The 121,896-nt window shown below is 41.0% G+C and overlaps 10 protein-coding genes across 18 annotated transcripts; 7 read left to right on the top strand and 3 right to left on the bottom strand.

Moving 5' to 3' along the window:
* Nucleotides 1-293: 293 nt before the first annotated feature.
* Nucleotides 294-7,185, top strand: ogfod1 (2-oxoglutarate and iron-dependent oxygenase domain containing 1). Its single transcript, XM_040011037.1, has 13 exons — nucleotides 294-556; nucleotides 1,560-1,705; nucleotides 1,795-1,841; nucleotides 4,563-4,663; nucleotides 4,740-4,856; nucleotides 4,945-5,036; nucleotides 5,123-5,251; nucleotides 5,748-5,861; nucleotides 6,188-6,267; nucleotides 6,337-6,578; nucleotides 6,658-6,786; nucleotides 6,864-6,922; nucleotides 7,007-7,185. Exons 1-13 carry the CDS (start codon nucleotides 370-372, stop codon nucleotides 7,166-7,168), a joined length of 1,605 nt encoding a protein of 534 aa, XP_039866971.1. The 5' UTR covers nucleotides 294-369; the 3' UTR covers nucleotides 7,169-7,185.
* Nucleotides 7,186-12,243: 5,058 nt separating this feature from the next.
* On the top strand, nucleotides 12,244-23,792 carry tradd (tnfrsf1a-associated via death domain). 2 transcript variants are annotated; one of them, XM_040011042.1, is made up of 5 exons: nucleotides 12,244-12,373; nucleotides 18,377-18,537; nucleotides 18,639-18,919; nucleotides 19,936-20,083; nucleotides 23,038-23,792. In XM_040011042.1, the coding sequence occupies exons 1-5, from the start codon at nucleotides 12,270-12,272 to the stop codon at nucleotides 23,334-23,336; spliced, it is 993 nt and encodes a 330-aa protein (XP_039866976.1). In that variant the 5' UTR covers nucleotides 12,244-12,269; the 3' UTR covers nucleotides 23,337-23,792. The 2 variants fall into 2 exon arrangements, with proteins under 2 accessions (XP_039866976.1, XP_039866975.1); XM_040011041.1 differs by having other exon boundaries at nucleotides 12,247-12,373; nucleotides 18,374-18,537.
* Nucleotides 23,793-26,957: 3,165 nt separating this feature from the next.
* On the top strand, nucleotides 26,958-33,281 carry gnao1b (guanine nucleotide binding protein (G protein), alpha activating activity polypeptide O, b). The gene is made up of 8 exons (XM_040011039.1): nucleotides 26,958-27,366; nucleotides 27,512-27,554; nucleotides 29,780-29,921; nucleotides 30,220-30,380; nucleotides 30,471-30,599; nucleotides 30,676-30,805; nucleotides 31,574-31,727; nucleotides 31,808-33,281. The coding sequence occupies exons 1-8, from the start codon at nucleotides 27,249-27,251 to the stop codon at nucleotides 31,993-31,995; spliced, it is 1,065 nt and encodes a 354-aa protein (XP_039866973.1). The 5' UTR covers nucleotides 26,958-27,248; the 3' UTR covers nucleotides 31,996-33,281.
* On the bottom strand, nucleotides 32,266-44,565 carry cog4 (component of oligomeric golgi complex 4). Its single transcript, XM_040011036.1, has 19 exons — nucleotides 44,297-44,565; nucleotides 43,013-43,095; nucleotides 42,802-42,916; nucleotides 42,262-42,436; nucleotides 41,876-42,069; nucleotides 40,455-40,560; nucleotides 40,215-40,372; nucleotides 40,072-40,130; nucleotides 39,859-39,983; nucleotides 39,630-39,748; nucleotides 37,501-37,667; nucleotides 37,223-37,388; nucleotides 36,770-36,832; nucleotides 36,556-36,669; nucleotides 35,882-35,974; nucleotides 35,719-35,802; nucleotides 35,516-35,617; nucleotides 35,102-35,230; nucleotides 32,266-34,537 (listed from the first exon to the last, which is right to left on the bottom strand). The coding sequence occupies exons 1-19, from the start codon at nucleotides 44,429-44,431 to the stop codon at nucleotides 34,403-34,405; spliced, it is 2,322 nt and encodes a 773-aa protein (XP_039866970.1). The 5' UTR covers nucleotides 44,432-44,565; the 3' UTR covers nucleotides 32,266-34,402.
* Nucleotides 44,566-45,284: 719 nt separating this feature from the next.
* LOC120721037 (inner centromere protein A) lies at nucleotides 45,285-51,984 on the bottom strand. The gene is made up of 4 exons (XM_040011038.1): nucleotides 51,573-51,984; nucleotides 50,943-51,359; nucleotides 49,617-50,021; nucleotides 45,285-45,706 (listed from the first exon to the last, which is right to left on the bottom strand). The coding sequence occupies exons 1-4, from the start codon at nucleotides 51,814-51,816 to the stop codon at nucleotides 45,372-45,374; spliced, it is 1,401 nt and encodes a 466-aa protein (XP_039866972.1). The 5' UTR covers nucleotides 51,817-51,984; the 3' UTR covers nucleotides 45,285-45,371.
* Nucleotides 51,985-54,850: 2,866 nt separating this feature from the next.
* On the bottom strand, nucleotides 54,851-66,349 carry gfod2 (glucose-fructose oxidoreductase domain containing 2). 8 transcript variants are annotated; one of them, XM_040011369.1, is made up of 5 exons: nucleotides 66,236-66,349; nucleotides 62,811-62,928; nucleotides 62,289-62,414; nucleotides 60,973-61,333; nucleotides 55,590-59,120 (listed from the first exon to the last, which is right to left on the bottom strand). In XM_040011369.1, exons 1-5 carry the CDS (start codon nucleotides 66,268-66,270, stop codon nucleotides 58,225-58,227), a joined length of 1,536 nt encoding a protein of 511 aa, XP_039867303.1. In that variant the 5' UTR covers nucleotides 66,271-66,349; the 3' UTR covers nucleotides 55,590-58,224. The 8 variants fall into 8 exon arrangements, with proteins under 8 accessions (XP_039867307.1, XP_039867305.1, XP_039867306.1 ...); XM_040011370.1 differs by lacking the exon at nucleotides 62,289-62,414; XM_040011373.1 differs by lacking the exons at nucleotides 62,289-62,414; nucleotides 66,236-66,349 and having other exon boundaries at nucleotides 54,851-59,120; nucleotides 62,807-62,924.
* Nucleotides 66,350-66,476: 127 nt separating this feature from the next.
* On the top strand, nucleotides 66,477-68,579 carry thap11 (THAP domain containing 11). The gene has a single exon (XM_040011377.1). It carries the CDS (start codon nucleotides 66,508-66,510, stop codon nucleotides 67,336-67,338), a length of 831 nt encoding a protein of 276 aa, XP_039867311.1. The 5' UTR covers nucleotides 66,477-66,507; the 3' UTR covers nucleotides 67,339-68,579.
* Nucleotides 68,580-74,961: 6,382 nt separating this feature from the next.
* Nucleotides 74,962-81,967, top strand: nrn1lb (neuritin 1-like b). Its single transcript, XM_040011513.1, has 3 exons — nucleotides 74,962-75,044; nucleotides 78,709-78,897; nucleotides 80,085-81,967. Exons 1-3 carry the CDS (start codon nucleotides 74,962-74,964, stop codon nucleotides 80,386-80,388), a joined length of 576 nt encoding a protein of 191 aa, XP_039867447.1. The 3' UTR covers nucleotides 80,389-81,967.
* A 3,077-nt stretch (nucleotides 81,968-85,044) lies between these two features.
* slc38a8b (solute carrier family 38 member 8b) lies at nucleotides 85,045-90,484 on the top strand. The gene is made up of 10 exons (XM_040011944.1): nucleotides 85,045-85,233; nucleotides 86,182-86,380; nucleotides 88,148-88,304; nucleotides 88,378-88,479; nucleotides 88,564-88,621; nucleotides 89,018-89,132; nucleotides 89,210-89,357; nucleotides 89,443-89,645; nucleotides 89,838-89,894; nucleotides 90,366-90,484. The coding sequence occupies exons 1-10, from the start codon at nucleotides 85,045-85,047 to the stop codon at nucleotides 90,452-90,454; spliced, it is 1,317 nt and encodes a 438-aa protein (XP_039867878.1). The 3' UTR covers nucleotides 90,455-90,484.
* A 5,614-nt stretch (nucleotides 90,485-96,098) lies between these two features.
* cmtr2 (cap methyltransferase 2) lies at nucleotides 96,099-103,652 on the top strand. Its single transcript, XM_040011753.1, is given in 4 exon segments — nucleotides 96,099-96,174; nucleotides 98,228-98,389; nucleotides 98,391-99,506; nucleotides 101,786-103,652. Coding segments are annotated over 3 exon segments (2,316 nt in total). The 5' UTR covers nucleotides 96,099-96,174; nucleotides 98,228-98,239; the 3' UTR covers nucleotides 102,836-103,652.
* The last annotated feature ends 18,244 nt before the right edge of the window (nucleotides 103,653-121,896 follow it).

The raw sequence follows: 121,896 nt of genomic DNA, 5'->3' as shown, positions 1-121,896 counted from the left end.
AAAAAAAGACCAATATGTATATTTTTTATTTTATTTATTTTGGTCTTTAACAGAGACAAGTCATCTGTACGTGATCCCCTCCACTGACTGAAGAGCTATATCTTTAATATGCTTTCTTACCTGGCTGCTGTAAGAGATTTATTACCTAATCCTCCGAAAGCTAAAGAGGTAAAAAATATAATAAAGTAAATCCCTGAAATCAGATCCTAAAAGTTCTATTTTGGTGTGAATATTATAGTCATGTTTCAGTTCTGCCTGACAGTCTGCACTCAGGGCCAAACTACAAGCGTTAATAACGTCATTTATCCGCGACGCGTAGTGCGAGGCCATGTCCACGCGTGTTTTGAAAGTTCGTGTCAGGTTTCTGTAATGGCCACCACCAAACGACCACAGGACGAGTGCAGCAGCACAGACGAGAAGAAGAAGAAGAAGAAGAAGAAAAAGAGCGAGAAGGAGAGCCGCGAGGAGCCGGCGGAGCTCTGCGCAGCCGTAGAAGACGAGCAGGTGAAGAGAGCCGTCACGGAGGCATGGAGCCGCAAGACTACCTACAGCCACGGTCAGTGAGAGGACCAAAGTTCAGCTTCAGATATTTATCTGCAGCTGTTAATCAGTCTTCAGAAACCTGCAGCTTTGACGCGGCTGTTATTGGTGTGTTGGGAGATCTGCTTCAATCAGGAGCAGCAAATTTGGAGTAAACCCTCTCTGACGTTTAGAGAGCTACGTGATAGTGGACACTGCAATACATAACAGAAACAGTTCCTACTGTAACATTTTTTTACTATAACCGGAGTGGGGACTTGCATGCCCTCTCCCCATAGTTGTCAAATCAGTATCTTGTAATACAACAGTACGCCCCACTCTCTCTTCCTGCTTTCCTGTCTAACATTTGCTATAATAACTAATATAGGCACAAAACATCCCCCCAAATTAAACTTTAATCATTGTTCTGAAACTTTGCCCTCACAGATTGTAAAGACCCCCCAGATAGCAAGACGACATTGAATTGATGTTGATTTTCCATGTTATGGTCAGGGTTGAAATGCCACTGTTGTAACAACATTGAAATACTGTGGTAAACCGACGGTCTTACTATGGGGGCGTTGTAATAACGTTGATTTACCGTTGTTTTTTTGTCATTGATATTTGATCTATTTGTAGTCGACCAGGTGACAAAAACAACGTAGAGAAAATGTCGATTTATAGTTGACCATCATTCCGCGCCGGTCACCAGCAAAAAGCCATTGATTTGTAGTTGAGCGTTAATTTGCATTGCAACTGAGCGGGTATAAAGTACCGGAGAAAGAAGATTTATTGTTCTTTTGTTATCAATGATTTCTGGTCTAGTTCACCAGCTTTAAAAAACCGTGTAGACGAGCAATTTATGTATAGTTGACCGGGAAATTAAAGCAGCGATCACTTGGACAGTGGCCGTGGTCAGTGTAGCATTTTAAGTTTCTGTCTCTTTTCTAAAGCAAATATTGCCACATGTTTGTTTTGCCCTTTTCTTAACTTTGCTGTTTACACAGTTTCCTTTGTGTGTGTGTGTAATTATTGTGCAGGCAATCTGGAGTTGGACTGCCAACCGTTCCCTCACTGCATCTTCAGAAACTTCATCAGCAGCCAAGCCTTCGCAGAAAACCTCAAGAAAGAGCTGCTGGAGCTAAACTTCCATGAAAAATCAAACGACCTGTATAAATTTAAACAGGTTTTTTTTTTTTCATTCATCCTCACACTGATTTATTCCAGTGTCTTATCATTTGTTTTTTATTATTTGTTTTTGTTTTCCCCACACAGTCAGACGACCTGAAGAAAAGAACAGAGCCACATATCGCAGGGCTGAGGTAACAAAATAGTTTGAATTCATTTGTGTTATATGTGTGTGTGAGCTGTCAAATGGGCAGAAAGCTTTCATTTATGAAAATCAGAAGCCTTGATTTTTTTCACATTTTATTATACTCGTCTTCTTGTTGTCATATTATGAGCTACGACTGAACTTCCAGCTCTGAGTTGGAGGGGGCAGAGTTTAAGATGTTAAGATTTTCACTGGGAGTGACCCAGATGGGTCCTGACTATAACAGGATTGGAAACCAAGTTACAGAGGCAAGGCTGAGATGGTTTTGGACATGTGCAAAGAGGAGGGGTGGTGGACGTACTGGACGAAGGATGTTGAATAAAGAACTGCCAGGCAAAAGGAAAGGAGGTAGAACACAGAGGAAGTTCACGACTGTAGCAAAGGAAGACATGCAGAAGGTTGGTGTGACAGAAGAGTGTGTTAAAGTGAGATGGAGGCAGATGAAGATAAAAAAAAAAATCCAAAAAGGAGGATGGCAAAAGCAAAGAATGACAATGAAGAGGACAAAAACAGAGAAGAAGGCAAAGAAGATGAAGACGAAAAAAGAAGAGGATGAAGGCAAGGAAGTGGATGAAAGGAAAAGGGCGTGCTTAAAGGTGAAACACAAGCGATATCAAATCACAACGTGGCGCATAAAATGTTTTGGTGCCTAAAAAAAAAAAGTGGCTAAAGGAAAATGGGTGAACTGGACTTGGGTACCCAAGGCTTATTGACTCCAGTGCTTTCTGACCCCTCAACTAGAGCAGGGCGATATGACCAAAAATATTTATCACGATATAGATTTGAAAATTTGCGATAACGATATAACTGACGATATAATTGACACTAGACAAAATACTTTACAACTCCACAATTTTATTAGTGCAAAAAAAACCCCATCAATGTATTTTAACTTAAACAATCAGCTGTTTTTTTACATTAAAGTTGTATAAAAACGTAACAGTGCAAATGCAAATTCCTTGCTGACAGTTTAACCAAAAGGCATTTCCAGTGGAAATTGGCCGACATATCCTCAGCATAACCATGTATAATATCCACAAAACTTAAAAAGAGCTTATACACGCAATACGGTAATATTATGTTGAAGCACAGTACGTATCACTCTGCGAGGCTCCTGCCTACGATAGCCGTAATGCTCCAACAATCCATCAAGCGGTGCGGCTTCGTATCTTAGCAAAGTCGCACTAAAACATTTGACAGATTTTCGAGCGCCGTGTACCACATAAAATCATTTCGAGGTCAGTAAACACAACCAGAATTCATACATAAGGCACACGGGATTATAAGGGGCACTGCCGATTTTCAGAAAAATCAAAGGTTTGATTTTAAGTGTGCCGTATTTACCAAAAAACACGGTAATAACGACGGTCCGCTAGCATGCTCAACCAAAAATAGTTCTTTGTTGTGTATCTGACGGACGAAAGCTAAACCAGTTCCACACCACTGAAGTTGCAGCATTTTTACAAACCAATTCTGGTTCATCCGTTTCATTCAACGATCTGCTTTCACCCTTGTCTCCGTCACCGCCGTGCCTTTTTCGCCATGTGCGTATGAAAACAAAGGCACTGCGCATGCGCGTTTTACCCATATTATATCGCGATATTTCATTTTCTTGTCGTTGCCCAACATTATCCCGGTATTACCGTGAACGGTATGATATGGCCCAGCCCTACCCTCAACCTTAATACTGCTCGCTATAAAAATGTATCCGTACGCACAGAGCATCCTGATCGATGGAGGCCTCACCTCGTGTCAGAGGTCTTGTGGAATAAAGGCCTCTGACAGGTCAGAGTTGTGTTTGGTGGCACAAAGCAGATGTGGACAATATTCATCAGGTAGATTTAAGTCACAGATCCTTTTTACAGCTGGTGTTTTGACGCTTCAAAGCAAGAAAATTAATGAGGACTTCATTAAGTGAGCCACCTTCAGGGTCCTGTTGGCTCGCAGATTTACCGAGACACTAAAAGAGGTGCTTCTGTATTTGTATCCAGCTCCATATTGATATTGTTGGACTGTTGATGGAAGGATGAGAAACATTCTGAAGTTTATTTATCAGGTCCAGCAGGTGGAGCCAGAGATTACAGATGCCCTCCTAATTGGTATATTACATTTAGTGATGATGACTGAAACGTCTTGCGAATATTTGGACTGTTTGTTAAAGCAGGAAGGTGGTTTATTCTTTAGTTTCTACTACAGAGCTGAGGCTGGCAGTGAACACAAAGCTGTAAGTCATCGGAGCAGAGTAGATGTTGGAAATGACTGCCAAGAGGTTCGGTGTGTGAGACAAGTCCAAGAAAAGTCAGGATCTCAGCGTATAAATCAGCTGTGTGTCAAATCAGAGGCTCCATATATTACCAAAATAGCACAATCCAGTGTAAACCTTTCTTCTTTGAGAAATAACGTGCTGCTTTCTTCTTATAATTATGACAAGCCGTCTACAGTGAATCACTTACATGTGCTGGATACGTATTTGTGAGTATATGCGCTTTACCTGCTGAAGAAGTGCAGCACTGGGGAATAAATACAGTAATTACACAGTAACGGCCTCCCTCTGTGGTCATCTATTATTTATGTCTTAACAAAATGTCACAGAGGGCTTTCAGGTAGCTAAACAATCTGTCCGTGTGGTGAGAGTTACAAATTTTAAACGGCGTTTAAAGGTCACGGCCAGGTTTTCACAGTGTGCCCGTTTCTGTACCACTGTCTGTAGGGCAGCACTGTTTGGGCGTTTCCGGTCCTGGCTCGGGGAGGTTCTGGGGGTTGAGCTGGAGCCCACTGTGGATATTTCTTGTGCCAAATATGAATATACAGGTGAGATTAGCTCAGTAGGAAAACTGTTACATTGTGAGTTTCTGTTTTAGTTATTGTCTGTCTGTCTTCTTTCTAGATGTTCTTTTGTGCCACGATGATGAGTTGGAGGGGAGGCGCGTTGCGTTCATTTTGTATCTTGTGCCCCCGTGGCAGAGCAGCGACGGGGGAACCCTCGATCTTTACACAACAGACAGTGAGTGTCCCACTGTGTTTGCGTGTGTGTGCGCGCGCGCGTGTATTCTCTTACACAACAGAAGTGTGTATTTCATTTTTGTCGTCAGGTAATTTGCAGCCACAGAGCATAGTGAAGTCACTCGTACCCTCCTGGAACACACTCGTGCTCTTTGAAGTTTCTCCAGTTTCCTTTCACCAAGTAAGAATAAATATTCTTGTTTTTACTATTTCTTTGAAAAGGCTGCGTTTGGAAATTACACTGTTTGGGGTTTCTTTTTTCTTCAGGTGTCTGAAGTTTTGTCGCAGGACAAATGTCGGCTGTCTCTGAGCGGCTGGTTTCACGGACCTTCTCTGGAACGTCCTCCTCGCCACACAGTGGCTCCCGTCCAGAGGAATCCACACTTACCGAGAGATGTGGGTGCTATCTTGTGGGAATATCTCAAAAAATTTCGGAAGAAGAATTTTATACGTTTTGTTTGATAAATATAACATATAATTTGCATGATTCTCAATCAATTTACAACTGGAGGCATCTGTTAGCTTAGCTCAGCATAAAGACTAAGAGAAACCCATCTGGTGCCAACAATCATGCCACGTTCAAAGTCCCTTGAATCACCACTTTTTGACTACTCGGATTCTTAGTTTGAAATTCAGCAGGTTGTCTTTGCCATGTTTACATGCCTCCATTGACTTGCATTAACGAGCAGTTGAGCTGGCGTACCTAGTGGCTTGTGAGTGTACATTATAGTGTTATGAGAGCTCTGTATGCAAATCTAACTATCTCCAGGCTCCAGTGTAAGCTTTTTTTAATCAGTTGTGAGCATCAGTTGATTTCTTATAATGTCAGATTGTTCCTCTCTTGGACGGCCTCCTTGCCAGCTCATGTGTTTGCTGTTTGTGTTCGTGGCAGGAAACGGTGCTGCTGGAGTGGATCAATCCCATCTATTTGGACATTTCTTATCAAGAGCAGATTCAGGAGGACTTTGAAGACAGCTCTGAAATTCAGCTCAAAGGATTTCTCAAGGTAACTTCTAATAACTATTTTCCACCGACGCAGTACTGCAGCTTTTTTATTCAGAACGGTTTCCGGACATTGCACCATAGAAATGCAAGTCCCAAAGCTGGAAATTCTTATTCACAGATGATTTGCAGATGAAGCACGCATGATTTTTTTTTTTTTCCACACAGAAAGTACCTCAGCTTTAGCTACACAACACTGAGTAATGAGGTAATTTCCAAGTATCCAGTGTGCACTGCTTTTCAAAAAGGCACCAGAGCAGAGCTGGCACCGGTGTCGTGTCTTTCCCGTGTTCATTTGTTTCCGCTGAGTGATTATGCGTTTGTCTTCAGGAGGAGAAGTTCAAAGAGGTGAGTGAAGCACTTCGGCTCTCTCAGATTGAGTGGAAGAAGAGAGGTCCACCCAATAAGAGGTGAGTATGTTTGACTCTTTAAAGTAGCACTCTGTATTTAAGATTGGCTAATAATCTGTGTGCTTTCAGGTGCTATGAAGCAGCTGCTCTGGACTCGCTGCCTCAGTGTGTGAGTGCATGCTGGGAGCTGCTTCATTCAGAAGCGTTCTTCCTGCTCCTCTCCAACTTCACTGGCCTTCGATTGCACTATCTCTGCCCGGCTGACGACGAAGAGAATGGCGATGAAGAGAAGGATAAAAAGCAGCAAGATGATGGAGAAGCCACGAGGTCGTCAAATGAACCATCCTCAGCAGATGCGAGCAGAGAGAAAGGTGTGCATCGCTGTGAGTGCTTTCATTCAACCGCCACCGCTGCTGCTGTTCGTGTGTTTTGACCTCTGTGTATTTTCAGAGCCGAGCACCCCTTTGTGCTGTGGGGAAGTACGTCGATGGTCTCATGGCGGCTACACCCTGTTGCACGATGGAGAGGCAGCGCGGGCAGAATATGCGCTGGACCTCGTTTTGCCTTTCGGCTGTGCCGGTGAGTTCACACCCGGGAGAAGAACGAACTGTCGGACACCAGTGTGACTGTACTGAACTTTTAATTCTCTCTCATAGGCTGGCAGTCAGAGTTTGGCGGCTTCACATGTTATGTCGCTAATGAAGAGGATGAGGAGGTGAGTGCTGATTAATGTGACATGTAATCGCACATGTGTGGATGTTGCTTCGACAGTCATCATCATCGCTTTCTTTCTTCACAGCTTCTGACTGTCTACCCAGAGGACAATTCCCTCGCACTCGTCTACAGAGACAAAGAGACTCTCAAGTTTGTCAAACACGTCAACCACAAAAGCACCTCCGAGCCTGATGGCAGCTCCACCTGCAGAGAGTTTTATGACTTTTCTTTTGTCTACTATGAATAAATATGTATATAAATACATAAGAGTGTGTGTGTGTGTGGGGGGGGCATTTACACTGGCTGATGAACTCCACTCACTCCTCTCACTTGTAAATATATAGGGATGGAGTCTTGGTTGGATCTAACCACCAATGATGGGCAACGTGCTGTGTAATGCCAACCAAAGCTACTTTGACTTGTGTGATGTTACTGACACTTCAGTTTTTTAGTTATTCCAAGAAGGGGGAAAAAAATTTTTTAAATGTGTATTTTTAGGCTTTTTAGTCACTATTGCAATAGGACAGTGGAGAGAGGACAGAAAAGCTGGGAAAAAGACACGCACAAAACAACCTTGGTGTACATTTTAACCCAGGCCTCTGTAATAGTCTTATGGTATAGGGGTCACCTTAAACAGTTACTTATATTATTTGTTAAAGTTGTAGAAATCTGTAAAAGTATGAAAATGGCTCTCCTTGCTTTATTCAGAGCCAGTCCCCAGCATAGCGTATGCACCTGGGCTGCATTCAGGCCTAACAAAACTTGACAAAAACGTTTTTTTTAAAATAGAAAAGCCGTAGTTATGATGGCGCTACTGCGTCTGAAAAGTAATGCCAACTTGTGTCTCAAACCTGCATTCTTTCTAATGGTCAGCAGGGGGCGACTCCTCTGCTTCCAAGAAGACTTCAGGTTGTATTCACATTTATGAGAAAAAGACCCTCGCCCCCCCTCACTCTGTGACCTCAGTAAACGCTTTTATGGGCTCAGTTGCTATTTTCAGGTCATACAGAATGAAACATGAAGTTCATCTTGTGAATTATGGTCATTATTAGAGTTATAAAGGAGCATAATCCAGCAAGCATACCATGCTAGCTGGCAGGGTATTAACAAGCATACCAACTTCTTAATCACAAGTTGTGATTGTGCAGTAACCCTCATTTTGACAGTTAAATCCACCATGTGCTTGTTTCAAAAATGGTTCAAAAATAAGACGGCGACTGCGAAAATGCTCATCTTGAGGCTTCAGGACGGGAATTCCAACACATGGCATCAGAGTGCCTTTATCAATCTTTTATACTGTTTATGTATCCATGTTGTTATACTTGTCAAGCATGCGGAGCTGATTCATCTTATTCTTCTTTTTAAGTAGTGGACATCCAACATTTAGGCGTGTTACCTTCACCTGACTGGCTAATGCTTCGAGAAGCTGGTCAGGGACTTCATCTGCTCTGCACTACCCGACTCACTGGACCCTCTACAGTTCGCATACCGCCACAACAGGTCCACTGATGATGCCATAGCCCTGACACTACACACTGCCCTGTCACACCTGGAGAAGAGAGACACGTATGTGAGGATGCTGTTTGTAGATTACAGCTCAGCATTCAATACCATCGTTCCCTCGAAGCTGGACAGGAAACTGCAGGATCTAGGACTGAGCAGCTCCCTCTGCAGCTGGATCCTTAGCTTCCTGTCTGACAGACGCCAGGTGGTCAGACTGGGCAGCATCACCTCATCCCCCATCACACTGAACACTGGTGCTCCACAGGGGTGTGTACTGAGCCCTCTCCTGTACTCACTCTACACCTACGACTGCACAGCCACTAACAGCTCCAACATCATTGTGAAGTTTGCGGACGACACTACAGTGGTGGGTCTTATCACCAACGGTGATGAGACGGCTTACAGGGAGGAGGTCAGCGCCCTGACCCACTGGTGTCAAGACAACCATCTCACCCTCAACGTCGCAAAGACAAAGGAGTTGATAGTGGACTTCCGGAGGTGCAGAGAAGTACACACCCCCATCACCATCAACGGCGCTGCTGTGGAGAGAGTGAGCAGCTTCCGGTTCCTTGGAGTACATCTGGCTGAGGATCTTACGTGGTCAGTACACACAAACAAAACAGTGAAGAAGGCGCAGCAGCGCCTCTTCTTTCTCAGGAGACTGAAAAGATTCGGCATGAGCCCCCGCATCCTCAGGACCTTCTATCACTGTGCCATTGAGAGCATCCTCACTGGATGCATCACCACCTGGTATGGCAACAGCACCGCCTACAACTGCAAAGCTCTCCAGCGAGTAGTGCGGTGCTCTGAACGGATAATTGGAGGTGAGCTTCCCTCCCTCCAAGACATCTACAGGAAGCGGTGCCTGAGGAAAGCGGGGAGGATCATCAAGGACTCCAGTCACCCCAGCCATAAACTGTTCAGACTACTTCCATCAGGAAGGAGGTTCTGCAGCATCCGGTCCCGTACCAGCAGACTGAGAGACAGCTTCTTCCACCAGGCCATCAGACTGCTGAACACGTCATAGACACCTCAGCTTCACTACTGGAACTTTAACATTATGCACTCCACACTGTATATAAATGCCACTTGTTTTGCACATATTCAACTCTGTATATTTTATATATTTTATATATTTTATTATTATTATTATTATTATTATTATTATTATTATTGTTTTTTTTTTTTTTTTTTTACTATTTAATTTGTAAAAATGTGTACACACACACACACACACACACACACACACGTAGGAAAATATTTAGTATACACATCCAGAAATGCATACACTATTATATATTGTACATATATTTATTAGTTTCAGGTCGGCCATTCTTGTATTTTGCTCGTTTGTGTTGTTGTGTTTGGCACATCTCTGTTGCCTGTGGGGCTCGCACACAAGAATTTCACTCGCATGTGCTGTGCCAGTGTGCCTGCACATGTGATGTGACAATAAAAGTGATTTGATTTGATTTTGAGAGTAAATGTACAAGAATCCAAATTGTAAATTTCCTGACAGAGAATCTTTGGGGGCTGTTCACTTTTGTGTGTTACCTTTTTAATATGGTAGGGTTTAAATAGACTTCTGACACACACAAAAAATTTAGATAAAACATTTATGAAAGCTCGTTGCCCAGCGTTGTGCATTGCTTGAGAAAAACATTTTAAAAACATGACTAAAAATAAACTTTTCACAAGGTTCTTAGATTAACTGTGTCGATTATGTGGTCTTATCTGATCTTATTATCTGTGGCCTGCCTGTGCCTGGAAGAGGAGTACCACTCTGGTTCCTTAGAACTTGCTAAAAGGGTTATTTTAGATTATTGTTTTTTTTTTACCCTAATGATGCCAAAAAAGTCACCATTTATTTACAACACAGGAAATCATTCCTGTACAACTCCTCCATCTAATACACAGTACACACTGCAATAGTTACACCCCTTTGCACATGCTCTACAGTAAAATAACAAATGACAAAGTTTCACAGGATAGAGTTAAATGTCAATCATATATATTTCACCTCTGTAATATTCTTGATATTTATAATTGAGCAATTTTGTATATACTCGTGCTATTTGTAAACTTTGTAATATATTGTATTATTTAATTAGTTTAGTCTGTTACTGTTATTGTCTTGGAGCAACTGTAACCCACATAATTTCCTTAGGGATTATTAAAGTATTCTGATTCTGATTATCATTTCTTTAACTAGCCTTCAGGAATAGTTCTCCAGGCTTCTTGATGGACTTTCAAAGCCATTTTGTTTGATCCCACACTGCTTCAATTCACTGCTTCAAGGTTGAGGTCTGGGCTCTGTGGAAGCCAGTCCATTACTGATAGTGTTCCACTGTGTTTTCTATACAAGTATGCTTTTACTGCATCAGCAGTGTGTTCGGGATCATGCAGCAAAATAAAGATGCTGCCAATCAGATGTAATGTGTGCCACAAGGCTCAGTTTGCGGGCCTTGATTGTTTTTGTTATACCTGCTCTCTCTTCAGCACATTTTGAATGCTTTTAAGGACATTCCTTATCACTGTTATGCAGATGACATTCTGTTATATACTTCTTAAGCCCCAATGTGTTTCTAAGTTACAGAGATCGCATAGGTGCGTAGACTCTTTTAGAAGCTTGATGACTGACAATTTTATCCAACTTATTGAAGAAAAACATGAATCCTTGTTTGTGCCCCTGGCAGATTTGTGTCTAAAATATTGGAAACTATGCCACATTTATTAAATCTTTTATTAGGAACCTTGGGGTAACTTTTGATGCAGCTTTCACTTTAGATGTTCACATTAAATCTCTGGTTCGCTCTTCAATAGTGTCATGCTCTAAGTTGGAAATTAATATCTTGCATTTATATCATTGCATCTGAATGATAGGAATTCCTTGTTCTGTTGGTTTAACAAAGCTTCTTTGTTCGCCACTGCAAAAGTGTTTGAAGTACCGACACGTCACACTGTTACCAATTTAGTTATGTGTTGAGTGTTTCATGGACAAACATTAGTCTAGATCAGTAAACTTCCATACATCCATACATCTTCAGCAAGTTCTAGACATCATGTGATCAGGGTGAGTACTAAAGGAGACAGAGTTTTTGCAGCAGTGGTGCTCAGACTCTCCCACTGAGCCTGAGATCCTCCAGACTCTGTGGTGTTCATTAAAAAGCAGTTAAAAACTCACTTTTTTAAACTTGCTGTAACTTGGTTACATTTTTGTCTTCATGTTTTGATTATTTTGTTGTTATGTTTATCTTAAAATAATATTTTTCTTACTATACAAAATATAATGAGCTGTTGGCTCAAGACTTTTGCACAGGACTATATACATTCAGATTTAGTTGTGTTAGGCTAAAAGTCCCCAAAAACAAATATATTTAAACAAAATAACATTTAAAAGCTGAAGCCAGCAGATATATTTGTTCATAAATGACATAAAAGTTCCATTTGATTAATGTTTTTGATTAGATTTCTTAGATCAGTTTCACCTGTGTCTAAATTTCCGGAAAACCTTTGCACCCCTGCATCGCTTTGTGTGACTATGCAAATATGCCTAGTGCATTGTTTTGGTTTTCCCCAGCAGCTGTTTAAATCTGTTAACACACAAAAACCCAGCGAACACAGTGAGAAATTAGACTCGTCAAAGAGCCAGTAAAGTGTTTCAGTGTTTTGGTTCAGGTTTATATTTATGATTAAATGCTAGATGTAATTGTTCGTAACGAGATTCGTTGAACCACATATGAACGTTTACGTTAAAATGAAAAAAAAAAAAAGAAAACCTCACACACACAAAAAAAACACTTCCTTCCCGTCACGATTTTCCTCGTTGATTTTCACCAATCAGAATGCAGCTTGATTGCTGCTCACCCAATGGGAAGCCAGGAAGCTCATACTGTCCGTGTGATTCCACAGAAGGAAGCGTTACCAAACACTTTAACAAAGTTTTAAGGTAAGTTTGAGCCGAGTTTGTCAAAGTGTTACTTGACGGTGAATCAAAGGACCTCCTAGGCAGAAACTAGGCGTGTGGGCTTCCCGAGGCTTTGGGCCGCTTCAGCGGCGTGGCCGCTCGTAGCTTTACGGTAGCTCTATCTATTCTGCGTGACATTTCTCACAGTAACCTCCATCCCTTTCAGTATAAGGCACTGACATTTTAAAACGGAATAGCTATCTTTGCGGTGTTCTGACTCAAACCAATGCAGCTGTCAAACTGTTATGAAGGTAATCAGCTAGCTCACCTGTACGTACGGGTCGCATAGCAACCACGTCCCCTAGTTTTAAGTTGGACAACAGTTATAGCTTTGACATTAAAGTTACATAGTCTATAATTTGAGTAAACTCTGGGTGTGTTTTCTGTTGTTTCTGTAAGGCTTAATTTATGGTTAGTTTATAAGCTGTAATCGAAGGTTTTGTTGTTACTTTAAGCTAGGAAACATAGAAATGTAATAAAATATCCTCAGATAGCAACATTTGTTAATGTTTTTGCTTATAATTCAGTGGATCTCGAACTTTTTCTGGCTTGCCTGACTTTAGAAGTCAAAGCTAAAGCTGTAATCGTGATGTACGTATTTATTATACACTTAACTGCGACTTTATTGGATATACCCGTTCTTAACACAAATTTCTAATCAGCCAATCACATGGCCTTGTTGATGCTAGAGGCGAATGGGCAGACTGCTTTGAGCTCATAGGAAATTAACGGCAACTGAAATAACCACTAGTTACAACAAAGGTATGCAGGAGAGCATCTATGAAAACATAGCACAGCCAACGTGGAGGCAAATAGGCTGCAGCTGCACAAGACCATACCAGCAGCAGAGGGCACAGCGAGTGCCACCCTAGCTACAGTTCACAGGGGCTCAACAAACCTGAACAATAGAAGATCGGGGGAAAAACATTGCCTGGTCTGATGAGTCTTGTTTTCTGCTCCAACATTCAGATGGTAGGGTCAGAATTTGACATAAAAGCATGGATCCATGGCTCAGGCTGCTGGTGTAGGAACCATTATTTTAAGTCAGCTTCATTCCACATGTTTACCCAGGTCATCCATACTCTACTTATAGTGGAAGTGCTAGTCATATTCGATGTACAGGGGGATAAATAACTTATTCACAACTAGCCTCCTGTTGTTAATGTAAGTTTGAGTTAGTTCAGATGTGCTAAATGTCATTTTCAGAGATGAACCCTTCACACATTGCGTTGGATGTGTCTCCCTAATTAGAATGTTCTAACTTGAAACACAAGAGCCATGCTGAAGAGGGTTTTCTGATACCATGGCAGCCCAAAATTAAAAGGAATCTAAGGCTAAATTGAAAAATAAATTGATAACTGTTTTAAAGACACTGGAAATAATGTGATCTGATCTTCTAAGTCAAAATAAGATAAAAACAAAATCTGAATAAACTGAAAACATTTTCGTGTCCTTTATGAACAGCTAGATAACAAACAGTGAAGGTGGAAAATAACAAATGAACTCTTGAAATTAGTAACTGAAACAGCCGCCTTCAGCAGCCGCGACCTCCGTCAGACGCTTCCTGTAGCAGTTTTTAGAGGCATTCATGATGAAGAGGAGGAATTTCAGATTGTGTTTGGTGTGTTATTAGTCATAGTGTACTTTTTTCCATATAATATTTTGCTGGGAATCAATTCAAACCTCAGATATTCCAGAGGAGTTAAATGTTTTTTCTTGCCCCTTAATTCATTACTTACAGTTTACAAACTGTTTATAAACTTGCCTGAGCAAAAATAGTCTGCAAACAAAGTTTATGGTTAACTGAAATGGTTTTGGAAGACCTGCCAAGTTAAGGTGATCAAAAACACAAGTCACTTCTTATGCCTCTGCATGCAAAACGTGCTCCTCTTATTTATACTGACTGTAAAGAGGAGCCTTCCCAACATGTAAGGCCTCAGGTTTTTCAAACTTCTGCTGAGGAAAATTTGTCCTCTCTAACCAGCAGTTCACTGAAGAAACAAGTCAAACTGAACTTGAAACTTAAAAAAACTGTAACCTTGGAAAAACCCACTTGATTTAATCACAGAATGCTGAAGCTTCGGATGATGAATGACCACGAAGGCTCTGATTTTGCCACCCACTTCTCACGAGGTGAAACCTCTGAATTTTGACAGAGTCAGTTCATTTTTATATCTCTGGATGGTCAGATCACACTGTTACTGTTAAAACTACTTTAAGGAAAGGATCTTTCGGATATGAGGAATCAATATTTCTAGCTGTAGTTGTTTTCCATCAATATTCAGTTGTGTAAATAGCACCTAGTACATCCTCTGGAAACTGGGCTTTTCTCTTTGACGAGCAAACCTCTGATCTTTGATACAGTGACTACAGATAAAGGTCGCATGCTTCACCACATCATTCATTTGTGTGAAAAAGTAATTACGCTCTCAGCCACAGAAGCTTGTGTTGTCCACCTTAGCAAGAATAATGAAATTTTTCCACTGGTGTTTCACATTGGGTTGCAAATTTTTGACCCCTCTTCCTTCATGTCCATCAATTGAAAGATGTTTGAGGGTTTTCCTGCATGTAACAAGTGTTACCTTCACAGGAACGATAACCCTCCCTTTCCTGGCTCTGAGGTCTTCCTTTGTGGATTTGTCGGTGTGCTGAGGATTATTATCATAGGAGGTGATTTGGGGTTTAATATGTTGCCAAAGAACACCACAGAATGGACATGCCAAGGATTTAACTACTGGTTGTTGACCACTTGAGTCACAGATGCTCCCCCCCCAGGCTGACATAACCATGTAGGGATGGTCTTTTTCTGACAATAGAGACCTTTTTCTTGCATGACTCCCACACAGGTGTGGCAGACACATGCAACAGAGTTACCTGCAGACCCTGTGATCACATTTTTCAAGGTTCTTTTAGACCCAAAAAAAAAGAGAAGAATTTGTGGTCATTTTAAATCTCTTGCCAGACTTGACATCAGATAAATGATATATGGCATGGCGTCACCATGTAGTTGGCTTTTTTTATTTTCCAACAGAGAGCTTTACTAAAAACGCTAGAAGTGTAACTTAATGCTGTGTGGTCATAAGGATATGATCATTTATAGGGATGATTAAACAAATTATTAGTCCTCAGTGTCAGTTATTCTTATATTTATGTATGGATTGAAGCGAGTAGATGTTAAAAAGCTACATTTATAATTGAAAATGATCATTTGCAAACTTAGTCAGGGGGAATTATGAAATGTTTTCTGCTTATGCTTTTCAAATGTGAGGACTTTCCATTTTTACCCTTTTATGTCATCTGAATTTATTGTTCGTATTTTTTTGGACTGGACAAAATGAGCCGTTTTTGAATTCGTTTGATTCATGCTTCTGAATCAATTTTTTTTTTTGTTACCCAAACAAGCTCTCCAGGGAATACTAGAGGTTGGCTTTTGGCAGCAAAGGATGAATTATATATTTTAAGCTCCCGATGATCACTTAATCCTCATCCAGCTGCTAAACTAATCTCACAGTATACTTCCAGTGTACCAGTTGATAGGATAGCAAATAATTACATACTGCCTAAGTCGTTTCCTGTACACCTAGCCGCCAAGCATACTGTGATTCAGTAAAATGCGAGGACGTGCACCTAATCCAGCTCAGAGGTTCCTCTTTCCCTGCAGAGCGCTCCAAGTCAGGATGCATAGAGACAGCACCAGCAGGTTTCAGCGGTTCATCCAGGGCACAGGAGTCAGGGGCTGGAGTGGGGGAGGGATGAGATTAAACATGTTTTTATGTAATGAGGGTTTCAGAAGGGAGCTGGGGTAAAAAAGGTGGAGTGAGGCCAGAAACATGGTGGATGTATTTTGGCTGCCGTGGGTCGGGCGGTTAAGTCAGCAGAGGTGATACGGTTTATTATCCCATCACTCTGAGTGAACACGATTAGAAACTGAATCTCCTGCTTCAGATAAAATGAGACGTAGAATTAATGACCACTGATCAAAAATTTAGAGCCTGAATTTGAGATGACGTACGTCTCTCACCACATGTTTTTATTACCTGCTGACGATGGAGGAACAGTGATTTACACTGGGTTCAAACCTCCTGCTGTACTGGGGCCTTTCTGTGGAGTTTCATATTCCCTACATCTTCATGGGTTTCCTCTGCATGCTCCGGTTTCACCACACAGTCCAAAGACATGCGTGTTTGAGGAATAGTTGTTTTTACCCCTTAGTCGTAACAGGCTGATGGGGTATTTTCATTATCCTGCTGAGCGAGTGGTTGGGGGACGTGGACGCCCAAGTTTGTTGGGCGATAATGTGATAACTCGAGAACGAAGCAATGGTCTGATACAGCTGGTGTATCTATTAAAAAGCTCAGGTGAGTTTGAATCTCATTGACCGTGATCTCAAAATTAGAGGTCAGTTTTGAAATTGAAAGCTTGAAATTGAAATAGGTGCATCTGCTAGGAGGCTGAGCTGCTGCTGTCAGTATTTTTTTAAATTATCTGTGAGTAAGTGTGGATGTCCGTCTCCAAATGTTAGCCCTGTGATGGATCGATCCAGGGTTCACCTTGCCTCTTACCTTGAACCAGTTAAAAAAAAATCTATATCCAAAAATGTAGTTAAATGTTTAAATAACACAACAAAACCCAGAAACATTACATTTAAGACAAGAGAAATATGAGAAAAGGAGAAAATCCTCAAATTTAACAAACAAGCAAACCTACAAACAGGTGATAGAGTAGGGCTCACTGTCTTATTTGTTATGCTAGTGCAAGAAATTGAATATCATTCATGTAATTGAATTTAAAAAAGTAAACTTCCATGTATTCTGTATTCATTACACAAAGCAAATTATTTCAAGACTTGTTTTTGATTAAATTCAGTTGATTATGGTTTGTAGCTCATGTAGTGGAATATTGTAGAATATTTAATTTGGATTTCACAGTATATATGCACTCTGTTAACCACGTGGTCAAGCACAATCATTAGGAAAAATGCTGAGTTGACAGTTGTCCAGTCGATCATCAACACCCTCCTCACGGAGGATAAGCCATAGAGAGGCATTGCTGTATTGAAGCATATAAATAGAAAGTTGACTGGAAGAATGAAGAGTATTGTAAAATTTGCACCACAATGACGGAAGACTTGAGAGGATTGTAGAGGGGAAAAAAGTGGATTGAAGAACTTGAGAGAATTTCACAAGGAGTGGACAGAGCCTGGTGTCAGTGCATCAAGAGCCACCACATACAGACGTCTTCAGCCGAAAGTAAAACTTGCATTTGATTTGGAAATCAAGGTCCTGGATATGTGAGAAAGAGTGGAGAATCCAACGTGTTTGAAGTCCAGTGTGAAGTTTCCACAGTCTGTGACAATTTAGGGTGCCATTTCATCTGCTGCTGCTGGTGGTGGTCAACACAGTCGTCTACCAGGAGACTTTAGAGCACTTTATCAATCCATCTGCTAACAACCTTTATAGTGATGTCAATTTCCTTTCCCAGCACCACTTAGGACCTGTCCACAGCGATAAAACTACCACCAAATGGTTTGCTGGCAATGTTTTCACCCTGCTGCATTTACCAGCCAATTCACTTGACCCTAACTCCCACCGCAAGAAATCTACAAAGTAGACGAGAAATACCCAAAACCAAAACACAGACAAGCTGAAGGCCACAATCAAAGCAACCTAGGCTTCAGTAACACCTCAGCAGTGCTACAAGCTGATCGGTTTCATGCCACATCACTGCACTTATGCAGTAATTAGTGGCAAAGGAGCTCAAACCAAGTATCAAGTGTATAAACATGCGGATGTTTCCTTTGTAAATCCTTTTTTATTCCCATTGATCTCAGCAAATATTCTACTAATCTCAGATACTTGATTTCATGAGCCGTACATTAAAATCAATGAAGTTAAAGCAAAAACAAAGCTTGAAATATTTCACTTTATATTTGATGAATATAAAATATATGAAAGTGTACCTTTCTGCATTAATTGTCTCAAGTAGTGTTCAGAGAATGGCGGACAAGACTGTGGATGGAGGTCAATGGACGGGATGCGCAGTCATGTTTCTGCAGTCGCTGTGTCCCGGTGTGAACCTGCTCTCTCTCTACAAAGACCCACAGGGAAAGTTCATCATTTTCAAAGTCATCAAGCTGACACTTACAGGTGAGCCCTCGGTTAGGCATTTCTCATACTGCATGCTCATTAAAATAGAAAAAACCTCTTGTAGGATTTACCTTGATTAATCATAGTCTTCCACTGTTAAGACTCTGCTGGAGGCCTGGGTACATTTGAGATCCTAAAGGTCCATGACGCGGATCCCTTCCTGGGGGTGGAGGTGAAGTTTGTGAATGTGGCAGCATGTCATCAGTTCCTGGAGAGCTACAGCTCTGGAGCGGTGAGACAGTATCTCTGCCAGCACGCCTGCCGGCTGCTCGCTCTGTCCCAGGAGTTAACTGTGGAAACCCAGCTCAAGGCAGGCACTCATACTCTGGATCAGTGTCTGGACAAGCTGGATCTTTGCCTACAGCACATCCACCTGTCACAGGTAAGGTTGATGTTCCTGTTAAACTGTTCTCCAGTGATTTTAAAGAGGCAAAAAGATTTTAAAAGTAGATCTCATTTCACCTCACCGTGCCTGACACTGGCTGATTTCTAATGGGATTTTTTCTTGCAAGGTAATTTAGCTGCGATGTGAAACCTTTTCACAAAGATTCACACAAGCAGGTTTGTCATAATCATACCTGTTCCTGAAAGCTAACAGCCACACTCTCTCAGTGACAGCCTTATCACTCGTTAGAATTCCACACAGCCAACTGTTGGGAGCAGTTGAGTTTGAGGAGAGGGAGACAAGACAAAAGACACACTGTGGAAGAGAGCCAGAGATTTAATAATAACTAATGATTAAATGCAGAGAGGTGTCAAAACATACAGTGAGTGACAAGAGACCAGAATGAGGAACACTGCATCACAGGAAGCCCCCAGCAGTCTAAACCTATTGCAACATAACTAAGAGGGCATTCAGGGATCACCTGATCCAACCCTAGCTATTTGCTTTACCAAAAAGGAAAGTTCTAACCCTAATCTTAAAAGTAGAGAGGGTTTCTGTCTCCTGAATCCAAACTGGGAGGCTGAAGGCTCTGCCTCCCATTCTACTTTTAAATACTCTGGGAATCGCAAGTAAGCCCGCTGTCTGAGAGCAAAGTGCTCTAATGGGGTGATATGCTACTATGAGGTCATTAACATGGGGGCTGATTATTCAAGACCTTGTATGTGAGGAGCAGGATTTTAAATTTGATTCTACCAGAGAGCCAAAGAAGAGAAGCCAATATGGGAAATATCCTCTCTCTTTCTAGTTCCTGTGAGTACTTGCTCTGCAGCATTTTGGATCCACTGAAAATGTAACCACAAAATTTAGCATTTTGAAACAAATAATCTCCTGTTTCTGCCAAATTTAAGCCATTGCCCTTTATTGTAGTCACTATGGCCTTCGGAGAGTGTGCCCACTTTGACGTTCTCATTTATTTTTATTCTGAGTGATTTCTGCCATTTTGTGCCTTTCAGCCGGAGCGCCTGCGCGATGAGGAGATCGATGAGCTCGAGCAGCAGCTGCAGAGTCAGGCCCGCGGTCCTGCCTCACAGTCCGTCACCATCATGCAGGAAGAGTCTCCCGTTCCCAGCAACTGCTTCAAGTTTCAGAACAGAGTGTTTGGTGAGTCGAGACGGTCCTTGTTACTAGTCGTGTGTGTGGTGTGCTGTCCACAGTACATTATTTAGATATTCTCTGTAATTTAACTATCGAGGATGGTCGTCCATTTACAAATGGTGGGTTTACTGCCATCTCCTCGTTCTCCTCATGTGTCTGCAAAAACAATTTTTTTTAAATTCAAGAAGCTGACAGAACTTTGTTGATTGACTTTTTTTTTCTCGACAGCACATGAATTCAATACTGTTTCAGCTAACTCCCTAATCCAGCCAGTCAGTGGGAAGAGATTAATGCCTGCAGATAACGTATTTGGTTTTCATACTTGGACTGATTTCATATTGGGTCAACTAAAATTTGAATTAATAAAAATGCAGGAGATTTGGTGGCTGCCAAACAACTGAAATTAAACACCCAGTGACACATTAAGGCTCTCCTGGGGTTTGTAAATTGATGTTGGTGGTCTTGATGGGAAAAAGGGAAAGTGTGAAAGTACAACAGCAGGGATTTTTGTTAATGAACTCACTGGTCTTTATTAATTGCACCTGATTTTTCAGTACTTTTGATCATTCAAGTGCACAACTTTAAAGCTGCTCTGATCAGTTTTTTCCATACGAACAATCAGATTACACAGCTCTGTGATCACAGGCTATTCGCTGACTTTGCCTGTTTGTTGTTTGGTGCTTAGCAAGTAGTGTTTGCTGCTTGAGACCAGCTGCTTGCTTAAGCAGTGAGCCAGAAATCCAAACCAGTGAACTTAAAGGTGCTAAGTGCGATATGCACTTCAGGAGGTAGTGAAGACATAAAGCTTAAGCTAAGTTAAGATGAACTTTAGACTTGTTAGGACATTGGTCAGCTGGGTAGCACTGTTGCCTCACAGTGAGAAGTCCTGGGTTCAAATCAACTGGTCCAGCTCTCCAGATAGCCTGGAGAGGTAGCCTATCCCCCTATGACAGCTGGGAAAAGTTCCAGCCTCACGTCTCCCTGAATTATAGAAGCGGTTAGGAAAATGAATGAATTTTAGTCTCCAGATGTTTGCTAGTGTTGCTGTGTAACTGTTGAATGTCTAAAGAGCAACTTGCCCACATGGAATAGTTGTAGTTGTGTCAGGTAAAATGCGTGTTTACAGGTGGTATCACTGTCTCCATCTGGCTGAAAATTACTCATTAAAGCTGTTTTATAATCTTAAAGCACATGAAACGAATGAATATGCAGAATCTGCAGGTACAGCTGGCAGTACAGCAGGACAGTGCAGTATTTAAAGTATGAAAGTCCTGTCGGTGTACATTAAAATTAAACAGTGTGGGGGTGCATCCACTTGAGCTTTTTTCCAGCCGTATGCAATCGGAGCTCTATGTATGTAGAAAAGGGATTTATTAAATGTCCACAGGGAGGTCATACAAGTTCAGGGGTCTTAAACGTTTGCTGGGTGTACCACCAGCAGTGTCATGATACATGACTGGCAGATGCTCTGCCTCTCTTCTAGCCTCACAACTGGATGAGCCCTTCTTGTTGACTCTTTGCTCCTGCTTTTAAAAGTGGACCAACATGGCTAAATTTCACTTACCTAATTAGAAACATGGTTTACATGTTTCGAAAAAATCTGAAGCTTGAAAATAAATGTGGTTAATTTTACAGATGTTTACAGGAGTTTCCAGAGGTGCTGAGTGTCCCTTATGTGTGGCCCTTTATATAAAACAGCAGCCAAACTGACATCAACACTAAATGAGAAGCAAGGAATTAATAATGCATCATGTATACAAGTCCTATTGGTGTTTAAGTTTGGGTTGAAAGCTGCAGCCTTTAGCTTTTCTCATAGTCATACACTCATAGTGGGGGATGACTGGACATCAGCGGAGAAGGTAACACTGCTGGTCTGAGGATTCAGGTGTGCACTTACTCCTGGAAAACTCCAGTATTAATATGAAATACTGTAGTTTTGATTATATGACTATTTAGTTTGCTGTACTAGAGTCAGGTACTGTTATTTGCTTAGAGCTCCCTCCCAAGGTGCTCTCACCTGGACATTTTTAGAAAAGCATTTGGAGTTATCAGCTGAAAAGAAACACTACATCAGAAGAGTCAAATGTGTGATTGAAGCAGCCTGCTAAAGACTCTCAATAAATTCTTTTAAAACTCAAATTTTTCGATAAATTGAAATGTGATTCTTCACGTAGTGATGCTGGGATTACTACACGGGGGTGGAAAAGTTTGGGAAGTGAAAATGTATTTGTAGATTTTGAAAAGTTGTGAGGGGTTAGTGACTTTCTAAATCCACAGGCTTCCCACCACCATTCAAAAAAATGCACATTAGGTTTATTGGTGATTTTAAGTTGCCCATTGATGTGAATGAGATTGGGAATAGTTGAGAGACAAGTGGCCTGTCCAGGGGGCACCCCGCCTCCACCCTGTGACAGCTGGGATTGGCTCCATTGCCTCTGCAGCCGTGAATTGGATAAGCAGTTAAAAAGATGGATTGATGGACTCTGTTTATGTGGAAACATGGAGAGACGCATAGATTATTTTTGTCATCTGGTGTATAAATACATTTCTTATTAAATGAGCAGTGTTTTTTTAAAGAAAGTGCTCATTTCTGTTGTCTGGCTGAGGGTTTTTTTTTGTTTTTAGTGGAGTGGGATGATGGGTGTCTTTCATTTAGCTTTATGGTTCCGGCTATTATTAAAATCTTGACTATCGCTCAGGTTTTTATACCTCAGAGATGGAAACATTTGAGGAGTGTTTTGTTTTTTTTGTTTTTTTTAATATATACATTATTATGTAATGGTTTTAGAGTTCGACTCACTGTCACCTGTGAACTAATAGGAGTTTCGACACCCCTGCCCTAAGTTCTTCTGTGAGAGCTTGCTGTTTACATCTGTTTGTAAAACACTGTTTATGTAATCGTACTTGATTGCGGTTTACATTAATGCTTTCCCTTCATCTTTATCCCGTGGCCCCGTCAGAGGACCGAATGCTGACAGCGGCAGATGTGCAGAGCTTTTCTAACGGAGTTGGCCGTCAGTGGAAGCACGTAGGGAGGGCCTTGGGGAAGAACTGCCGCGCTCTGAAGGGCCCGGCCATTGACAACCTGGCCTACGAGTACGAGAGAGAAGGGCTGTATGAGCAAGCCTATCAGCTTCTCAGCCGCTTCATCCAGGCGGAGGGGAGGGCGGCCAAGCTGAGCCGACTGGTCAAAGCACTGGAGGACTGCAAACTCACGAGCCTGGCTGAAAATATTCTGGACCTGCAGCCGCGAGAGTAACTCTGAGTCTGAGCTGTGAAAACAGATAAGGGGGGGCGGAGTCCTCTCTGTGCAAGGAGCAGCGACTTTGTCCTCCCTGCTTATGTTATACACACAGTGTGTTTGTTCTTCACGTCTGTCATCGACAGCATCCCATCCTTCAAATCATCCCCCGTGTGTGTGTGCGTGTAGGAGTGTGTGTGGGAGTGTGTGCGTATATTGAATGATTCACGTCTTTGCTTTTCAATTATTAGTATTATTGATAATTGTTTTCATTTAGTTGAATGATCTGCCATCACTTTTTAAAAAAATGCTGTCATGAGTTTAATGCACTGTTTAAACCGTTGTCATCATGTTTCTCCTTTTAAAGTCAATTTACAGATGGAACCTGTTGGGTCTTCTTTCTAATGAGTGCGAGACTGGTTTTTTTCTCCTACAAAATGGGTGCATTCAAATTAAATGATTGAGGAACAACAACAAAAAAAGACAAAAAACAAGCTTCATGTTTCTGTTTGATGCATTAGTGTAATTAAACCTAAAAACACCATTTTGTCAAAAGTCCCTCAGGTATAATTTAGCGTTAATCCGCCCTCCCTCTCCACCAGCGCTGGCTGTCACTCACACACGTGCACATGATTGAACTGCTGATGCTGAACGTCTGTGTGTGTGTGTCACTGCTTGAGTCATGATGTGGGCGCTTCAGGGCGGATCTGAGGTAGGTGTGTGTGTTTTATCTCAGCTTGGCTGTCAAAGATGGATGGAGCTTCTACAGGTTGAGCTCCTGTGCTGGTTTCATTCAGGGTCCACTGTAAAAGAGCCCCTCCCCCACTTTTTTTTTTTTTTTTTTTAACTTGACCATCCATCCAGATGTGATGTGTGGATTAGACGTGTTTATCACACACACACACACACACACACTCTAATGTGATACAGACCCTTCAAATAGACATACATAGTGTCCTAAGTTAAACACACACGTCCCTGCTGCTCCAACTGCTGGTGATAGCTAGGCTGTCCTCAGTAATATTTTTGGGAATTTTGTGGGTTTATGGAGTACAGAGACGTTTACTCCCACACTGACACGATGTGGCATATGTTGATTTAAGCTGACACTGATATTGTTAATATTATCAAGTGATTTAAATGATATGACTTTTAGGCCTGATGGAGGTTAAAAGATGAATTCAAGAAAACATTTAGATCATAATGATGGAGAATAAAATGAATCCACATAATGTTTTGTGGGTTGGGGTCAGCAGGTGAACAGGTGCGACAACAGGTCAGCCAGTTTGGATACACATGTTCTTTTTTTTTTGTGGAGCTAAGCCGATGGGATATGTGCAGGATGTGGTTTGGTTGTGTGTTGTCGAAATCAGCAAAGACTTACCTGAAAGAGACTTCATCTGAATGGCTGTGTATGTTTGTCCCAAACCTAAACAGGCACATGCAAAAAGAAAGTTTTTACAGGACTCTGTGTCGTTCTGTGAAAAAAAGAAGTAGCTACATCCCTTCTGCTTTCGTGGGAAGTAGTTTGCTGGTCTGGAGCAATCAGTTGTCCAGGTGTGGATGTCTTCAACCTCAATTTGGAGCTTTTAATTATTTCTTTGAACTGTTCTTTTTCCAGGGAGGAATGATTGTGTAGAATACATCTTTAATAACTTACAAAACAAGAATTTGGTGCTGAGAATGAGTCACAATCATACAGATTCAAATATGTACAAACACTGACTTAAAACTTTAAATAGGTGGTGCTAAAGGTTCTACAATGTCTTAAAAACTGACAACACCACCGTTCATTCCCCTTAGTGATTATGATTAACTACAACTGGTTGTTTTTCTTTGCTGGCAAAAGGATTTGTTTAACAGCACTCATTGGACTGACCAGTACTCCAAGGAAAGACCTAGGAACTCAATGAAGATCTAAGAAGGAGACTTGTAGATTCACACAAGTTAGGAAGGTCTCTTGGAGCCAGTTTTAAAGAACTGCAGATTGCAAGATCATCAGTTCAAACTATTGTACATAAGTACAAGTTATTCTGATATGTCCTCACTTTACCAAAATCTGGCAGAAGACTCAACCTGTCACCCTCAGATGAGAGGAAATTGTTTAGGATGTTCAGGAACAAGCTGGGAGCCACAAGGACTCATGCCTGCCATGAACTGAAAACTTCTGTAACAACAGGGTCTCTGTCCACAGTGAAGCCAGTTTTACATTGTCACGGACTGAAAGGGTGCTGACCAAGAAAAAAAAGTCCATGCTCTGATCACAAGAGGTATGTTTGGAGGAGGTGAGGCTTTCACTGTAGAACACTGTTCCATCTGTCAGCATGGTGATGGCAGCATCGTGTTTTGGGGCTGTTTTGCTGCCACTGGTACTGGTACATTTCACAAAATAAATGGAATAATGAAAAAAGCGATTACCTCCAAATTGTTCAACTTCACCTCAAGGACAGCAGCTAGACAGTTGAAACTTGGACACAATTGATAAAGCAGGCTAGCATTAAATTTCTGGAATAGTTTTTCCAAAGCCTTGACCTCAACCCTACTTAAAATTTGTGGATTATGCTGAAAACTCAGGTCCATACCAGGACACCATATTAATTCAAATGAACTCTACCAATTCTGCTAAGGATAATGGCTGAGTATACAGACAGAATTATGCCAAAAGTTTGTTGTTGGCTACTAAAAGCATCTAGTTGCAACTTGCTAAGGGACATTAAAGCAATTATTGGGGTGTATATTCGCCAAATTAGTGTTTTAAAGTCATTAAAGATGTATCCTGTACAATTACTCCACCCTAGAAAAAGAACAGTTACAAAAACAGTAATTAAAAGCCCCATATTACAGTGACATTTGTACCTATGATGAGTGGATGTAAACTTTTGACCACTTCCCTGTTTCTGAGGGTTTTTTTTGTGCCTTTCACCACATTCATTTGGGAATTTTTGTTCTTCACATTTTTCCTCATGCAGCTTTTAATGAGCTTAAGATCTTAAATGTAATATTTTAAAAAATTAAAGTGTTATATTTGCATTCGTAAACAGTTGTTTATGCTAGTGGTTGTATGAGTGACTGCGATTGTGCTGCTTTACACCGTTACAGTTACCCAACGGCAGACGTTATATAGCATACCTGTGCATAGGATACACGGAATTTGTATTTAACTCCTAAAACAACGTTATTTAAAAATCACTGTAGTACTTTTACACAGTAAACTCGCTCGCCGGGATCACAAGGTCAGGCCTATTTATGCTGTTGACATAATCGCACGTCATGCTTGTCCCAGGGAATAGACGGTGACCGCGTTGGGGCGTTTTAACGTTCCCACCGCTGCACGATTTCCACTGATGCCACGAGACACGGGGTCGACGTTTGCCATTTAAACAGCTCTTTCGTTTGAATAATCTTTCATCGGACGTGATTAGAGCTCGGCTGCTCTGACGTCAGCCAGATTGTCCGCGTTAGGTGAGTCTCGCGCAGCTTTCCCTCCTCCTCCTCCCCTCCCTCATCCTCTAGCGCCCCTCCTGCCTGCTTTCGTGAAAAAAAAAAAAGATACGATGAAATCGCTCGCGCTCGCTGCCATCATCACCATCAGCGCCGCCCTGTAGAGCGAGAGAAAAAGAGAGAGAGCGCGCGCTCGAGACCCCCCCTCCCCACCTAACAACAACCCCAACCCCGCAGGCTCGAGCACAACGACCCCACCTCCCACCCCCCCTTCTCAACCCCCTCTGATAGAGGGGACGGAGCCAGAGACTCACAGTCACGGAGAAAAGACCTTTTCGGGATCCCGGCTCCGTTTCGCCCTCAATCCGGGCCTAATGCTGTAGCAGACCGCGCGGGAGGAGAGCGCGAGCGAGACAACGCAGTGACAGAGAGTCGGCGAGGGACAGGGCGGACCGGGGAGACGACGGGATTGCTCATTCGCCTGGAAACATGGGATGTACGCTGAGCGCCGAGGAGCGCGCCGCTCTGGACCGGAGCAAGGCCATCGAGAAAAACCTGAAAGAGGACGGGATGGTCGCCGCAAAGGACGTCAAACTCCTCCTGCTCGGTAAGATCAGAGCCGCCCCGGCCGCGGGGCTTCGTCTCCTCGGCTCGGTCTACCTCTTTTGGTGGGACTGCATGGGGCGGAGGTGCTCTCCGTGGTACTGATTTCTTTGCCGGCTCTCACTCTTGCCCTCCTCCCCTCTTTACAGGCGGCGGAGAGTCCGGCAAAAGCACCATCGTCAAGCAGATGAAGTAAGTGTCCGTTAATTTTAATTTTTTCGGGGCCTTATTTCGACCCTCTTACACACATCGAGAGTGAAAGGCCCGAGATTGCGCCTGCCTCCCCTATATGGGCTAAGGCAGGTTGAGCCGCCATGTTTCGAGAGGCCGTATAGCCCAGGAGGAGTGCCGGTGACTCGAGCACCTCCTGTAGACCGACAGTGAGGCTGCGGAGGCCACACCGGTGCGTCCCAGGGTGCTGTTCACCGCCGGGGTGCTGAAATGTAGTTAACGAGGCTTTGGCTTGACTACAGGGAGTGTGCGACTGGGGAGGTGTGGGTGTTGTTTCTCCGTATGCGAGTGTGTGTGCGCGCGCGCGCGCGCGCGCGTGAATTACAGTGAGGACTACAGGTCCATTAGTGAATACCTCTGCTTTTAATCTTAATGGCTTTAAGTGCCCGATATCGCCAGGAGTACTTTGCCCATAAAGCCGATTTACGCAGAAATATGGCTTCTAAAACAGCATCTAAACCTCCCCCTGTCTGAGCTAAATCACTCTTTGATGTTTTAAATCACAGTTGTCATCTCCTCTAACCCTCTTAGTTAAGTTTGTCGATGTTTTAGCATGAAAAAGCCACGCTGTTCTGCTTATTCTGTCCTGTGAAACATCTCTGTCTCCTTCCTGCAACTGCACCGACTGCGCCCTCCCTCTATGCCTCTTCCCTTCACCTCATTACCCTCCTTGCGGTCTCTGATTGCCCATAACTCACCACTCTTCCCTGAACTCCACACACTGGGCCAGATAGTGTTTACAAACACTTTCAGAGCTTCCTTCAGCCCAAGCAAGCAGCAGATGGATGGGTTTTTACTACACACACACACACACACACACACACACACACACACACACACACACACACACACACCACGAGTAATAAAGTTTAGGTATTGGAGAGTTCAGGTTGCATGCCCTTATTTTGATTTGCCAACTCATCATCTTGCAGGTTGGTATTTAGGCAGTGTTGCAATTTCACTCTAGCCAGTTTGTAAAAGAGAGGCAACAGGAAATGTTTGAAAAGCCTTAGTAGAGCCAGAAAAGTGCAGCACAGACACACACACCAGAGTAGATTTTCCACATGGACTGAGTGAATTAAACAAGGAGCAGCTTCATCGATAGATTGATGTAGCACTTGCCACAGCAGTCAGTTGCAGCTGCAGAAATGTCAGGCATGTCTATTTATATACATTTCCACTGTCACACTCTGTGATTGGTCTTTATTAGTAGCATATACCTTAAACTAGTTTTTTAATTTTATAACAACTATCCACTTCCCTGTATCTCGTTTAGTCAGAATAGTTATTATTATGCAGGTTTTTTTTGTCACTATAAGCATTTTGTGCACACACACGTCCTTGTAGGATTGATCAATAGTCACAGTTATCTTAGAGCTTCACCAATTAGTTAATTGTCAGGAACTTATTCTGATGATTGAATGGTGCTTTTCTTTTATCCGTAATTGTATTTTGAGTATTTTCACTTTGGAAATACTCACTGCATGAGCGATTAATCGACGGGTATAATTCCTATCAGCTTTAGATGGCACCCCTGCTCCTGTTTCCCTCTGGGTTAATGTTTTATTTCACACGACTGTTAATTTTTATGATGGTGGTGGAGATTCAGGGCGTGAGGCTGATCTCCCTGCCGTGAAACATCTTTCGTAATGTGCACTAATGAGATGAATATATTAAAACCGTCATCCCATATTTACCACCCCACCCCCCAAATCAAATATCAATTGCTGATGACAAGCGAGGGAACGGGGTGCCCGCTTTAAGGAGTGGATCGCGGGTCAGTTTTCAGGAGGATGCACCTGACATTTTATTGATCAAGCCAGGGGGTGAGGATGTCCTGATGGATGATTTAATGCTACCCGGATTATGGAGGAGTTTAACTGTGTGATTGATTGGTGCTCTGACTGATTCCACCCCATTTCCCATCATAAATTATAAATATCGCATTACTGCCCAATTACAGATCACAGACGGAGTGTGTGATCAATTTCTGCCTCATTATACACACTATACACACACTTAAAGATGGATTTAAAGCAGAGATGGTAGGAACACGGGAGAGAGCATGATAAGACAGTAACCACCTCACACACGTGCGCACACACAGAGGCAGAACTTTTATTGTGAAAAGGCAGTTATTTAGCTAGTCTGACTTTTACCTCTTTAATATCTCTGTACTTGTGCAGGATTATCCATGAAGATGGCTTTTCTGGGGATGATGTGAAGCAGTACAAGCCTGTGGTCTACAGCAACACCATCCAGAGCTTGGCAGCCATCCTTCGAGCCATGGACTCACTGGGCATTGAGTTTGGAGACAAGGATCGAAAAGTTAGTCTTACCTTCACCCTTCAGCTCTTCAGAAGCTGCAATTTTAACAAAATAACCTTGAATTTTGGTCTCATGTAGTTCACAGCATCTTTGGGTTTTGATTTAAGGACTGGATGCAGCAGTTTTATCTAGTGTACTTTTCAACTTCTTTGTAGCATCCATTTAGAGGAACAGATGTGCATTTTGATTTATCATATTTAAAAAGCCCCATATATACAGCTCTGACAGATGATGAATAATAAATATACTGATATAATTTAGTTGCTCTTCCCTGATCTAATGAAATGTGCTCGTGCAGGCCGATGCTAAGCTGGTTTGTGATGTGGTCAGTCGTATGGAGGACACAGAGCCGTACTCTGCAGAGCTCCTCAGCGCTATGAAGCGTTTATGGGCTGACGCCGGGACTCAGGAGTGCTTCAACCGTGCTCGAGAATACCAGCTTAATGATTCGGCTAAATAGTGAGTCGAGCAAAAAGACTACAAAAGGAAAAAAAACAAACAAAAAATCCACCATTTTTATCCACTGCTTTTCCTGTCTTCCTTCATCAGCTATCTGGACAGTTTAGACCGAATTGGTGCGGCAGACTACCAGCCCACAGAGCAGGACATCCTGAGAACCCGTGTGAAGACCACTGGTATCGTTGAAACCCACTTCACCTTCAAAAACCTCCACTTCAGGTAGGAAGCCGCTCCTACTCGAAGTTCAAAGGTTTTCTGCTCCCGCTCTGTATTGACACCCCCCGCCCTTTTCCAGGCTTTTTGACGTGGGAGGTCAGAGGTCAGAGAGGAAGAAATGGATCCACTGCTTCGAAGACGTGACGGCCATCATCTTCTGCGTCGCTCTGAGTGGGTACGACCAGGTGCTCCATGAAGATGAAACAACTGTAAGTGTGCCTGAATCCCTCCACTGACGCTAATCCAATAAAACTTAGAAGTCGTCCAATTAACTTGAAGATTTCTTGGCAAGTTTTTTTCGCCACGTGTTATATATTTGTATAAAAATATGTATTTATGCAATCTCTATTTGTCTCAGAGGTAGGATGTACAGTCCACACATCACCTCATTCCATTCTCAGACTTTAAATTTTAAGGAAAAAACACTTCTTATTCATTTATTTATCGTTTTCTTACTTTCTTCTTCAATATAAAATTGACACATACAGGTTTTTCCCCCCTGGCTTAATACTTTTGTTACCATACTTGACAGAACTCTATGCCTTTCCCTGTGACTTCCAACCGTTTCAAGTGCAAAAAAAGAAAAAAATCAGACTAAGATGAGCAAAAGTGGTTAAAAAATGTGACAAGGCTGGTGATCTCTCTTTGTGTTTGGCTAAAACTGCTCTAAAAGGCCTCTTTGACGGAAAACCCCCACACATGCATATTTGCCAAGTGCCTTGGCTGAGTTAACAGGAATAATAATAATAATCCTGTAAAATGTGTGTTTGTTCTGTTTCATAACAAAAGCGATTAAACAATCATTAAAGCTGGGACTGCGATTTATTGTTTATCAGGGTTTTTCTGGGCTCAGACCAGGCCTGTGTCCAAGTAACAAAAGCAGTAAGAAACTATCTTTACTGAAGCGCTGCCGGCTTTCCTTTGGGCCTGTGTGTTTTATTAGACTCCCCTCATTGTTTTACTTGTTCTTTCCGCAGAACCGCATGCACGAATCACTCATGCTCTTCGATTCCATCTGCAACAACAAGTTCTTCATCGACACCTCCATCATCCTCTTCCTCAACAAGAAGGATCTGTTCGCTGAGAAGATAAAGAAGTCCCCGCTGACGATCTGTTTTCCAGAATACACAGGTGAGTCCCGCGCCCTCAGTCGGAGCGGCTTCCCGAGCAAAGCGACGCGCTTTAATCGCCCTCTGCTGTTTTCTCTCCAGGTGCTAACACTTACGAAGACGCTACTGCATATATTCAGGTTCAGTTTGAGAGTAAGAACCGCTCTCCAAACAAGGAGATCTACTGTCACCTGACCTGTGCCACTGACACGGGAAACATCCAGGTAGTGTTCGATGCCGTCACCGACATCATTATTGCAAACAACCTCAGAGGGTGTGGCTTATACTGAGGCCTGGCCAAGCACAGAGGTTGTCATGGAGTGTATGAGGTGTTAATAATGATAATTTTGATGATACTTAAACACATAAATATGTAATTCTACACGTCCAAACGGACCCAAAGAGCTGCCGTCAGACACCACACTGGATTATTGCCATGATTTGTTCCTCTTCCTCTTATTTTGATTTCGGTATAAAAACCCCGTTTTTGTCTCTTTTTTTTTTTTCAAAATGTGTTTTTGAGCTGAATGTTTGCTGTTTCGTCTATGACCGTGTCAACAACCGGGAGGGTCAGAAGCGGCGGCACCAGGGGTTTATTCAGCCGGAGCTTGAAATGTAATGCGAGGAGCGTGCTCTTTTTTTTTTTTTGGGTTAAGCACAACGTGGAATATTGTCCCCAGAATTTGTGGGCATTTTTGTTTTTAAGTGCAAGTCTCAAGGCTCGCGTCTTTGGACTGAATACAGCCTCTGGTGCGCCGTTTGAAGAGCTGCTGTTGTGTGTGGAGATGACGACGGGGATGTCAGGGAGGTGCTGTACTTGTGGCTGAGGGTTATGGATGGAAAAGAAGGAGGCTTATTTAAAGTTTCCTTCAGACGCGCACATGACGGAGTAGCCCCCCCAGGCCTGTTCCACTCTCGGTTTTCTCTTTTACTTTAATCACGATTAGAAGAGAGGATCCCTCTGTTCAGAGTGGCTGCCCATCAGCACTGGCCTCCTGTAGCCTGAGGAAATACCTAACAGCCAATGATATCTCTTGAAAAAATATCGGTGCCAACCATCTGAGAACGACAGTTAGGGGAATAGGATCAGAAATCATAGCTCATTATATCGACTCTATTATTTAACCAACAGATATAACATTTTATTATCAGTGAATGATTTATTTATTTAAGCCTCACGCCCTACATGCCTCCTCCTACCTCCTGAAATCCCATGCCACCTTATTTATTTCCTGTCACAAAATAACTGGGGTGCACCGATTCCCGCCTTCGGTTCAGAGGGTAGAAATCAGCCCTCCGATGACATCTTGTTCTCCGTGTGGTGCGTGACCCTTCGATGTGAATCTGTGTAGAAATAGAAGACTGCACGAGGAGAACAATTTCATTTGAGGCAGCCTCTGTCTGGGGAGTCAAGTTTTTCTTCCCCCACTCCCTCCTCCTCCTCACCTCCCCTCTCCTAATCAGTGAGGAGGGAACCATTATCCCACCACTCCCCTCTCCTCTCCTTCTCTCCTCTTTCTTCTGTCATGTTTCTCTTTTCACAGAGAAGGAAAAAACAAAAAACAAACAAAAAAAAAAAACAGCTCTCTATTTTCACCCATGCACCCAGAAATTCATCTTCCCACCCCTGTATACTCTCTAGCCATCACATATCAACCCTCATATCTCCATTTTCACCTTAAAAAAAAGCACCGTACTGTACATATATATTATGATTATACCAGATTTTTTTTCTTTTTTTTTACTGTGAATGTTTTTGTGCTGCACCCCTCATCCTATTCAGTAGTTTATTGGTTGCTCTCATGTGGAATGTTTGTGCTGAGCCAATCGAATGTTGTGTTTACATTAAAGCCACACTTTTCCTAACTATCCCAGCGTTTGTCTGAGTCTGATTACACAGGACTGAAAGGAAAACAAAAAACGAGACCGTCACGGTTGCAATGCTGCTCAGGAAAAAACAAAAACAAAACTTTAAACAAACGCTGACCTGCTTTAATCTGTGCAGAGAACTAAGGTTAGACCGGGAAATTAGGCTGAACATTATGAGAGTGGACCACTTTTAATGCTTCATCGCCTGGTGAGCACAGCTTTGTATTTAGTGTCAGAAATATGTATAAAAGATTGGGAGCAGGTCCTGCGCAGCAGCGGAGCGGCACTCGGTGAGATGTGGCGGATGGCGGGGGATCAGAGGCGTCGCACAGCAGCTCTCGATTTATTAGGTTAAAAGTGTTCCATCGCTGCAGACAAGGAGCTATTCATATATTGAATGACTAGGCTGGATCAGCTGTCTGACCTGCTTCTGTCAATTTAATGGGTACGATGTTCATTACTGCTCTGTTTCACTGAGAGCCGCAGAGCGCCGCTCCTCAGTCCCAGTGTGTCCTCGTTTCTCAGAGCCAGTTACATGTTAAACTCCCACTGAGATATAATTACACAGTCACGCTTTTAATTAAACATTTAACAGAACGTTCTCATATTTTACAGTTAATTCCTATCAAATTCGTCAAAATCCCTGCCCCATAAAAGCCCAGCTATAATGATATAGACTGTCATCAGTCAGGGGTGAAGAGCAGAAGGTCTGAACCCCCCCAAAGAATTCAGATAAAAAGAAATCCTCGGCTTGTCCGTACTGCAAACAGAGTTCTGCAGTGAAAACTCTCACAGCAATCAAAGGCACCCGCACACCAGTTCCGAGGGTTACAGCCGCAGCCTCTTAATGTCCTCGCTTCGGAAGTCGATGCGGAGCGCCAGGACCTGACGCACCTCTGCCGGCGTCAGTCGCCACGTCAGGGGACCTGAATTAGTGCCCCAGTAATCCAAGATCTCAGTTACCTGCAGAAGAAATCGGTAAAGTAATAGTAACTTTAGTTATTTTTGGTATTTTTGGTGTTTTCTCCAGCTCACAACAGTATGACAGAAAGCACGAGTGGTCCACACTCTGTGGAAACCACATGAGCCCATTGTTCTTGTCATTTCTAAACATGCTATGAGACAAAAAGAATAAAAGAAATCCCAGTTGACAACGTGATACTGACTGGCGACTTCTTTGGGGAAAGGAATACCAAAAATTGACTTATACAGGGGAAAAAACTCCTGCATTTAAGCCAGCAGGCCACATTTCATTGCTGTATCAGGTAGGCTAAAGCCAGGTTAATGAAAGCAACTCGTAGCTAAAGGTGTCCTGCTCAGGGTGTACCCCGCCTCTCACCCTATGACAGCTGGGATAGGCTCTAGCCCCCCTGCGACCCTAAATTGGATAAGCGGAAGAGAATGGATGGATAGCAGCTAAAGCTGTCACATAGATATTTCCCAATAGCAAAAACATTGCTAGTTACAATCCATCACTGGTGCTAAGCCCCCATAAATGGTGTGTGTTTCTAAAACAGTCTAAATTACCCGCTCAAGGTTGAGAATGGTGGCCATCTGTGTGAGGCGTGCGAACTTGTCTCTGATGGTCCAGGTTGTCACGGTTGTGAGGTACGCCACGAGAGACCGAAGCTCTTTATCAAACTGGAGCCCCCCGAGCTACAACAGAAAAGTCAAAAATAACGTCTGTGGGTGCGTTTTACGTACACGGCAACTTTCTTTTTTAGGACTATATGTTCTACATTGTGTCATAATTTATTTAGAGGTTATGTAAAAACATGCTGCACAAAAATAGGAAGAAGCTGCCGTGCCAGAAGGAAGCACCCTCTGCTACAGGCCTTTCTGAACTCATTAATAAATTATTGGAGGCCTTTCTTCATGAGTGTCAGTGACGTGACGCACAAGCAGCTCGCTGCCACCCAGTGGCCAAGCTAAGCGCCTCACCCTGCTGAACGAGCATTTGAGGACCGTCTTCTCCATTTCAATAGCTATCAGACTGGTCATCAGGCTGGTCAGCGTGTCGTAAATGACCGGGGAGAGGGCCATCTGGCGGGGAGTTCAGATCAGAAGACGAGAAGAGAAGTTTACTAAACAGTGAGGAAGAGTATCTTTAGCCGGTAAACACAAAGTCAAATCTTAAAAGACACCTTAAACTCTGTCATCAGCTGCTCCAAGTTGACGATGAGCTGCTGCACCCAGGGGTCATTAGCTTCATAGTCATTAAACTCCTCCTGTGAGGGATGCAGACAGTTGCAGCAAGACGTTCTGTAACCTCTGATTTATTCGTGTGCAGAAAGGTGAAAGCGTTACCTCCTCTATGTTATGTGAGATGGACAGGAAGCTGCTGATCCAGGGTTTGACCTGAGGCTTTATGGCTGTTGTGTTTAGCTCCGTCAGACCCTCCTGTGAAAGAAAACCAAAGACAAATACCTGACCTTAAAAAATAAATAAATAAATTCTTAGTTCTTTCCATTTCTCTTTATTCTGGAAGCACACGGGTTGTGGGTTTGTCATGTTTTCACGGGATACTGGGATACCCCGGGAGCACGAGGTCTGTTATTTTAGTAACTGACTGGGTGCTCTATGCTGTTCCAAGTCTTTGGCTTCTCCAGCGCCAACACAAAGCAAAAACTTGTTTCTGGGATGCATTTTCTGGAATCATAAGGACCGTGTGGAGCAGGTGTGATCTGCTTCATTGGAGCCGGATGTCAGGCAGCCACGCCCAGAGTATCCCCGGGGTTACACAACAACGACACGCACCTCCTCGAAAACAGGGCTTTATTAAAAGATCTCATTAAAGCTGCGCTTCTAGATCTCCTGTGACTTGTTAAATAAATAAGAGCTCTCCCTCCACGGCGCTCTCTGGTCTAACAACAGTTCTCCATCCTGAGGCTCCCACTCCAATTAAGAAAATATACAAGTCTGTGCAGACAAGCATGTGGTGTGTGTGTGTGTGTGTGTGTGTGTCTGCGTGCACGTCCAACCTGTAATAGATCTTTGAACTTTGTGGACGTGCTGACAAGGTCGGACAAACAGCTCTCAATCTTGGCTTGCTCTCCAGAGCCGACCCCCTGACTGAACAACTTGGAGCAGTCGTTCTGACCGGAAAGAAAATTGACATTTTTTTTTAATTTCTGGGGAGAAAAATAAAAATAACGTGATGAACAGGAGAAAGGAAGAGCTGTGGCACAAACTCACCTCCAGGTTCCTCTTTAAAGTTGTGATGTTCTCACTGCACACCTCGACGTTATTCAGGGTCACCTGAGTGGGGGACGAGTGAAAATGAAGGATTCTTACAGCCAGCGTGACTCAGTCCTGCTTTAAAAACTATAATCTGCTGGAGATGAGGTATTTTGACATCTCCTGCCTCAGCTGGTAGTTATAAGCCTTTAAGTGTTTCTTAATTTCAATTTATAATGATATTAAAAAGGTTTTTGAAGTCGCTCTTGTTTTAACAAAGAGCCATTTTAAAAATTAAAGCGCTACTCACTTAGCTCATTCATTCGATTCCTCCTTTAAATTACTGCTGAGCTCTTTTTTAAAGGGCTTATACAGCAGATGTGAGTGATTCATTTATCTTACAGTCTGACAAAGATTTCTAAGGAACTGCTCTACGAGTGAGGCAAGTATTTCTGTGTCGAGCGGTCTCACCAGGAACGCAGCCTTGGCGTCTTCGGTGCTCTCGATGCCCAGCGTGTTGAACTTGCCCTGCTGTAAGCTGCTCTGCATCAGACTGACCGCGCTGCTGACACCACGCTGGATGTCCTGCAGTGTTGTAGCCGGGAAGCCCTGCCGCAGCTTGTTATACAACACCTCCCTGACGGGTGAGAAGAGGCAGATGAGGCAGGAAAGGGGCACGTGTCAATGTAATAAATGTGTAAAACCAAACAAAACCAGGATTTTAAAGAGGTAGAAAATGAGCGAGCGACCTGAAGTCAGACTCCAGCACGGAGTTGGCGTGGTTGATCATTGCACAGAGGCAGTCGATGCTGGAACTCGATAAAGCTCTGCTGATGCACTTTTTCACAATGTAGAAACAGTCGTCCACCATGCTGCTGGTCAGCTGTCCCTTTTCGTATGTGTCCATAGCAACAGCCTGGGGGAGGAGAGGAGTTAATAACATGGTAACGAATAAATAAAAAAAACGTGAAGTTACCTTATTACTGTAGTATAAAGTAACACATAAACAATAAAATGATAGAAAGTTACTCTTTTTTTCACTGTATACTATGCAAACTGTTTTTGTTTCGAATGTGTGCACAGATTTATGCACAATGTGTGCATAAGTAATAAAAACAGGAGGTTTTCAGGGAATTAACAAAAACTTTATAATTACAGGACAGTCTGGGCGATGAACTACCAGAATTTTCTTATAAATGTTGGCATGTAAGAGTGGTGCTGACAGATTTCTTTCATTTACTCAAACCCATTAAAAAAAAAAAAAAAGTAGAAAAATTAGATCTAAAGATGAAATGGCATTTTTTCTAATATTATATTTATTATATTTTTGTATTTATATTGAGATATCTTAGGTATTTAATGTGTAGCTAACACATTTTTATAGTGACAAAAAGGGTATTTTTACTTGTCCGGCCCATCTAAGATCAAAGTGTATGTTGCCTCTGATGTAAAATGAGCTTGACATGAGCAACTTGACTTTATTATACAGTAGCACAAGCATTCACAAGGTACTGCTGTCATTACCGTTGCTCTTCTACAAGTTTGGGCTAGAGAGAAACTTTAAACTGTTCCAGAAACATGAGAAATATTTTATTTATAAGTCAGGCATCCTGTTTGATACTCGGGTGTTAAAGAGTTACGTTTTTGGATGCATGTTTGGAGTATATTCAGATCTTGTCTACAAATATTACATTTGGTTTTTAAAAATGTCACTATAGCCATTTCATTGCCAGACCTGCGAGTCATCAAACACATGTAAAATTACTGTCACATTCAGGACACGACTGAATGAGAATCAGTCTGTCTGTCTATTTATAATTAGCATATGCTGAAATGTCCTCATTTTTCTATGTAAGGCACAGAGCTTCTGCACGGCCAGGGTGGACAACCGGGGGATGAATGTGGAGTAAAACTACGTTAAATTAATGCACATAACTGTTTCAGGAAAAGTAAACAAACAGGAAATTGCTGATCTATCCGGCTGACCTGTCTTTTTGTATTACACGAGCACCGCCGAGCCTTTTTTTCATCACTAATCATAAATGAGAAACAGTTGATGTGTGTGAAGTTTTGAGCATTCTAAAGTGCAGGGAAAAGGTTAAGAAACCCTGATGAAGGAAATATGTATGCTCTGAACTGTTCCACTAGGGAAAGCTGTAAACCTTTTTCAAGAGAGAAGCAAAGCATTTGCTCAGAAGTGACGATAGCTTAAAAACCTCCCAACAAAAACACAAACCCCAAGAAGCAGATGGTGTTAAATTTTAAAATAAAATGTTTAAATTTAAAATGTCCACTGCTTTAAAAAATACAACCTTTTGAAATTGGATAAATCTTTTTGACACAGCCTGTATTTATTGCCAATTAACCTTTGGCAATACCTTCACAGCCCACCAGGGGGCTGCAGGCCACACTTTGGGAATCATCTGCTCTCTGGTAATCTAAGCAATTTTTAATGTTTGCAGTGAAATCACAGGTAAATTCAAGTAAGAAAATGCTGATGAAACCTTTGCACGTAAAACCAGCCAGCTGCCTTTTTTAAAAAAAATTTATTTTTTTTTTATCCCTCATATTCTCTTTCCCTTTCTAAAACAGATGTGTACATTACCCATGATGCAACATGACCGACACAGTTTGGTCTGTCATCTGAGTGCATTATACTATCAGCAGCTAATGTAGCCTGAAGCAGAGATGAGGGTGACCTGCAGGATTTAAGCTTCTTTTTTTTTTAACCTCAGACTCGACATGTACAGCTCCCTGCACATCCACAGAAATGTTACACAACCTTTTCACGTTTGTGTCAGTGCAGCGGACACATAAACAGTCTTCGATGAGTGAACTGAGTCTTTGAAGTACAGAAATAACACTGCACTCAGCTGACCTTGTTGACAGACTCTCTCATGTAGTACTCTTCCATGGGAATGTAATAACCAATCAGCTCCTGCATCGTTGTGCTCAGCAGGCAGTGTTTCAGCAGCTTCTCCACGTTCTGCTGATGCTCTGTGTGTTTAAACACGGAGGGGAAAACACACATTTTCAACTGCACACTTCTTTACATTCACATTTGAATTAAAAAAAGAAAAGAAAAAGAAAATCACACATGAAGCTACCCTGCGTGATGCTCTGAGCGTCCCCAACTTCAAAGTCGGCCATCACGCGGCGACGTAGAAAGCGCAGGTAGAGCTCCGCCCTCGCGTTCATCAGAGTGACTTCTGCCAGGACGGGATCCAGCTCCCTGTTTGTGGAAGGAGGAGGTATAAACAAAAATATAAACCCTCAAACATGTAGGAAATGCAGCATCCCGCTTAGACAAACACACGCACCTTGGCTCGATCCTCTCCCCTGGAACACTCTTCATCATGCTGCTTTGGACGACCTGAAACTAAAGAGCAGATTCAAGGTCACAGCCAGGTCAGGGACGCAGTGAAAGCAACCATGTGACGCAGCGCCGGCGTCTCACACACACCTTGGTGTGGTATCCTCTCTGCTGGATGAACCTGTCAACTATTTTCTGGGCCTGGCGATCACATTCCTGCTGCAGGTGAGTGATGAGCGTGTACAAATGGCCTGGACCGTAGTACGTCTCTACTATTGGCTGATGGGTCTCCACAACGCGAGCGATACCTGTGAACGCAAACCAGCACACGGGTGGAGAGAGCATGCAAAGGGGATTTCAGGCAGACACGCACAGTCTGTGTTTTCTCACCTTCCAGCAGCAGCGTTAGCGTGTCTGCAAATATCAGCAGAGCTCTCTTCTCACCCAGATCTGCTCCAGTTGCTAGCAGCAGGTTCTCCTCAGCTTTGGAGGCAAGCTGTGTGAGAGCGTGTGAATCAAAACGACATATTGTAGCAGACTAAAATACATGACTCAAATCAGGATAAACTGAAATTACAAGTGTGATGAAATGCATAAATAGGAGACAAAAAGAAAATATGCACCTCGACTAAGGCCACTATTACAGCCACAGCTGCCCTCATGTCACTCAAACTAAGCTGCTATGTTAAAAATATGAATCTTTATGTACAAAAACCTAATAAACAGATAAGCATCCTCACATTTAGAATCAATGTGTGACTACTTGTGCCTTTTTAAACCACACTGTTTCCTTCCTTTGTGGTTGAAAATCACTGTCATAGAGCGACCAACGGCTGGCACGGCAAGCCAGCATGCAGGAGGAGAAGTTAGTTTCCATATCTGTGAGTCCGCTGAGGTCTACTTGGGTCTGCGTGACGTACCTGCCTTTTTTTTTTTCTTTTTATAATGGCATCCATGTGGACTACACTACAACAACACCAATTACACATGTGTTACATTACAATGACTGCACATCTGTAGTCTCTGCAGCTGTCTGTGTTCACAACAAAGTAAAATCCCCACCGGTGAACCCATTCTGGTTTGCTGGCAGGTGACCTTCATCAGTAAACCAGACAACTTTTAACTGATCACTGGTGAAGAACCCAACCCCAAACCTATCCTTTGAAGAAAAGCAAAACATTTAAGGAAAAATAGAAAAGAAATTTATGATGCATAAATAACACATAATAGCATAAGACTACAGTTAGGGTCACCACCTATGATGAGTTATGCTTAATTTTGTGCTACCGCTGTCTGTGTATTTGCTTATGGAGAGCCTTGCAGACAGGCGTTTTCAACCACTGGTTGTAAAGCGGGCTGGAACACTGAAGGGAGCAGCAGTGAAAATCACCGGGAACGAGAACAGCGAGAAACAAACACCAAAGATTAAAAAATACAGCATGAAAAGCACAAACAGCGGCTGCAGCGACACTTTTCTCTGTTTTTAACTCTCGGTTTCACTTCAGCTCTTTGAACGTTATAACTTTACTTGTCTCCTTGGCTGGCTGACAGATGAAGAGTGGTCCATTGACGGGCTGTTCCACATACTTTGGACACTCTCTCATGGACTGCCAATGTGCTATCACCGCTGAATTGTAATGTCCCCATTAAGCCAAATCTGGATCCACATCCCCCCCTAATTTACATCCACACACACGGAACCAGCCAGCATGCACGGATCTCTCTTTATGTTTAAGTGGTTTGTGATTAATGAGATTCAGCTTTCTTTAAGTTAAAGCAGCAAATATAAAGGACTTGTTTTCATTACTGACCTGACTGCAGAGATACTGGCCAAATCGAGCGAGTCCTTGCTGGTGGAGGCCAAGAAGAGGGAAGATCTTGAAAAACCTTTCCACCTGTGCCAGGTCGACTGCTGCTACGGCTTCATCAAGCTTCTCTGCAACAATGACCTTTAGTTTCTGCTCTGCTTCCTGCAGTAGGACCAGACTGGCGTCCACAGCGCTGCCTGTGCAGACGTGATGAAATGGTAGTGTTAGTGTATCTTTGTGGCACTTACCCAAACCTTAATGTAACGACTTTAACTGCTATATGGAGCTTTGTTTTTCAAATCAACTGTAACTGCATTTTCCATTTGCTTAATTAACCCTAAGCCTGCAGTTTAAGATTGCACGCTGATGTAGAACAAGAGGCTCCATACTTTCTTCTCCCTGCCTGCTCAGCTCGATAACGGACTGGTCCAGAGACAGGTATCGATGGATGTGAGCAGCAGCCTGTTCGTAATCTTCATTACGCAGAGCTGTCTGCACCCCGTCTGTGCAGAATTTCAGGTCAAGGATATCATCGGCACGCTGGATAACGTTATATAGCCGCGTCTGAGGGAAATCAAATGAGATACATGTTCAGAAATCAAAGCTGTTTTGACCCAGAAGGAGTCACGCCTAGAAAATGAACCTGGTATCAAAATGATGGCATAAAAGGAGACCTTTCACATGCTAACATCTTTTACTGACGTTCAAAGATGGTTGGAAATTTCATGAAGCCATCTCCTGTCCTTATAAAGTTACAAGGTCTCCAAAATCCTGTAACAAGTACGGTAAAAAATACTATGTTTTGCGTACTTCAATTGTACAAATTTGTTGGTTTTAAATTTGCAAGTTATAGTGCCAAAAAGCAAAACAAAAAACTGCTGATTTTGAGCGGGTCTGATGGAGGTGCTTTAAAATGTATGCATGCTCACCTTTGCCAGGTCTAGTTGTCGTACTTTACGGCTGACGTTTTCAGCCAGGCTGCAGGTAAAAGTGATCATGCCCGACAGCTGGCTGGCATCTCCTCCAATCAGCTGGAGGTTGGGTCTGCAGAGCAAAGAGAGAAAGCATTTTTTTGCTTAGTACAACAGATTACAGATTAGCATTTAAATACTTTAGACCAGCAGCTGATTTTGTGTGTACCCCATCCTGTGTAGTGCCAGCATTTTAGTGTGAATGGCCCCCTCCTGCCCTACCAGTCTGTCCAGCTCTGTTTCCACCTCTTTCTGCAATAAAAACAAAACAAACACCAGTTTTTTCTTTATAGAGTTCCCACAACTCACATTACTTTATCCACACTTCATTAGGTACAACTGCTCATTTATCCAAATATTTAATCAGGCAATCACATTCAGTTCATCTAGTCATGTAGATGTAACTAAGACAGCCTACTTAAGTTCAAATGACTATCAGAATGGGGACAAAAGGTGAATTAAGTTATTTTCAGCATGGGATGGTTGTTGGTGTCAGACAGGTATGAGTATTACAGAAACTACAGATCCACTGAGATTTTTCCACATAACCATCTCTAAAGTTTACAGAGATTGGTTTGAAGAACAGGAAATATCCAGTGAGCAGCAGATCTCTGGGAGAAAATACCTTGCCGATTCCAGAGGTCAAAGGAGAATGGGCTTCAAGCTGATGGGAAGGCAACAGTAACTGAAATAATCACTTGAAGAAGAACCTACAGCAGTCCTGTCAGTATCACCAAAACTGGAGCACAGAACACTGGAACAACGCTGCCTCGTCTGATGAGTCTCAGTTTCTGCCGCAACATTCAGACAGTACACTGTAAATTCAGGTCTACTTAAGGGTAAATTGGTCCATCTCTGTCATCATATACCATGACTGATGAGACAAACACTGTAGAGTGTTTTCATGTTATCATTTCCCATGTTGCATATTCACATTGCTGATTGGCTGTATTTGACTTAAGGACATGTGTTTCTCGAAAGTCTGGTTTTTATCTGTTGGGTGCAAAAAACGCAGGATGCTGGTGTAGCAAGTATCGATCCAATATCAATATTAGTGTTGGAATCGATACTAGATATTTGGATCGATCTGCCCATCTCTAAAAGGCGGTAAAGGAGTTATGTATGTAAGTAGGAGTTTATTGAATATAAACACATTAAAACTTAATGAAAAAACGAAGCGACAACAAATACTGGGAAACAACTGATAGCAGGAAGAAGGCGATCCATGGTGATTTAACAGGAAAAACAATAAATATGAAGTGACACGGTGCATGACTGCATTCCTACTGATGACCGTAAACTATTATTAAAGCTTGCTGTTTTTGTGAATATCTATTAAAGCAGACATCCTTCTCAGCAGCGGTTTGAGGAGGAGCGCCTGTTAAGTTTACGTGGATGACGACAGCACCTGTATGCCGCAAACAAACCACCGTCAGCGGCCATTGGTACGAACCTCCTCCTCGCAGAGCTGCTGGTAAATTTTCTCCAGGTCCTCCAGCTCCGTCAGGGCGGAGATGGTGTCCATACTCACAGAGGACAGAGAGCTGGAGTCGCATCTTCTCGCTGTTATGGGTCCACCGTCGGCCATCTTCCGCCACCGGAACAGGACACAGAAGCCAACGTCATCATTTTTTTTACTATTCCCCGTGATGAGTCTGCCAGGCAGCGTTTCGGCGCATTATTATCGGGTCTTTAGAGAAGACGAGCTCGTCTTAAAACCATAACCGTGTCGACAACGTTATATTTAATCAAGTATAATATAAATATATAAATTTTATTACATATTAAAGTCTGTTAGTGGTGAGGATAGGTCAGCATTTTTACACAAGTGCCTGACAACTGTTACTCGGGGAGAAACTTTTCACGTACCACCACGCATGCTCACAAACCCACAGCACCGAAACTGGTCCCCTAGAGGGCGCTACTGCGACACTTCTCAGTGAACGGAGAGACCGTATGGGGCTAAAACTACGGAAGGAAATTGGTGTATAAAGGTTTACAGACGCATATGAGATGATGTACAAGCATAAACCAAGATTTATTTAACCAAGTACACATTTTAAAAACATCTAATTATTTGCTAAAAATGTGAATGAACAAAAGCAGTTTTGTGGCTCTCAAGTTTGCTTAATGAAAAGAGAAAATTTCTGTATTAACTTGATAATAGTTTACGGTAGAGGGTTAAATGTAATGCATAGACCAGCACACGTCACCACCATTATTGTATATTGTCCTGGAAAGCCTTTGGCAGATCATCCCCACCTACTATGGTATTTAAAACATATTTTTATGTCTGAGCTATATGATATTCTTGGTATCTTTAAAGGGAAAAGTTAACTGAAAGTTGCTTTTTGTGGCCTTGCAAGGTGAGATGGGGTCCTGGATTAAATACCAGGATGAAGCCGTAACAAAAGAAACCCAAACAAACCACTGCACACCTATTGTTTTCAAATTTTCATATTTTACTAAAACAAAGTCAGAGCATTTTGTGTTTTAAGGAATGCTGGCTGCATTCATCAAAGTTAAAATCAAGAGACTTGCTGCTCTCTGGAAAACAGCAGGAGCTCTTCTCTTTCCTGCTGGAGTTCTTCCCATTTCTTCTGTAGTTCTTCCTTTTCCTTCTGCAGCTCCTCTCGCTGTCTACTTAAGTCGTTGGCTTCCTCCTGCTGTGCTTTCCTCAGAGACTCGATTTGCTCCCTCTCTGCTGCCGCCTCTCTGGCACTAGCTGCACGCAGCTTCTCCAGCAGCTCCCTCTGATGCTCCAGAGTCCGAGCCTCCTCCTTCTGCGTTCTCCTCAGAGCCTCTATCAGCTCTCTCTCCCTCTTGAGCGTACGCTTTTCTCCTTCAGACATCTTCAATGCACCTGCAAGAGCAGAAGGACTCAGGTTTAGGCTCATTACAGCCTCCAGCACAGTGGAAACCTGGAAAAAAGGACTGAGGTGTCTTTTTAAGGGCTGCTACTGATTATTCTTAATCAGAGGGAGTTATAACAGGTATTTGGAACAGATAAACATTTAAAGTAAAGAAAAAAAGAACAAAAAATAAGTCCTCAAAATATAGATTTATATATCATATTGTGCCATAATTTGGAGTAATGACTATGGCACTTCAGTCTTGTAAAAAGGAAATTGCTCTAAACCAAAGAGTAGGGAGTGCAGACAGAGTAGTGGCTGCATCAGCACGAGCCCTTTCGGTTGGCCTGTTCTTTTCTTCCTTTCTCTTCGATTCAGAGTGTGAGCAATGTGTGTGTGTGTGTGTGTGTGTGTGTGTGTGTGTGTGTGTGTGTGTGTGTGTGTGTGTGTGTATGTATATATATATATATATATATATATATATATATATATATATATGTATGTGTGTATGTGTATGTATACACACACACACACACACGGGGCGCAACGATACACAAAATTCACGGTTCGGTTCGATACTTTGGTGTCACGGTTCGATATTTTTTCGATACAAAAACAATGTTCATGCCTTTTTAATTTGTCATTTATTAAAATTATAAATATATATTTTAACTCAAAAGTACAGTTTTTAAATTTAATGTTGCTGAAACAAAAGTAATTAAAAAAATAAATATATCTCAGGGCTCTCAAAATTTCAAAATCCCTGGTAGCCCTTCGGGTAGGGACTCTTCAGTTTTTGGTAGCCCAAAATAAATTTAAGTAGCCCGAATAAAAAAAGAGAGCAATTTTTTGATTGAGGTTTTGTTTCCTGTTTTGTTTCCTTTACAATATTATACATTAAAGTATAATATTGTAAAGGAAACAAAACATTAATCAAAAAATTGTTGAAACACAAATTACAACATTGTATAAAAATTACAATCATCAACTCAAATACTTGGTTCTAATTGAACAGAAATTTCTATGAACTTGTAAGAACTGTGTAGGACATGAATCAGTCTGTGTCAGATCCTGAATTTGAAATTTCCACTGAAGTCACGGGTAAGAGGCAAGTGGAACCAAGATCTAGGCCATTTGCTTTTTGAAGCTTGCAAAGACTGCTACATTGTGTCAGTGGTAGTTCACTCTTTGCAACATAGTACGCTGTTCTAAACGGATTTTTCAGGTTTATTTTTAGTATGTTATTTGCAATTGGTGTTTGTTCTGGGAAAGATATTGCAGACTGAGCAATAATGCATTTCTTGCATTTCTCATGGGTTCTAATGGGGGCCTTTCTTAAAATGACTGGTCCCAGTAACAAAGGCGCTTGTCGACTCAGAAATCGAGAGAAAACCAACAACACACCCGGCAGAACATTATGTTAGTTACACGGGTGCACATAAGTGGTCCGCATGTGCGCATTCGCTGTCAAAATAAAAGACGCGCACCAGATAAGAAGTTGCAACGCGCGTTTGCGTCCATATAAAAGGCAGTGTTTTTGTCCACTAGAGTGGAATTTTCACGGCACATTCCGCACCACATCTCTGTGCGTTCATCATTTGTTTGAAGCCAGCTCACCTCCTGCAACCACTTTTCCTAGAATACGCGCTTCTTTTGTGGTTCGGACTCCTTCTGACATTTGTTTGGAGGTGGAGGAACACCAAAGTAATTGCTTAAAGGAGCTTGCTTCTTCGACATCTTTAAGAGTTTTAAACAAATGTCTGTCCTCCTCCAGAAAATCTTATGTATGCAAACACGCGTTGCAACTTCATATCTTGTGCGCGTTTTTTTTATTTTTTATTTTGACAGCGAATGCGCACCTGTGGACCACTTATGTGCAGCCCCGGTTATATAGCTCGTCATATTGCAGCCACAGAAATTGTTTTGTCCATGAAACCATAAAGCTGCACTTTCTTTTTGCCTTATAGTCTGATTTGTCATAACTTCTCCGTTTTGTGGTAAGCTTTTCTTTGGCTGTCACTTCTTCACCCTGACCTGTCTTATTTGGCTCAGCAGAACTAAAATATATATCCTGCTGCTTTTACACACACACACACACACACATAACGGTCAGCGATTCTCTGCGCGATCAACCCCTCATATGTTTAAGCTTGCTGCGGGAGATTTCACTTGTCATGTTTGCATAGTAAGCTAACGATTGATAAGACGATGTCAGAGGAATTGGTGCGCAAATTATCATCACTCACCAATCAGTGCTGTCGCTCTCTATACACAGTTCGCGCGATTGCAAAGTGAAAGCAAAAAACAAGCGCAAATTCAAACGCGACTTCAATATGTCACATATTGACAGTGGCTCACCGATGCCAATGACACAATTACCCAGCTGCATTTCCGAAAGAATGCGAAAGCATTGACATATATTTTTCCTTCCTACAATAGCCCGACGGGCAGGGCAGAGATAGATTTTGGTAGCCCGACTGGAAAAATCGCTAGCCCCGGGACGTTGGGCTAGCGATTTTGCAAGCCCTGTATCTGATTGAGGAATCACTCATCTTTGGAAAAGAGAGTTTATTACAGAGAAATGGCTCTTTCCAAAATAAAAGATATACTATACGCTTCTTCTGGGCTATATTCTCAGCAGCATATTGTAGCGGGTCAGGGCTGTTCGGGGTTCTGTTTGTACAGTTATGTTTTGTTTATGTTGCCATAGTGACGGGTGACGCCTTCTCGCTGCGACGGTGTGTCCTTCCGGGGTCAGAGGGCGCTCTGTGTGTTGTTGTTGCTGTGCGGTTGCCGCGCTGAGCAGTTAGCTAGCGGCAGTGTTCTTCTGTAGATGTCAATAAACAGCTGTGCTCCCTGGCTAGCTCACGGGAAGCAAGACCAAACGACACCTCCGTCTCCTCCTTGTCTGAGCTCGCCACAATATTAAACATATCAGGTCCCCATAAGGAGAATCATGTGCTAACGGCTGTCTAAATGACAGGTAAAGTTTATAGCATGTGTGCTTGTTGTTTTTGTCTGCTTCCACTTGTCTTTGCACTAGGATGATGTCGGCGTAAACGTGCAGTCATATTCGTTGTGTTCCCACTAGTGCTGTCAGCGTTAATAGCGTTGAAATGACGTTAACGCCACAACACGGCAAATCTCCGTTAACGAGCTACCCCTGATCACCCCGTGCGTGGGGCTGGACAGCGTCAACACGTTAACGAGCTAACTGCGCTAACACACTAGTTCCCACCCATGTAATTGAGCATTGCGTTGCATATCCAACATACTGTTTTACTTTAGTCCATGACGCGCTTACCTTCAGGGTCATACGTCACATGAAAACCAAAATAATTCCAAACGCCAGATCTGAATGAGGGTGGGGGAGGTTCAATTTGCCATGTTGCAAGGAGAGCTTAACTTCTGTCTCGCTAGCTTGCCCTGCACTCTTCCTTCTGACGATGCTGTCTGTGTTGAGCGCTCAGTGGATCTGCGCTCGACAGTGCAGCCTAGGCGGAGTAGTCGAACGCAGATTCACTGAGCGCTCAACACAGACAGCATCGTCAGAAGGAAAGTTGATAAAATAAATTTTGTATTGTTCGATACATATGCATACCGAACCGAAAGCACTGTATCGAACGGTTCAATATCGATACGAGTATCGTTGCACCCCTAATAAATTTAAAAAAAATAAATAAAAATTTTATATATATATATATATATATATATATATATATATATATATTTTTTTTTTAATTTATTGTGTGTATTCATCCTCTTAATTGAGAAAATTACTTTGAACACATTTACATGGAGAAACAGGACCATGCAACCAAAAGCAGGGCTGACCCAGAGTGAAGCATTTAGAGGGAGAGATTTGTATCATAACAATTCTTGTAGACTGAGTGAAACAGCTGTGAGCTATAAAAATCATACCTGGAGCCTGTCTCTGCTCTGACGTCTTGTTGTTGGCATGTGAGACCGGAGATGAGTTTAACGCCGGTAAACGCAGCCCATTGGACACCTGCTCTGACAGCAAGTTTGGGTGTCTCTTTGACATGTGTCGGTGCAGATTACTGGAGCTATTTTTCCCGCACTTCAGCTTCTTCGTGCAGATACGGCAACGAGCAGCGTTCAGACTGTCCAAGCGCTCAAAGTGTCTCCAGATGGTACTGCGTAGTGGACGTCCTGCAGGAAGGTCGTCACTCCCCTCTGTGTGTGTTTGAGGTTCTGCTGGATTTCCGTGGCAAGCGTCTAAGATACCGTTGATAGCCACACTGTTATCGGTTTCATTCACCAGTGTTACCGTCTCAGAGTCTCTGTCCTTCGACAAGACTTCCACTGAAAAGAAAGAAAACATAGTTGTAATCACACAACTCACACCTCATGTCCTTAAATGGAACACCTGACTCCAGGTAGCCTTTAGAGAAGAAGTCACATTATAGCAGTTCACTTATTTTTCCAGATGTAGATGCACAGCTGTTTGTGTGTTATAAATTTGAGCCACTTAAGTTTGTGTGTATTGGTCACTCAGATAAAAAGGAGACCATATTATATGCATAATCAATGCCTAAATCCTTTCAAATGATTCTTTATTCTCCTTTTCATAGATACACATACATGAAAAGGTGTGACACTGGCAGCATCTGACCAATCACAAAGAGATATAAGACCACTGGGAGCATAGCGAGTGATCTTAGAAAGGAAAAATCAAACTATAATATGGCATAATCAAGTCTGAAGGCAACAGAGCTACTGCAGACAAAGCAGTAGAGTGGAAGTGAAGGGAGCAGCATAGTACTATGAATTGATGTGTGAGAGGTTTAAGAATTTTGGTCCGTAAGGGTGGAAAAGTGCTTATAGCCTATTCACTTCGATCAGACCAGACCAGTAAAATTACATAAAAAGTTCCTTTAATTATAAACTATAAAGTTTTTGTTAATTTGCAGAAAATATCATTTTTAAAACTGTGAAAACACTGTGAAAAAAAGATAAACAGACAAAACCCCAGACATTTCTATAGTGGACAGTGAAAAAACAGGAACTTTTGGCAGGCAGGAGATCTTCTATCAATATCACACTGTAAAACTAAACCCCTGGTATAGAGTTTTCATCCCTCTATTTTTGTCTTGATTACTAAAAACACTGGAAAACAATCCAGAACTTTAGCTACCTCCCTTGATACTGAAGAGGAAGATAAGCAAGGTGTTATCTCTTGTTTGTGTAGATGTGAAACTTTAATATGGCTGTCAAACAGCTTACCTTGAGCATCACTCTGCTCTGTCCCCCATAAGGCCTCATCGGACTCAGGGTTAGTGTTTGAGTCCTGTGAGGAGTTTAAGGGTGTTGGTGGGTACTGCTGGGTGGATAACAGCTCAGAGTACACCTTAGGATGTTTTGAGGACAAGTGTCGCCGCAGGTTGCTGACGCCACCACTTTCGACCAGCTTCTTCATGCAGATGCGACAACGAACGGCGTTCAGATTGTCCAAGCAATCAAAGTGTTTCCAGATCACGCTGCGATGTCGCGATCGTTTCACAGGGCGCTCATCACTTGTCTCCATTTGTGTTATTATTTCTGATGGACCCTCCTGTGGAAGGTCATTCAAAGAAGAGCTGATTCCAGTTGTGTGTACTGCGGTGATGGTGCCACCCTCATCGTCCTCCAGTGCCACTTCCACTGAAGAAGAAAGAAGCAAAGTTACATTTAAGTGGTGAACATTCTGCTACATGATAATACTTAGTGACTGCTCAATACACATAGAATATGGTTTTCATCCTTAACTTAACTAACCCTAACCCTTTGGCGGCCTTTTTCTAAAACACTATACAGTATATCTACTTCTGTCCCCACAAAGCTGGGGTTCACTTTAGATGGTTTGACGAGCTGTACCGGAGCAGAACTGCTCTCCTTCCGCCTGATGGTGCTGGTCTTCCCCGGGGCCAGGTTTAGATCCGGGTCCGTTACTTCTCGTGGAGAGCTCGGTGGGATGCTTCACACGCAGGTGTCTCAGCATAGCAGTGGTGGAACCACAACCTTTTTTGAGCAAGTGACGAGCGCAGAGAAGACAACGGACAGACCGCGAGTCGTTGTTTTCGAAAAAACTCCAAACTACACTACTACGCGCCCGAACCATCGCGGTGGATACAGGTTGGCACTGCTGTGAATAAAGAGTCAAATGCCACGGCTCGGTACGGAACGAATAATTACTCTGCGGCTATCCGTACCATTAATAAAGTTTATTTGTTTTTGACGTGCTAGCCTAGCTGATACTACTCGCAGGCAGCATACGAAAATGTAATAGCCCTACGTCATATCCGGGGTATCAACCGTCGTCTTCCGCGCGGGACAACACTGGAAGCGACCGGAGTCCATAGAAAGTGAATGACTTTCAGCTACTAAAGGCGACAGAATAACCGCTGGCGACGCGAAGTGTTGCTTCCCAGCGAACGACTGAAAAAACTACCAATGAAAGCATGTCGCTACCACTGCTGACCCGGTAGTAAATACGGAAGATGGTTACCTAGGCAGCCTCTACCGTCCACAAGCAACAGATTCATAGCGATTCGCGACGATTACAAGTAGACGTATCTTAAATGTTTACTAAATCTGACTCAAAAATTAGAGTTTATTTTTTTAATTTTATTTAATATATCTTCTTAATATCTTCTTATTATCATTATGAGGATATCTAGGAGATGCAGTGGACTTTTAAAAATCTGATTATTTAATCCGGTCGTGGAGAATAAGAGAATGCTGAAAGAATGAAAATCAAATAACCGAGTTAATAAAAACAATCAAACAAACAAACACCGAAACTAATTATTAAAAACTAAACTGCGTAGACAATAAAACGTAATGGAATCTAAATTTTACTGATAACATAAAGTTCAAAGTAAATAATACTACAGGGAGTGCAGAATTATTAGGCAAATGAGTATTTTGTCCACATCATCCTCTTCATGCATGTTGTCTTACTCCAAGTTGTATAGGCTCGAAAGCCTACTACCAATTAAGCATATTAGGTTATGTGCGTCTCTGTAATGAGAAGGGGTGTGGTCTAATGACATCAACACCCTATATCAAGTGTGCATAATTATTAGGCAACGTCCTTTCCTTTGGCAAAATGGGTCAAAAGAAGGACTTGACAGGCTCAGAAAAGTCAAAAATAGTGAGATATCTTGCAGAGGGATGCAGCAGTCTCAAAATTGCAAAGCTTCTGAAGCGTGATCATCGAACAATCAAGCGTTTCATTCAAAATAGTCAACAGGGTCGCAAGAAGCGTGTGGAAAAACCAAGGCGCAAAATAACTGCCCATGAACTGAGAAAAGTCAAGCGTGCAGCTGCCAAGATGCCACTTGCCACCAGTTTGGCCATATTTCAGAGCTGCAACATCACTGGAGTGCCCAAAAGTACAAGGTGTGCAATACTCAGAGACATGGCCAAGGTAAGAAAGGCTGAAAGACGACCACCACTGAACAAGACACACAAGCTGAAACGTCAAGACTGGGCCAAGAAATATCTCAAGACTGGTTTTTCTAAGGTTTTATGGACTGATGAAATGAGAGTGAGTCTTGATGGGCCAGATGGATGGGCCCGTGGCTGGATTGGTAAAGGGCAGAGAGCTCCAGTCCGACTCAGACGCCAGCAAGGTGGAGGTGGAGTACTGGTTTGGGCTGGTATCATCAAAGATGAGCTTGTGGGGCCTTTTCGGGTTGAGGATGAGTCAAGCTCAACTCCCAGTCCTACTGCCAGTTTCTGGAAGACACCTTCTTCAAGCAGTGGTACAGGAAGAAGTCTGCATCCTTCAAGAAAAACATGACTTTCATGCAGGACAATGCTTCATCACACGCGTCCAAGTACTCCACAGCGTGGCTGGCAAGAAAGGGTATAAAAGAAGAAAAACTAATGACATGGCCTCCTTGTTCACCTGATCTGAACCCCATTGAGAACCTGTGGTCCATCATCAAATGTGAGATTTACAAGGAGGGAAAACAGTACACCTCTCTGAACAGTGTCTGGGAGGCTGTGGTTGCTGCTGCACGCAATGTTGATGGTGAACAGATCAAAACACTGACAGAATCCATGGATGGCAGGCTTTTGAGTGTCCTTGCAAAGAAAGGTGGCTATATTGGTCGCTGATTTGTTTTTGTTTTGTTTTTGAATGTCAGAAATGTATATTTGTGAATGTGGAGGTGTTATATTGGTTTCACTGGTAAAAATAAATAATTGAAATGGGTATATATTTGTTTTTTGTTAAGTTGCCTAATAATTATGCACAGTAATAGTCACCTGCACACACAGATATCCCCCTAAAATAGCTAAAACTGAAAACAAACTAAAAACTACTTCCAAAAACATTCAGCTTTGATATTAATGAGTTTTTTGGGTTCATTGAGAACATGGTTGTTGCTCAATAATAAAATTATTCCTCAAAAATACAACTTGCCTAATAATTCTGCACTCCCTGTATAAATATAAACTAGCTATCATGATAACTCTATGATGTAGCTGTTTACACATTCACCTAACAAATAAAAGATCCCCGGTTTGATCCTGGGGGCAGACACATATTCCTTTGGAGGGCATACAATGTAAAAATGAGCAAAATCAAAGCATGTGGAACTGCCCAATGCGGTGGCCCCTTGTGAGTAAGGAATTAGCTTTATATCTCTATGACTACACAATAGGTGTGCTCGAGTATATTTGTGAAAATGAGAGCTCTTTAAAGGTGTTTGACATTTGACTCGAGTTTTAAAGATGTAGCCATGGAACTCTTGTAATTTCATGAGTGAATAAAGTTGGGTAGAACACAGATTTGAGTAAAATATGGCAAAAGACTCACGCCCTGCACTTGCTAGAATTAGTATAGATCAATGGAATGGTTTTCTCTTACTGCAACACAGTTTGATAATAATAAAAGATAAACTGGCATCTCTTAAATTGATTGTCTTTGGCATATTCTCACACTCCACATGTTCTCAAACAAGCTGGAGTGGCTGATGCTGTGCCATCAGATTACAGCACAATAATTCTAATGTAACCCTCACTTTATATGTTTTAGAGGAGCATCAAGGTTGATGGAGGTTTTTTTCTTTTTCTATGCTTAGCTTGCCTTGCTTCTTCACAGTTAACACAATGAACAAACTCAAGATTAGACAACAGGCGTTAAACAAAGGCAGCCGTTTTTATTAAAGGAAATATCCGTCAAGCAGATGAGCATTACAGTTTCCCTACTTTAAAGCAACACAGTGCTTAAAAAAAAAAAACAGGTTTAAAAAGAAGTTCACAGGCTGAAAACCAAAAATGGCAAACTTTCTCCACTTGAGCTTACAAATAAATACAAAAAAAGTGTTCTTCAGCGAGCTGGCTGGACGCTACACGCATCACGCTGTTTATTAAATATGTGGCATCATGTCATTCTCAGTGCAAAAACAACAAAACAACTGTAGATAAGAAGATGATGATGAATGCTGGAATGTATTTTAGTAGTGTCAGATTATGGAACATCCTGCAGGCAAACGTGACATGCTTTGTGTTTTATAAAGACACTTAATGTAAACTCAACTTCCTGTTTTTGTAAAGCACTGTTGGGACAGCATGAAGTAAGAGTGTAACGGGCATCCGTTTATATCTGCAGATCCTGCGTGGTGCTGAAGAAGGGGACAGACACGCCAGACCAAAGCAGTACACACCCCCTGTCACTTCCTGCCACACCAGCGTTAGCAACAGTGAAGCCACGATTTGTTAGGATAGTCAGCAGAAGTAAGAAGCAGTGAGTGACTACAACACCTGTGAAGCTTGTCTGGCTCGGAGCACATTTACACTTTCACACAGATCAAATCCAGTGATTTCACTCAATAAAAACATCAGTACAGTTTCTGAACGACTGGTGACCCCACATGTGTTAAAAAAAAAAAAAAAAAAAAAAATCTACAATTTACTTCAGTGCTTAAGAAATGTAAACACACCTTAAACACAAACTTTAAAACCACTCAGGCTTTGAATCCAATACATCTCAGAGTTTACCACTAAACACTGAATGCTACGAAGAGCCGGCTGCTACTATAATTTTCTGCTTTGCAGCCTGAAGGCTAGTAGAAGCTCTCTGGTTAAATGGATTATGATCAGTGTGAAGTGGAAATCAGGTGCCAAGAACATCTCCAAAACACTCCCTGAGACACAATCCAAATAATCCACTGACGTTTGATCTCAGCAGTCATTGTTTGCCCAAAACATCACAGAAGAAAACCAAAACAAACAAACAGAGCATGTGAGAATGACTCCCCCTAAGCATCCTAGCTTTTATTTTCAATGTTGTTGTCATCTTATAATCTATTTGATAAATCCATGGACAGTATAAAAGATGGACATAGCTACTGTGATGCTCACAACAGCTTGCCAATCACAAGCTGCTAGCTAACCAGCATACCCTCAAAAATCTTTTTATCGGACACAAAGAATGACCAAAATTTAGAAAACAGACGTAATCATTTATTTAGTGTGACCCAAAATGAGTGACTCAACAGGAGAGTGTTTACACAGGTCAAATTCAATGGTCATTCCCCCCACAGTATTGCAAGTTTTGCCTTTAAAAATAATTCTGTTTATGGCACTTCCAGGCTGGCTTCAATTTTTAGACTTGAAAGCTTCGTTCATCTGTTATACTGTCTATGAAAATACACATCAAAATAAACTGGAAATACCAATTTAATATGGTGATCGTATTCCATAAGGTCTACATCCTTATGGAATACTATCAGTCCAAAATGGAAAAACAGGTGCTAAGCGTATGCACTAAAAACTCCCTGAGGCATAATTCAGTTATGCAACAGGACATGGCTGAGTCATCCATCCTAGAGTAGAGCTTTTATTTTGAATTTTTATAATGTACTTTGGTAAAACTGTGACTGCTGCTCTGTCTGTGCAGCAGGCAACTGTACACTTTCTACATCCTCTTTTCCAGCTTACAGGAGTAATAGTTCAGTATACATTTACAGTGGGGAATTCAGGGGCATTGCTACAGACTGTTACTTTATTCTCTACATAGCTTATTTTACTCAATCCCTGGTATCATGTAAGTCATGGCCATTTTGTAACAAACACATTAGTAAACCTCTTTTTTTCAAATGTCTAAAATATACTTATTACATGGTGAAAAATAAAATAGAAAGTAAACTGAACACAGCTCCATTATACTTGCTCTAATTTGAGTTCTATCAGAATCACAACGGGTCATTTGTTAGTCAAATCACCCGGCTGCTGTGATGGTCACAGTCATGGCTGAGGTAAACACTCCCTCTTTTACAAAAAGGTGCTGTTAGTGTACATTAACACCAATATATTTCCAAACATATTAAAGTCTAAATTTTATCTACAGTAGAGAATCACATGGTGTTCCAGTTTCCCTATAGTAATATACAGCATCATTAATCACCTGAAAATGGTGCTTGAACAAATCTTTCTGTAGCTACAGTACAAAACTTTTAGCACAGACGTCAGCTGGTGAACTGCAACCAATATGCTGAAACTTACAGACCTGGATTTGCAAAGTGGGGGAAAGGATCCTTGACCCAGAGCTGAAGGCTCAACAAAATAACTATCTATGAATCCTAAAACTCTGCTGTACCATCAAAAAAGGGTGGATATACAAGCTGAGACTATTAATTCAGATAAAATAGGCATACTGTACCCATTAATCCCTCTCACGTTATCAGCGGGCCAAAACAACCTCAGATATGACTGAGACACTCTTTTCAATCTGCCCTGAAACCACTGACTTCTTGCAGGGTTCAATGAACTGTTCCTGCTGGCGCATGGTTTATTAGCCAGCCAGTGGTCATGGAAATATTAGACTCAGCTCAAACTCTCTGGTGATACCCAAACTTTAAAAGAAAAAAAAAACAACAACAACAAAACATTAAAAACAATAACCAGAAAAAAAGGGATGTTCAGGGGTAATGCACTTATTCAGACTTCATAATTGTTTTCTTTCTATATTAATAAATCTAAAGAAACTGCTCATAAGTTGAAAACAACAACAACAAAAAAACCCAAAAAAAACAACAACAAAAAAACAACAACAACCCAACAACCTAAAACCATTTTTTAAAATTAAAATCTACTATTGGCTAACAACTAATATAGGTCTAGATCCTTTTTTAGCCGAAAATCTGAAATCATGACTCCGCAACTTCAAGCTAAGAATGATAATCAAGGCAGCGTAAGGTGACTGTCGGTGGGACACACGGAGGTTTTAACACGTTTAAATTAGCTTTATAGCTATGATAATGTTTTCTGTTGAGAATCAGAATAATAGAGCTGTGGTTTACAAATTTAGTGTACAAACAAATCACATCTGTGAGGGTTCAAGCATTCACAACACAGTCAAATAAAAAAAATTATGTTCAAATTGTGACAAGTGTGTTAAAAAAAACAAGCCAAGTAGTCATGTGTCACATAAAAGGTCGAAGCAGCGGACTTGAAACATTCAGAGCTCCGTTTTGTCAGACATGCAGTAGTCGCACTGGGTGAATTAACAGATCTAGTTTTTGTTTCTCTTGAGAGCCTCACACAGGTTCTGGTTTGGATCAGGTTCATGACTCATGATCTCAACACACTCCCATTCTCCGCTGCTGCTGGACCGCTTCACCGCCTCCACCACCGTCTGCACGTACAGACCGTCCTCAAACGTTGGTGCAGTGGCAACTGGTCCCCGTGCCCAACACCGGCGCTCCTCCTTAGCCTGAAAAGACTGCCTCAGCGCCTTCACCATGGAGCTCAGGCCCTGCAGGAGAGGCAGGGGCATTTCTTTTACCTCTGGTCCCATCCAGCCGTTGTCGCCTACCAACAGCTCCTCGCTTTTACTCCCGTTGCGTTGCCCATACAGTTCTGTCCCTCTGGCAATTAATCTCCCAGTGGATCCAACTACCATAACCTCATGTACAAACGACCCCGGCATATTGAAGTTTAGGGTCACAGTGCAGCACACGCTACTGGACCCTGTCCCACCCATCAACATTTGGAAGAAACAGAAGTCGTCGCTGGTGACGCGGCGTATCCCTCGGATCAAACCGTTTTGCTGCACGAAGGTCCGCAGTAAACCATGCACGCGGTGTGCCCGAGTGCCAGATAGGTAACTCAAAAGGTCGATGATGGCGGAGCCAACAGTGTGAAGACCGCCTCCTCCCATCAGCTCCTCGCAGGTCCAGCCGTACGACTGGTCCAGCAGGCTCGGACCATAGACTCGGACATCACACACCTGCAGTTCGCCCACATATCCCTCCACCAGCAGCTGGCGCATTGCAACAAAAGCTGGCAGGAAGCGCAGGGTGTTACCCATAATGCTGAGCAGCTGTGGGTAGTATCTGGCTGCAGTGACCATCTTGAATGAATCCACAGCAGTTGCAGCTTTCTCACACACGACATTCTTACCGATACCTGAAGACAGACGGAGATTGAGCAGTTATTAACTTACTGCACTGATCTTTGGCGTAGAGCCAATGAGAACAGATTTCACACAATTTTTTTTTTTTTTTACATAAGCTCAGATCTGCAGCAGTTTCAGTTCGGTGCATCTATCAGAGTGTGCATTTGATTGCTTTACTGTTCATTTACTCATTAGGTATGAATAAACCAAAATAATGTGATGGCATCTAGTGAGTGCAGCGTTTGTTATACATTTTAAATCAGACCTCACTAGCCGTTGGAATTGGTCCCATGGATTAGTCCCTCAGCAGGGAAACACTCAGGAAGTTGCAACTAAAACAGGAAACTGTGGTCAACGCTTAGGAATTCCATCAGATACAGTAAGCCCTGTATCAAGTCCCCTTTGATTGGGAAACCTTGTTGATTATATTTGCTTCAGTCTACTGCTAACAGAATTTTTCTTTTTTTTAAAAAAAAAATTTGTAGCTACAATTGCTGTTGATCAAGGCTTTGATTACCATTAATCACACGTCAATAACAAATCCTGAAGAATACGTTACAGAGGAAATGCGTTTGAGATCTGACCTGCCACACCCAGCTGCTTCAGGGCACGAGCTGTTTTCACACACAGCTCTGAACTTTTCCACACCTCACCTGATGAAGCTGTATGTGACACAGCAAATGTTTAACATAGTCAGAATGGACACTGAACCATCTCCAGCCTACTGGGACAAACTGTGCGTGATGGTTGACTGTTCTCGTGTGGGAACAGCACACATAATTGTTTGGTGAAGTTCCAGCAAATGAGTGGGCACTTATGTATGCTGCTTCTTGCATGCTCTACCCAGGCAGTTCCCTTGCTTTAAACAAATGCAGTATTTCCAGCAGTGAGAACGCATCTAAAGTAGACTATCACCTGGTGTGTGCTACATGTGAGGTAGGGTAATTACCACACTTGAGTTTCCTGACAATCCATGGAGGTCATGTGTGAAAACAGCTACGGGTGCTAAATCGAAACCAGACCCAGAACTGAAACTTGAAGGGTTTCTATCTGACACATTTGGCTTGTGATGAAGCACAAAGATAAGTGGAGATACCCCCAGAGGAGCTGCATTAGGATTATAGTCATTACAGGTGGAAGCAACTAATAATACATTCCCCAAAATAACAGCAACATCATGATACTGAGTCCTACAGTTCTGGACAGACTGTAAAACAAACATAGAAGATACATCAAATATCTGTATAACTAATAAAAAAAATGTCCCTAATGAGGCTATCAGCAGTAATTATATATTTATTCGCCACACTGTGTGTGTAATCAATATTTTTCAGTTTAATTAGTGTGATTAATAATGCCACCGATGTGCTTTTCCCTGCTATCTGTGCTGTCTGCCATTTTCACCGTGTGAGTTTCTTCTTCACTGTAGCTTTGACTTTACCCTCAGTTGATTAATAAGCATCACCACAAGCAGGCATGAGGCACTGGTCAGTGTTTCAGAGCACTGCATGTTTTCATTAAAATTTTGTAATTTGGTACCAGAACACTGATAACATGAAAGCATTATTGCAAGAGGAAGAAATGTGCAATACTAACATGTGAATCTTAATATTTCAACCTTCATTTAGGGTGTTAACTCTTGAGATGATTTCTTTCATGACATACTAAATAGGGTTAGTGGTAGGAGAAACTGGAGGCCCTGTAGAAAGCCTGCACAAGAACAGGGAGACGATACAAACACTGTACGAAAGAGTGTTGCCTGGATTTGAACCCCTCTTGCTGTGACAGTGCTAATAGCTCAGTCACTATGCTGCCAAACACACCGTGTTATATTATGTTATATTTGTGTTTATGGAGTCTTACCCAGTGCCTTGACTGCTATCTGCCTTGTCATGGATGGTGGAATATAGATGCAGACAAGATCAACATCTTGATGCAGCAGGACGTCGTCAGATCGGCTGGTGTGAAACGGGATGCCGAGCTCCTTCGCCAAGCAGCATGCTTCCTCTTCGCTTCGCCCCCAGAGTGCATGAACCTCAAAGCCTTCAGCTTTTAGCAGTGGGACCAGCACTCGGGCCGTACTCCCCGTGCCAAACACACCGACTCCCGGCAGCATGGTAGAGCTGCTCAGTGGGACCCTATGTGTGAACCATCGCCAGTCACTCCAGCATCTCAACAGCAAATCATCCACTAGCTTTTCGAGGCCTGTGCTGTTGATTTTAGCCTATAAAACAATTAACAATTGAACAGTTAAAGAGCGATCAACCTTTATCCAATAACATAACAAAATCCTGGGAAATAAAAAAGCTCTTTGTGAATGCAGCACTAAGAAATGAGAAATAGTGAACAAGTGCTTTACCCATTTATCCCAGCTTTGTTGACTGTATCTGCAGGTCTCATGAAAGTTCAGCCCAGTTTTTCTTATCAGACCTCTGTGACAGGCTCTCACGCCGTGTCCTGCCACATACTTAACATGCCTTTCCTTGTTCACACCCACTGAATGTCAATGTCATCTTTTGTCTTTCAACCAGGCTAAACATAAAAACCAGCAGCCAGAACAATCTAATTATTTATCGCTCACTTAATGTTGTTCTGAAAGTTATAAATCACCTGAACCAGTATGAGTTTACTGCCTTGTTTTCCTGATCTGGAATGATAATAGACTGGTGACTGATTTAAATAGCAGGCCATATCTACATTAAATACATATGCATAAAAATCAACTAAGCTGAAAAACATACACAAAAACACAAAAAACATATCCTTTTAATTCTGAGGTTTTCCAAAAACTTTAATTATAATTCAAAGTAAAAAGTGAAATTGATTTATAAACATTAAATGAACTAAATGTACCACTACAAAGACTACAGTCTTTGGGGAATGAATGTGGACTCTTAGGGAGAAGTAAGGGGGGAAAAGGAAAGGAATATGCTGAGAGGAGAAACAGGAGAACAGCAGCTCTGGCTCAGGTATGAACTTCTCTCATGCCATAAATTGCTGTACCTATTTTCCGTTTTCCTAGCAAAATATAAAGAAATGCGGGGTGGGTCCATATTTAGCACAGTGCTATATAGGTGAACAATGAGCAGGTCTATCTTGCTGACTCTCCCTGTGGCCATGATGACTGTACAACAGAAGGGTGACGGAGGAAAGTCTGCGTGCCCCTGCACCTGCATTACCTGTGCCACCTTTGGGAACCTTCTCTGGTTTAAACCGCATCCGCGCCAGGCTAAAGCAGCCGAATGCAGCTGAAGTCTCTCACACACCGACAACACTGGCAACTGAGCCGTGCCGTGCCGAGTCAGCTAGACAGATGAGATATCAAAGGCATGACACACGGACTCGTCGCTTTCTGAATCAGAAGTAGTAGCTCGGGATCAGACATATGTCATAAAACACTGCAAACTTCCTCAAAGTGACCACGTCTTCGTTTCAAACACGCGTACTGCTACAAGTGCACACACACCCACACACACCTACACACACACACACACACACACTGAGCTAGCTAAACAGTCAGGTTATTGATAACGTTAGCTAGCACGTTCAGCTAGCTGGCCAGACAACCGCAGAGCGTGCACAAAAAACTCCCAGTAAACGCAGATACTTCTCGGGCTCACTGTTTAGCGTTAAAGTATCTACAAACGGGTATTATTTAAAACAAATCCCAAGTGAAAAGCAAGGAAACGTTAACTACCTACTGTATTTGGCAGCACAACATCAGCGACGTCGGAAGGTGTCGAGCCGGGCGCTGCCCAGTTGCTAATGGTAACTTCAGCAGCAACAGCAATACTGTGACGGGAACCGGACATACTAAAGCTGTGAAGATAGGTCACCGGCGGAAAATCAACACGGGGGACTCATAGGAAACACGTTACGTTTAAACACAAAGATACTAAAAGTTTCACAAAACCTTGCTTTTAAAGATATTTTTTATTAATGTATTAATACGTCTTACGAATAAAATATGTGCCCTTGCTGTTAAGGCATTACTTTAAGTTTCAATAGTTTTCCCATGATTCAGTGCGCTACCTGCACAAATCCCTCAGTACGTCGACTAGTTTCACTCGTTTAATCTAAAAATTTTCAATTCAGTTTTATGTAAATAGCAACAACAGTTGCCTCAAAGCTTCTTCCAAGTGGGCAATCGTCTTGAAATAAGCCTACCCCAAAGCAGTTATCTGACTTGTTATTTTTAACCATTACCAAAACTCAAGGCGCAGCTACCACTCCAATCTAAATATATCCACAAAATAATTTGCTTGCTTTGAGACGAAATTAAGGTTTAAAACGGTTAAAAACTCTCTGAATGTTATAGCCTAATTCTACCACGTTTGCTATTGCAGTGTTTTCCCTTGTATTTCAGTTACTTTAGTGACATCCCTCTCATATAATGTCTCCGGTTAAATGTATTTCGATAATTTATTCTGGTTAATTTTATTTGACAGTATTAGTTACAATTGCACAGATTTCACAGAAACAAACTCAAATATATATTCAATATTTGTTTGTGGAGAATCAATAGTGATTTTTGTTTGTTTTTGAATGGAGGGCCAGTAACATATGTTTCAAATAACCAGATAAGTGCCCTGATGCAAGTATAATAGCAGGACCTTACTTACTGCAACGCAGATACATTTAAAATGGTATCTTTTTTCCCTGATAAGAACCTATTGTTAACTCTTAGTTCATCTGTTGGCACCATGAGCAACACACTAGACTTTAAACTTGTAGAGGTGTGTGTGAGCACTCATGTTTAATGCTGCTGTTGGCAGGGGTGACTTTGGTTTACATTCTTTTGCCTCAGCCTTTTCAAATACAATTTATTTTTAAAAATACTTTTAAACTTTGGTGCTTACTTTGTGAAATGATCTTGGATGAATACGGTATGAGGTTTATTTGGCTACTACAGATTTACAGTGTGTAAATAATAAACTAAATCTGCAGAAATAGCTGTGTGATGATGATCAGAAAAGTGATACCTGCAGCGTCCAAATCCACAACCATCCAGCCAACCACTAAACCAGCCAAACACTAAACCAGCACAGGAGTGCAGGAAGAGTGATCTACAAGGCCATCAGGTGGATGATAATGGTTACTACCACCTGGACAGTGTGGCAGCTGACATGGAAAGATGAACAAACAATCCAAGGAAACAGACTGAAAATCAGTCTAACTTTAAATTAGTGAAAAATACCTGTTGATACCTTTTTTGAAATTCTCATAAAATACACACATGATATATCACCATGAGTAAAGTAAAGTAAAACACATCTGGATCACAAATCATTCCACATTCAATATTGTTCACTGATTTCACCATATTTGCATTACAGTGCAGAGGTTTGGGGCAATACTCATAAATGTTTGCTATCATCAATCTAGGTCCATAAGGATAATCCATAAAACTGGCTACAGAGATCATACAAATCCGCTATTCTTAAAATCAAAAATACCAAAATTCAGACCTGGTTCATTTTCTCACAGTACAAATTATGTATAAAGTAATAAACGACCTACTTCCTGACAGTATTCTCAAATTGTTTTCTAAAAGGAAACAGGGATACAATTTGAAGGGGGAATTAAATTTAAAACATCCTTGTATCCGTATAACATGACAACATTTTTGCATCTCTGTGTGTGGAGTGAGGCTGTGGAATAGAGTAAGTCACAGGTGTCGAACTCCAGGCCTCAAGGGCCGGTGTCCTGCAGGTTCTAGATGTGTCCTTGATCCAACACAGCTGATTTAAATGGCTAAATTATCTCCTTAACATGTCTTGAAGTTCTCCAGAGGCCTGGTAATGAACTGATCACTTGATTCAAGTGTGTTGACCCAGGGTGATATCTAAAACCTGCAGGACACCGGCCCTCGAAGCCTGGAGTTCGACACCCCTGGACTAAGTGAAGAACTGAAGCAATGTCCCAGCATGACTCAGTTCAAAATTGTGGTTTTTGCAAAGTAAAGGAAGGAGGTAGGGCTCTGATCGGGTGTTCTCACCCACTATTTTCACAACAGTGATGTGTATATATGTGTAGGTGCACAAGTATGTTTATATAAGTATATATTTAAAGTATAAATGTAAAAATATAAAAATAGATAAATAAAAAAAACACATGTAACATGTAATGTAATTGTAATGAAGAATTTCTGATGGACAGGGAAACAGGAAGAAAAAGTGTAGACTATTAATTACTAAATAGTGGAAAGGGGGTGGGATTAAATAAGATTATGCTTCTTCCTTTTTGAACATGTTATGAGTTATTTATAATTATTGTTGCTTTGTTTTCCTTTTGTTTTGCTGTGTTTGTTTGTCTCTTTTTTTCTGTTGTTGTACTATTTTAACATGTTCAAAATAAAGATACAATACAATACAATACACCTTTTGTGGATGCTTATTAGATGTAAGCTGATTAGATATTTATACTGGTGGGGATGCACTGTTGCTATTATTGACGGTGATTTCACCCCAAAATATGACATTTACTGATGACAATGGCTGATGGTGTGATTAAGGGGGATAAAAGTTATAGGGTGAGACAGAGGCCTATGATCTGCTATAGCAACACCTAAAAGGGCAAGCCAAAAGAAAAAGCAGAACATTAAATCATTAGACTTGAATCTCATAAAATTGCTCCATCTAAAAAGTATTTTATTCTCCATGGTTATTTCTGATTGCACATATGTATTGATCAAATTTTACAGTATTGTTATTCTGTATTTGAAGTTTTCCCCCAATTAGACTTAGGTTGCTTTAATCAGTTAATCATCAGCTGTAACTGAAAACACATTAGTTTGTGATTCTAAAAATTATTTTCCTTTGAGAAGAAAATAGAAGTCTGTCTGCATCTATATAAAAATATAATTGTTTTACATTAAAATACAGCGTTTGTTTTAAAAAGATCAATTATTAATTAAGTTTTTTTTTTTTTTTTTTTTTAAAACACGTTGATAGTATTTTCTTTACACACGCGCCTACTTGAACGGTGTCATTACACACACTGACCAGCAGAGGCGTTATATCACTAACGGTTATGGACAGGAAGCGCAAGGAATTGTGGGACTTTTAGTTCTCAGTGGTGGACGATTACCCTGATAACAGAGCTAAGAACAAGAAAAAACATTTACCGTTGAAAATAAAACAGCAGCCGTGAATTCAGCATATGCAAGAGCTTCGTGTGCTCCGCGGCCGGCTAATCTCGGATGGATTTAGTCGTCGTACGAAGGAGAGCGCCTCACTTTTGCTAAAAAATAAACAGGAAGTTGTTAGCGTTGTGGGACGTGTAGTTCCGCTTGCAGGCCGCCGAGCTTGATAACATAGCATAGAATAAAGAAACAAAAATAAAATAATCTTAAATTCACCCGAAGGCCGCAGATTTAGCCTCGGCGCTGAAGTAAATATGCCTGGGTTCACCTGCTGTGTCCCCGGCTGCTACAACAACTCGCACCGGGACCGGGAATTGCGCTTCTACACGTTTCCTAAGGACACCGCTCTCAGAGAGCAGTGGCTGAGGAACATCTCCCGGGCCGGGGTCAGCGGCTGCTTCAGCACCTTCCAGCCGACTACGGGGCATCGAGTCTGCAGCGTGCATTTCGCCGGCGGGAGGAAAACCTACAGCATCCGGGTGCCGTCCCTCTTCCCTCTGCGAGGGGTGAATGAGCGCAGGAGTCGGCGGGGCAGAGGCAGGAAAGTATCCGCGGCAGTTCCCGCGCCCGCCGCAGCTGCGACCTCCGGAATTGTTGTCACCAGCTCCGTGCTGGGCAGCACCGCAGAAGGAGCCGAGGCCAACGCAGGCGGGGAAGCGAGCGACGACAGCATCACCGTAGTGCAGATTGGCCAAAACGGGGAGTACTTGGGCACCGCGCGACTGCCCGTCCAAACGGAGGGGACATCTTACACGGGGCAGGTCGGCGGTACAGCCGAGGTAACGGCTGGCGACTCACAGGTGGACACCTCATCCGCGGCGGCACCCGTGCAGTATGTCAGCGTGACCAGCAGCCCGCTGGACCACTCGTACTCTCTGACCACTGGCACCACGTCGGCCGAGCTACTGAGGAAGCTGAACGAGCAGCGGGACATCATCGCGCTCATGGAGGTAAAGATGAAGGAGATGAAGGCGACCATCCGCCAGCTCCGGGTGGCGGAGGCCAAGCTGCAAGAGGAAGTGCGGGAACGGGACCGGTTGCTGTACGGCCACACGGTGGCTGCTAACGTTCGGAAGAAAATCTGATGGGATGGGTGAACATCCCCGGAGACGAGCCGATATACAGACTCAGACTGACGGAGAGCAGGAGACAGCAGATCCAGCCCCGATTTCTACGAAACTGAGAGCGATGACAATTTATTTTCAAGTAGAGCTGATTTTTATTTTTATTTGCGTTTAATTTTTTTGTAGGCTGGCTAGTTGATGTAGCTGATAGTAATAAACTTACTGCTAATCTAATTGAAACATGCACAGTCTGCCTCTGGTCTGCAGCCAAACCAAGATCACATGAATCCATTCAGACAAGACTCGTAGTTTGCACAGACTCACATTTCAGACTTATTTATGACGGGACAGACTGAGGGGACACCGGCGAAGGACATGCTCAAAACTGCCTAGCTGCATAAAATGTTTTTTTGTCCTTAGGCTGTTTTTGTTTTGTTTTTCCAACCGAGTTTAGGAGCTCTTGTTGCAAAAAAAAAAAAAAAAGATAACACCCCACAATAACATGCAAAAATGCGCCAAGATGAAGTATCTATAGGATTTTTTTTAAACCAAAACACTAATCTTGGCCTGCTTAGGGTTGTAGTGAACTAAATAAAACTCTACCGCGACTGTTTCAGAGTTGCCTTTAAAAGGTACCTTAAGATTATTTCCATTATTTTTGTTGCTAGAGGTATTTTTGCAACTGAGAAGAAGAAAAAAGACTTGAAGAAATTCCTCAAAGCTTTAAAGGGCACTTAAAATTAATTGTTATTAAAGGATGCTTCTTGGGGACGTTTTTTCCATAGTTTTGGGGGGAGCAGCACCTGCTTCTTTTTCATTTTTTGGGTGTGATTTAAACATTTTACGTGCCTCTTCACTATTCTTCACACAGATGTTTAGTGGCCACATATTTGTCCTGTTTATCAGTGTTTTAAGCACAGGCTATTACAAACATTTCATATTTTTGAAGCTGATCTGGCAGCTCGTTGTTTAAGACTGGCAAGTTATTTCTCAAGCCAACAAGCATTTTGTCTCATAGCAGCATTTTAGAGACTTCTGGTGGGGGAAAAAGGACCTGACAGTGTTTCTGTTGTTTTCTTTTTAAACCTTCATTGATATTGGGGGGTGGAGGGGTTTGGCTCATGTGATCTCATCCACAGACTGCGGTGAGGGGTTTATTTTAAAATGACATGAAGATTTGCAGTGGCTCTTGTAAGTCATATTACAAATTTTTTCAGTTGTGTTGAGTTGTGGACAAAATAATAAAATTTGTATGAAATAAACTTATAAAAGACTCGTGTTGGAAACCTTACAGTTTACGATCGTCGCGTAAAGTGCAGTGATCTTAAAATTATTCACACCCAAAATTTAATTGGATTTGAATTTTCCGGCGAGTGGGTGACAGGTCTGGTCTGCCAGTTTACATCATCGTCATCATCACTGTTTAGCACTAGTGGTGCCTTCACAGATGCACAAGATAGATAATCTGTGCAGATTAATAGCTCTGCATCATAGAGATGCTGACTTTGGGTCTACAAATCTCTCTTTAGCTCACAGGATGCATAGTATTACTTCTATCAGGAAGTTAAAATTTTGAGGGGTCAGAAAACAGCTTTATATTTTACGTCATTTTCCAGGCTGGATCTCAAGAACATATTAGAGTTTTTGGATCTTCTTTATGTGTTTTCCTTTCTTTTCATGTCAGAGTTTTAACTTGCTTTTGTGGCTCTGTTTATAAACCCGTGCTCTGACTGTTGTTTGAATCCAGCACCACCTGAAAACCTGAATGTGATGGCCATCTTTGGCCTGGTGAAATCATCTTTCTAATTACACTGTATGTTAAATTCTATTTCTAAATGTCTGAGAAGTTGTTTTTACCAACTTAGCTAAAGTGAGTGAGAAGTGTTTTTGGCCCCACAGTATTTTGTTGCTCTTCCCCAAAGTTTTACACAGTTTTTTGCTGGCATTACATTCAAAATAACAGAGATAGGACTTTATTTAAAAAATAAATCACGAAGCTGAAATGCACGAAACTGAAATTTCTAATATAATATTGCACAAAGAAAACAAATGAAATGTTTTCTCGCTTAAATGTAATGAGTGCCTTCTGTTTACGGCTTACACTGAAACTGGGTTGTATAATGTCAGAACAAAAGATGAATTTTTTATACATCTCTCTCTTTGCTAGTATAAATAACAAGCCTAAACGGATTAAAGAACCAACTCACCAAAGAGAAATCACTCCTCAAAAAATGATCTCTAGTCGTATTTTGCTTCAGATTTACTAAATTGTTAAATTAAGACCCAATTTGTCAATAAATGAGGATAATTACTAGAAAATAGTGGATTCAATTACACGTTCTGACTTCTTGCTTTAATGCAAATGTGATTTCATTTTTAAAACAGCAAAGTGTCATATTTTAGGTGACTGAAGGTCAAAGAAACTGATTCATCATCTTGTCCAGTCCAGAGTTTCAGGACAGGAATAAGCATCCTTACAGTCGGAGTCTGAAGCATGATTTTTTACCCTCTAGATGGCGCTAGGATAAAAGTTTGAAGAAGAGAAGCTTCAGCTCCTCTCTTTATGACCTAATTTGCTTGATCTATCTATGTGTGTCTGCTGGCCAATCTGATGCTCATTTGCTTAATTGTTACAGATTTTAAGGAAGTGAAATGCTAATTATCTTAACACGAACATAGGCATGTAATGCAGTTCCACCGCTCACACTGGAATGGGTAATTTTTGAACACCTAATGTATTAATGTGAAACAGAGAAAGGGGGAGCGATGGATGAATGGATGGAGAGAGAGCATTGGAAAGAGCGAGGATCCAGATCCTAATCTCATCTGGATTTATCTTTTCTACTCCCTACAGTGTTGCGTAAGGCCTTAATCCAATGCTGTCAATCAAACTTACACAACTCTATCTTCCTTCTTGATGGCTGTTGCCGTTTACCACTGCAATCAGGCCAAATGACATCTTTTCAAGGCAGGTTTCATTGTTTAGGTATAACAATGAAAGCAACATGTGATTCTGAAATCCACTGAAATAAGACTTTCTGTATATAAACATGGAAAATCTTTGAAGTGTGTCAGAAAGGGTGCCTTTATTATAAGTAATCCAGGTCAAAGTTTATAGTTTTGCTGGTCATGATCTAAAAAAATTAAGGAAGCAATGTTAGATTTATAGAAAAGAAAGTTGCATGACATCATTTTGCAATTTCCTATAGCTATATAATAATCCACCTTTATCTTTCAGTGTGTGAGTCTAGATCAGGCGGGGTCATCCTTGGACAGCTGACAGTCTGCAGGATTGCCATTTAAAAACCGTCATATCCTACTAATGCTGCTACTGCATATTTTGTTTTTAGTGTGAATACTTAGTGCGCTACATGTATATCAATATTCACATCTAGTGTATATTGTTTTACTTGTAAATTGAAATGCTTGAAACGTTTTCTACACTATTAATTAGGCTTTCAGTTTCCTTTAGGAACATACTTTTTGATAATAATAATTACTGAATAATATTTAATTATTTTAATAATTCTTTTGACATTTTATATTGAGCTTCTATTCATCAGATTGTGTTTAAATACTTTGTGACACTTTAAAGCTTTGACTTCCTGTATTAAAAGAATAAGAAAAAACTACATTGTCCTTTTAAAACAAATCGAATAAGGAATATTATATCTGGAATCTTCTGCAAACATCATCTCAACTGCTCATGACAAAGCAAATCGCAGCTCTCTGCAGAGCTGTCCAGGAAAACGCTGGTGGGATCATCACACAACAAGCTGGGTGTCCTGCGTGAGGCAAACAGGACAGTTTCGCAACAGCAAAGTAACCGTGCATGGATCACGGCTCTGAGCTAAGTGAAAGAAGAGGAGGAGGAAAACGGTCAGCGCAGCACTTCACAAAAGTTGTCAGCAGGAGTCCTCTTTGAGGAGAATCTCACAACAAAAGTTGTTTTCAGTGTGGATTGGTTTTAATTTAAACATAAGGTCCAAACATTTAAATATAGCCTCAGGATAAACTGCAGCCGTTCAGGGATGTGGCATATTAGGACCCTGAGCACAGGGAAACTCCCGACATTGGCTGCATCCCAATTCAGGGTCTGCAACCTTAAAGTACGCATTTCAAGGCCGATTACGTCACAGCGGCGCGCCGAAGGCTGTCTCAATTCAAAGGCTGCTCGAAATGCGGCCCTGAAATGCGTCCTTCTTTTCCCTGAATTTTAAGGCTGTGGCAGTGTAGACTTCGTGGCCCAACATATCCCAGAATGCATAGCGCGGCGGTGGGTGTGGATAATTTTGCCGAAAAAACCGGCGGATGAGGGGCGGCCGAAGAGTAAACTTTAAGTACTGAATATAATGTCACCTATTTATGTGCAAATGTTTAATAACGAAGAACATTAAAACATTACTGTTGGCCACATGTCGGGAAAGTTATGTGACATTAGTGACGTTTGTACTAACTTGGTTTTAAAGCCTTTATTTTAAAATATACGCCGTTCAATAGCTGAGCTTAATCTTACAGAGAATGATCAAAGCTCATGTAGAAACAAACAAACAAATGAACAAAAGATTTTCTCCTTCATTTCTGTCAAACAAAGCTGTATGACACGTTTCCAGCTGTTAGTATCAAGACACGAGGACTAAACCCCAATTCAACCAGACCCAGAACTGATCCAGAATTAAAACAGGACTACAACAGTTCAAAATCAGGACTACTTAGGGATTTAACCAAGACAGAACCAGAATCAGAACTAGATGATAGTAGCACTAAAAATCATCATAGACCTGCACTACACTTATTTTTTAATTCTACCAAAGTACACTATTTAGATTGAGAAAAGTTTATATAATTATTTAGCCTTGTTGTATAAACAAGCCTGCATAACTTAGTAAATATAGAATTTGAAAAATAACAAACCTAAAAAGAAACACTAGGTACGAGATACATGAGTACCTATGATACGGTGATACTTTTGGTAAACGACCATTTGACTAACATGTCTGTCTCACCTGCTCTTGTTCATCTCTGTTCTGTCCTCATTCTCCTCTCTGTTCCTCTCTCTCCCTCTTTGTGCTGACAATCATCAAATATACAGTTGAAACCAGATATTTACATACTCTTCAGATCAAAACACAAACACTTTTTTAATTGTAACATCAAATCAGATTAAATGTTTATTTTTTTTTAGATTGATAAATATAAAAAAACATATCTGTTAACTTTAAGAGTAAAGAGAGAAACTATCTGTATTTCTTAATTGCAAATGGCACCAAATTGTATTCAAACTTGAGCCACACTTATGGAGCTCCACAGTTCTTTTCCTGGTGTTTTGGTTGACATCTCTTGATTTTCCCATTTCAAAGAAACAGGCTCTGTGTTTTGCCTTATATGCATCCACAGCTGTGCCACCAATTTACTCACATGGACTCTACTAACCTATCAGAAGCTTCTTCAACTCAGAATGGAATCCTCTGGAGTTTTCTTATTAATTAACAATAAACTTAGTGTATATGTGCTCCTAAATTTGATGAAAGTGATAATAAATAGACAGCTCTCTCTCTTTATTCTGACATTTAACTAATTCAAAAGATATTTCAATATTTAACCAAAACAAAACAAGTTTACTCTAAATTGATGTTGTACAGTAAAAAAAAAAAGTTCTTGTGTTTTCCATAAAGTGTACGTAAATATCTGTGAATATACTGCTGTGTGTTGAAGTTCCTCTTGTTTTGCATAGAAATATACTGAACAACATACAAAGCATAATATATAAAATAACATTTACCTGAGTTTTTTCTTTGAAAGAACCCTGTAATGTCCATTCTTATATTTCAGTACATAACTGAAACCGATTTAGTCGGGGAGGGTAAGAACTGAAAATATGAAATAAACACATGTAAGCTAAGACTCTCTAAAAAAATAGCATTTGTTCGGCTTTTCATTTCGCCATTTGTTGATTCACTTGAAGAACAAGTAACGTAATATTGGTCAAGTGATCAGTTTGGTATCAATCTTTCGTGATACACCGTCATATTTACATTATTTGTACGGTACGAATGATTTGCTTTGGTACCTGGTCAAACTTTAGCTCTCCTTAGTATGGCTGGCTCCGTTTCTCCAACAGCGCACTCACAGGCAGCAGCTGCCCCGCCCCCTCGCTCAGTCGCTTAGTGCCTGAGCTCGGATCATACCAATATCAGGGGGGATTCACGCACAGTCGTAAATTCTCACAGTGTGCACTATGTGCTTCGAATATTGTGTTTAGTTTTTGCTTTATACAGTTGTCAGCCAGGCATCTAACTATGAAAAAATTACACTCCAAAAGACCCCGGGCTTCTGACAAAACAACCCTGGTTTAAGCCCAGTAAGCCACCCCCACGCTCCGCCCCTGATATAAAGTCCTTGATTTGGACAATCACAAAGGATGTAAAACATGGACATCACTTCCAAATCTCAAAAATGAAGCCAAAGTTCTTCAAAGCATGCAGTCTTTGGCCAACAGAGGGCGACTCCTGTGCTTACAAAAAAAAAAAAAAAGACTGAATACAATTTTAGCGGTAAAACAGTCCTTCAGATCCTTTAATCTGTGAGCCTCTTTCCTAACTTCACGGTTTCAGTTGCTAGTTTTGCGTCTTACATAAAATGGCAATGTTTACTTTTAAATCTGCAGTCCCTGTCAGAGCCACCGGGCCCTCTGACCACCACCAGTAGGCAACAGGGTGAAGTGTCTTGCCCAAGGACACTACAACCAAGACTGTCCAAGCCGGGGCTCGAACCGGCAACCTTCCGATTACAAGGCAAACGCCCAACTCTTGAGCCACAATTGCCTCCTTTATATAACTGAAATATATAAACAATGGAATTTCCTTTTTTAGAATAGCAAAAAAATCTAGATAAGTTCACCCAGTTTACAGTGCAGTGAAAAAGTATTTGCCCTCTTCATGATTTCTTTATTTATTTCATTTTTGTCACACTTGCATGTTTCAGATATAACCTGATTATATACAGCACGCTCAAGTTTTAGAACATGAACTGATGGCCGGACATTCTTCTTCTTTCGCCCAGGTCCTGAAGCAGCAAAGCAGGCCCAGACTAACTCTTGACCACCACCATGTTTGACTTGGTACGATTTTCTTTTTAAGAAATGCTGTGTTAGTTTTATGCCACATGTAACAGTAACTCAAACCTTCCAAAAAGGCAAACCTTTGTCTCGTCAGTGCAAAGAATGTTTTCCCAAAAATCTTGGGGATCACAAAGATGTTTTTGGGCAAATGTGGGTTCTTTTGAGACTTTTTGGAAGAGTTATTGAAGCGCTTCTTTGGTGACAGTGGCCCCTCCTGGGAAGGTTTACCACAGTTTGAAGTTTTCTCCATTTGTAGATAATAGCTCTGGAGTCCCAAAGCCTCAGAAATGTCTTTGAAACCTTTCCCAACTGATAGATGTGAATGACATCTTTTTCATGGCACCGTAAATGTTACACATCTGCAATATGACATTGCAAAGTGATGAATTTGATGAGCTAATACAGATGTTTCCAGGAAGACTTTTTGCCAAAGTAGCTCCAGTGATGTATCGATTCAGGGCAGCAGCTTGGGACACAGACAGATTACTCTGCAGTCGATGGTTGTTCTAAGCCGCAGATTAACAATGGGTTCCTATTCCTCCTGTGTCGGTATGCAGATGTCAACCAGGACTTATACTAATGCACAGAGTGTGAGCCATCTGGGAGGGTGAGGGGGGGGATGTAAGATGGAATCACAAGGAAGTCAAGGAGTAAAGATCACAATCACCCATTTTCAACAGTTTAACAGTTCTGTCTTTGTCTCTTATTGTCATAACCTAAAAAGCGGATGAATTCTCTCGTGGGCTGAGGCTATTCCCAGAAGGCGCTGTGGAACCACATTGGACTCCCAGGTGAGCCTGATTGTGTTATCCTCACTGGGATGTCATCCATCTGTGCACAAAAAAATCCTCCTGCCTCCTGACACCTTTAATAATGGTTTGTTTGACTGTTCACTTACAAAGTCTCTGTTCAATGGTTAAAACAGATTTTTGCAACAGGTAGGTGTCTCACAAGTGTGAACAGCAAAATCATTATAAGATCATATATCTGGGTTTCAAACAAATGTTCCAAATACTGAAAACCGGAAATGAGAACACTCTAATCCACTGTGCTATGATGTGATGCTCTCATTGGTCTGTTGCTCCAAGCCTTCCCAGTGCACACACACACATACACATACACACAAGCACAACATCCTCTTACTCTCTGTGATGCATTGGTCCCTTTCACTGTTAATCCAGCTGGGTTGTGCTTCCGTGCATTGCTGTACTTTTGCCATCTGATAAATTCCCCACGGACGGTCGGAAAAATCACATTTTAGGCCAGGAATTTTGCACTTTTTGGATTTACGTCAAGTGGGAGCTTCACATCAGAGCCTCTTGCTCGGGGGTGGTACTCGGCTCCACGGGACTTCTGAGCCAAACAATGAAGTCCCATCCAGGTAGCTCGACGGTGCTGCTGCCCATCGCCCTCTGCCTCAGTAAGGAACTTGCCGTACTCTCCAGTTGTAGTGTGACCGTGTTGTACGTGTTTATGTGCAATCCAGTCTTGTGGGAAAACTTTGTAAGTGTTGAGTGTGCTCTTCACTGCCCCAATTTTGTCCTGCGTCTGTATACGGATATACAATTTCTTTGCACTTTCAGGTTTGTCAGAAAAGGTCCAGAGAAGTTCAGATGGCTTATAAGGGATGTTCCCTTCAGCTTGTTCTGATATTAATGAGAAAGGTTTTACAAATGCGCTTACCTTAATGAAATGCTCCCCAGGCTGTTTGTGTGTTTGTGTGTGTGCATGCAGAAAGGTGTACAACATTGTGTATTTGAGTGTGAACACCAATGGAATGAAACTAAGTAGATTTAGCTGAGGACAAATTGGAGCCTTCTTTTCATACCACGTTATATTTCTGCTACAACACATATTAAATTTGATCTAACCTTTACTTTACTGTAATATCTTTCAGATTAAAATCTTTTTTCCAAGCACACATTGATTTAAAAAAAAAAAAGGAAACAATAAAATAGAATAAAATAGATACCCAGTGCAATGCAGGATATCAATTACACTCTTCGGTTACAGAATCTTTCTCCCAGGGAAACAAAACCATTTATCTTAGAGATAAAGATTAGATTCAATTTTTTTTATTTGCCATTGTACACATACACTAAGTCTGGGTACACAGGAAACCATGTGCAGAGTTTCGAGTCAGGGTTAAATAAATAGTCTTCAGAGCAGACTTTAAAAAGTCAGAAGTTTTTTACTTTGCTATATTTATTATATTAGTATTAATGTTATTCAGTATTTGAATTATGTAGATTTGAGCATATATAACATAGAGAACACACAAAATATGTTTTTTTTTAAATCACAAATCAAACTACTCAGAAGTTCATAAAGGTACAGCTGAAATGATTAACTGATTAACCACTTTTTCATTTTGCGCTCAATTTTTCTGCTACTTTTATATTTGTTCAGAGTATCTGTGGCTGGATTTCTCGCAAATTTTTAAAAAAGGGTAAATAAGTTGATGCAGAAGAAAATAATCAGTTTCAGAAGAAGCTCAGGCACCCTGTAAGATGCTTGTGGTAATATTTATTATTGTATAAGTTATATTAAATATATTTATTATATATTATTTTATATTTTATGTTATTATCTTTATATAAGGTTTTTATTAATAGTAAATAATGCAAATTCTGCTTCCACCTTGGCTGTCCTAACAATATAAAGGTTTTTGGGGTTGACTTTTTAACATAGCTACATAATGCCCTTGAATAATTGCCAGAAGGATGTTTCTGCAGAAAATTAAGGCATTGCAGTGAACACGACCTTTATCCTTTTGCATATAAAAGTCACAACATCATCATTTTATCTCCATTTGTCATTTGTGTGAAATTCTGTCTTAATCGGAGCTACTGAGTTATCACAAAGCAACATATTTATTGAGGTCACAATGTCTTTGACCTTTGAGTGCAGAAATGTAATCAGTTCATCCTCGAGTTCAACTGAACATTTGTGGAAAACACGAAGAAAATCCCTGGAGACATTGTGCTCATGAGAACACTTTCCAACAACCTGGAACCATAATGCAATTAGCTGTGACTTGCAGTGGTGGTGAAGCGTGCAACCGCGTTTTATGAATGAAGCTCATTTGTGGAAAAATCTACCAAGTTACATGGAAATTTCGCAACAGGAATTCATTACATTTCTGCAGAGACAGCTATTAAAAAACATCTGCAAAGAAAGAACACAGAGAAGCAAAAGCAAAACATCAGGGGTTTAATGATGCAGCTAATAACGTGCACTGGCATTAGGCAGAAACAAGGTCGTCTTAGACTGATTGAATCACAAAAGTTCCAAGTGGCGTGTGGAGAAAAGGCAAAAATGTCCGAGATGTCACCAATTTCTGAGCTAATTTTTTAGACAAGCGGTTTGTTTTTGCAATGCATATTTAACTTTTGTTTTATATCCTCTGGTCAAATGTATACAGACAGCCAGATCTCCTTTAGGATTGCTGTTTAAGCTCTGTTCTTTAATTCAAATATCAATGCTTCAATATTCAGTGATATATAAAATAAGATCAGTGTTCTTTACACCCCATGTAAGCAGCTTGTCCAGAGCCAACAGTAGTTCTGAACCACAAAGGCAGAAATTAGACAAACTGCACTCAGTCACATCCAGTACATTAGAAAGAGAGCATCCAAATTTCTGTGTAAAGCCTGGAGCCAGAAAAATGAAGGCTGGTTTAGCATCAGATTGATGTTTATGGTTTTAGGGCTGACCCTGGAACAGCTCATCAGGTCTGCTGGCAAACGAATGTGTTCGAGGCCAACGACAAACTGAAAGCGATCTTGCAGTACAGATTTACTCCCAAATCAGTGCTCCAGTCAGACCTTGTGTCTCAGCTTTTCAGGAAGGTTTCAGTGAAAACTCAAACTACATAAGGACATGTTTTATATGACATGTTATATGTGGACTGACCGATGCAACCATACAGCTTATACGTGGCTTTATAGTGCTGCATGGAATTTGGCTCTGAGGGTGTATAATCCCTCCAGATGAATGGAATACAACATATTTCTGTATCTGTTTGATCCATCTAAGAACCTGATGGATCACAACTATGAACATACAAACATTGTATTCAAATCCTCAACAATCTAGTGGTTTTATTTTTCTCCCATCATAACCTTTTAGTTTAGTAACACAATATTTACAGTCTCCTCATGTATGCATTCATTTCTTCTGCACTGAAAAAAGGAGTGTTTTATATGTCTTTAGTGCTCAACTGTGAGAAAGAGCATCGACCTTCTTTAGATAAAATGATCTTTTTGTAGTGTTCAAATATGCTTGTGTCTTGTCTTTCCCTCTCCACCAGGCTTGGTCCCCGTGTGTCTCAGCGCCGCAATCCCTGTTTCATGTGGTTCCATCTACAAGCGCTTTGCTCAGTGTTTACTCACACTCGGGGACAGTTTAGTGGACACACAAAAAGAGCAGAGCACACAGGACATCGATGCCATCTGCAGGTGTGTGTTTGTGTGTGTCAGTCTGTCAGTGCACGGTACGACTGTTAATCTGTCTTGAAGTTGCTCTGATCAGTTTTTATAACACCATCACCAGAAACTTTCCATTCCAAAACATAGCAAAGCCCTGCTTTGTAGTCTTTTTTAATGTTATGTTAATGAGACTTGAAACTAGTGACTGAAACCACAGAGCCTTAGGGAAAGTGTTCACTGAGGTCACAGATCAAGAGCTGAAGGGCTGTGTTTCTTTGTCCTTTCAAAATACTTTTTGGACTCACCTGTTTTTAATGCACAACAAACATATTATCGCTGGATGAATTTATGAATCAAATTTAGTTTTTCAGTTCCAGATAAACAGATCTGACCAATCAGGCCACTGCATCTGGCAACCAGTGAGCTTGTAGGTTAAAATGCGAGTGATCTGGAATTGGTAAGATAATACTGGTTTACCTCAGACACACTGCTAGTTGCTGCTCTGGGTCAACTGGATCTCTGCATCCTCAGAAGTTGTTACAAGTCTTCCAACAACAGCTCAAACTGCCTCATTGACATCCTTAAATATGTATGAAAGCATCCTTCTCATGAGAATCGGATGAATCTCAGTTTCTTATGATTTTTGTTTAGAAACATCAGGGCCAGCTCATCAGTGCTTGATATACTCAGTTGCTTAGTGGTGCATTTTTGAGGTAAAAAGCTTCACAAAAATATATTTACAGTGTGTACACGTCACACAAACCTGCTTCAGAAAGACGGTGCATGGGGATCTGCCAGGCCCGGCAGCCATCGCCAGTCCCCTTCGAGGCCTTCCCCAAACCGCAGCTCAATTCATGTCCAAGCCTTCACTTTTATCTACTAAAAACACTGTCAAACCTAAAATGAGGACGTGGGCCCAGCGAGTGAAATAGTTTTTTTTTTTTTTTTTTTAACAATGCGCTGTGTGCAAAGGCCTTAAGAATAAAATATGAAGCTGGAAGTAAACATAATAGGTCTCCTTCGAATTACCAGAAAATGAGCTGTCTTAAGTCTGTGACCCAAAAGTGATGTCAGAGGGTCCTGCTGGACAACAGAGAAGTGATAAACCACAGGAAGTCAGCTACTTATCAGCGCTGTAGTAATCTCATTACTTTAACATACTGGGTTATTATTGTGTTGGAGATGCTAACCTCTCTTCCTGTCCTGGTTCTTTCAAGGTCCTGGAATGCATTTCACGTTTGTGCCAACTCAGCTCTGGCCGGCTGTCCTGGAGAAGCAGCAGCTGTTTGGGAGTCTCTAAGACAAGAGTCCAGGAAGACAGAGTTTTCTGGAAACCTCTACAACATGTGCGCCAGCCGCACAACGCTCCCACCCAGCACCGTGCCTGCAGCTCAGAGCCCCCCCACGTCCGACCAGACAAACCAGGAAACACTGAAAGGGCAAACACACAAGCACAGCCCCACGCTCTTCACTGTACTGCTCCCTGCGTGCAGCATGCTGCTAGTTCTGCTCAGGAGTTAGTTAACCCATATTAACCCTTCGGTCAGAGTGATGCCAGCAGGCCGTCACAGTCCTGCTGCCCCTACAATCCAAACAAACAAGGGCACACAATCCATACAAGTCACTTTCATCATAATCCTTAAATAAGGATTGCTATAACTGGATCAGTTTGAAATGTTTGGTTCAGGACACTAATACAGCATTGACGCATTGAAAAAAATTGAAGACCTGCCTTCTGTCAGACAGAAGCCTCTTACATGAAGTCCACCAAGTTTTCAATCACTGCAAGAGTTTAAATGATTTTGATTAAATTCGCATAATCTAATATTTATTATTCTGCTATAGAAGAATGAACAGTTAATGTAAGGAAGAATAAACCCTTTCCCCACATCTCTTTAATGTGTCAACTTAGCTGAAAGAAAAGCTCTGGTTATGAAAAATATATATCTTTTAGCCCTGCTGCAGTTCATCACCAGTGTCCCATGATTTGAGGACAAAGGAGATTTTGAGGCATGCTGTAACGCCAGGTGTTCAGATCTGCGTGCAACCTAATCAGGTGTGATCCGGAGGAGAGTATTATCAGCGAGGGGGCGAACTGTGTTTTTGTGCAGTAGGTTTAAGTCATCACCCTGTTTGACTGGTTTAACGACATGAAATCAGATTTATGTGACGACAGACTCTCTGATGTGCTGCTACATGTTATTATTTCATGTGACTTTAACCCAGTTTAAAGATGTCTCCTGTGGGAGCAGTGTGCACATGTCTCAATAAAATGCACAAAAAGCATGCAATAAACATTTCCTTGGACAGTAATGAAGCATAAAGGACAACAAGCACATTAGTCAGCAGTCTGAGTCTCTTTAGTGTGTAATTGTCATTTGTAAAAATGTTTTTAATTTCTTTCACTGGTTTACACATCACTGGTGTATTTGCTGCATCATTTTCTAGTTTTGCATTATTTAGTGGGACATGCAACTTTACGTCACTGTGATTTTTCACCATGGAAGGTATGTTAACATGCATGACACAATCTTGCTGAGTGATTGAAACTATTACTTATCCTAAAATCAAATGCTCTGAGTCAGGTTTTATGTGTGTGTGTGTGTGTGTGTGTGTGTGTGTGTGTGTGTGTATAATCTTAATACCCTTAAGCTGTTTCATAACAGCAGAGTCATGATTAATCTCATCTATCTTTATTCATCCACTGTGTAGCAGGTTGCACCTCAAAACACTTAAAATCAGTCTCAGTGGCCTCAGAGCAGATAAACACTGTAGGTAGGAAGACTTGAACATCATGTGAGGAGTGATGACTGATGCTGTGGCAGTCAAGGGAACCTCAGGTAGACCTTAAATACCTTTAATATTTATCAACCACCAGATTATCCAAATCTCACAGGTTAGCCTGACCAGCGCTCTTTCATAGTTTTAAGTGTGTATGTCTCATTCCATTTGCACTACAGATTAGAGATGGACCGATCTGATATTACGCATCGGTATTGGTCGGATACTGACCTAAATTACTGGTTCGGATATCAGAGAGAAATAAAAGATGTAATCCGATCCATTAAATATCAAAAAAGCACCTCACAAAACTTGCGACATGGCGTAACTCGGCCCATAACCTTAGCACTCGGAGCAGTATGCATCAGTGATAGAGCGGCTGTGTGTATTTGTAGCCTCACTACCAAACCGGCATTTCATCTCCGAGGAAGTTATCCCAGAGAGAAGTAAAGCAAGTGTGTAAGTTCATCTCTGAATGTTTGTAAAGCATTCCCGCGTTAAGCTTAACAACCGATATATGGAGCGACTGCCTCTCTCTCTCCCTCCCTCCCTCTCCTGCTGCTACTTCAATCATGAAACTGATCAATGATCAGCTGATCAGCTTTTCTGTCCGTCTCTCTTCTTTGTTTATTGCCCACTTCGCGCCAGAAAGAGGAAACCAGCGGCTGAACAACAGCAGCACGTTTAAGCTTGATAATCTGTTGTTAGGATTTATTTAATATTACTTTCTGCACCAGGATCCTTTTCTACGTAGCTGACGGCTGGTAACTGTCCAGGGGCGGATCTAGCAAAGTTTAGCCAGGGGGGCCGATAGGGCATGAACAGGGAAAGGGGGCACAAAGACATACTTTTCTTTCTTATTCTCATTTAAAATGTCCAGCTTTTAATAATTAATTGTCTGAATCTTACACACAACGTTTTAATCTGATGTAAAAAGTATAGAAGTCCATTACTGTATATAGTAACTATTAAGTCTAATATACCCTAGTAAGCTATAGTACTTTTCCTTTGGGAAGATACCATCTGTGCAGTTTAAACTTCTGTTGAAGAAAGATGTTGAATCTATTTAATTATTCTTGAAAAATAATTGATTTCTGTGCATTTTTTTCACACTGCATCAAATTAAAGTTGATTATGTCGATTAAGCATCATAAGGTGGGGGGTGGTTCCCTATTTTTTTTTTTGCTGGGAGTTTGAAACCCTATTAGTTAGGTTGCTTACTCTTTAAAATACCAGAATAGGGAGGATGGAGTAGGTTTAAGTTTATTAGATTGATCAGTATTGCTGAACTATGAAATATTTTGGGTGCAGTGTATTTTTTGCATACAGGTATAACAGAATAGCTTTAATGTTTTATTTTTTTTAAACTTGAGTTTGAACTTATACAAAATGCAGCAAGATATTAAAAAAAACAGTTTTATTTATTAAAAAACACACTATATCGGATTCATATCGGTATCGGCCGATATCCAAATTTATGATATCGGTATCGGTATCGGACATAAAAAAGTGGTATCGTACCATCTCTATTACAGATTTATCTGATTCCAGTTTTGGCCTGAAATCCATCAGACAGCCATCAAAAAGCATTTTGCTCTGTCTAAAAATACAGATTAAAATCCTGACTAGTACACGAAGACTGAATTTTAATACGACCCTCAGTGAGTCTGCACATAACATGGCAGGTCGCCACAAACAGAAAGGGGAAAAGCTGCCGTACCTAAATGAACACATTTTAAAAGCAGTCTTTTAGTTTAGGCAGGAATCTAAAGTTGGAGTGTTTGTCAAAGAGTGCAAAACAGACAAGACAGTGTGTTCCTATGAAGATAATTAAGAATTACACTGAAAATGGGTGGAACCCACCTAGAGGGTTAGGGTTAGAGCTACACTGTTTATAGATTAAAAAGCCTATTTTTGAGCTCTTCTATACCCAGTTCCAATTCGCTTATCTAATTCGGGGTCATGGGGCGCAACTACCACTGGGCAGCACAGCCAATCAGGGTCAACATCCAAAGACAGATAACTTTTCATGATAACATTCATACCTGGGGCCAGTTTAGAAAAAAATTACTTAATGCGGATATCGTGGAGTGTGGGAGGAAGCTAGAGAGAACCCAACATGTTAACTCCGCTCAAGAAGTGCAAAGTGTGTACTTGTGGGAGTAAAACCCCGGACCTTCGTGTTGTGTGGTGACAGCACTGACTATTACACCATTGTGGCACCTATGTGATAAAAAAATGGCAGCAGTACTCAGTAATTGTTAGAATTTGGGGCTACAACTCTGGTGAAATTAAATATAAATCAACTAATTAATGAAGACACGCAAAAATGTATTTGCCCAATTCATAACAAACTCAATTTAATTTCAATTTAAATATTTTTAAAGAAACAAATAGATCTTTGTGTAGCCTGCAAAAATACATTTTGAATTCTTTATATAAAAACATCTATTTATATCTTAGTTTGATGACCCGTCCCTTACATAGTTTGTCTGTCCCCAGAACACCTTCGCAGACCTGCTCACTCAAATCTCTGTATCATGATCGTCACCGGAGTCAATCTCCATCACCGTGAGGCTCAAAGGAGGAGCCGCAATGCCTGGCCATTAACATGTTTTCATGTTGTTGTTTTTCTTAACTTATTTTTGTTCTCAACTGAGTCCTCATCCGCTTTTGAGCGATGCTCTACAGCAGATGGTGTGTAGCATAAAACATGGCAGGGATTATGAATTCCTGGTGTATTAGATTGGGCTGTCCGATCCATGTGGCCGGGGGTTTATTCTACCAGGATGTAAACACTTTAAAGCTGTCAGCTGAACTGAGCACCAACTCTATGATCTGTGTACATAATGCGTGAAATTAATAAGAAATAAGAATAAAATGAACAATTGTATTTATTTCTCTGTCAATTTCCCCCCTGAGGCGGGTGTTATTGTCCTTAACGATGGTGTGAGATGCGCTGGGACTGGGACTCCCGGAAACACTCAGCAGGTCAGTCTGCTGATGTCACTGCAAGTTTGTCAGCTTTGATGAAACATCATATATTTGATTTGATTTCATTTATCAAACTTGCCTCACTGCTCAGTTAGGCTTCTTCATCAGCAAGCATCAGAGACAGACATAAAGGGATGGCGGAGCGGGCAGAAGTAAACATGCTCACCTTACTGTCAAATTTTTCACCTCAGAGTGAAATTTTTAATAGTCGAAAAGTCTAATTAGACCATGTTAGTCGTGTGTGTGCGGGTGTGTGGGTCTATATATTGGCACAGTTTACAGCTCACCAGGTTGAGACTACTTCTGGAGATACAGAGGGAGTCGAACACGTCAACTGCAGGTTTCTGGGTGCACAAGAATAGTTTCTGGTGTTTCTGTGAGTCTGTGTGTTGGTTCTGGATCATGGAGGAGCTGGCCCGGGAGAGCATCAGCCTGCTGGCCCGATCGGCATCTCACGCGGACCCCCCGCGGCTCGGCTCGTTCGGTGCGGTGTTCATCATGCTGAAGTCTGCCCTGGGAGCCGGACTGCTCAACTTCCCCTGGGCCTTTCAGAAGGCGGGGGGAGTCACCACTGCAGTCAGTGTGGAGCTGGTGAGTACAGGATCTAACACGCTGCAGCTGAAGTTAGCGTTGTTTACAAAGAATTATCTAAAATATCGAAACATAATAATTTAGGTCAAAATTCAACAGTTTTATATGTTCCCCTCCCCCAGAGGTTACTTTGTCTGTTGGTCTACAACCTGCATGGGCTCAGTATGGATTCACCATCCCTCTCTCTGGCTCCTTGGTGTGAAAGAGACACATAGATTTAACACGTGAGCTCTAATGAAGCTTCCACTTTAGGTGAAGATCTAAACTTTCAGTGCACTGCATCTGACTGCTGGAAAAGCAGTGTGTGTGTGTATCTCATGGACTTATTACTGCATGCTTTCCAAGAATGGGCCCAAGAGGTCAGCGGGCACAGAGCTTGACATCTTTGTCTCATATAACTGTTGTTATATATTTTATATTTTTAACACCAGTTGTTGTAATGGTCACTTTGGTTACAGCAGCTGCAACTTATAACTTGCACACAGATATTGTTTAATCATTTAATTTCCTGCAGTGTTAAAAATGCTGAGATGCACTTTTCAGAGTCCTGGGATTTGTTCTTTCCCTGAGTGTTAAGCTGCTGTGCATGTGTGTGTCTAGTTTGTAATAGTTACTTTCTGTTTTATTCTGTGAGCCACCTGTCTTTACTCTTACTTCTTCCTCATCTCATTTTCCCCTGTGCTCAGTTTCCCCCAGGAGAGAAAGAGAGAGTGTTTACTTAGACATCGATCTTATTAACCTGAGTGTTTTGGATTACTGGTTGGAAAGACCGAATATTTTAAACATGTAGGCTTTGGGATATTTTTCTTTCTTTGCATGTTTCTTCTTTCAGGTGTCTTTTTTTAAACACCTATACCCACAGCCTTGTTGTCTCATAGTTTGTGATATCATCACTGTGGTCTGTGAGTGAAGATTAGCGTTAAGCTGATCCCTCTGATGCCCCTTCAGGTGTCTCTGGTTTTCCTCATCAGCGGCCTGGTCGTCCTCGGCTATGCGTCATCTGTCAGCAGGCAGAAGACGTATCAGGACGTGGTGAGAGAAGTGTGTGGACGAGCCGTGGGGAAACTCTGTGAAGTCTGTTTCTGCTTCAACCTCTTCATGATAAGTGTTGCCTTCCTCGTGGTGGTCCAGGATCAGCTGGAGAAATGTGAGCGAGACCTGTGCCTTCCTCTTTGCTTTCTTTAGCTTTAAGAGAAACAGCTTCACCTGTGGCATCAGTGCCTTGGTAATCAGTAAGCAAATTCTTGCTTTCTTCTATGGCTTTCTCTGTTTTGCTCTGACATTACTTGGTGTCAGTTGGAAATAACAAAATATCAAAAAGAGGACACTGACAACAGTTTGGAAGTGTGTAACAGGTATTCTCAGATGCAATATGATGGAAAGGAAAACATTACACCCCAAACGTTCTTTTTAACTCATTTCCAATGAAAAGTTAACTAGAAAAATGAGAATAAAATAAAAACTTTATTGAATAAGTTCCTGTTATCTTATCACCGCTCCTAAAACCAGTGATGGCAATCAGGGATCAGACCACCATAGCCTCTCACTAGACTCCAAACCAGTCCACAAGGCACTAAACACTGGGCACCATCATGGGGCTTTTCTGAATCTCTCTTTGTCTGACACCTTACCCAGTGGTCCAGTGGTCTTAGGGGGCCCTGCAGAGACAATGTACAGCTCCTGGCATTACAGAGAAAAGCTGCTACTTCTCTATGTCTAAAAGAGCCAGTGGAGGTGGCTTGATCATCTGACCAGGATCTGACCAGCACCTCCTGTCTGCTTAGACTACCACTCCTGTGACATGGACCAGAAAAAGACGGCTGAATGGGTGTCAGTGGTCCATTAACAAACACAGTGAAGTCCTGTTTCAGCTCCAGACTTGCAGACTTCCAATATCTGCCTGCACATGAACTCACAACCAGAACTAGCCATGAAAACCTTGCACCTGTGTGTTCATGTACAGCAGGGAAAGATGACAAGAAACAAAGTCACTTATAAAAAATCTGCTAACATTAACTATACACATATTAATAAACCATTAGATTTGCAGACCATGAGCACAAACAAATACTGCCACTCCACTGACTTAGCCTCTAGCTGTAAGGCCAACATTTTTAGGGGTTTTAACAGGATAGCAGGTTAAGGTTACCCATTACAGCAGAATGTGTGATGCACTGAATGCTCTGCTGATGCACTAAAAACTCCCAAATTATCAACTTTTAATACTTTTAATGTTACCTTTTCTATTTCCATAGCAGGTTAAATAAATGGATAAAAGAAAATCTGTAAGAATTCTGTTTTCACACTGCTTTCTAGAGTATTTGACATTATTTTGTCGTCACCTGAGTTTGATCAGTTTAGCTGCCATTCCCTGTAACCTGTAACCATGCAACCTAATACAGACTGCAGTTCACCTGCTCTTTAATTTCTATTCTAGCTTGCATTAGGCTAAACATGTGACTGGGAGCAGGAATATCTCACGTTTTCATTTTTTTTCCTGTTGTGTTTTGTCTATCTGAAAACCTTCAAATCTCCTTTAGTGTTTTTGCTTTGTTACCGTTTTAAACACATCATTTGATTGGATTTCCAAACACACTCCATCCCCCAAACGCCTCCTGATTTTAATCAGAGATTCTGCATGATACAGATTAGTGACAAATGGCTGAAACTAATTCACAGGACGCCTCATCTTTCTGTGTGTTGATCCATTGACTTTAAAAACTGATATCTTGCCATAAAAAAAAATCACAAAGGAAAAAGCAAAATTTGTGTGACTGTTTTGTAAATCTAGTCAACTAGACCCATTAAATCTTATAGGATTTGACAGTTCTTGCTCCCTGTTGTCCTGCTTACTGATGCTTTTCATGTTGCAGTAGATAAATATTGTGAACTTCTCTCGCTTTTTTGTCTCCAGTGTGTATTTCTCTCTATGAGACAGTTACGGGATCGAGTGAGGCAGGAATGCCCTACCACTGGTACACAGACCAACGATTTGCCCTCTTCGTCATGTGCCTTGTAATCATCCTACCACTGTCCATCCCAAAAGAAATCGGCATCCAGAAATACACAAGGTAAGCAGCACTAACCTGCGTTCAGCCTGACTCACAGTGTAAATTGTAAGTTCATCGTCTCTCTTTGTGTCAGTGTGCTGGGGACGCTGGCTGCTACATATCTGTGTGTGGCAGTGATTGTAAAATATTACCTGATGGACAGTCACGCAGTCATAACTCCAGACCACAGCCAAAGGTCAGTAAATCCGAATGCATGCATATCCTTATGATTAGTTCCTGTCGTGTGCGACCTTACTGAACATGTATCTGTGTCTTTCAGTGTGAGTTCATGGGCATCGATGTTTAGTGTTGTACCGACCATTTGCTTTGGCTTTCAGGTAGGATTGTTTTTGGACATCTTTAACTGTTCACTTCCTAATGTTCCCTTTATATAATACAGTCTAATAGCCAATTTATTAGGTATACCTAGCAGATTGCACCCCATTTCTATCCACACCTGCCTTAAGTCTTTATATATATTTTAAAGAATGAGGAGATAAACAGGAGTGTGTCACACTTACTGAAATCAAGATTATTTACCAGAAACTATAAAAACAAATTTTCCCGATTGGTTTTATTATTTATAATTATATATATGTATGTGCTTCCCTGTCATCTCCAGTAAGGATGTTTACATTTGTGTCATGCTAAAATGAACTCACTGTTCAGCATCATCAAAAGACAGCCTGGATTTTATTCAAATATTTTGACAGTGTGCTTGTGTGTGTTTGCAGTGCCATGAAGCCTGTATAGCGATCTACAGTAGCATGGAGAACCAGAAGATCTCCCACTGGGCGGTCATTTCTGTGCTCTCCATGCTTTTCTGCTTGCTCATTTACACTCTAACTGGTGAGTCCCCTCCCAAAAGAAGCGTATTATCTGCTTATTTGGCAGCTCTCTATCAAACCCGCTCTCTTCCTCTCCAGGTGTGTACGGCTTCTTGACATTTGGAGAAGACGTAGCCTCAGATATTTTGATGTCATATCCAGGAAATGATGTGGTCATGATCGTTTCCAGGCTACTTTTCGGAATATCAATTATCACCATCTACCCAATTATTCTTCTTCTCGGGAGGTAAGTCTCACCAGGGTGGAGATGTTTTTAATTTTCTGACTCTGAGCATGCTTACTGCCATGTTGTGTTTCTGTGTGTGGAACAGGTCAGTCATCCTGAACCTGATGTTACGAGTTCGCAGACATTACCGGGGAATCGTCACTCATTCGTTTGAGAATCGCTGTAGAGTTGTTCTCACGGTGGCCTGGATCACCTTCACGCTTGTCATTGCCATGTTTGTACCTGACATGAGCGACGTCATCAGCATCATCGGTGGAATCAGCGCCTTCTTCATCTTTATATTTCCTGGTAGCAGCAACATTCACTTTAATGTGACTTTGGTTGTTTTGTAATGACATATTTACATTTGGGTGCAATAGAACAGAATAGAATAGAATAGCCCTTTATTGTCATATACAATCAATACAAAAATAAGAGAAAGGTGTACAAGGACGTCGTTGTAACCCAGGCCCTTGTGTGGTGTGTTTTTGTGTGTTGCAGGTCTTTGCTTAGTGTTCACCATGCAAACTGAGAACATCTCTTCAAGAGTCAGGGTGAGCAGACAGAAACAATCCATGTATTATTCTAATTCATTCAGCTAGTATCTCTATTCAAATCAGTGTATCCAAATAAATGGAACATCCAACAGTTTGTACAGGTAAACAAATGTTTAAAGAATATATCGCAATAAATGAATGTTAGACAGTATTTTATGTGGAAATTTTTACTTCCTGGAGATTTTTCAGGAAATATTGTGAATTTATTTTGCATGACTGTATGCTAAGAATGACTCTTAGATTCAGTAACAGACAGCAGAAATGGCTGTGAGGTAATGTCTCCCTCTCTGGGCTTTTATTTGCACAGTAAATTTGATCCAGTGTCTCAGAAGTGAAGGATTTCTGGCTAAAGGACAGACTGATAAATGCTTCTGAATTTTCTGTTTTTCTTTTATTGCCGTTGCACTGATCTGTCACTTGATGCTCCCGATGACCTGATTGCATTTTTATCATTTCAGGGCGATTTTAACAGCTTGGGGAGTCATAACGATTGTAGTTGGAGCATTCATCTTTGGACAGAGCACGACCCTCGCTGTCATGGAGGTTTTCCGCAAATTTTGAACTTTCAGAACTAGATAAACTCTCTCTTGGTTTTCCGCAAATTTTGAACTTTCAGAACTAGATAAACTCTCTCTTTTTCTCTCAGGGAGCTGAATGTTGCATTTTTAAAGAAGGTTTTTAGGGGTATGTGTGACTCTTATTTGACTGTCTGTGGCCTTAATTTAGGTTGACAGTGTCTGAATGGTTTCTTATGTGATGTGATGAATATTGACTATAATATTTGACTGCCTGGTGAAGCATCAGTGAAACATCTCATCTGTCTGAGCCCTTGTTTATGTTTAAGCACTGCCAGGGGGCAGCATTGCACCATTTAGGAAGTGCCTCTCTCTGTATATTTTTCATTCACATGCTGTATATGTGGAACTGCATAGTGACAACACAGATAAGATGAAGCTGTTTTCTTATCATGCTTATTTTGGCCACAGCAATAATGGCTTGTCTGAGCCCGCTGAGCCTTTTCAGCATAAACCGATGGACTCATTGTCCCTGAAATGTACTTTTGCATTTACAGGATGATAAACTGACTGAAGACTTGTTTTTTTCCTTTCTCTTAAGTGTTTGTTCCTTATCTTGTCGCACCATTTCTAAACTCCACACTGCCTTAATCCCAGCGGCGATATAAATCTGCTGCTTTCACTGAGCACAGGGTGATGGCTGAGGTGTGCTGAATATAGCTGTTTATTGTTTATGGACTTCAAGCTTAAAAGAGTAATAGGACGCTGCCTGGAAGCGTTCACGTGCTCACACACGTGTGTCAGTGCACGAGTGAGTAATAGTTTACACTACATCTGGAAAATTGGGTGTTTTATCTGGAGTCTGGAGGCGTCTGATTTAAAAGCAAAATGAGCCATGCTGACTTTGCAGTAATCCAGAACTTATCTGTCTGAACATACAACATTTAAATAACTTTCATTTAAAAAAATTAAAAAAGGAACACAGCAGTTCCTCATGAATATTATGCAATAGATGTTTGCTATTGATGTCCTTAAGGAAAACCCTCATAATGTGATGCTCTTCTTGTGTTTTGCCCAACCTGCTGGAAAAATGACCATTTTCAAGGAAAAAAGGGTGAAAATCAAGTAAACCGCTTAAATCTTGCAGTCATTCTCTGTCATTACATTTATGCAGGCAACTTAATAGGTAAAGCCAGTAAGACAAGCTTGCTGGTAGTTTCTGTAGTTATTAAGTCTAAAGGTGGAAGTTTAAAATTGGCCAAAATGAAAATCTTTGAGCTCCATGGATAAGAGGAGTGTACAATAAGTCTCCTTATCATAAGGCTATAAATTGTTACAAAAATCTTCACCTGCAGCTTTGCCAAATTTGAAGCAACAAACATGTGAAATGGATGAAACAGATGTTTCAGTCACAGCAGCACTTCACTCACCCACTTCACCCACTCAGTCAACCCTCACTATTGCCCAGCACCCACATAAAGATATTGAAGCCCGATTTCTGACTCAGTGTTGGAGCAGGATCAGCACTGCTGTGACTTAACGGTTAACATCACAATCCTCAAAGCAGTCACGCTCACCTGCTGATATTTACCTCTCATGTTTACTGTTTTCATCAGTTTAGTGAATTAGCATGCTAACATTGCTAATACTCATTAAACACAGCTAATGGTTGAGGACAATTGGAATATTATTGGCTCGTCTGTTTGGGTATAAAGGATAGTCTAAGGAGCTTGGAAAGAAAAGCGTCTGGACTTCTTTAAGTTGATTGAAGACGTTTCACCTCTCAGCTTCTCTGATGAGAGGTGAAACGTCTTCAATCAACTTAAAGAAGTCCAGATGCTTTTCTTTCCAAGCTCCTTAGACGATTTAACACATACATTTTCATGCTATTGAAATAAAAAACAAACAAACAAATGCACAAATCAACCAGAAAACTCACGTTATTAGGTACACCTTCTATTGTTGTGTTGTTGCTGTTCCTGAATCAACAAAACTAATGTTGATTCAGGAACATTAGTTTTGGTTCAACATTGCAAGTGACTATTCACATTGTAGTGATGTCATAGTTTTGCTATGTGGAAACACTGCATACAAAACTGAAACCCTAACTGCCCCTGTTTTTTAGATTTTCTTCCTGAGTGTAGATCGGCAGGTTTTTTCCCCAAGTCACAAAGTTGTGACATCATAACAATGTGACTGGTCAGATGTGATGTAGATCCTGGGAACAAGCAAGGATGGATTCCACCCTTTCATGTTTATACCAAATTTTAACCCTACCATCTGAATGAAAGAAAGACTCAGAACAGGAAACATTTTCGAATCTTCTAATCTAATGATTTTGGTGAGCCTGTGTGAACTGTAGCCTCAGCTTCCTGTTTTTAGCTGACAGGAGTGGTACCCAGTGTGGTCTTCTGCTGCTGTAGCCCATTTGCTTCAAGTTGTGACATACTATGTGTTCAGAGATGCTCATCTGCATATCTTGGTTATGGTCATTTGAGTTCTTGTTGTTGTTTTCTCTTTTTCAGAACAACCTCTGTAGACCATAGAGATGGTTGTATGAGAAAATGCCAGTGGATCAGCAGTTTACACACAGGTCACATTCAAAGTCACATTCAAATCACCTTTGACCTCATTCCGATGCTCAGCGGGTCATCAGCGCAATGCTGCGGTGCCTAAATGCACTGAGTTGCTGGCATGTGATTGGTTCACTTACTTAATGACCAGTTGAAATGAACTTGAATGTCCCCTAACCATCAACACCAATCACAGTCCAGTATCAGCCTTCTGCTGGTTGGTGCTAATAGACACAACATTTTTCTAGACAAGTGAAAATGACCAAGATTTCAAGATTTCACCAAAAGTCATTAAAATTATCTGTGCACCATGACAGTCAAACCTATCTGATGAATGTACTGACATTTCTGTGTCTAGTGTGATGCTGCCAGCTTCATTAAAAATCATTACTTATTCTTTACATGAGACTATCTTTTTTATTTCCCCCCTTACTTTTAAAGATAATTTCCAACCCTCATTACTATGTTGTCCCCTGAAGCTTCTTTCTAACTGAAAGATTGCTTGTATCTCCACTGTTGATTAATTAAACGACAATTTGTGGGCGACATCTCTTTAAACGCTTAATTCTTCCTGATAAGAGTGTCAGCAGAAGGCCTGAATGAGAACGGATGGATGCATATTATTTCTGTGTCTGCATTTGTGTGTGTGTGTGTGTGGTCCTTCACTGTCACACTGATTGAAATCTGCATTTCTTTTGTGTTCAGAATTTTTTTTTTTAAAAAAAAGAAGATTCTGTCTCTGCTCAGTTTGCAGATGTCAGTTTTCTGTCTGTGTTTCTTTTACTGTTTTGACTGTCTGCAGCTGACAGCGTGCTGCATGCATAACATAGCTGAACGCAGTACTTGTATGACCTTTTTATGCATGGTGTTTATTGCTAGCAGGCTGAGATCATCACAATGGAGATAACGTGTTTTCATCATTTTGCTGCTCGGTCTTTATTGAAGTGATGACAGCAGATATTTAACCTCCAGGCCGAACTCTGTGGTATAATCGCTGCAGTAGCAATGAGCTCAGGTAAAGGAGAGGCCAGTGTCACCTTGTGTGTGCATCAGTTCACAATAGCACTGCATCCTATTTGGATCCTACTTTAATTCATAGGTTATCATGTTAGAGACTGTATACATTATACACTACACTGATCAGTTCCTGCATTAAAACCACCTGATTAGCATTGTGTGGTTCTGTCTACAACAAAAACAGCTCAGATCTCTGCTGATGTCCTGTGGTTTCTGGGAGCTTCTTGCAGCTCATCATTGTAAGATTCCTGTGCAGGCAGATGTTGATCCAGAAGTGCACTGCTGTCAGCCACACCTCTGCTAGGGACAAGTGACCAGCAACATTTGTCAAAACTTGTGCACAGTGCCGGTTTATTCCATTTTTGTTTACATCATGTAAGTTTGAGGTGAGCTGCACTCTGAATGCTGCACATCACATTTTAGCTTGACAGAAGCAACCATGGGTCCATGGGACAACTTAAAAGGACAAAGTCAGTGGATGAGCAAAGGTTTTGTTTTGGTGGAGTCTGAGATGTAGCTCTTGGGTTTTTGTGCACTGTTTTGACGTTAAGGTGAATTTGCTGGGATGTACACTCCAGGGAAGACTGTAACACTGATGTTTGCTGCTCTGGACCAGATAAAAAGCTTTTATAAGAGGTGCTCATGCTTGCTAATGATCAATTAATCAAGTACATTTGATTAGCAGCCCTGGGCTTCTACTTAACCTCTCAATTCCTATGGAAACAGTAAATGTGCACTTAGGAATTCACAGGACAAATCATTCACAGGACTAATCTAAGACTAATCTTCAGTGCTCACTGATCTACTGCAGTTCCAGAGATGTACAGTACTAAATAAATTATTTTACATGTGCATGTTACAAAACTACTTGACTAGTATGGTTAGTGCAAAACTATAATCTTCTGGATTGAAGAACCAAGGTTATAAAATAAATAGCTTTAGTCATATTTAAAGAGGACATCCTGATATGTCTCTGTTTCACAGCCTAATAAGACAAAACAATGAATAAACAGTAAACATAAGCTTAGTTCTCTTCACAGTTTTAAAAGTAATCTTTAAATCATTTGTGAACTTGGACTATTAATTATCACAATGCATAACTGCATCTTAAAACAAGCCCTTCATTCACCTCCTCTTCCCCAAACTCCCTCTCTGATTTCCTTCATCTGAAAAGGTTTGACAGACTGCAGTGTACTTGAACTGGTGGGAAAAGGTAACTACAATGCACGCATTAATATTAATTAAGATTAGAGAAGGTGTCACTGTTATTGCACTAAATTGGATGACAAAACACTGGTGCCCACTATTTTTGGAATGCTAATTGCACTTGGATATCCCAAAGGGCCATTATTTATGAATGAGACTTCCTCTGTGAGTGTCCTGTTTTTAGTTAGTCACATATTTTTTACTAAAGCCTGGATTTACTTTGCATACGCCGTATATGAAACATATGTAAGGAGACTGTAAAGAAGGAAAAGCAATCAGAGATACAAACAGAATAAAAAGTCCTTGCAAACATGGCATTAAAACACAATATTTTATAATTCAGGTTTTATCAGCTTACACTTGAACGAGCTCTAATAATTATGTAACATGATGACACAGATCAGGTCGCTGTGAGTAATTTGGCTGAAAAGATGCATGCAAATCCAAATCCAACAAGTTCATTGTTGGGTCAGAGACTCTGATTTCACCAGTCATCCTCTTACAGAACTATGTGGAAACACATATTGATGTGCCATCCTGGAGGAGTTGGACTATCTGTGCAACCTGTGTAGGGTCCAGCTCATGCTACCAATAGAGACACTGACCCTCGCTTAAAAAAAAACTACTAGCAAAAAAAACAGCCAGAAAGGATGTGAAGGAAAAAATGTCAGTGGCCTCCAACATGTAAAACTTCAACTTAACTGAGCAGATCAACAACCCACAGGTTTAACTTGATGCTATACTCTGAATTTTCTTTTTTTAAGTTCTCCTTTATTTTTTTGAGCAGCATATATAATAAACTCTTTTTGAATGATAATGTTAGTGAAGTTTAAAAACAATCTCGCCACCAAATTTATGCGGCATACTCCTTTAAGAAAGAACCCCACCCACTCGGCTTCACGCATGCGCAGAATCTTGTATATCACGTGAACCGCAGGTTCCTCTTCCGGATAACAACATCAGCGGTTGGGTGAGTTTCTGCTCAGAGTTGTCTGTTGTCTCTGTTATACAGTAGCGTTATAGAAACATCTTTCCTTCTTCCTCAAAGATTTAAAGGTCTGAACACGCTGTGAGAGAAGATTCAATGTTTCCGAAGAGACACAACCTGGACTCTCTTCGATTCCGTAGGAAGTGTCCCATTTAGCATCCAGTTTATCACGCAGAGGTCTGCTCAGTACTCATAAAGCCCTAAACACACAGCTGTGTAAAGATTGTTTTCCGTAACGCGTGCTCGCAGGTTTATTTACACACTCCATAATCCCAGTGTTGTCAGAATTTCTCATTTCATTTCATATTTTTTAAAGATAAGGATGGCATGAGCCTGAAACAGAGATTTGGTCCATATTGACATGATAGCATCAAATAGTTGCTGCACATCCCAAAGATGCTTTAAAAGAGTTCAGTACAGTGAACTTATTGTCATATAAAACTACTGGATATTTTTTCTTTTTTAGACCATTCTCAGTAAACCCTTGAAATGGATGTGTGTAAAAATCCCAGCATAGCAGCAGAAATGATCAGAGCAGCCCGTCTGCCACCAACAATCATGTCACGTTCAAAGTCACTTAAATCACATTTCTTCCTCGTCATTGGCTAATTAGACATTTGTGGTAACAGACAGTTGAATAATTGTACCTTTATAAAGTGGCTGTGAGTATGAATCGTTCATGGTTTCTCTGTTGAACGTATCTTTATTCATTTATCTATTTCATTATTTATTATAAGTATCATGTACCTAAAGCAAAAAGAGTGTTAATTAGTTTATTTGGATTCAGCTATGATTTTTAAGTTTAGAGTCACAGCACTTACAGTTTTATTTTTCATTTTTCATTTTCTAAATGCTTGTCGTGGCCGTTTAATCTCCTCCCCGGTTTCTTGTATGGAAAACCAAGAGCAGCCGGGGACTGCATACTTCAGCTAAGGCTGAGATTCCCTCACACATAATAAAGAACCCTTCCAAAATTTCCGATCCAGAACCAGAATCAAGTGCAAAATGTAATCTTAAATTGGGGAAAAAACAAAGACAGACAAAACAAACAAATCATACAAATTCATCCATAATTTTTGAGTACTCTGATAACAGAGAAAGAAACAAATCCACACATCATGTCATCAGTGACGGAGGGCTAAAAGTAACAGGCTGGTTTTCCATCTAGTTTACGTTAACCGTAACTGAAGTGTTTACAAATACTGAGCGGAACAGCTGACTTTCATGCACAGCAGTTTATCGGTGTGATTCATGACAAATAACAGATTAATATACTGTGATTAGCAAACATTGTTCATCACTGAGTCACTCCAGACTCATTAAGACTGACCCAGAAGTACCTCCTCCTGCCCGGCGCTGTGATCTAAATCGTGTGCGCTCGTGAGTAAAACATTAGCTTTGGTAATTTAATTCTGACTGTAAATTATTTTAAAGTCATTAAATAAAATGCTCAATACTTACATGGGTTGGTGAATTTATTTGAGTATCCCATTATAGTGTTTCACATGGCATCACTACATCACAGATTGAGCAGAAAATTAATTTGTGTGAACAGTGCTAAAGTTGACGCCCACAGCACGATGTCTACAAATTAGCTTCAGTTTGGCCTGTTCTAGCCCACTTTTCAACCAATCAGCATTCAGCCTGGGCACGGCTATGCACAACATGTTTGCAGACTTTGCATCCCCTTGTTCGTAGCACTCTGCTTAGGTAAACTCTACATTACTTTCTAGTCTAATTTGCAGCAGTAGTCTTTAAACTTGCAGTTATATCTATCACCCATCTCAGAGGGTCATTATTGGAACGGGCGGTGCTCAACTGATCAATTTTATGTAGAATATAAAACCTGGTTTAGCACAAAAAGTGGATAAACACCTGTTCTATCTTTACAATAACTCTAATCTCTGACTGGGTTTTCAGCTTTTAGGAAGCAAGATAGTGCAAAGAAGGCCTGATTATATTGAACTTTCTGTCAAAACAGATGAAGCAGGTTGGCTTTTTAATCAGTCAGTTACCCTTCTTTTTTCCCCCACAGGAAGTGTGGAGGATGAGCACAGGCAATGGGACCAGGAGGAAAGTTGGCAAGCAGCAGCAGCAGCAGCATCATTTTAACAACATGGTGGCACCTGACCCTGAAACTCTGGCTGAGATGCAAGGTCTTTTTAGCAAAGTTAGAACGTATGTGAAACCATCCAGTGGGTCCTGAGTGGTGCATTCCTGACCCGAACGTTGCTCTCAGACACGCACCGGAACAGCACTGCCGTCTGCAGGCCCTGAAGGTTTCGCTGAATGACGTGAAGAACCAGCTCAGTGACAAAAATGTACAGGTGTGGCATCAGCACACCAGCTCCACCAATCGGGCCGGAAAGGTGATCGGTGCCGTCCGGTCTGCTGCCAACGCAGAGATCTGCACTCAGGCGTGGTGTAAGTTCTACGAAATCCTGGGAACCTTTAAACTTCTTCCAAACGAGGCTCTTCAAAACGGAGAGCTGAACACAGTCCATCTGTGTGAGGCACCGGGGGCCTTCATAACCGCTCTCAACCACTACCTCAAAACCAGTGAGGCCACACGATACTGTGACTGGAACTGGGTTGCTAACACCCTCAACCCATACCACGAGGCCAACGGGGGAAACACAACCATCGCAGATGATCGATTAATTGCTAACACGCTGCCCTGGTGGTTCTTCGGCACAGACAACACAGGGAACATCATGATCCAGCAATATTTGCTGGATCTGCAGACCTTTGTGTCTAACATGCGGAGGATTGATTTGGTGACGGCAGATGGAAGCTTTGACTGTCAGGAGAACCCCGACGAGCAGGAGGCGCTGGTGGCGTCACTACATTACTGCGAGGCCACAGCTGCTCTGCTGCTCCTGAGCCCCGGCGGCTCCTTTGTATTAAAAATGTTCACCCTGTACGAACACTCGTCCGTCTGCTTGCTCTACCTGCTGAACTGCTGTTTTCAGTCTGTCACTGTCTTCAAACCCGCCACCAGTAAAGCAGGAAACTCTGAGGTGTATGTTGTGTGTCTGAACTATGACAACAAGGAGGCTGTGAGGCCTCTGCTCTCAAAACTGATTCGTAATTATGGATCACATCTAGCCGACAGGGAGGCACTTTTCCAGAATTCTGTAATCCCGGAGTCGTTCATGAGCCAGCATGTGGAAGTGTGTTCATACTTCCACACCCTGCAGGTAGAGACGATATCAGAGAACCTGCAACTGTTTAAAGGTATGAGCGCAGAGCAGAGGCAGAGGCTCGACCGCATTAGGGACTGTGTGGCTCAGGAGTACCTACGGCGCTTCCAGGTAAGATGCTTTAAGATGATAGAAAACTGAGCTGATACAAACCTAAATATCCAGCTAGCAGATGTTTGGGAGCTTTTATGAAAGTTAATTAGGATTCGAAGGATTTAAGAGTGCTGTAATAATGTTGTGCCCACAATTTAGCCTAAAATTTGGCTTGACTACTGGCTATACTCAATCATGGCTCTAGAAAAGGTGATGAGGGTTAGTCGTTCCACCAGTTTGGTCGGGATACAAAAAAACAAAACTTAAGAAACATTTTCCATCGATTGCTGTAAATTTATGTTTAAACATTCACTGAGCCCTGAGGGTGAAATTTCTCCAACTGTTGGACAAATTTCATAAATTTACAGAGACATTTATGCCCCTTTCCCTAATTTCATAATTTCTTTGGTAATAACTTTTATGATATTAAAAAGCCCCCTGAGTCCTTGAGAAGCCTAACAGAGAAATAAACTCAACTACGTCAGCACACCTGTCACTCCAGGCAGCCACGCCCTCACTTTAAACTTTAAAGCATAATTTCAGGATTAGTTATTTTAAAATTTAAGGTCAAACTATGGTGGGATGCAGATGAAAACTCAAGACTGTTCAGTACACATGTATGTTGTTATGTTTGGCAAATCACTGCTCAGCAACAGCAGCTTTTCTTTGTTTCCAAATGAGAGTCGATGCAAGTGAAAAGCTCTGATGACAGCCATGCTTTCCTGTTCTCTCACATTCGCCCTTTCATTGCTCTTATGGAAACATAACGTCTTCAACTCAGAGTTTACTTTGATTTACTTTTAGTTATAATTTAGGCATCTTCCTTTAGTTTAAGTTTAGTTTTAGTCAACTAAATATCATAAAATTGTGGTAGACTAAATGTAAAGTTGACTAAAATACACAGTGAAAAAGTTTGTTGTCATCAGGGAGAATTTTCCACAATGTCAAATGCGAAATGTGTCCATATACGTGTTGTTTTTGTTTTTTTTTGTTTTTTTTTGTTTTTTTTTCTTCCTCTCGACATTTTTTTATGAGAAATGTGAATCACTTTCAAACTCGTTCTGCACTTCTACACAACTTAATTACTTCTGATCGGATCACGCCTTTCCAGAATATTTTCATCTTGTTTTTATTTGTTGACCAAAGTGTCATCATAGTTTTCGTCCTTCTGCATTAGCTTTTAGTTATTGTCTTGTTTTCGTGAGGAAAAAAGTGTCACTGATGAAAATTGCTGGTCAACAAAATGAACACTGCTTCAGCTAATTATTATTAATATTATTTTGCTTATTTCATTTGTGACCTGTGTGTGTGTGTGAGCAAGTGCACCAACAAGTGCAGCAGCCAGATGACTCTCAAACTTACCTGGAATGAGATTTAAATGAGGTGTAATTCCAATTAAGTAAACTCAGGTGTGTGTAATACATTTTGTTTTGCAAAGATAGACAAGCATTGATATAGTGAAACTTGATGTCGCTTTACACATAAAAGAATGACTTGCAGTTTTTATCTCGGCGTGAGGTTGGATTGATTCCTGGAGAGGCCAAAACCAGGCTGCAAACATGCATCTGAACCCTGTAAATTCAGAAATCTTAATGCGTGAGTCCTTGGGGAGTCAGCCTCGAGTGGCAGTTAGAAAAGTTTGGTTTTTGGTGTTTCCGTGTTGGCTTCATTTTTCAGTCCGCTTGGGAATGCGCACACTTAAACTGGAACTACATTTTCCCCAAAGGGAGTTCCTGCAGTGATACAAAACTATGCAAGAAAAAAGTTAAAGACAGCAAAACAAAAAAATGTGTGTGTGCGTTTTTATGATGCAGTCTCACATACATTTAGCACTTTGAGTCAGACTTACGGAGCTGGACGAGAATGTGTGAGTTTCAGAGCCTGTTCATAGAAGCATTTACACATTCAGGCTCTTAACGTGTATAAATAAAAAAAAAAAAAAAAAAGTTCATCCTGTCATTTTAAAATAGTCTTTTTTTTCTAAAATGTTTTTTTTCCAATATTTTCCTGTATTGTGCAAGCAACTTGATAGCTCTGTAAGAAATTTGAAAGAAATCCATATTTAAGATGGCTTGAATACTCATTCTATATTTTAATTTTCAATTTCATTCTTTTTAGGTTGGTCATTTGGTTAGGCTGCAACTTTTATTTAAGAAACTATTTACAAATTACAGCAAAAATCTGAAATTCATTTTAAATCCAAATGTAGCCTTTTTTAAAAAAACCAAAAAAAAACATGATACTCTGACCCAACACTAGTGTGACGCTCCCATCTGATCACGTCTTTCTGTGTGCAGGTGTGCTTTCTCCCGCGAAGTCGATGGATTTCTCGTAACACCGTGATTCCCGCCTGCTGCAGCGTGTCAGCCGGACGGCCTCTGGGACAGAAGAAGCAAACGGGCTCCTTCAATGAGCGGAGGGAATTGCAGACCTTAAGCTGGAGGGAGCGTGTTCAGAGGGGTTGCCATGGCACCTGGATACAGAGACACTGGACTGAGGAGAGTGGGAAGGACTGCAAGCTGGAGGGACCCCTGTCCAACTGTCAGGCGGATTCGTGGTATGTTGTTGTGGGGACTGCTCTGCCTGCAGTCAGAAACTCTCCGTTCTGTGATGGAGGGTTGTTAAACCACTTGAACGAAGCACTGATGGACACAGCTGTAGATTGGACCCACGTGACTTCTTGTGACTCTTGCCATGTGGTTTGCACGTCCTCCATTTTGTCAGAGGTTGCAGGCCAGTGTGTCTTTAAAGCCGACACTTTAGGAGGCAAAAAGAAGACAAAGTGTCTGGTGTTTGGCAGCTGCTCTGTTTGGGGGATCTCTGATAGCCAAGCTGAGGATCTAGTGTTAACATTTTCTGCAGAGCCTTCATTTCCTGAAAGAGGCTCGGTGTTGCTGCACGATGGTGAGCCACTGTATCAGCGGCAGCTCTTAAGTTGTGTTATGTTTGCCCTGCAGAGCCTGAGCTCTGGGGACGCCCTGCTGCTGCCTGTGATTTCTGCTCTCACCCGTGTCACGGCAGCCGTTGTGCTCTGCCTGCACGCATGTTTTCGCTCCGTCTCCTTCAAGTGCCCTCCCCCCTCTGGAGGGGTTGGGACGGTGCTGGTGTGTGTTGGCTTCTGCCCTGAAGCCGCTGCCCAAATGCTGCTGGTTCTCGCTGAAGTCTGGGAGAGCATGAGCCAGCTGTTAAGAGATGAGGAGGGTAAAAATGAGCCTGGTGGAGGCGACAGACAGGTGCTGCAGTTTGTTCCTATGGAGGAGCTGCTCACTGGAGGACTGACTGACTTCCTGTGGACCGTGAACTCTGAAATCATCCAACGGAAGCTGCATCTGCTCATGCAGGCATAGCGCTTTGGTGGGCTGTCACTGTGGTATACACTCTTTCGCTTCAGAAGCAGTTTCATCATGTCACAGTCCAGTTTATTTGGTTATGGAATCAGCAGACTGCTCAGCTGCATGAGCTTTCAGCAGTTGGTCACCGAATCGCTTTTGCGTGTTGATATGAACTCATCTGATTTAACATTACACTCCTCTCACTTATTTATTACAACACACCTCCAGATATTCAGATCCTTTAGTGTGCTTCAACTCGAACCGACGCTGGCAGTCAGAAGACGTTTATCAGACTTCTCTTGATGGATGCAGTCACATGTGAGACATCTATCAAGTGGAGTCACAAACGTGGCATGGCAAAAAATGCAAATTACTTTCAGTACTTGATCAGCAGAAAATGTCCATGACCAAGGTCTCAGAGGGATTTCAGGATGCTAAGTAAACAGCGGTCCAGCTGTCGGCACCAAACCTCCTGTTGGTCACGGATGTTTTGAGTTGACATCACAGAGAGCCTGAAGTGCCTGCTATTTTGCATCAACAGTGTTTAATCCCACTGTGTTGAGTATCTTTTTATCTTTTATGCAGCTCTCCGTCAGATTACTGTTTCCAGTTAATTTCATTTGTGTCCAGTGAGGAAAACTTTGTACTGTCAACGGACAGAAAAAAAAAAAAAAGTTCCATCTGTCATGCTCTGTACAGCTGGAGGGGGAGTGTTGTGGGATTTGTTTTATTTGTCATCTTTTTAGTTTGTTTATTCTGTTTTTTTTTTCAGTATAATTTGAATTAGGAGTATATTTTGTTATAAAAATAATGTAAAAAAAAAGTGGCTTTACAAAAAAAAAAAAAAAAAAGGACTTGGAGGCTTTCTTTTCTTTAAGAATGCTAGTTTACTTAAGTCTGAAGATAACCCAACTAGTATATTAACTCCTTAATGTCTAGTCATGTGTATCATATTTGATACATACAGTTTTTGTGAGTTTTTGAGGCTTATACATCATCCGTGTGATTTTCTTTTTTTCTCTCCCAATGAAAAACCAAAATAAAGTCCACAATACTCTCAAGCAATAAATTGCAAAAAATGTATGATACAAATTAAATTTTATATATGCAAATTAATGCTTTTTTTTTCACAAAAGGTTCAATAAACACTAAATAAAAAAATAAAAAAATAAAAAAAAGAAAAAGAATTTTCTGGCAGTTGTTTCATGGCTCACACTTAGTTAGTTCCAAGCTCGGATAAATGAGGTTTTGGTACTTGATTGGTTGAGACCCGGGTTAACAACACATGGTGCTTCTCTAGGATGGAGTTCATGGTGTGACAGAAGGTTGATGCTGGGGACAAAGTGAGATATAGGCAGATGTTTTTTGAAGCCAACTTTAAAAAGGAGCATCCAAAAGATCAACATGATCTCGGTCCTGCGCAAAGTTCTTGAACTGCTTGACATTTGTTTAAAGCTTTTTAGGAAATGGGTGCAGCAATTGTTTGTGATGTACAAACATTTGTGGAAACAGAGTATCTCCCAATTATCCCAAATGACTAAGCAGCACTTCACCACCATCATATTGTAGCTGTTGCTTTATCTGTCCAGCCATTGGTGGATATCTTTGTAATACACCACTTACATTTATATAACCTAGTGTCAGCATCTGTCAATGTAGAAGAAGCTGTTAAATCACCCTAACTGCAGAAAGTTCACCTCAGAGGTTTCAGAAAAACAAACCAATAAATTAAACCCATATAAATAGTTGTTTATTAGTTCAGACAGGTTTGCAACCAGGATGGTGACCCTGAAATAATCTGAATGAAACAGTACAAATCTTTCATGTGAGTATAGGTCGAGTGAGATTAATCTGTAATATGGGTCAGTAATGGGGTCAAACCATTTAAAAACTGCCATTGTAAAAAGTAAGTGGTCTGGATTTTCATTATTTTGTTTAATACCATTCGAGTTTGATTGCAGATTATAGCTGAAAACTGGATCACTAACAGAATCTGAAAGTTATATTCCACTAATCTTTTTTTTCCCTGTTTGCCCGTCTCCATTAACACCACCACCCCACACACAATTTAGACTACAGAGATTCATACAGATGTATGGTTTAGGAGATTTAATCCAGCAAAAATAGGAAAAAAATGGATAGGTTTGTTTAAAAAGTGTGTGTAAGAGAGAGACTGGGTTGTGTAACTTCAATATATTTCTTTCTCTGTGTAATATTCTTCTCCATTCTGCCTTTGCAAATTATGCACACACACACACACACACACACATACAAGTGTGTGTTGTTTCTGTTGATTCTGACCACGGGCCACTCTGGACTTGAAGTCATGCACGGTCAGTTAGTTAACTCAGTTCGACTCTCAGCAGTAAGAAATCCGCAAGACAGCGAGGCTTAGACGGACGATCGGCTTGAGTGAGGAGAGACTACAGACCGCAAACAAACAAATTTGATTATTTGATTTTTGCTTTTATTTCAGGGTTGAACAGAGATTCTCCACTTGCTCCTGTGTCTGCAGAGTAAAGATGTTGACAGTGAAACTCTCATTATGCAACAGTAAAAAAATAAAGACAGCAGGAAGATGCTGGTGAGGAGGGACATGTTCATCAGAGGGAATCAGCTCAGTTCAGTCAGTTTTCTTTGTCTGATCTCACTTTCAGACAAGCTGTCTTGCTTGTTAGTCTCACTCTGTGACTTCAAACGCTAATCTGTGACAGAAATAAAATGGGTTGCAGTAAGTATTTTTTCCACAAAAACATACCTGTCAAAACAAAAAGACTACTAAACTCTTGGTTTTATTCTGTGCCTAGTTTTCATAATCCTGTTTCACATTAAATTTGCAAAGTGTTTGAAAAAGCTCTGCAACAGCTTCTGCAGCAGGTTTTTACCTGATCAACAGTGTTTTTCACTTTTAGGCCTCACATGACTTCAAGGCTAAAAGGAGTCAAATAAAACAGCCTGCTGAGGGTTAAATGTCAAACACATGATTGATACAACAATACAATAAAACTGGCTTTTTTTTTTCCTTTTTTACAAAATACCCTCTGTGCACAGTTATGCATTTTTTCTAATAAAACTATCAGAAAGCAAATAAAAAGACGATCAAAATATAAAAGATTATCAAAGGGGATTAAATCTGAATTACCAGCGGGGGTGTGACTCCTGCCATTACAAAAACGAGTCTGTTTATTAATCAAATCCCCAAAAGGAAAATAATTTCATAATAGATCCATCTCACCCTGATCACCTACTCTTTGAGGTAATAAAGGAGATACAGAAGATACAGGTACAGAAAAATCAAAACAAGGACAAAAAGACAGATTTTACTGCAGAGCTGTGCAGGCATTAAATTCTGCAATATCTATATGAATTGCTCTGTGCACTAAGGGTTTGTGCAGCCTGGGAGGCTGGTTCCTTTTATTTTTTGTTAATTTTGATCTCTTCATACACTTTTATGTAGTTTATAGGTTTTATGATTGTTGCGAGTGATCTTTGCATTGCTGAAATTGCACTTAATTTTGCTGAGCATGTTACAGTGACAATAAAGATCCTGTTCTATTCATTTAGAATAAAACTGATTTGAAGGTAAGCTAAAAAGCTGCTTGTGTACCTCACTGTTTATGGGTTTTTTTAAACAACAAAAAAACAAAGACATTGTGGCCAAAATGCCAGAGTTGAGGACTGAATATGGTACTAGTGGGTGACATCATGGGTGACTACTTCCATCTATGATAAGACAGTCTTTTGTATGCCTATTACTGACAAACAGCTTCTCCTCAGTTGTTTTGTCAGGTCCCACCTGTCTGCTTGACAAAGCAGTTCCATCAACCATCATCACTTCGATGAATATATCAGCATGTTTTCCTTCATGATATTTGGTCAGTTGATGAAGCTGTCAAAACAGATGTTTTGCCAGATGCTGTATCATCTTTGTGATAGAAGAAGATAAAATTGGAACTAAGAGCTCAATATCTGCGGAATAGTCCACCGGAGTTCTCAAAATCTTCAACTAGGAGTAGCTCATACTCACAGCAGATCTGTAGCATTACAAACGGAGCTCCAGCATCGAAGAAAATTCATTTTTCTCCATCAAAGCCATGATAAGTTTGATGAGTACAATAAGAAAAAAGACTAACACTCCTACATTTTGTATGATGATGGGCGGTAGCTAATCTCTTTAGACACACTAAGGTTAAGAGTCCCGGATCTGACTACATCTGTGGACAGGCACTGAAAACTTGTGCTGGTCAGTTGAGTGGGATTTTTTATCACATTTTTTCACTTTCTTTAGAGTTTCAGATGGTACCTACGACTTGGAAACATGCTGTCATTTTTCCAGCTGCTGAGGGCAGTTCCTCTAAGGTACTGAACGATTTTAGACCAGTGGCTCTGACTTTCTTTAGTGATGAAGTCCTTTGAGAAGATAATTAAGAAGGAGATTTTAATGCAGGTTGAACATCACCTTGACCCCTTCCAGTTTGCATATAGGGCAGGAAGATGTTTGGAGGATGCTGTTGTCACACTCCTGCATTTCTTGCATAAGCATCTTGACAGCTCTAACACTCATTCAAGATTATTATTTGACTTTTCGCCTGCATCCAACAACTTAGCTCCCCTTACTTGCTGATAGGCTTTATAATCACTTTAAGCTTGATCCAACTCAGTTGGGTGCTAGACCTTTTGACTAATAGGTCACAATGTGTAAAGGTGCACAGTGTACTTTCTGATGTGCTCTCCTCTTCTACTGGATCTCCCCACGGTTGCTGTTTCTCACCCCTTCTGTTCATTCTGTATACGAATGAGTGTCGCAGTAATTTCACTAACAGACACATCCTGAAGTTTGCTGATGATACAGTGATCGTTAGTCTTCTTGTGGGCAACGAGACAGGACATGGGCAGGTTGTAGAAGATTTTGTGGATTGGTGTGATGAGTCCTTCCTTCCATTAAATGTGTCAAAAACAAAAGAAATTATTATTGATTTTTAGGAACTCTTCTTATAGCTCATCAACTACTATGATTAAAGCTGCTGATATTTAGATTGTGGAGAGTTACAAGTATTTAGGGGTTGTTCTTGACCGCAAACTGTGTTTTGATGCCATTACCAAAAAAGTTCAGCAAATACTATTTTTAAGGAAAATTACATCGTTCTCATCTGAATTGTTGTCCTTGTTTTACAGGAGTTTTATTGAAACTGTTATTTCTTTCTGTATCGTTGCTTGGTTTGGTAACGTGACTCTGTTGGAACCTTTTGGTAAAAACTGCCAGCAAAATCTCAGGGCATCGGCAAGTCTGAGGCAATTATAACAAGCATGGGCTGAGAAGGCTCATTCTATTGTTAATTGCTTAACCATCCACTTCACAGTGAGTCTGACTTGTTGCCCTCTGGCCGCTGTTTTAGAGTATCGATGAGGAAGACTAAAAGACTCCAGGTTTCCTTTATCCCTACTGCAACCTGTCTCCTTAATGGTAAATAACTGTCTTGTGGCTTTTTATCAGAGGTGGGACCAAGTCATTGTTTTGCAAGTCTCAAGTAAGTCTCAAGTCTTTATCCTCAAGTCTCAAGTCAAGTCTCAAGTAATGTCAGGCAAGTCAGAGTCGAGTCTCAAGTCACTGGTGTAAAAGTCCAAGTAAAGTCACAAGTCTGAAATTTTGAATTTCAAGTCCTTTCAAGTCTTTAAAAAAAAAAAAAACGAAAAAAAAGCATGTTGCAGTTATATGCTAAATGTAAATATTACACCATGTAATTTTTAAATCTGTGTTTTTCTCAACACATGACAAAATAGTGAACTTAGAAAATATACACAAATTGTGAAATTGCACCTCTTTAAAATGCAGCTCAATTAAACCTAGCTCCAAGAATAATTTTCACCGACAGTTCTGAGATAAGCTGCATGTTATTCTTGGATGCGCTTGTAGGACCGGCTTTAAAATCGCATGACAAAAATATCATACATAAATGATATTTTTTTTAAAAATATCATTTAAAAAAAAAAAAACTGCATCACCAACGTAGCCTGGAAAACATTTGCTAGTTAGATGAAGTCAGCTATCTCATCGTAGCATATTTATAATTATACGCTTCTTGGAGTGAGCGCATACACTCGTGAAGTTTAGTAACTTCCGGTCACTGCAACAAGCCCAGGTACAGTTTACCGACGGATGGGTGCAGGACCTTGAAATGCACCATGTAGAAAGTAAAGACCATCGTACGTATCATAAGTTTACCAGTCTCACAAATCGTCTTCATAAATACACATTTGTTAACCGTTTAGGACCTTTGAGCTCAACGGTAATTAATTAGCAGTGGAAATAATTTCTGGTAGCATCACAGAAATGTAGCAGTGACAATAATATTGTATGCTGTAATCGCACTGGGCGATTGGTGATACAAAACAACTGTTTTACCCTGTGAATGAAAGTATATGTTTTTGTCAATGTACCATAATAACAGAAGCGAAACACAATATTGTGTCAGGACAATTCACTATTTATGCACAATAAATAAAGGAGCATAGCCCGACAATTTCTGTTCAGCGCCAGACTTGCTTGTAACCTATAACACCAATTATGTTATGAAAAATGACGCATTAACTACAACAGCAGACTGACCTGTGTGGAAATGCTTGGAGCAGACTAACCTGTGAGCTGGAGTGTTCTGGGACGTTATATTTGCTCTTTGAATGGCTGCAATCCAGGCCACCCGTCGCCTCTTTGTTACTTCGGAAACATGGCTCGAACAATTTCTCTTCAACGACGTAATCCGATAACAACCGATCTCTTTACCCGTCGGCTTCCCGTGGCTGTCATGCGACCGGCTATTGCAGTTAATAATACAACAGCTTCTTGACATTTTTGTGTTTCTTTTTATCGCTGTATAACTGATTTTAATTGAAAGCCTGCGTGCGCTAGTACCGCTTGCCACGAGTTCCCAGAATCCTTTGCGGTTCTACCCGTGAATGACGTCACATTTTCAATCTCTATATAATATGCATGTTAAATTTTATATTTGGGGTAAAATATCAAGTCTTTTCAAGTAAACCGGTTCAAGTCCAATTCAAGTCCCAAGTCATTGGTGTAAAAGTCCAAGTCAAGTCACAAGTCTTAGAACATTTTTTCAAGTCAAGTCTAAAGTCATAAAATTAATGACTCGAGTCTGACTCGAGTCCAAGTCATGTGACTCGAGTCCACACCTCTGCTTTTTATTATTGTTTTGTTTACTCTTATTGTTGCCCTTGCTGCTAAACTAATTTCCCCTTGTGGGACAATAAAGTATTTAATTGATTTTTGTTGCTGGATTGAAACACAAAAATCAACAACTATAGAACTCACCTAACATAAATTTAATCTTTCTATCCCTTCCTATCCTTCCTTTGCCAGGCTCAAGGAGTCTTTAAACTCTCTGACTTCAGTGGCTGGAGCCCTGAATAACCTCCCCCCAACAAGGATGGAACTCCACCAAGGATTATTCAGAAAACAAAGGCAAAATTAATGACTGATACCTCCGCTAGACATTCACTTGTCTTAACTGTGGGAAACTATAGAAAGCTCTACAAAGGTAACTAAACATCCAGGAAACTATACTCATTAAAACAATGTTTGGCAAAAATTAATGAAACATCAAAGCTGTTTGACTTTTTCAGCATAACCCATAACCTTGGCGACCCGGTCGTCTGTACGGTCATCATGAAGGTTCCTGTTTATAGATTTTAGAACCAGATCTTATGGATGATTTTGTTCATCAATAATTTCTCATTTCCTGTGATTTGTAAGCAATTACACCAGGTTAAGCTGTACTTTCGTCATTCACTGTGTCAAATATTTATTGAACAGGAACTTAAAAATATCAGCTAAGACTTCCAACAAGGAGGTCACTGGGAAGTTCTGGAGTTTTATACAGCAGGTGATTTCTGTATGAAAAGAGAAGTAGATTAGCTTGTGTAGTAGACAACGTCTGAAGACTTTGATCCACAGGGAGAGCGAGCCCTTAGGCTGAGCTAACACAGTTACAGAGAGAATATCAGATTGCCTGTTTACCACAACCACAGATGACAGTCTGTCAGACAATGGTAACTCGAGCTGGTTCAGAAGTCCTGGCGAGTAATGATTAGAAAGAAACAGGTAGGTAGAGCCTGCCCATGTCCACCTCAGAGCTAAGGAGAGATCAAGGCAAAGGAGAAAGTGTTATGGTTCTGGGTCTTTTACACTGCATTTTTAAAATTTTGGACCTTTGTTGATCCTGATGATTATCAGTTATCCTCATTTTGTTTCTTAGTTTGTTGCTGTGTTTTTCAGCTTTGTGATTTTATTGCAGTTACTGTTATGTTTTTGATATATCTTCTTTCACTTTACCCCGCCTTTCTAGTGTTCCCCATGTTTTGTCAGATTGATATTACCCTGTCTCCCCTTTGCCCACATCTCTTCGTTTAGCTATTTATTCCCTCAGGTTGTCTTAGTTAGTTGTCACATCATCCTTTTTCTTGGTTCTTAGTTTCCTAGCTCCCAGTGTGTTTTTATGGATTTCACTTCACCTTCAATAAAACATTGTTTTCATTGGATGCCTGCCTAAGAGTCTGAGTTTGGGATTGTAATTCTTCACTACCCCTTAGAGGAAAAGGAGAAAAGGAGGGGAAAAAACTAAAAGATTACCATGCTAACATCCTAAACCAAGAAATTATACTTTCCCTATAGCTTAATTTAGTCATTGTTAGCATGCCAGACTGATGGAGGCCTTTAGTTTAAAGCATTGCTGTGCTTCTTTCAGGCTTTTCTGCCAGACACGCTCTCAGAGACATGATTAGGGTGTATTTTAACCCAAATCATTTTCTTAAAATTCAATCACATTTTTACGTTGGCTAAGCCAAGCAATCTGAGGCTGGAAACTGTCACTAATGCAAAAGAAGGAAATTCTCTGAGCCCTGTGACACACTGGCGACTTGTCCAGGGTGTCCCCTTCCTCTCGCCTTATGATAAGCTGGGTTAAGGTCCAGCCCCCACTCATGCCCCATGATGCTGAAGAGAAGCAGAAGAGAATGGATGGATGGAAAGTCTCTGCGGGAAAACCTTGAAGGGAAACCACTTGGTCATGCTCAGCACTGCATGCTTGATGACTATAGAGACTCTTTCTAGACTTAAGATAACAAATCAGTTCCAGTTATTTACTTGCCAAAATATTTGTCATGTTAATATAATAAAAACATGCGCAGCACATATACAATGGTGAAGTAGTTATTATTATATAATCTCAAAACAGATACTAAATAACTATGTAAAAAGCAAACATGCAGTGCTTGTAAAAGTTGGGTGAGTTTTGATAGTTACGCTCGAGGAATGTGAAGGATGACAGTTATGTATTATCTGTGACGAGGCGAGGAACAGAGCAGAAATAAACAGCGCTAAGCAATCACAGAGAACATCTGCTCTCTGTCACCAGCACACCACAGCGATGCAAACGAGTCGCTCTCTCTCCTCCTGCAGATGTTGTCTGACAGCAAACCCACTTTGTCTGTCTCATACAGGAAAGATGGATCATCTAAAAGCACACAGAGGAGAGGTCAACCTCTGAATTAGAATATGAGACACGAGGCATAGCACATCTGGCATGGTAGTAGCAAACAATGCTTTTACAGTATGAGCAAGGACACAAACAAACATCGACATGCAGAAAAGGCACATTTTAATCTGTGGTAACAGCTCCCAGCAAGCAGCTTGTGAAGTTGCTGTCATGGCCAAAAGGCTTTTCAGAATCACAACCGAAAGCAAAGCCTTCTAAAATCTGCCGAGCAGTCACTGATAGCAGTGTCACGCCACTGTTTTCTGCAGCATTAGTAGAAATGTTAAGAGGAAAGACATTAAAAAACCCCCATAGATAAGTAAACTATGACTGGCTGTTCATATAAGTCACCCAGTGAGATAAAACCTACATCCTAAATTTCTATATCCAAACTGATTGCTGCAGATAATATTTGAAGTGATACATACATAATCTTACATTAATTCTCGAGACCTTACTGAAAGAGAGTATGCGGTTTGGATGTATTAATCCTACTTTATACATCTTAGGAGTCTGTGGGGAAAGAAAAAAATGCCACAGGAGGAGAAAAGGAGGCATTTAAGGTTACAAATCTTTTTCTGTGACAGGTGTTTTCCATCTTCAAACAACAGAAACCTATTAACCTTTGAAACTCAGCCACACTTGGAGTGTAAATCTTTGTTGATTCTAGGGAATAAACATTTTAGTTCTGTTATAAAGGCTGTGTAAATCTTGTTAATCTCTAGAAACAAAACCAGCAGGTAAATCACCTCAGCACATGGGACTTTTTCCTTTTTCAGTCCCACCGACTGCACATATAGAGCCGTCCACACTAGAAAACATTTTCTTTGATTTTGATTGGTTGGCTTTTTGAATGTGTGGTTTGTAAGGTGCTATTTAGAAGCTCTACTGACACAGGATGGCCCATGGTATTTGTGTGTCGACAACCTTAATACAAATAGACCGATCAGCTTTTCCTGAACACGCACAGATGGTTCTGTCGCATTAAACGTGAATGTGTCCAATTCCAACAAATCAAAAGGTTATTTATTATATATTTAATCAGGTTACAAAAGCTGCAATAGTAAGTCAACATTTTAAATAATTCAGTTGGAGGTGGTCTGGGGCTGCGTTGCTACTTCAGGATCCAAACAACTTGCTGTAATTTACTGAACCATGAATTCTGCTCTCTACCAGAAAATCCTGAAGGAGAATGTCCTGAAGCTCAAGTACACTTCGGTTATGCAGCAAGGCAACAATCTGAAACACACCAGCAAGTCCAGCTCTGAATGGCTTAAAACAACAAACCCAAAATGAAGGTTTTGGAGTGATCTCGTCAAAATGTGACTTTAATAATAATAATAATAATAATAATAATAATAATAATAACATGTTTATTATTATTATTATTATTATTATTATTATTATTATTATTATTAAGATACTTTGGTATGACCTTAAAGAGGACGTTCTTGCTCGAAAAGCCTCCAATGTGGCTGAATTTAAACAATCCTGCAAAGAAGAGTGGACCAATATAATAGTGAAGTGAATTAAAAAGTGTTTGATGACCTGAAACATGTAAGTGTGACAAATATGCAAATCCTAAAACTAAGTACTAAATACTTTTAACAGTGCTGTAGTTCAGACTGAATCAGGTGACCCTGACCCATCCTAAATTATGCTGTGATAAATTCAGGCAGCTGTGGGACTGTTTTACATTCACTAAGATTCACAACACAATAATATTCTTTACAACAGCTGGTGTTGGCAGTGCACCTCCAGTGTAGCCAAGAACAGAAGCCCTTGGTTTTAAGTAATTTATCTGTCATAGTCTGATACTCATAAATCCACTTCTCTGAAATTCTTCTCTTGGCTCCAGAGATGATAAGTGCTAATGGAGCACATGGTGTGACCCTTTTGAGTATGTGACATGACTTTAGATCTTCAAATGTTAGCTGTGCTTAAATGGCAGTTTCTGCAACACTTAAGGATTAAGTGTGAATAACCACAAAGTGTCAACCAAATATTGGCAGATGAGGTGCCAGTCCTCAGATAGACAGCTATAATCCCATGTTTGTGCTATTACTGCTATTAAAACATCTAATAAAATGTGAAAGCAAAGACAATGTAAAAAGACATACTACTGTCATGTTCAATTGCTTTCTCAATAAAAGAGATAATGTTAAAACTACAGAGAGTCACAGATTAATTCAATTTTAATTGAAGTGCTTATGTTATAAAATGTTATTTAACATCTATTTTTTGTTTTAACTATAAAAGCCTTAAAAATGGGAAAACAGAAGATTGGAAAAATCTTGGTCTGATGAGTCTCAGTTTCTTCTGTGACAGATGGCAGGATCAGAATCCTGCTTCGCATCAACAGTTTAGGTTCATTGTGGTTGGTGTAATTGTGACATTTTTGCTTTGGGCCCCTTAATACTAGTTAAGCATCATTTAAATGCCACAGCCTACTTGAGTGTTGTTGCTGAACATATCCTTCCCTTCTTGACTCAGTGTGCTCATCTTCTTATGGCTGATTCCAGCTGGTTAAAGGAGAATTAAGGTAAAATACAGTCCAACCAAGTAGGCACGTATAAATATGGAAAAGGGCATAAAAGGTAAATACTGACTGCAGTCTGATGGTTTGTGTGAGACGTGGCTGGTATTTCCACGCGGTGTTATACTGGGATCATTAATCATATTGACAAATCTTCAATTGGATACATAAAAGTAAAAAATATCTATATAAGAATAAAACAAATATATATGTTTTCGACACTGACAGTGTTTGAGGGGAATTTGAAGGAAAAAACCCCAAAGCCCAAAAGTCTAAAATGTTAATCTGACATTGCTAAAACCCGCCTGGCTTGTATTCTGAGCCAACAGCTTGCACTTTGAGCTCATTGTCTAATTTTCTATCCAAAACATAAACATGAGGCAAAGCCAAAGCCTAAAAATGTGCAGCTGCCAGAGTGAGTGCTGGAAGCTGCTGTGTGTTTGTTGGGTTGCACATGTGTGTGTGTGTTTTTAACAGTTTGGCAGCTAGATTATAGACCATATGGGCCACATTGGTTTTAGTTTAATTTGATTAATTTGCTTCAGCGTTGAGGATTTCACTAAGCATTTATTCTTTTCTACAGTTTGAGCAATTCTAATCAATAACGGATGGATTTTTGCTCATTGCAGGTGCTGTTAACTGCACACTGGTGCCTCTCTCTCTCCCTGCCTCTCTGATTTGGTCTCGCTTTTTGCTTGAAGGCACATCAATAGTTTTCAACCAGTGAATTGGATTGACTCAATAAAAAGGATTGCCTGTAGGGGCAGAGGGCACAAATCAGGCCACAGGGACACTTGTTGTTCACACACACACACACACACACACACACACACATAGACTCAGAGTACAGTAGACGTCCATCTGACGGTGTGTTTGCTCGGGTATGTGTGCTGGGCTGTCTATATGGGAGTGCTTGCTGTGCTTCAATGCATTTGTTTATGGAAACCTGTCAGCACACAGATTCATCACAGCTGCATGTGTGTGATTCATGCTCGTACTCACACATTCATTTTTTGCCCCCAACAACACTGATGCTGCAGAGTGGATGTGCACGTTGGAGAGGCATCGCTTCCCACACTGACCGATGCTCCGGCTTCAATGCTTCAGTCAGGGCCACAGCCTAAAATAGACCACAGACTGAAGCAATGTGATAACAACTTCTAGATCGAGAGTATTTTTGACATATTTAACACACCAGCATCAAACTGAGGGACTGAAAAATGAAGCCAAAGCAGAAGTGACAAAGACTCCAATTTCTCTTGTTAACCCTTCAAACTCTAAAAGCATGTTAATTCACATGTTAAATGAACTCACATGTTAAAATGTGACTTGCATGTTAAAATGTTTACAGTCAGGCACCAAAGTTATTTTAGTCTACAGCCAGTCATTTGTTTTTCAACAAATATATAGACACTGTTTTCCCCCCACAACCTATGTATTTGTATTGCGTAAGGAGTTAGAATTGTGCATTATACTCCCAAGTACACGCTTACAACTGGTGTTTGCCAGATAGTTGTGAACTGGTTTCTAGGTCTATGAGACCGGGGCTTATTTACTTGACCCTGCACCAGTGGCGGACCGGGGGGGTGGTGGCTTACTGGGCTTAAGCCCAGGTTGTTTTTTCAGAAGCCCGGGGTCTTTTGAAGTGTAATTTTTTCATAGTTAGACGCCTGGCTGACAACTGTATAAAACAAAAACTAAACACAATATTCGAAGCACATAGTGCACACTGTGGGAATTTACGACTGTGCATAAATCCCCCCTAATATTGGTATGATCCGAGCTCAGACACTAAGCGACTGAGCTAGGGGGCGGGGGGAGCTGCTGCCTGCGAGTGCGCTGTTGGAGAAACGGAGCCAGGCAGACAGTGGAGAGCTGAAGTTTGAGCAGGTACCAAAGCAAATCATTTGTACTGTACAAATAATGTAAATATGACGGTGTATCACGAAAGATTGAGGTCAAACTGATCACTTGACCCATATTACGTTACTTGTTCTTCAAGTGAATCAACAAATGGCGAAATGAAAAGCCGAACAACAACAATGCTGTTTCTTTAGCGAGTCTTAGCTTACGTGTGTGTTTATTTCATATTTTCAGTTGTTACCCTCCACGGCTAAATAAATCAGTTTCAGTAATGCACTGATATACAAGAATGGACATAAGGAGCTTCTTTCAAAGAAAAAACTCTGGTAGTATTTTATATATTATGCTTTGTATGTTGTTCAGTATATTTCTATGCAAAACAAGAGGAATTTCAACACACAGCAGTATATTCACAGATATTTACATACACTTTAATGAAAACACAAGAACATTTTTTTACTGTACAACATCAATTTAGAGTAAACTTGTTTTGTTTTGGTTAAATAAATATTGAAATATCTTTTGAATTAGTTAAATGTCAGAATAAAGAGAGACAGAGCTGTCTATTTTTTTTATCACTTTCATCAAATTTAGGAGTACATATACACTAAGTTTATTGTTAATTAATAAGAAAACTGCAGATGATTCCATTCTGAGCTGAAGAAGCTTCTGATAGGTTAGTAGAGTCCATGTGAGTAAATTGGTGGCACACCTGTGGATGCATATAAGGAAAAACACAGAGCCTGTTTCTTTGACATGGGAACATCAAGAGATGTCAACCAAAACACCAGGAAAAGAACTGTGGAGCTCCATAAGTGTGGCTCAAGTTTGAATACAATTTGGTGCCATTTGCAATTAAGAAATACAGATAGTTTCTCTCTTTACTCTTAAAGTTAACAAATATGTTTTTTATATTTATCAACCTAAAAAAAAGAAACATTTAGTCTGATTTGATGTTACAATTAAAAAAGTGTTTTTATCTGAAGAGTTTGTAAATATCTGGTTTCAACTGTATATTTGATGATTGTCAGCACAAAGAGGGAGAGAGAGGAACAGAGAGGGAGACGGAGAATGAGGACAGAACAGAGGTGGAACAAGAGCAGGTGAGACAGACATGTTAGTCAAATGGTTGTTTACCAAAAGTATCACCGTATCATAGGTACTCATGTATCTCGTACCTAGTGTTTCTTTTTAGGTTTGTTATTTTTCAAATTCTATATTTATTAAGTTATGCAGGCTTGTTTGCACAACAAGGCTAAATAATTGTATAAACTTTTCTCAATCTAAATAGTGTACTTTGGTAGAATTAAAAAATAAGTGTAGTGCAGGTCTATGATTTTTAGTGCTACTATCATCTAGTTCTGATTCTGGTTCTGTCTTGGTTAAATCCTAAGTAGTCCTGATTTTGAACTGTTGTAGTCCTGTTTTAATTCCGGATCAGTTCTGGGTCTGGTTGAATTAGGGTTTAGTCCTCGTGTCTTGATACAGCCCTGATTTTGTTCTGCCTTGCTGCTTAATTAAAAAAACTAGTTTAAGGTGTCCTGCAGATGTGATATATATTTTTCCTATATGAAGTCATTCTTTTTTGAACAAAACTCAAAACAGAGCCTATTAATCTTTCAGTCATTTCTACACCCCCCTACACATGGCTAAGCCCCAGGTGTTTCAAATGTCTGGCTCCGCCTCTGCCCTGCACTGTCACCACGATTGTCACATGTCCAAAATGGAGGACAAGTTAATGTCATGTGGTCAGTGGTCACATGTCTAGAAAAGGTCAATACAGTGTATGCTTACTGAGCTAACTGGCATTAGCTCCTTTTTCTCCACTGTTTTCTATAAATGAAAAGTACCCACCATCTACACCAGGGGTCCCCAATCCCAGTCCACGAGGGCCGGTGTCCCTGCAGGTTTTAGATGTGTCCTTGATCCATCACAGCTGATTTAAATGGCTAAATTACCTCCTCAACATGTCTTGAAGTTCTCCAGAGGCCTGGTAATGAACTAATCATGTGTTTCAGGTGTGTTGACCCAGGGTGAGATCAAAAACCTGCAGGGACACCCGCCCTCAAGGACTGGGATTGGGGACCCCTGATCTACACATTACACCAACAGGAGCTGCTCAGCCATGGAAACCCATCCCATGAAGCTCCTGGTGAACAGCTTCTATGTTGTTTCTGCAATGAAGTCCTAAAACACTATGAGCACTTGGTGACCCCCACTATGTAATGTTATGTGCTCTGACACTTTGCAGCTGAGTTTCTGTGGTTGCAATAAGACCACTTACAGCTAATTGTGGAATATCTAGGAGGGAAGAAATTTTACAAACTGACTTGTTGCAAAGGTAGTGTCTTTTTACAGGGTTTTCTCGAGTTCAGAGAGCTCTTTGAAATGACCCTGTTTGTGGCAGTGTTTGTGGCAGTCTGCATAGCTGTGTGCTCTATACATTTATGACAGTAAGAGGTCTGACTCAGTCTTTTTGTCCATGTAGTGTACAGTCACTTTTGGCAAGGTGCAAAAACTCTTCTGTAACCTGCAGTGCTTAATTTTTTTGCTGACCTATGAAGTTGTTAGTTCACATCACTCCAGGGCTTGTTATTGCACGATGAGTGCAAATAGTCCCTTCTTGTCTCAGGTGACTCTATTCCACATGGTAGAGTTGTTTTCCAGTGTGCTCTTGGGAGGTCCACATCTTAATTGTTCCCTGTGGAAAGGGGAGAAGATGTTGTCCTGCTTTCATCTGTGAAAGCCACATGCTGATGTTTGGGTTGCAGTCTGTTTAGCTTCTATCTCCACAGGAGGCCACAGTGGAGGCGGAGAGTGGCAGATACTGTCTGTGAATCTATTTGCTGCTTATACAAAAAGCATGCACAAAATGATGATGCAGTTTTTGTCACTGTAAAGTGTTTATCTCTCGCGCTGTTAAGTCACAACATAATCTGCCAAAAAGAGCGAAAATTGGATTCTGCTTTATCTGTCTTCAGCGTAGCTTTTCAGCCTCTGGCAGCTCAAACTTTTTCAATCTCTGATGATTTCACTATGGTTACTCAGTCCACATTGTTCGGCTGATAAAACTGGATGATTACGGCGATGAGGCACACTGTCACTCTAATTTACACAAATCGTACCCACCCACTCTGACTGCTGCTCAGCTACATTAACACTGGAGCAAATGTGTGGCAGTCAAACCCAGAAAGCGTAATTTAATCTACATGCACACTTCCAAACAAATAATCCCACCATGATATTCATTCGTACCAACAATATGCACATTTGGCATTTATTGTTTGTTAGAGCATGTAATTATGCAGTTGTAGATGCTGCCATTTCAGTGGCATCTCATAAGAGAGGAGGACTTTGTAAAATCTTATTCCAGGGATGCATTTCAATCGATGTTCCTGAGTGATCAGAAGGAGGCTTGTGGGAGGTTTGGTAGAGGAAGATGTGAAATAGCACATGAATGTGGCTAAACTGAATCGCCATGAGCTTGATTACTAGATCCAGGAAGTCTGTGAGTGCCTCCATACCTGATACCTACTGTTATCTGTAGAGTGTGAAGATGCCAGACTAAACCACCATAGTATCATCAGACCAAGAGTTTGTGATGGCACAAATAAAATAGTACCCTTATGAAGTGCACTTTGCTTCTCAGTCACAATTGTTGTATATCATGGTAGTGGGATGCACATCACTGTCATAGCTGATGCCCTTGCTCTGCCTCAGAACAAGCTGTTCTGCATCACCCTGATCATTTCAGCTGCTTCATACTTGCCACAGTGAATTTAAATCAGGGTTCCTGCTTCTCTCTGTCACTTTATTGCACTGCCTTTTATTCAAATTTTCTGTTACCAGCGAGATTTTTATAGTGGCACCAAGAGGGTGGTAGTTGTTTTGTTTTTTTTATCCCAGCTGGTCCACCACTTTGGTCCAGACTCTCTGGATATCTAAACTACTGCTCAGTGTTCTTTGGATGAAAGAGCCAGACAATCTTTTGTGACTTTTCAGGGCCTGTTTTAATCCCTGAGGCATTAAATACTGTTTTGTCAAAGCAGCTGATGTATCATATTTACACAAAAGGCCTTCTTTGGCACCAGTATGACAGTGGCCATGCTAGTCGACTCATCCCATCTCGAAATATTGGGGCTCTTAGACATCTTTGGAGATTAGGCATAGAAAAAAAAAGGAGACATGTAGTAAGACAGCACTTTTAGTGCTCAAATTGAGGAGAAAACTCTTAAATAAGTACTAATCCATTTACCAATGTCTATGGTTGCTGTATTATTTGGATATAGTTCATTCAGTGTTTTCAAGTCTATTCCTTCTGCTTAATTTCTGTGCCCTGAGGCAACTGTTGTTGTGATTTGACACTATATAAAAAATAAACTGAATTGAATTAATGTCTTGACTCCTCATATCTGACTAATCTCTTACCACTCTTATGCAGACGACACACAGTTCTACCTCTCTCTAAAACCAGGTGCTGATAGTACACTGCAGAAAGTCTCAGAGTGTCTTAGCGACATACATTGCTGTATGTCTCTGAGCCTTCTCAAACTAAATCATGACAAAACCGACATTATAATCTTCGGTAAGCAGGACTCTACAGGGAGTGCAGAATTATTAGGCAAATGAGTGTTTTGTCCACATCATCCTCTTCATGCATGTTGTCTTACTCCAAGCTGTATAGGCTCGAAAGCCTACTACCAATTAAGCATATTAGGTGATGTGCATCTCTGTAATGAGAAGGGGTGTGGTCTAATGACATCAACACCCTATATTAGGCAACGTCCTTTCCTTTGGCAAAATGGGTCAAAAGAAGGACTTGACAGGCTCAGAAAAGTCAAAAATAGTGAGATATTTTGCAGAGGGATGCAGCAGTCTCAAAATTGCAAAGCTTCTGAAGCGTGATCATCGAACAATCAAGCGTTTCATTCAAAATAGTCAACAGGGTCGCAAGAAGCGTGTGGAAAAACCAAGGCGCAAAATAACTGCCCATGAACTGAGAAAAGTCAAGCGTGCAGCTGCCAAGATGCCACTTGCCACCAGTTTGGCCATATTTCAGAGCTGCAACATCACTGGAGTGCCCAAAAGCACAAGGTGTGCAATACTCAGAGACATGGCCAAGGTAAGAA

This window comes from Simochromis diagramma, unplaced genomic scaffold (assembly GCF_900408965.1).
Source record: "Simochromis diagramma unplaced genomic scaffold, fSimDia1.1 OVJJ01000603.1, whole genome shotgun sequence".
Classification (NCBI taxonomy): domain Eukaryota; kingdom Metazoa; phylum Chordata; class Actinopteri; order Cichliformes; family Cichlidae; genus Simochromis; species Simochromis diagramma.
This window is presented reverse-complemented; position numbering and strand designations above follow the sequence as displayed.

Coding starts and splice junctions, on each gene's coding strand:
- gfod2 (XM_040011369.1), bottom strand. CDS start 66,270: ATGCTGAATTCACGGCTGCTGTTTTATTTTCAACG. Junction 61,334..62,288: donor GGTTCCCAAAGGTGGCACAG/GTAATGCAGGTG, acceptor ATTGTTTTATAG/GCTAAAATCAACAGCACAGG. Junction 59,121..60,972: donor GATAGCAGTCAAGGCACTGG/GTAAGACTCCAT, acceptor GTCTGTCTTCAG/GTATCGGTAAGAATGTCGTG.
- LOC120721037 (XM_040011038.1), bottom strand. CDS start 51,816: ATGGTTCGGGCGCGTAGTAGTGTAGTTTGGAGTTTTTTCGAAAACAAC. Junction 51,360..51,572: donor AGGAGAGCAGTTCTGCTCCG/GTACAGCTCGTC, acceptor TTTCTTCTTCAG/TGGAAGTGGCACTGGAGGAC. Junction 45,707..49,616: donor AGAGCAGAGACAGGCTCCAG/GTATGATTTTTA, acceptor CTGCTCTTGCAG/GTGCATTGAAGATGTCTGAA.
- thap11 (XM_040011377.1), top strand. CDS start 66,508: ATGCCTGGGTTCACCTGCTGTGTCCCCGGCTGCTACAACAACTCGCAC.
- gnao1b (XM_040011039.1), top strand. CDS start 27,249: ATGGGATGTACGCTGAGCGCCGAGGAGCGCGCCGCTCTGGACCGGAGC. Junction 27,555..29,779: donor ACCATCGTCAAGCAGATGAA/GTAAGTGTCCGT, acceptor GTACTTGTGCAG/GATTATCCATGAAGATGGCT. Junction 30,806..31,573: donor TCCATGAAGATGAAACAACT/GTAAGTGTGCCT, acceptor TTCTTTCCGCAG/AACCGCATGCACGAATCACT.
- ogfod1 (XM_040011037.1), top strand. CDS start 370: ATGGCCACCACCAAACGACCACAGGACGAGTGCAGCAGCACAGACGAG. Junction 4,857..4,944: donor CGATCTTTACACAACAGACA/GTGAGTGTCCCA, acceptor TTTTGTCGTCAG/GTAATTTGCAGCCACAGAGC. Junction 6,787..6,863: donor TTTGCCTTTCGGCTGTGCCG/GTGAGTTCACAC, acceptor TCTCTCTCATAG/GCTGGCAGTCAGAGTTTGGC.
- tradd (XM_040011041.1), top strand. CDS start 12,270: ATGCAGCTTGATTGCTGCTCACCCAATGGGAAGCCAGGAAGCTCATAC. Junction 12,374..18,373: donor CACTTTAACAAAGTTTTAAG/GTAAGTTTGAGC, acceptor AATTGTCTCAAG/TAGTGTTCAGAGAATGGCGG. Junction 20,084..23,037: donor GTTTCAGAACAGAGTGTTTG/GTGAGTCGAGAC, acceptor TGGCCCCGTCAG/AGGACCGAATGCTGACAGCG.
- slc38a8b (XM_040011944.1), top strand. CDS start 85,045: ATGGAGGAGCTGGCCCGGGAGAGCATCAGCCTGCTGGCCCGATCGGCA. Junction 88,305..88,377: donor GGCATCCAGAAATACACAAG/GTAAGCAGCACT, acceptor TCTTTGTGTCAG/TGTGCTGGGGACGCTGGCTG. Junction 89,358..89,442: donor ATTATTCTTCTTCTCGGGAG/GTAAGTCTCACC, acceptor TGTGTGGAACAG/GTCAGTCATCCTGAACCTGA.
- cog4 (XM_040011036.1), bottom strand. CDS start 44,431: ATGGCCGACGGTGGACCCATAACAGCGAGAAGATGCGACTCCAGCTCT. Junction 40,131..40,214: donor AGAGAGGATACCACACCAAG/GTGTGTGTGAGA, acceptor TCTGCTCTTTAG/TTTCAGGTCGTCCAAAGCAG. Junction 37,668..39,629: donor TGAGAGAGTCTGTCAACAAG/GTCAGCTGAGTG, acceptor CTCCTCCCCCAG/GCTGTTGCTATGGACACATA.
- nrn1lb (XM_040011513.1), top strand. CDS start 74,962: ATGGGTTCCTATTCCTCCTGTGTCGGTATGCAGATGTCAACCAGGACT. Junction 75,045..78,708: donor AGTGTGAGCCATCTGGGAGG/GTGAGGGGGGGG, acceptor ATCTTTTTGTAG/TGTTCAAATATGCTTGTGTC. Junction 78,898..80,084: donor GACATCGATGCCATCTGCAG/GTGTGTGTTTGT, acceptor GGTTCTTTCAAG/GTCCTGGAATGCATTTCACG.